This window comes from Manduca sexta, chromosome 15 (assembly GCF_014839805.1).
Source record: "Manduca sexta isolate Smith_Timp_Sample1 chromosome 15, JHU_Msex_v1.0, whole genome shotgun sequence".
NCBI classification, from domain to species: domain Eukaryota; kingdom Metazoa; phylum Arthropoda; class Insecta; order Lepidoptera; family Sphingidae; genus Manduca; species Manduca sexta.
This window is the reverse complement of record NC_051129.1, coordinates 6,304,439-6,448,617: the sequence shown is the minus strand read 5'-3', so window position 1 is coordinate 6,448,617 and position 144,179 is coordinate 6,304,439. Positions and strand designations below refer to the sequence as shown.

The 144,179-nt window shown below is 35.4% G+C and overlaps 12 protein-coding genes across 21 annotated transcripts; 5 read left to right on the top strand and 7 right to left on the bottom strand.

Moving 5' to 3' along the window:
• Positions 1-1,075: 1,075 nt before the first annotated feature.
• Positions 1,076-2,938, bottom strand: LOC115452785 (uncharacterized protein C16orf52 homolog A). Its single transcript, XM_030181385.2, has 3 exons — positions 2,541-2,938; positions 1,678-1,890; positions 1,076-1,593 (listed from the first exon to the last, which is right to left on the bottom strand). The coding sequence occupies exons 1-3, from the start codon at positions 2,641-2,643 to the stop codon at positions 1,406-1,408; spliced, it is 504 nt and encodes a 167-aa protein (XP_030037245.1). The 5' UTR covers positions 2,644-2,938; the 3' UTR covers positions 1,076-1,405.
• A 9,318-nt stretch (positions 2,939-12,256) lies between these two features.
• Positions 12,257-16,772, bottom strand: LOC115452779 (opsin-2-like). Its single transcript, XM_030181378.2, has 8 exons — positions 16,618-16,772; positions 15,664-15,849; positions 15,085-15,294; positions 14,879-15,015; positions 14,486-14,651; positions 13,846-14,032; positions 12,846-12,928; positions 12,257-12,525 (listed from the first exon to the last, which is right to left on the bottom strand). Exons 1-8 carry the CDS (start codon positions 16,755-16,757, stop codon positions 12,414-12,416), a joined length of 1,221 nt encoding a protein of 406 aa, XP_030037238.1. The 5' UTR covers positions 16,758-16,772; the 3' UTR covers positions 12,257-12,413.
• An 11,383-nt stretch (positions 16,773-28,155) lies between these two features.
• Positions 28,156-43,819, bottom strand: LOC115452780. Of its 2 annotated transcripts, none has more exons than XM_030181379.2 (8): positions 43,550-43,819; positions 41,811-41,913; positions 40,086-40,217; positions 33,186-33,420; positions 32,368-32,523; positions 31,178-31,335; positions 30,482-30,536; positions 28,156-30,038 (listed from the first exon to the last, which is right to left on the bottom strand). In XM_030181379.2, exons 1-8 carry the CDS (start codon positions 43,622-43,624, stop codon positions 29,816-29,818), a joined length of 1,137 nt encoding a protein of 378 aa, XP_030037239.1. In that variant the 5' UTR covers positions 43,625-43,819; the 3' UTR covers positions 28,156-29,815. The 2 variants fall into 2 exon arrangements, with proteins under 2 accessions (XP_030037239.1, XP_030037240.1); XM_030181380.2 differs by having other exon boundaries at positions 28,156-30,035.
• A 1,146-nt stretch (positions 43,820-44,965) lies between these two features.
• Positions 44,966-67,816, top strand: LOC115446881 (dipeptidase 1-like). Its single transcript, XM_037438872.1, has 2 exons — positions 44,966-45,706; positions 66,363-67,816. Exons 1-2 carry the CDS (start codon positions 45,548-45,550, stop codon positions 67,704-67,706), a joined length of 1,503 nt encoding a protein of 500 aa, XP_037294769.1. The 5' UTR covers positions 44,966-45,547; the 3' UTR covers positions 67,707-67,816.
• Positions 67,817-75,052: 7,236 nt separating this feature from the next.
• On the top strand, positions 75,053-82,870 carry LOC115446902. Of its 4 annotated transcripts, none has more exons than XR_005112383.1 (6): positions 75,053-75,394; positions 76,205-76,635; positions 76,932-77,087; positions 77,163-77,256; positions 77,751-78,538; positions 78,890-79,049. XR_005112383.1 is itself a non-coding variant. In XM_037438846.1 (6 exons), exons 1-6 carry the CDS (start codon positions 75,355-75,357, stop codon positions 78,924-78,926), a joined length of 843 nt encoding a protein of 280 aa, XP_037294743.1. In that variant the 5' UTR covers positions 75,053-75,354; the 3' UTR covers positions 78,927-82,870. The 4 variants fall into 4 exon arrangements, 3 of the variants coding, with proteins under 3 accessions (XP_037294743.1, XP_030029597.1, XP_037294742.1); XM_037438846.1 differs by having other exon boundaries at positions 78,454-78,538; positions 78,890-82,870; XM_030173737.2 differs by lacking the exon at positions 77,751-78,538 and having other exon boundaries at positions 75,053-75,240; positions 78,890-82,870.
• Positions 82,819-98,514, bottom strand: LOC115446900 (sodium/potassium-transporting ATPase subunit alpha). 3 transcript variants are annotated; one of them, XM_030173729.2, is made up of 18 exons: positions 98,163-98,513; positions 97,818-97,967; positions 97,566-97,738; positions 97,321-97,491; positions 96,970-97,099; positions 96,671-96,907; positions 89,605-89,820; positions 89,492-89,512; positions 89,221-89,411; positions 88,671-88,842; positions 88,458-88,606; positions 88,131-88,332; positions 86,159-86,313; positions 85,815-86,001; positions 85,499-85,738; positions 84,609-84,797; positions 83,595-83,712; positions 82,819-83,138 (listed from the first exon to the last, which is right to left on the bottom strand). In XM_030173729.2, the coding sequence occupies exons 1-18, from the start codon at positions 98,305-98,307 to the stop codon at positions 83,024-83,026; spliced, it is 2,961 nt and encodes a 986-aa protein (XP_030029589.1). In that variant the 5' UTR covers positions 98,308-98,513; the 3' UTR covers positions 82,819-83,023. The 3 variants fall into 3 exon arrangements, with proteins under 3 accessions (XP_030029589.1, XP_037294739.1, XP_037294741.1); XM_037438842.1 differs by lacking the exon at positions 97,321-97,491 and having other exon boundaries at positions 98,163-98,514; XM_037438844.1 differs by lacking the exons at positions 82,819-83,138; positions 83,595-83,712 and having other exon boundaries at positions 84,687-84,786.
• A 1,594-nt stretch (positions 98,515-100,108) lies between these two features.
• On the bottom strand, positions 100,109-104,450 carry LOC115446901 (glycerol-3-phosphate phosphatase). Of its 2 annotated transcripts, none has more exons than XM_037438841.1 (5): positions 104,208-104,450; positions 102,932-103,092; positions 102,156-102,293; positions 101,399-101,742; positions 100,109-100,925 (listed from the first exon to the last, which is right to left on the bottom strand). In XM_037438841.1, exons 2-5 carry the CDS (start codon positions 103,043-103,045, stop codon positions 100,754-100,756), a joined length of 768 nt encoding a protein of 255 aa, XP_037294738.1. In that variant the 5' UTR covers positions 103,046-103,092; positions 104,208-104,450; the 3' UTR covers positions 100,109-100,753. The 2 variants fall into 2 exon arrangements, with proteins under 2 accessions (XP_037294738.1, XP_030029593.1); XM_030173733.2 differs by lacking the exon at positions 104,208-104,450 and adding an exon at positions 103,820-104,129.
• A 256-nt stretch (positions 104,451-104,706) lies between these two features.
• Positions 104,707-108,245, top strand: LOC115446903 (enoyl-CoA delta isomerase 2). The gene is made up of 3 exons (XM_030173738.1): positions 104,707-105,276; positions 105,416-105,505; positions 106,501-108,245. Exons 1-3 carry the CDS (start codon positions 104,908-104,910, stop codon positions 106,798-106,800), a joined length of 759 nt encoding a protein of 252 aa, XP_030029598.1. The 5' UTR covers positions 104,707-104,907; the 3' UTR covers positions 106,801-108,245.
• Positions 108,246-111,748: 3,503 nt separating this feature from the next.
• LOC115446885 (tubulin polymerization-promoting protein homolog) lies at positions 111,749-121,658 on the top strand. The gene is made up of 4 exons (XM_030173706.2): positions 111,749-111,956; positions 119,005-119,150; positions 119,583-119,864; positions 120,767-121,658. Exons 2-4 carry the CDS (start codon positions 119,016-119,018, stop codon positions 120,956-120,958), a joined length of 609 nt encoding a protein of 202 aa, XP_030029566.1. The 5' UTR covers positions 111,749-111,956; positions 119,005-119,015; the 3' UTR covers positions 120,959-121,658.
• Positions 121,659-122,742: 1,084 nt separating this feature from the next.
• Positions 122,743-130,502, bottom strand: LOC115440024 (type 1 phosphatidylinositol 4,5-bisphosphate 4-phosphatase). 2 transcript variants are annotated; one of them, XM_030164149.2, is made up of 4 exons: positions 130,250-130,502; positions 129,884-130,050; positions 127,525-127,734; positions 122,743-126,157 (listed from the first exon to the last, which is right to left on the bottom strand). In XM_030164149.2, the coding sequence occupies exons 1-4, from the start codon at positions 130,290-130,292 to the stop codon at positions 125,873-125,875; spliced, it is 705 nt and encodes a 234-aa protein (XP_030020009.1). In that variant the 5' UTR covers positions 130,293-130,502; the 3' UTR covers positions 122,743-125,872. The 2 variants fall into 2 exon arrangements, with proteins under 2 accessions (XP_030020009.1, XP_030020008.1); XM_030164148.2 differs by having other exon boundaries at positions 130,184-130,439.
• A 294-nt stretch (positions 130,503-130,796) lies between these two features.
• Positions 130,797-136,330, top strand: LOC115440020 (U3 small nucleolar RNA-associated protein 4 homolog). Of its 2 annotated transcripts, XM_030164145.1 has the most exons (11): positions 130,797-131,065; positions 131,138-131,517; positions 131,625-131,806; positions 132,177-132,367; positions 132,566-132,721; positions 133,102-133,423; positions 133,789-133,975; positions 134,882-135,105; positions 135,620-135,793; positions 136,031-136,111; positions 136,193-136,330. In XM_030164145.1, exons 1-11 carry the CDS (start codon positions 130,965-130,967, stop codon positions 136,310-136,312), a joined length of 2,118 nt encoding a protein of 705 aa, XP_030020005.1. In that variant the 5' UTR covers positions 130,797-130,964; the 3' UTR covers positions 136,313-136,330. The 2 variants fall into 2 exon arrangements, with proteins under 2 accessions (XP_030020005.1, XP_037294698.1); XM_037438801.1 differs by lacking the exon at positions 136,031-136,111.
• Positions 136,328-139,471, bottom strand: LOC115440022. Its single transcript, XM_030164147.2, has 5 exons — positions 139,242-139,471; positions 139,051-139,157; positions 138,786-138,902; positions 138,319-138,457; positions 136,328-136,521 (listed from the first exon to the last, which is right to left on the bottom strand). The coding sequence occupies exons 1-5, from the start codon at positions 139,325-139,327 to the stop codon at positions 136,389-136,391; spliced, it is 582 nt and encodes a 193-aa protein (XP_030020007.1). The 5' UTR covers positions 139,328-139,471; the 3' UTR covers positions 136,328-136,388.
• Positions 139,472-144,179: the final 4,708 nt, after the last annotated feature.

The following is a 144,179-nucleotide window of genomic DNA, read 5'->3' as shown; positions in this document are numbered from 1 at the left end:
CCCCTTACATCAACACTATATAAGTATGAGCTTATTAATCCAAATAAAAACGTTAAAAATATTTTTGTCGTTGGCATAATTTTTTTTATTCTTTTTAGGGGGACAACTGAAAAATCCGTGCAAACGCTTGGCACGCTCAATTGTGTTACTCTGGGCATTTGTCTGGCTGGCCCTTACGACTGGCCAGCTGTGGTCTACTAAATCTTGTTTTTTTGTACGGGTAACAACAGATTCAAGTTTTAGTAGTGGTGCTGCGGACCACAACGTTAAATCATTGACCTACTTAGGTGTTAAAACCATTTTTATATAAAATTTTAAATTTTAGTGATCTTGGAAAACAGTTTAATTAGTTTTACTGAGATTTTTTAAGTCTGTTTAAATCGAACAAATAGACGGGTCGGACAATTGCAAAAGCACACCGGGTCGCATGTTGGCGTCCTTGCATTCAACACCGGGGGGTACCAGCGAACGGAATTCTGGAATTCCCCGGCTAAGAAACTGCAGAGGCCCGTTGCAGAGTGGTGTAGGAAATGGGGGAACTTACTAGGATGGGCGGAGGGAAAATATTCGCGGGTCCTTCCAGGCCTCAATGTGCAAATGAAACTACGGGGTATATAAATTAGACGAAACAAAAGTCCCCACGTGTATGAGTTGTGAAGACTGAGCACACTAGAATTGTCTCGAGGGGAATGTCGGGCCGCTGGTTGGTTATACTTGTCTCAGGGTGAAGGAACCATTGACAGAGACCTCTCGCTCCGGGCGTGGTCGCTTTTATGGCGGAACCCATAGGTCCTGACGTGCGGCGGTCCTGTGAGGAGAGTGCCGAAAGGGACTGGGATCTAGAAGTTTCCTCCCGCCGCCAAAGGAGATGTAGAAGGCGCAGAGTGGACGGCTTACTGAAGGTCTCCAGCCCTGTGGATTGGAGGTGCTTGGAAAATTCTATCACGGTATTCTCCTACCTGTCGTAAGAGTTGACTAATAGGAGGGGCCTTTGTTTGTTCGCGGGCGGGCGGCAGAGAATTATATAAAATAAGTGTTACCAAGCTTATGGAGCTTAGAATGTATAGTCCCAGGAGATAATATATTTTATCTTTCTTTATTGATTTTAAAACCACTTTACAGCTAATACTTTATCTAATGTGATCAGACTTTAGTAAAACAATGAGCTGTGCATAATACTATTTAAATCTGCAGTTTTTATACCTATTGCATTTGTGCAAACAATATGCCAATGTCACAGGCAATAGATATAAATACAATAATATGATCACTTGTTTGGAGTTACAAAATTCATCCTTATTTTATCTTTTTTCGAAATAAAAACAAATAATACCCATTATAAATAGATCCTTAATTAAAATTACTGTACATAACAATATATTCAGACCCAAATTATTTGAGACACTTAGAAATGTGGCAGACAGACTTTGCCAGCGAAAAGTTCTGATATAACAGTTATCCACAAAGAGAGGACAAATAATATGTAGGAAATGCCAACTTGATGGCTATTGGGCAATTGGTATGGTTGCCCTCCAATTTCATCAACATGAAAACCCATTGGAAAGATGACAGCAGCCAGGCAGAAGACAACCACTGAAATAAAAAAAGAAATCACTCATTTCAACCATCACCTATGTTCATTATACTTGCATTATTTTGAAATATACTCATACTTACTTGCTGCAAATCCTACCCAGCGAGCATAGGGTATAACATTTCGATCAAAGTGACTGGATGCAAGTAGTATCACAGTAGTTGTTATGCAAATACATCCAATGAAAATGCATATTAAGGCAAGCAGCCATTCGGGTTGCAAGTCAGGCGTGAAGCACACTTGTGTCCGGTTGTATAATGTAATGCATGACCACATTAAACCAAGACGAGTGTCACCTGCAGATGAAGATTACATTAATTATATTTTTAGTACTTTTCAGAATACTTGTCCATTAAAAGATAATATCTTATTTGAAAAGTATGCTTGGGTTTGTATAGTAAAGAGGTAAGTATAGTAAATATTGATCTGAGTTAAATTTATTTATCAATGTAAATTTCTTTTTAGGGAAAAGTAAGTACAAATGAGTGGAAGTTTTTAAAAAGTTGCCTGTTTCATCTGGACAACACAATGATTTTAATAGAAAATATAGGAACATGTATTGATATACAATTGGTGATCCAATTGAGATTGTCCTTTACAAGTATATCATTCTACCCCAGATATTTCGATGTTGGGTCAGCACTACTCTTTTTGTTGTAAAAGCAATTTAGTTATTACAAATCTACACAAATTTGTGTCCAATCTGGGAGTTATTACCATGTCCCTTCAGTCTGTGATTTGTTATTATAAAAGTATCTGCATATTTTTACTTTTGAAAATGTTTGTATTGTATGCATAAATTGTAATTGAGGAAATTTAGTTCCAAGGTCTGTAACAAGTAACTAATTTGTTCTTGTCAACTAGATATATTTTGACAATGTACTTCTATAGTCATACTGTGTTTTAAATTATTAAAAGTTAAAACAATAAATCTTTATATATTCACCTCCAATTTCTGTAATAATCCAGTCTGGCATTGCTAAACTTACAATGGCAAACACATCGGCCGCCATAAACAGAGTCGCAGATATCACAGTTAGTTTATCCATTGTACAATAATATTGTTAAAAGGACATATTACTCTTTCCAAATGTTAGATTTAATACCATTCGTGGGTATTCTTTCAGTAATACCAAGCTTAGAAAACTGAACTGCCATATGTATAGATAGTATTTTTAATAAAAACAATATTTTCAAGCAACTGGCGTTTTAGAGACAATAATGAACTTTATTTGGCTGCGTAATTTGACATTTGATAGTTCAAGTATGGTAGAGGGAAGAATCTTAATAGTTATGAGGCAAATGTCGATATCTTAAAACGTCATTTTTAGTTTATTATCAAGGTAATCAATATACATTTATTAGTAATACCCGCAACGTGGTGGCACCTAAAATTACTATCGATCAATAAAATCCCGTATTTGTATTTAAAATGAACTGAATAAACTGTTTCTACGGAATGATATGAAAGAACAATGGCCAAATATGACCTGATCAAAATGTGTCACGACCATTAATGAATGATATGTCAAAAAAAAGGCACGTATGTGTTGCTTAAATTACAGGATTCAATTAATTTTATTCGGGCCGGAAAAAATATTTATCATTAAAAATAAAACTCAGGGCCCTTATTCTGTATGATAGTGTAAACGCGTAACGCGGCCGTGTCATGTTATCTTCGAGAATTGTGTGTGGAATGGTATTCTGTAAGCCAAATTTCTATAGTCCTAAACATGATGTGTTGTGTTACGTGCTTGTTACGCACTGTTAAAATAACGTGCGGGATAGAGAATAAGGCCCCAGGTTCTTGACAATTTTTGAGTCATTTTGAACGCATCTAAAATCGATTCGTCGTAATCTGTGGCACACGTTTCATTTTAACCACTAGCATTTTAAGGTCTTATAAAATAGTTATGTACCTAGTACCTACATTGTACTTAGGATTATTTTTATGTATTGTCGTAATGTGGTATTCGGTACTATTTTGCTAGATACCTTGTAACTAAAAAAAACAAACATCGGTTAAGATATGATTCACAAATTCTACATATTTACTATCTATATTACGAGATAGAACGTTTTCAAAGTATAAGTATAACGGAATTATGATTATGATTTTGAGATGACAATAGAGTTGGGTAGGACATGACATAAAAAAGAGTTTGTAAGAGTAGCCTCTTTTTAGCATTGAGCCGGTACAACGTCCTACTTCAAATGAGGCGAGGCGTAGTGAGGCTCGGCGTTTCAATGCGTATCTTACAGTATTTTGTAATGTTAACCCTCAAAATATTGCCCTCTCGCTCGCGACTCGAAACGCAGTAATGTAATGTCCATTGTAAAATAACGTCCTATTGTAATTTGTAGCATGCGGTTCGCTACCTCACTGTCCTCGTCCTACAGTTTACCAGAGACGGAGAATAAGTAACGCGACTGCCGCGACATAAAATTTGAAGTAGTACAATATATAATTTTGAGCCACTCTTACATTTTGACGTCATGTGCCGGACAAATGTACCGCCTCTTGTATGTCCTACTCAACATTACATGACAACTATCAATCCATCGTTTGTTGCTCTTGCGACGTGTTGTACTGTACAATCTTTTATGTTTTTAGTTGAATATTATCAATAAAACATGATTGCTCCTGTTTTATATTTAAATTAAGTTGTTATTAGAAAAGGCATTGAATAAACGTATATAACTAAAAGGGTGTTTTATTTAAGTACCAGTGGAATTTCGTTATCTTTTATAAAAATGAAAATCAGATGGTTAAGCACATTACCAACACTAAGGGCCTGTTTTTATTAGGTTCAATTAAATGTTTTCTGTGATTTAACGTATGAGACAGATTACTTATATATTATAGTCCATTTGTTTGCAATTTATTTGGAAGCTTCACTTTGTATTTGATCGCCCTATATTATATTCGATTATTAACGTATACACGGACAGCGTCAAACGCGCGCTAAAACAAATACTTTAAAAAAAGACGTTAAATGTATCAGACGTTCTTAGCTCATAAAAGTAATATTATCAGGAGTCTATTGATTCCTTTTTCATGTTTTAATTAAAATTGTAGATATATCTAAATGTACATATTGAAATCATAACCTCAAAAAACATGAGATCACTTATGTGAAAATTCTAAAATCCTCCGCTTTTAATAAATGTATTTTCGCTTTGGGCTTGATATATAGGCGTATTAGCACCAATTAATCCATACAGTATTCATGTTCGCGACATTTTATAGTTAGGTCACAGCATGTATGGGCTGTGGCCAATGTTCTTTATAAGCTACATTATACATAAATAAAAAATATTTTTGTATAGGTTATTCTTAAATGATTCGAAACTGTTTTCTTTTCAATAATAAATTATGATTATAGAATTCAAACAAATTGTAAAACAGTTCCGTTTTATCAATGGGATCGTTTTTTTTACGATACGGACAACACTTAGGGTTACATATTAACATTTGTGTATTTACAGTTACCAAACTACTTCGTCGAATTACTAATTTAACTAATATTATGTGACTGGTCACATAATATTAGTTAAATTACAGTAGGTATTTTTAATTAAATTACAGTAGGTACAGATAGGTACAGACAGGTTATTAGTTAAATTACCGTAGTCTACCTATTGGTATAAAACAAAATAAAGTCTATTTTCTTTAATAAGTCTATGAGTGAGTTATTTACCACGAATCCAACATCATACAAACCAATTAAATAAAAATAGTACCAATTTGGAGATAAACGAAATGTACTTATAGAAAAATAATTTTCAAAATTATTGACCGAAGTAAAACTTAATACAGCCGAACATAGACCCTCATACTTTTTTAAAGTCCGTTAAGAATTACAATATATAACAACAAAAATATTGAGTGGTGCAGCTACAGTGACGAGTCAAAAGATTTGCGGAACATGAATCATACTACTCGTGTGCATAGTTTTTAGTTACTATTAGGTAATTGGCGTTTTGTTCCTCTTGTTTTTTGTAAAATATAATTAATTAATCAAAGTATGCACCATTGTAATCTGAGCACTTTTGCCATCTCATAAGGAGTTCATTTGATCCTTTTACTAAAAAACCATGGAGGCGAGAATCAATAAACCCTCTGAAGGTGTTTTGCACTGCCACATTGGAGTCGATTTCTTTCCTGGTAAAAAGCTATCCAAATTACGGAAAAAGTGGTAATCTGTCGGAGCAAGGCCGAGGAGTACGGAGGATCTCGCAAAAATTCCAATTGCAGCTCCTCTAGTTAAGCGGCCGTATGTTATCCCTCTCAGTAGTAGAGGAGGCCCGTGCCCAGCAGTGGGACAGTATATAATACAGGACTGATATTATATTATATTGTGCATTGTGTGGTCTAGCATTGTCCATAAGTGATTTTTTAAAAAAATAATATCCGCATAGGGCGTGATTTAGCTGGTTCTCCAGGATTCAGCGATAAGCGCTTCAGACTATCGTACAGGATCCAATTTTCATCATAAGAAAAAATTTGATTTAAATCTTTTCAATATTGTGTCGGTTGAGCATCAAACGGCATTCAACGCGTGTTTGCTAGTTTGATTCATGCATTTAATGAGGTAACCACCTTTCAAGCTTTCTTACTTTCCCGATTTGCTTCAAGTAGATTAAAACAGTTTTATCACTCACACCGAAGTCTGCAGCTAACTCTGAAGTAGTTTGCGATGGATCCGCTTCCACAGTAGCCTATAATTCCTCAGTTCACCTTTCTCATCTACCTCGGTCTCCGACCGTTCACGGAGATTGTTCTGAAGGTCGACATTTTCAGAACGAAAACGTTGGAACCAAAAACGTACCGCGTTTTCCTTTGCGATACCATCACCATTCGTTAATCCTTCGACCTATTTCTGCAGTACTGGAGCCACGGAGGAACTCATACACGTAAATATAGCGATATTTCATCTTTTTCATTGTGCGATATGAAAGACGCCGAAGAAAAAACTAGTCAGAAAAAAACAAATAAATGACTGTTTTTGAAATTCAAATGTACCAGTTAAATGCTTTGAATTTGGAATTATTACTAAAAGGAGATATTTCATATCAAAGTGGCCAGTACGACAAAACGTAAATCTATACTATTATATAAAGCTGAAGAGTTTGTTTGTTTGTTTGTTTGTTTGTTTGAACGCGCTAATCTCAGGAACTACCGGTCCAAACTGAAAAATTCTTTTTGCGTTGGATAGCCCTTTGTTCGTGGAGTGCTATAGGCTATATATCATCACGCTATACCCAATAGGAGCGGAGCAGTAATGTCTAATCTCAGGAACTACCGGTCCGAACTGAAAAATTCTTTTGCGTTGGATAGCCCTTTGTTTGTGGAGTGCTATAGGCTATATATCATCACGCTATACCCAATAGGAGCGGAGCAGTAATGTCTAATCTCCGGAACTACCGGTCCGAACTGAAAAATTCTTTTTGCGTTGGATAGCCCTTTGTTTGTGGAGTGCTATAGGCTATATATCATCACGCTATACCCAATAGGAGCGGAGCAGTAATGTCTAATCTCAGGAACTACCGGTCCGAACTGAAAAATTCTTTTTGCGTTGGATAGCCCTTTGTTTGTGGAGTGCTATAGGCTATATATCATCACGCTATACCCAATAGGAGCAGAGCAGTAATCGCTAATCTCAGGAACTACCGGTTCGAACTGAAAAATATTTTTGTGTTGGATAGCCCTTTGTTCCTGGAGTGCTATAGGTTATATATCGTCACGCTATGACCAATAGGAGCGGAGCAGTAATGAAACATGATGCAAAAACGGGGACAATTTATTAGTTTTGAGAGCTTCTGTTGCGTGCGCTGCGTAAACGGTTAAAGTTATGCAACAATAATGTATGACGGGATTGTTCCTCTTAAAAAGTTCTACAAAAATATATCATAAAACAAAGTCCCCCGCTGCATCGGTCTGCCCGAACGTGTTAAACTCAAAAACTACCCAACGTATTAGGATAAAATTTGGTATGGAGACAGTTTGAGACCCTGGGAAGAACATAGGCTCCCGGGAAAATATATAGCGTGACTTTTATAACGGAAAACTTTAGCCCGAAAAACTTTATAACGCGGGCGGAGCCGCGGGCAAAAGCTAGTTTCATAATATGTATGGACGTAAAATTTGTTAGGTAGGTACCTACTCTGTACTGCTGACGGCTCATAATTGCCGTTTCGATCAGTCTTCTTGCCCTGCGTTACACCCGTTCAAAAAGTGGTGAGGCGTATTTTCGTAGATGTTGTTACCTATAAAATTTCATGTTCGCTTTTAGAATATTTCACCCTTTGCTGGTAACAGGTATATTATCTTTAACCTGGTTGTAACATTTTTGTTTGTACGTGGAGCTATTTGGTGAATGATTTTTATAAACACGTAATTTTATGTCTGCTGCTTGTTGAATAAGACTAGTTAATAGACTTAGGGAGGACGCTGGTAATTTAAAATGGGACGATCTAATGATAGCCTCTACGGTTGACGAAAAGATCAATATTTTCAATAATAAAATCCAAGCGCTTTATGATATTCATGCCCCCTTAAAAAAAATCAAATTAAAGCGTCCTCCGGCACCTTGGATCACACGTGGCGTTAGAATGGCGATGAGGCGTAGAGATCGGGCTTTTCACATTTACAGAAGAGATCGCACAGAAGCCAACTGGTCTCTGTTTAGGTCTGCGAGAAACCGGTGTAACCAGATGATGCGCAACGCTAAACGTCGCCATATTTTCAATAACATTTTTTTATCATCCCCAGCCAATATCTGGAAATTCTTAGGAACTTTCGGTATTGGTAAGGGAAAAGTGGAATTTCCGGGGGCGACCGTCGGTTTGGATGATATCAATCGACATTTCTCTACTGCAACTACGCTTGATCTCCAAATCCGACGTAGCACTTTGGATTTTCTAGCCAGTCTTTCTAGCCCTAATATTGCTCCCTTTAAGTTTTCTCCAGTGCCACAGAATGAAATCAAAAAAATAATCATGGCTATTAAATCCAATGCCACAGGCTGCGACAACATTAGTCGTCGTATGCTAATTCCTATCCTAGATTTTGTTCTCCCACCCATTACCCACATCATTAATATCTCGCTTAATACAGTTTGTTTTCCGTCCTTATGGCGGAAAGCTTATGTAATTCATCTTCCCAAAATCCTTAATCCCTCACTTGTGAACCATTTTCGCCCTATTTCTATCCTTCCTTTTCTCTCCAAGGTCCTTGAGGCCAGTGCACACAAGCAGTTGTCTGGACATGTGCACTTAAATAATCTCTTGAGCCCTTTGCAATCTGGCTTCAGACCTGGGCATAGCACCGTTTCTGTGCTCCTTAAAGTGACTGGTGACATTAGGGCGGGTATGGAAGATACTAAAGTCACCGTATTAGCTTTGGTTGATTTTTCAGACGCCTTTAATACCGTCAGTCACGAGCTCCTTTTAGCGATTCTCTCCCATCTTTTGATTTCTCCTGTGGCACTTAAATGGTTCTCATCCTATCTTCAAGGGCGCCAGCAGTCGGTGCGCATTGATGGATTTTCATCTAATTGGTGCGACATCGGTTCTGGTGTCCCTCAAGGTGGCATATTATCTCCTTTATTATTCTCAATATTTATTAACCTCATTACCCAAAACCTTCAGTGTGCGTATCATCTTTATGCCGATGACCTGCAGATTTATTCTCAGGGTGGGGTTGGTTGTTTGTCCGAGACAATAAATAAGGTAAACCAGGACCTGGCTCACATTAAACGTTGGGCCGACAGCTTCGGACTCACAGTTAATCCCAATAAATGTCAAGCCATCGGTTGTGGGCAGTGCGAGGTTGATGAGTAGAGTGGACTTCATGACTATTCCAGCAGACATTTATAACGGAATCGTCATTCCTTGGTGCACCTCTGTTAAGAACCTTGGCATTCACATTGACTCCAACCTGGGCTGGCAGACTCAGGTAACTTCTGTTAGTCGGAAAGTCACCGGTGCTATTCGTGCTCTCTACCGCTTTAAAAATTTTTCTTCCCACAAAGACTAAAAAAATGCTAGTGCAAGCCTTAATCCTACCGCTCTTCGACTATGGTGATGTGTGCTTTTTGGACCTGAATGCAGATCAACTCAATAAATTTGACCGTCTTCTCAATAACTGCATTCGATTCATTTTCAACCTTCGCAAATACGATCACGTTTCTACCTATCGCTCTCAACTAATGTGGTTACCAATCCGAGAGCGGCGTAAATGGCGTGCACTGTCTACACTATTTTCGGTTCTCAAGTCTCCTTCTTCACCTTCCTATCTATCCCCCCACTTCCAGTACCTGGGTGGTAACCACAACAGGAATCTTCGTTCTTCTAATAATCTCCTACTTAAATGTCCTTCACATACATCTGATTTTATCCACTCATCTTTCTATGTTCAGTCTATTCTTCTGTGGAACGCGCTCCCTTTCGAAGTAAGATCCTCCACTACACGGCTTGGTTTTAAAACGAGAGTTCGGAAACTACTCTTGGATGGGTTGGCAGAATCTCGTCATTTGTTTCAGTTATGAAAATATGATATATATGTAGATATATATAATATTATTTATGTATGTTTGTTCGTTTGTATGTATGTATTTATGTATGTGGGCATATTTATATGACGTACCTCTTATATTTTTAATTGATTTCAGTCTTGTTTGTTAATGTTCTCTCCACTACCTTCTCTCGTTGTGTACACCTACCTCTTTAGTCTCTGCACCACCTAAAGGTTGACTGGTAGAGAATGCCTTCGGCATTAAGTCCGCTTTTATACTCTTTGTATATAAAGTGTAATAAATAAGGGTGAATTTCAACAGGTCCATAAAAATCTTCATTTCCGTGGATTTTTTTATCTTTTAAGTTGTTTAAAAAATATTTCGAGTTTATTAAAGTTTTTTGATAATGTATGTATTATTGCTTAATATCCAGCAGAAAACTTGAAAAACTAACGAGATATACCAGATAAAAAATTTGGTGCCACGGCGATGAAACATGCGTGCACGGAAATGAAACAAGCGTCCACAGCAATGAAAAGTCTGTGCCATGGGAATGAAAGAACCAATCCACGGAAATCTCGTCGCTTTTGTTCGGTCAATCTTTTCCTCTCCTTACTCTCCTCTTTAGATAATTTTGGCTTAGGCATCTTGGCATCCTAAAAATAAACAAATCATTATTAAAATCAGACTCTTGTATGTGTGTGCGTGTGGACGAGTGTTTGCGCATGTGTGTGAGTGTATATACGTGTGAAGGAGTACCAAATGTTACGTCAATTTGTAAGGTTAGTTGACTGTAGGTAAAAAACTCAAAGTCTATCTTTAAGCTTTTATCGTATTGCAGAGGGTAAACTTAACGAGTTCTGTACTGTCAGTTTTCTATACTAGCTATATAGGTAAGATGTTTTCTTTGCCTAATTATACCTTGGCGATGAAAACATAAAACACCTGGTCACGGCAATGAAACTAAATTGTGTTACTAGGCACGGCGATGAAAAAAATTTCATTGCCGTGTCTTTTTTTTCATTGCCATAGCAAATTTTGGCCACGGAAACCGTGGCAATGAAAGCACGGCGATGAAAATCAAGGCAAAAATATAACATAACAAAAAATCTATTAATTATTCGAAGTAATAAACACTTCACAAATAAACATAAGAGAAATGGCGTTCTATCGAATGCTTAATCCAGAGGACAAACTTTTTCAAATAGAAGTTATACCTATCCACGGCGATGAAATAAAAAATGACCAGTAATATAAAAACGGAATACTTACATTTATTGCTCGAAAACGCAAGCATGTGCGTACATCCTTTCACGTCGAGCACTTAGGCGACACTATAGCAATGTTTAGCGCACAGCGAGGGGGGACGCATATCGTTAGATAAAACGATATTCTTAAATATGTACAATACAGTACATCTTACAACGGCAATGAAAGGTAGTTCTAGGACAAATGCATTTTTATTAACCATTCGTTGTATTATTTAAATATTTAAATAAATGTATTCCGTAACAATACTTTAACTATTCACGTATCAAATAAAATTCGATTTTAATATAAATAACCAATAGATTTTTATCAATGAGATATAATATACATCGAGGTTACGTGTGGACAAACACGGCAATGAAAGATTTCGAGATTTAACTTTTTTTTTGAAGTACCTGCTAATCCTATTAATAAAATATTTTGTGCTACACATAGATTACTATTTCACTTAATCAGAAAAAATGTTAGAAAATTTTATCTATGTTTTTTATTACCGATTTCATCGATGCCACGCAATTTTTGGTCTCGGGAAATTCACCCATAAATAAATAAATAAATCCTAACCGTTTTCTCGACACAATATCCTCATAATCATCAATTTATTCTTAATCGGTGTTCCTTTAATCTGTTTTGAATGCACATGTAAATTAGACTAAAAGTAGATTGGTTAAAGAGACTTCTTAAGTAAGTTTCTCGTTCATCATCATCATTTTTAACCACAAAAAAATTAAAGATTTACATCAATCTAATCTGTATTCAGCGAATTTCTGCAACCTTTATCAGGTCGATAGTCTGCGAATGAAATTAATTGGTTTGAATAACTATTACCAATAATACTTCTGTTCAAACTTAGATAGACAAATAAAAATACATATTGAGGTGTTCTGTGACACTTTATGCTTCTTTAATAAATTCTACAGTAATTTAACATCAAAAGTCCTTCAGCATAGCCATAGTTGTCGTTAAAATCACAATGAATAAATACATGTATATGTAGTGAGTATATGTCATCCCTTTTGAGCATAGAGAACTTAGGCGGTGGCAGCTGGTGGCGCGCTGTTGGTAGTGTTGCTGGTCGCCGTCGAGACAGTGTCATCGGGCTCATCAATTTGTAACCACGGCATGCGACGTTGCAGCTCTTGCCTGTAAGTTTACAATAATTTTATGAAAAAGCTATTAATCGCCTCCGTGATTGAGCGTCAGACTGGAAAGGTTTTGCATTCGATTACTTGAATGTGCTACACTTGAAAAGTGTTGAGCCCAACATACATTAACCTGGCAAAGGGCAGGTAGAACGCAAGTTATTAGACACAGTTGCCGTGGGAAAAGATATGTTGATTATACTGAGAACGTTAATTAGGTGTTCAAGGAAGATAGATCTGAGTCTTAATAGTTAGATTGTAAAAATCAGTATTGTAAGGTACGATTTGGACCGGTCAGTATTCGAATATAAATTACAGTACCTGTACTTAGGATGACTGATTGCGTATACCCAAGGATCAATACACGCTACAGCTTTACACGCCACTGCAGGAATCATCGTAACCTATAAGCACGGAAGTGTTAACACACACAATATTTCCGAATTGGAACGAGGTAATTGGAAACGAATAATTAATTATTAGTTTCCAATTTGAAAATATTTTAGAAATCTAATAAAATAACATTATTGCGAGATTTATTGTAATAATTTATTTAAATGACTGATTTTTACTGTCTAAAAAATTGTAACATCAAGTTCCTAAGAAATTTTATTGACAGGAAAATTATTTTTATATAAAAAAATAACAATAAACTAATTACAGTGATGAAAAGAGAGCTGGCTCTACATTATTATATAAATATGCCTCCAGTGGTGCAGCAAGGGCTTTTGCTACCTGGAGCAGAACCTATAATTTTCCGCGATTAGGTCGTGAGAAAAAAATACCTTTTCAAAAAACGAAAAATTCCAATTAAAATCTATTATTTTTGACAATTGCCGCCCTCCTAAAAGTGCCTCCCGGGGCGCACCACTCCTGTCGTTCCAACTACGCTACGGCACTGCATGCCTCAGGTGTTAATTAAACCTAAGGTAAATGTTTGAGGATTACTTAAGGTAATAATTACTATAATTATTTTTACGTCGACTTGATTCACCTGTGGTTTCCCCTCTACAAAATTACTGCGCTTCTAAATTAGTATTTACATTTACGTAAGAGTTTGTCGCAATTAGTAAGCAGTAGATAATTATGATTCTATTATTATAATGATATATTGAAAATTTGAATTTATTTCTTATTTTGAAATTTATACAAAATTAAATTATTTATTATGCGATTGTAATTTAATAATCGCAGTATTTATTGAAATATTTTACTATTTTATGCATGTAAATATTATGTAATAATTAATCCTAAGAAATCCTTGTTTTATAAGCCACTCATAATGGAATTAAAGAGGCTATGATAATAATATTGACATTACCCCAGGAGTAAGAAGTTGTTGATTTCCAAACGCGCCTATGAGAGCCATAACGCCGTAGGGTGTCCACGAGGCCACGAACAGAAAGCAAACAGTGAGTGCTGCTTTTGCTATTCTGATCTCTGCCGACTCTGATGCACCGCCCTGATTAGCTCTTAGAGATTCTACATTCATCTTTTTAGCTTGTTCCCTGCAAATATACATTGAATATTATTATAGACATACACATACGATTAAGGGCCGCAATGCTCGAAGAAGTAGTTAAAGGCGTAATGAATGCACCCATGCGTATTTCGTCCCATAACGTGTGACCGCCATATCGGGCACAAATTTAGACCGTGGGTTGTTACTGATTGAGATTAAAACTGACCGGGATTCAAATCCGAGACCGCAACATGGTTGTCGTCCTGCGCATGCAATAACTACGCCCTCGAGCCAATGAATATTTTTCAATAAATGAAAATTTATGAAGTTATATGTGTAAGTAACTAGATATACATAAAAATATGTATGCATGCAGATAATTCTATTATCATAGATATCGTTACTTGTAGGTTGTATGGTCGTAATTCATAAGTATTGAGTATGTAGTTCCTTATCATTAATTAATGTTGTTAAGCAAACTCATTCCAATAAGACAAACCTCAAAGCTGCTTCGTGAGCAAACACCTGCTTGACGATGCCACTGTAGAAATATATTATTAAGGACATTGGGAAAACGTAACTGCAAGTGAATATACACGCTACGAACAGCTTCGTGTCGAACGTGTTGGTTAGGTAGTCGAAAGAACACGATGTTAGGTAGCCCTCTGTAATATAAAATTAAATATGAAAATATCTATTATAATAAGGAACTCTATCTTGATAGACTTGACACGAGTAATAACTAGTATCTATTTTTACATAAGTAGGTACATTACATAATGTCTTAATCGAGAAAGTGATTGGTTCCTGTAAGGTTTTGATTCCTGAAAATATACAGTGCAGTTTTTATTCCCGAAAAGTCAGAGTAATAAAAACTAATAAAAATAATCACCAGGTACGTATCTGCCCCAAATTTTCAAGAGTGGAAGGAGAGCCCAAGGTGTAGAGTATATCCACACAAAGGCCACCATGAGTAAGACCTTGCCTTTCGACAATCTTCCATCGAGAGGTCGCGTAATAGTTGAGTGTCTGAAAATAATATTCATATTTGTTATATAAGTAATGTTGCTGATCCTTAATTACCTTACTACTGCTTACCTATCATAAGCGATGCATGCGTTAGTCATGCCAGCTCCGATGCCGCTGTAAGCGCCCATCAAAGCGAATATTTGGCAACCGACTGTGCCTACCGCAAAGCCTCGCATCGCGCTATTATAGATGAATATAGGAGCTTTCGCCATCATTATAAAATCTAGTATAGCTAGATTTAAGATAAGGAAATTGCTTGATGTTCGTAAACTTTTTGTCCTGAAACGTTTTTAATATGAAAACAGATTATTCAACAGTTTGTTTAAAATCTTTACTGGTCATGCTCACAACGCGACGCTATTTCAAATGAATTAAACATACAAGCTTATTTTTAATCGTTAGTAAGTGGGAGATGCATTCTTTATTAGTAAGCACTCCTTAAATTTTATTATTAATGTAACGTAACATTAATAATACCTATGTAAGGAACCTAGATGCTGCCTAATGTCGAGGGAATAGGCAAGAATAATACTTGTAATGCAAAATTTAACATAATCTAAAACTTTCCTTTATCTAAGTAATAATAATTATTAATGTTAGGTAATTGATAGGCAGTCGAAGTGATAATTTTTAAAAAAAAATACTAACGTTGAGAATATGAATATGACCATTCCATTTCCAACTAATGCGGCGAAAGTAAAGAAAATGTAGAGTAGTGCCAGTGCGGTGTGAGCACTAGCGGGCGGCGCCGGGTACGATAGCCAGTGCTCCGGTATCGCTGCCAGATCGTCGCCTGTCAAACCATCTCCGAGCATTTCAATGGCCCCGGCGGACCTGTTCATGAGAGAATATAATATTACTTTTTCATACAGCTTTATCTATAGTAAATTAATTATGGGTTTTCAGCGCATGCATTCTTAATACTGGAAGTGAACATAAAGATGCTTATTTTTTCAAGTGCGTACATTATAAGTGAACTTTAAAAAAATTTACCCAAAGCTTATAACAAAATAAAATATTACCAGTCTCCCAGAAAATAATGAGAGTGTTCAAACGTTGTGTTGCAGTTCTCAACTGGAATTAAATTAACGGAGGTACCTACTCCAATGATAACACTAAATGAATTTTTAGATTCGGTTTAGCAATGGCAGCATCTATACACTGATTTTCAACGATTTCTCCATACCTTGGATGCTGATTGCAATGAAACCCATGTACCGATATGTGACGAGTATTTCAAAATGTTTTCTTATGATTACGCGAGTGTTAGACATTGAAAAAAAAACTATTTTTCCGGATTATACTTATTGCAGTTTTTTATATTTTAATTTTCTCCCGACGTTTCGAAGACTTCAACTTTTATGGTCACGAGGGGACTGAGGTGTTGGTCATTCGCAGTCAAAGTTACAATATCTACATTTTACATAAATATCTTTTTGTAGTTCATGAAATTTTGACAAATTTTGGTTACGTGTTCTACAAGTAACGTAGAACGTCGTTGTGTACTTAATTTTTGGGATTAAATCGTGTAAAAGGGTTAAATTCCATCGGGTTACAGAGGAAAATTACAAAATACTTTTATATAAAGACGAAATTACTTACTTAAGTGCTTCAAACTGTGCGCCATGATAATAATTTTCTGATTGGTTGTTCATGTTGGGAATAATTTCTGGTTGCGGGTGAGCAGTCCTCAGTAGAGTGCTCCTGGGCCCATTCCGTTGACTGACTGCTGGTTTCTCCATGCCGCCTTTCAGATTTATATCACATGGATAACGAGATTGTACAGATTATCCCTGCTGACACCTTTGATAGGATTAGCATAGGTTTGGCTTGAGCACTGACACAGATTTCTGTTTAATGGTGTATCAAGTATTTAAATAAATAAACTACGTATTACGTTAAAGGTGACGAATTAAATATACTATTTCGTGTTATTTCAGAAATCCTAAAAGTGCTCCCCGTATATGTTCATAATATTAGGTCTATGTCAATGGCTCTATGTTTTTGCTATTGAGTACGAGTATCGAGTAAATGCAATAAGTTTTTTGAATAACAAAATCGTTTTCATGGAATCAAATACCAATACTTTTATGGTAATATGAAGTTGATGCTTAATCTAACAGCCTTGTGTGGCCCGTAGAGTACATGACTAAATAAGATATAGTCAGTGTATGCATTTATTGTGTGGCAAAAAGGGTTTATTTAATTATATAAAAAACTAGCAATGGGGACTCATGGATCCGCGCGCGTGAATTTTTTTGCAAGATAAAAGTAATACTTTGTATTTTCCGGATATAAAGTAGCCTATAGCATACACACACACATAATCATGCATTTATGAAGGGGATACCAGCCAGCCATTTTTCGCCAAGTGATCTCTCCATGATGTGATAGAAGGCGAGCCTATCGCCATATCGGGCACAAATTCCAGACTCCGAGTTGATACTGAGCAGAAAAACCCAAATACCACTTTGCTCAGCCCGGGATTTGAACCCAGGACCACAAAGCGGTGCCCTACCGCGCATGCAGTTTAACTACGCCACCGAGGCAGTCAGCTTATAGCACTCACGAGTGACGTATCTTCCTATAAGTGAAAAAAAAACAAAATCGGTTTAATAATTCCTGAGATTAGCGCGTTTAAACAAATATACTCTTCAGTTTTATATATTACTATAGATATCGTCCCATGTCCAACTTTATTATTAATAATTATGAATTGTGGAAACTTAATTGAGCCATGTGCTACTTAATTTGCTTTATTTTTATGTTATTCATTATTGCTTGTTTGTTTCCCTTAAAAGTCCAATAAATAAATTAATTAATTATGTTCTCCTCGCCTGCGGGAAGATATCTTGCTGAGATTAAATAAAGCATAGAACCCTTTCTGAGAAGTTATCTGTCTGACTATATTCTCTTTAAAACACATTCAACTGCTTCGGAAATTATTCGGAAGAATTCATAATAAGTATGATATAAAACATAATAAGCGGCGATAACCTAGTTGGGTGTGGAACGGACTGCCAAGACGAATGTCTGCAGGTTCAAATCCCAAGGGCACACACCTCTGACTTTTCTAAAAAATCATGTGTGTATTCTTTGTTAATTTATCGTTCGCTTTAACGGCGAAGGAAAACATCGTGAGGAAACCTGCACATCTGAGAAGTTCTCTATAGGAATTTCGAAGGTGTGTGAAGTCTACCAATCCGCACTAGGCCAGCGTGGTGGACTAAGGCCTAATCCCTCTCAGTAGTAGAGAAGGCCCGTGCTCAGCAGTGGGCAAGTATATAATACAGGGCTAATATTATTATTATATTTTTTTATGAAATAACAAGTTTTAGGGTTTAAGTAATATATTGAAAAAAGATTTTGTTCCGAAATGATAGGCAGTTACTCTCATTTTAGGTACTCACTGTGTGGGCAACTTTACTTAAAGAAAAAGAGTTTGTAATTATTTTAGTACCAGCTTTTGCTCGTAACTTCGCCCGCGTGAAAGAGTTTTCTGGGATAAAAATGTATGAATGGGAAAAAATTACTAACGTTGATAAATGGATGGAAACAATTAGGAACAGCCTAGGCCCATCAGCTCTTTTTATTGTAATACTAGCTTTTGCCCGCGCCTCTGCCCGCGTTATACATTTTTTCGGGCTAAAGTTTTCCGTTATAAAAGTCACGCTATATATTTTCCCGGGAGCCTATGTTCTTTCCAGGGTCCCAAACTGTCTCCATACCAAATTTCATCTTAATACATTGGGTAGTTTTTCAGTTTAACACGTTCAGGTAGACAGATGCAGCAGGGGACTTTGTTTTATAATAATTTTTTGTAGAACTATTTAAGAGGAAAAATCTCGTCATACATCATTGTTGCATAACTTTAACCGTTTACGCAGCATACGCAACGAAAGCTCTCAGAACGAATTTTTTTCCCGTTTTTGCAACATGTTTCATTACTGCTCCGCTCCTATTGGTCATAGCGTGAGGATATATAGCCTATAGCATTCCACAAACAAAGGCCAATTCAACACAAAAAGATTTTTTGATTTCGAACTGGTAGTCCCTGAGATTCGCGCAAACAAACTCTTCAGCTTTATACATATAATAGTATAGATTTGATGGTACAACTAACACATAATAATACATACATTTGTTGTTATTGTGTAATGTGTTAGAATATGAAACTGATTTCATCTTTCTTGCAGTTAACGAGAGAAAAAGATGACAAGACATGAGACAAACATACGTTCACAAGCGTAACATTAGCCCAAACAAGACAGTTTTTATGGCTAAATAAGCAAAAAAGCTCTCCACACTTTAAGGCGATACCTCAAGGTCCATTTTCATACATTTTGTTTCACATTTAATCTGGGTAACTAAACAAGTATTGGCAAGTAAAGAATTTAAATTCACGTCTAGTTAGTGATTAGGTCTCGCAGTTGAAAGAAAAACGTAAAAATAATTAATAATCATGGATATTTCTGCCTTTAAAATTACGTCATATTAAATTTTAATAAGCCTCCTTGCACACAGTTTTTCCGGGAAAAAGGTTCCGAGATAGAAAGTTGCTTATGTTCTTCTCAGGGTCTCAAACTATCTCCATATCAAATTTCAGCGAAATCTGTTAAGTAGTTTTGAGTTTAACGCGTTCAGGCAGGCGGACAGATGCGGCCGGTGACTTCGTTTTAAAATATATTTTTCAGAACTTTTTAAGAGAAACATATATGATTGTTGCGTAACTCTAGTTGTTTACGTAGCGCACGCAATGGAATTATTGAAAAGTAATAATTTTTTCCCGTTTTTGCAATATTTTTTGATGCTCCGCTCCTATCAGCCAAAGCGTGATGTGATATAGCCTTCTTCTACTTTTTATAATAGTATAGATGAAGGTAAAGAAGTTTTAAATTTATCTGTATTTTAATGGGTTCTACAAAATAAGCTCGGTGAACTTAGATTACCCTTGCTTCAACTCTACATGCCATCATAGCGAAATAATTTAGTTATTATGCGTAACCGTCACCGGTTAGATAAGATGTAGGTATATTTACATCACATTAGAAGATTTTCCTAAAATCGTTCAAATTGTCCCAAATGAATGCTCTACGTTACTGTCTGTATGGGAGAGATAGGTAGAGTCTACGAATTCTATCGCGGGTCCGAACTTGACACAGTAATTTGACATGATCTACTTTTATTAGTCTCTTCACGCATTCATGGGCTAACACGGCTAAGTATTAGTGTTATCGGCTTATCTCTCGTTTCAGGTAGGCTTGTACACAAAGAAGGATAAAATCAAGGAGATTTATTGGACTGTCAAAAAACAATTTTTATCATCAACAATTTTAATAGACATCACAACAACCATTGGGATTGATTACATGTTTTAATCTTATTATAAAATAAATAACTAATTCTGACAAATTTCGTATAATTTACACAACGTATAAACCACTTAGATAAGTACTAAGTTTGTATAATATAAAAGTGCATTATTAATTGGATCAGTCAGTAAATGACGACTAGGCTACGCCATTTTACAATGTGCAAGTATCTATATACAGTGATAAACACCTATATACACATGTGCCTACATAGTATTACATAGTAATGTCACTGATTTATATATCTAGTGTCACGGGAGAGGAAAATGTTTCGTACATGAAGGTAAGTGTTATTGCTTAGTTATGCAAGTTCCAATAATAATATTTAATTGACGTTTACACAATCAAAATAGGCACACAACGAAATAATTTCAACGGTCCAAATTAAACGTAATATAAAAAAATAAGAAGTAGCTTACACGTATTTTAGAGAGTAGATTTAGGCCCTTCAATCAGGAATAGACTCATTAATTTACATGCATTGCATTTTAGTAGAAATAACTAGGATTGAAAAAATCATAAACCTCTTTTAATACGGACATGAATTAATTTAAAAATAATTGTAGGTTTCTGAGTTCCGAGTTAAATAAATTAATCTAACGTCCGCTTCTTTAAAAATTATTATAGTAAGTATAAACTTTTCTAATATTTCTTTCCTTTTTTGTAAAATATTAACCGTGCGTTTAAGTACCAGGTATGTACTACATCAAGAACTGAGTAATGACAATTTGAAATTTTACTTAAAGTACATGTACTGTAATATATACCAATATCATTGTTTGTTACCCCCAATATTTGTATTAAATTAAGATTGTTCAACAAAAACCTTGAAACTAGTTTTTCATAGGCTTCGCCCGCGTGGATGAGTATTAGACAAGACTGTGTAAACTAAGGTTTAAGTCTTTTAATTTATTTATTATTTTTAAGGTATAGACCGTCAACAGTCTGAGTATATATACACACATAAATGACATCTGTGTGTAGAGGATATACGTGTACTACTGAGTAATATCGTGATCAGTGTTCATTAACATTTCTATGTTTAAAATTGTAATTTACATACATACATACATAACATCACGCATTTATCCCCGAAGGGGTATGCAGAGGCGCAACTAGGGCACCCACTTTTCGCCAAGTATGTTCCGTCCCATGATGTGATAGGGGGCGAGCCTATCGCCATATCGGGCACAAATTCCAGACTCCGGGCTGATATTGAGCAGAAAAACCCAAATATCACTTTGCCCGACCTGGGATTCGAACCCAGGACCTCAGAGCGCTATTGTACCGGACATGCAATACAACTACGCCACCGAGGCAGTCAAAATTGTAATTTAATATTAATTAATGCAATATAACATTATAAACCATTATACATGTACATGTTGTTTGGTTTTGTTAAGCCGATCGCTTGATAAAACATAAGAAACACACCACATCAATATCAAACGCCTTAGTATCAAAATTTACCACTAACCGTGTAGAGTACCAAATCGCAACACTTATCTTTTGAGCATCATTAAGTTGTGGAACTATTGATATTCTTGATGAGCTATCATTCGTGTCATATTAGCTGCATTAATATCCAGTGGCGGCACTAAACGACTCGAGGCCCCGCGCCGTGCAGATCAAAAAAAGTACCCGGTTTAAAAAAACGGTCCTCTAAGGCACTGCGCGAAGACCCTGTAAGCGCCAGGCCCCGGGTAACTCCCCTCTCCCAAAGGCCGCCTCTGTCAATGTCTATCTTTGTCCCGTAAGGTCTAATAGGTTTGAACTTGTTATATTGTTATATATGGTACCAGAGGTTATTTGTTTGCATAGCACTGTGTTGAAATTCCCCATGATTTAACATACGCTTGTCTTAACCGTGTAACCACGATTTAACAATCATATTACAGTTGGGCAACACCTTTGATGTTAGAGTCTTCCCCCGTCCACTGTTCGACGTAGATGTGCGAGAGTTGTTACAAAGTTACAAATATTAATAAAATTTTGGTTATTGTAGTTTCTTATAAAAAAAATCCAATGTTTATTGAGATTATTTGTAGTAAAAAGTATCTAAGTATTTGTGATAACTATTCGGTACTGGGTCTAAAAGATAATATGATACGTCGTGAACTAAATGCACAGACGATCACGGGCCGTGCCCAATTGTTCCGCATCCTTGGTGGAATGTCACTGACGAGACGCTTGGATGCCGAAGCTCAAGAACCTGAAGCCAAGCGAGTTCCATTCGCTGAGAAGTTCTCTAGCAAGTGAAACGAAAACTCACGAGCCTTCAAGTTCATCACGTTTAGTGGAGAAGAAGCCAGCTGTTACTTGCTACGCCTGTCGACAGCCTGGGCATGTGGCGACGGGCTGTCTGAGTAAGAAGAATAGTATTGCCACAGTCAAGGAAGTCCAGCAATGCGAGCACACGCCCTCCAGAGGTACCCTAAGAACGTCATCCGGTGAGACCGTCTCCTTTATATTTGATAGTGGTTCATCTTGTTCTCTGTTAAAAAAAAAGTTTCGTTGAAAAGCTTCTGGGTAATAGGCGTAAAAGTTTTGTTTATATCATAGTGGCATAGGCGGTGATGATATCCAATGTACCACCCAGGTCCATTTGTTGTAACTGCGATATTAGACAACGACCGGTATGAATGAAAAAGCTTAGGCGCTTCTCATCGAGTATATAAGTATGCCCACGAGAATTTACGCTCAGTGCCTCAGGATCACGATGGTTTACTTCAAATTATAATAAATCTTTCGAACTATGACGAGGCCGAGACGGCGTTAGACGATGAAGCGTCAGTTGATCTAGTAAACGGAACTACACACGATCCGGGTGATACTTTAATTCCAAATAACTGCGACACCTTGACCGTGTACTCGGATCCAATGTCCGCCGATTTCCGTACTGTCATAGCAGGTTCAGACACTCTTAGTGTACATTCAGATGAGGTCATATGGGATGAAGAAGTGGTGTCTCAGGTTATTAATTATTAATTCACTTTGTAGTCGATCCTGGCCGAGATAGTGACATCCATTTTTCCGAAAGGATTCACTAGTCTCATCCAGATGTAGAGTTTATCCTCGTTAAGATAGTGACACCCATTTACCGTAAGGGTTCACTAGTCTCATCCGGATGTAGAGTTTATCCTGGTCAAGATAGTGACATCCATTTTTCCGTAAGGATTCACTAGTCTCATCCAGATGTAGAGTTTATCCTGGTCAAGATAGTGACACCCATTTTTCCGTAAGGGTTCACTAATCTCATCCAGATGTAGAGTTTATCCTAGTCAAGATAGTGACATCCATTTTCCAAAAGGATTCACTAGTCTCATCCAGATGTAGAGTTTATCCTGGTCAAGATAGTGACATCCATTTTTCCGAAAGGATTCACTAGTCTCATCCAGATGTAGAGTTTATCCTGATCAAGATAGTGACACCCATTTTTCCGTAAGGGTTCACTAGTCTCATCCAGATGTAGAGTTTATCCTGGTCAAGATAGTGACATCCATTTTTCCAAAAGGATTCACTAGTCTCATCTAGATGTAGAGTTTATCCTGGTCAAGAAGTGTCGTCCGGGCCACACCTGGAAAGGTTGGTTGAAGGGATGCACTCACTTGCTCCAGATGGTATGTGTGATTTTGGCTGGACGAAAGGACAGTGTCATCCGGGCCATACCTCTAGTGGGTTGGTTGAAGGGATGCACTCGTCCAGTCCAAGTCGTAACGTATCTTAATCTGAGTAGCATTGGATTTGATGTCGATGATCATATTTCATTTACAAAGTTCCTTTATTGGATGGACGAGCGGTGATTGAGAACTTCTTTGGTTTCAGAAACTTACAGACGCCCGAGGACGGTCGTATGTCAGTATGGCCGTGACGGCGCGTCTCATGAAAGTCAACGTCAAGAGTGACACCGTCAGTCACTCTAGCGGAGCGTCGTGTCGACGGCAGCGGGGCCGACCATCTTTACTTGGCTTTTGGTGGTACAGAATGGCCAGCGCACCACGTTTGCGACGAATCGCTACAAAACGTGTAAAACAGTGTATCAGCGTTGTAATGAGTTCAGATGAAGGCCCTCCTGCGCTTTCATACCTATAATATATAATTGGAGCATAATACAACACGATCTTTAGCCGTAGGTATTTCATTTATCAAAAGATCTTTGGTATCAATAGATATTTGATAAGTTGCCATTTTACGCTATTGTAATGCCAACACGTGTCCAAAATTATGTATAGAGGGAAATAACCCAATGAAAATTTATTTAATTACAATAAATCATTATTATACCCACCAAACACGTAACAAAAACTTATGTATAAGAGTCTGCTTATATTACATTATACGGTTAGGATAAAGGTTCATGCTGCAAAAGCCGAGAAGGAACGCGAGTGTATATAATATATTGTAGATTGGGATAGTCCCGCGGAAAGCGAGGGTCTACTTCGAAAAACGAACGTCGAAACGTCGGTTCAAAACGAAGAAACAACGAACTTCAGATTTAACTTTCCTACCAAATTACTTCGGATCCGTCACCGTTCTGTAGTTTATCTTGGTGGTAGGAATAATTCCCCGTATTTTTTTTGTTCTGGAGAAAGCAGTGGACCTTTACCCTCGCAGATGGTTTTAAAAAGGGATCGAAACCCTTTAAATTCTTACAAATTCCATGTCTGCATATTGCGATGAACGGATGGGATCCGTCGTTGAATCCGTCATCGGATCTGTAACACTTCGTAGTAACAAAACATGCGATCCGTCATCCGAACTACGGATTCCATTTTTCGAAGTAGACCCTCAGAACGGCAGGCTTCGGCTCAAGAATCGGAACATGTACTGTGAACACCGCGAATGTAGATATGAATGTTTTAGTTCATTAAGTTTGGAACTCGATTTCGCGCTCTTACACTTATAAACAGTATTGGAAAATGCATATTACTCTACTAGAAACGTTCAATGAGGAATGTGTTATGTAAAATGATGAGCTCATACATACTATTTCCAATTGGGGGATAAATCTTAATCACTCAATGCTTAAAGTAGAGACATAATTTAACTAACATTCGGTCGCTAATGAGCACACACTTTATATGCACAAAATATTAAAAAAATCATGTCTTTAAGGGAATCCCCGAAAACTACTCGGAATATCATCTATACGAAATTATATGAAGCAATTGATTTCTTATCGCTTTGCTTGATTTATGTGGATAACTACATATACATATATATATTTTGATTTAAATAGATTGGTATGTGTTTCCTGGAACAATTTTGCAGGCATCCACGCTGAAGGAATACAAAATAAGATTAAATAATATATTCAAGCTGTAAATAATTAACACTCATGCATCAGAAACCGCAGAGATTCACAGTTTGATAACTTATGATATGGACAAACTCAGCCACAGTTGCTTAGCGATATGACAATAAACTAATATGAATATTAGGACTATAATAATATTTTATGTTACTCAAAGATATTAATGCTCGATTTTAGTGGGATTTTTAAACACAACAATGATTAATGAATTTGTACAAGAGGTTAAAATTTAAAAGGATGTTTCATTTCATGGTGTAGAGCTTTAAATACTTATAAGATTTAAAATTTATTAGAAAATTAATAAATTTTAAGTTTCAACGAAATTTTCGGCTCTACATATTTAATTGTTTCACCCTGTATAAATACAGTTATTCAAGTTTTATCTTTATTGTATTAAATTTTAATAAAATTTAGGTGGTTAGCCTTTTTTATCAAATTCGCTTTTATCAGTCTTTTACATTTAACAATGGATAACTAAAGTGCATTATTTAAACAGCGATTGTTTTAAGAGTGTATTATTATAATAACTATGTAATGAATTGTAGACAAAACGTTGGTCCGATAGCTTAAATGTGAAGTGTTTTTACCATTGAAAAAAGTAAAATTTAATTGAATTTTGTCGACAGAAATTATATTTTCTAAACGAAAAAAGAAAATGAACCATTACAAGATATCATTCCAAACCGGTCATGCATTTTCCAGAAACCAATGTCACGTTTGATTTTTTTATAATATTTTTTTATAACGAATTAAGTATTTGCACGATGACTATAATTTTATTTGGGTTGTTACTTGATTGTAATTTTAGGCCTTGCGTTGTAAATAATCGTATGTTATAATACATACATGTAGAAATTAGGTGAAAGTCATCATGCAGTAATCAAGGACTATTACTATTACTATTTTGAATAATAAAACAAATACAGCAGAGATACTAGATAATTATTACTGAACGTTTGCAGTATTTGTTAATAATATGATAATTAAATAAATATTATTTTAAAGTAATTAATAAAGATTCTAACCATGTCTTGCGACTGATTCCTTTTGAAACAATCTTGACATTGTCAAATAAAGTTAAAATATAAAGTAGAGGTATAATATTATTCATTTTTCAGATTTAATTCAATATATTCGGTGTCATATGTATTTAAACATAATCAAATTTTGCTCAAGAGTTATTTATATAACGTAAATGTGCACTAAGAAAAGATTTTAGAAAATGAAACCCTGATTCACTGGGCGATTCATTCAATACCTGGTTAGGTTTATTACAATACAAAATAAATTTAATCAGAGTTACGAAAAGGAGGTTACTAATCCTATTAATTATATTTGATCGGTCAGAAGCTTGAAACTATCTCATGAAACTCATATGATATTTTCTATAATATTAATATTTTCTCTACATAATATAATTATATTAACCTTTTGACCACTGCAGTAAAATATCTCCAATTTATATTGTCTAGTCAGTTTTACCCATTTTTTATTATACAACAGAAAACATGTTTGCAAAGATTGCACATATCTAAGTTTAAAAGTAAATAAATGTTTGGGTTTTTCTGTTTAACCTAAATTATGCAATGATGTAATTGATCAATGTCAATAAATAAATCCTCATAAAGTTTTTCGGCGTTGGGTTCTTCAAGCAGAGTGCCGAAGCAATCGGACAGAACGGCATAATTGTGCCCAACGTTAAGGGATCGACATATCTCTTAGGCTTCACTTCACTTAAAACATATCAAATATTTGTTTTTTTTTAATATAGCACTGTTCCGGTAAATATTAAATTTTGTTTTATTTATCCACTCATAATGATTTCACGCGCCTCTGGCGTTAGGTGATGGACTCAGTGCCACATTTTGGTTCTGAACTTGGGGACGCATTACCATCTTCATCATAATAGTGTAGCAGATGTAGCCCATATATTAAAATTGTCTAATATTTGATTGATTTTCCGTCGATTTTTATTACACCTACGAGCTCACATTCTCAATAATATGGTTGGGTCACTTTCATAATCGCTCGGCAAGTTTCAAAATTCTGCGCTACTTTTCCGCACACTTACACTGTTATGTTTTAATATTTTATAAGAAAGAATTATATTATGCAAAATATATAAAAAAAAACTGACGAAAATAGTGAAGCATCACAACAACGTACAGAAACCATTTATATTACCTACCTAACTATGATGTAAGGTAATTATAAAGTTTACTTATGGCGATACCTCAAGGTCCATTTTCATACATTTTGTTTTTCGTCATATTAAATTTTAAAGGCCGAAATATCCATGATTATTAATTATTTTTACATTTTTCTTTCAACTGCGAGAACTAATCACTAACTAGACGTGAATTTAAATTCTTTACTTGCCAATACTTGTTTAGTTACCCAGATTAAAGCCGAAACAAAATGTATGAAAATGGACCTTGAGGTATCGCCTTAAGTTGTGTTCGAAAAGTATCGCGAATTTAGAATTTTCGCGGGTTACGTATATTCGAATTTCGATTTTTTTGTGGCGTTATGTTGGTACATATGTCTCTGACTGCTTGTTATTGTTCTGAGTCTCTTACTTATGCTGACAAGTTCGGCCATTTTAAATGTTCAGTTAATTGTTGACAGCTGCTTTGCTTGCATGTGCTTTGGTTCGTCTTCGATTTTTTCCTATTAAAAAAAATGGAACAAAGAACCTGTATCAAATTGTGTGTGAAAAACGAAATTAAGAGCGCGGATGCATTCCGAATGTTGACTGTGGCATACGGAGTAGCTACTTTGGACAAAAGCCACGTTTATCAGTGGTACAAAATGTTTTCAGAAGGCCAAGAAGATGTGAACGACGAAGAGCGTGCCGGACGCCCGAGCACTTCAACAACAGACGAAAAAATTGATGAAGTGAAGAAAATGGTATTGGCCAATCGTCGAATCACCGTTAGAGAAATTGCCGAGGACCTAGGCATATCGATTAGCTCGTGCCATTCGATTTTAATCGATAATTTGGGCATGAGACGGGTCGCCGCAAAATTCGCACCAAAATTGCTCAATTACGATAACGCCCCTGCTCACACATCGCTGCTTGTACTCGCGACTTCTTGGCCAAAAACAACACACTAATGATACCGCAGCCACGCTGTGACTTTTTCTTGTTCCCGAAACTGAAGAGGCCCTTGAAAGGACGACGCTACGCCACGATTGACGAGATAAAGACAGCATCGAAGGAGAAGCTGAACAAGATATAAAAAAAAGATTTTTTGAAGTGCTTCGAAGATTGGAAAAAACGTTGGCACAAGTGTATAATATCCCAGGGGGATTACTTTGAGGGGGACAAAATAGATATTCACGAATAAATAATTTTTGAAAATACACAAAATTCGCGATACTTTTTGAACACACTACATACACTATGGTTATCTTATAATAATTTGGAAATGTTATTGATGTCTTATAATGTATTGGCTTTGTAATTATATATAGTTTAATCAATAAATCAAGATTAAGTGTAATTTCGATATGATGGGTGACCATATATCAAGGTACTGATTACCTATACAATAGAAACTACGGCATGAGGTTATTACCATTCATTTTATTGTTTAGCTCACATCAAAGTCGTTTATTGGCGTTATATGTAGTCATCAGCGTGGCGAGTGTGCGTTAAAAATTTTCATGAACTAAACTTTCTTTCATGTTAATACGCTTTTGGAACAAGTTATTTATTTATTTTTAAATTTTAACTATTTTAGACCTGCCTAGTAACATACACTGATAACAATAATAATATTTTCGGATTTAAATTTAATTGCTGTAAGTATACTAATGATAGCTTCGAATGGAAATAAATATTCTACGACTTCGCGCTTAAATATTAAGAACAACTGTCTACCACAATGAACGTCTGCTAACAATTAAATACATCAATTATTATATACAATAGCGGATCTAAAAAATAGAAGTGACTTTGAACGTGAAGACACATCGAAAAGTCAATTTTGTTATTTAGTAAATAGTAACCAAATACTTTGTATAATAAGTATAAAATTTATCAACAAGAGAGTTCTTTTCCGAACGTGGAGGGTTTAAGGGTCTCGTTTGAACGAGACGTTTGATGTTCTCATTCGTCTAGTTGGGGAGGGTGTTCTGGGTCTTGTTGAGCTGTGTGTTCGATAGTGATGCAAGTTTCAGCAGGTGAGTGTGGGGAAAGCGGTGTGGTTACCACTAGAGGCGGAGAGGGTTGTGGCGACGCGTGCTCGGTGGGCGGCGCGCTGCAAGCTCGCATTTCCGACTCTACTGGCAGGTGCTCCATAGCTTTTGAAATTATCTCTTCGTCATTTCTTCTGAAATAAAATATTAATTATTTGTTACGTATTTTTAATAATAAGTTTATAATATAACTCAAAATTAAAGAATTATTTTTGCTAAATAACAAACAGGAATAATTACTTTTTAATGAAGCCATGCAATGTCAAAACTAACAACATTGCCTGAGTTTGAGAATAAAGAATTGTCACGGAGAACTTATTTAAAGATATTACTGCCCGTAGAATATTGCCTATTATTTCGTTGTGCAAGTCAACTCTGTTTAATATGACTGACATGCCACAAACATGACAATGTGTGGCCATAAAATAGAAGCGTATAGCGAAGTGTAAATTGAACAGTACGTATATTTTTGTTGAATTATTTCTTTTTGACTTTTAATAAGTGCGCTAAATATATAAATTGAACATTAACTTCTTAGTACAATAATTAAATATACATAATATATACCAAATCGTACCTTAACGTACATTCCTCAGCAATGTTTAGATTGACCGTACTCTCGACTGGAGTTGCTGAAAGTGGATATTTAAATTTAAATTAGACGTTTGGTAACAGAAATATTTGATAACTTAATGTTAATTTAGTGATATGCGAATTTGTTACCTAAGCTGGTCTAAAGCTTCCTTAAAATTAATAATCAAACTTACATATTATGCGAAAATTCTTAATTACTCAATAACCAGCTGACATTCCGTCTACTATAATAATACAATATCTTATTGATTCGCTAACTTCAAGCCACGATTTTTGTTATAATTACAGGCTAGAAACATAGTCAGCGTTTGCAATACGACGAAAATGGTGATTTAATACGTGCAAATGAAGGAGGGTGAAAATTTTTATATGTGGTAGAATCGCGCCGCAGAGAATGATGTCTTAAATGTGAATGGGCCGGCTCGATCTAGGCGTGGAAAGTGGAGTAAAGCTTTGTTGTTGCGTTTTCATGGAAAGTGAGTTTAACGTTGCTTAGGGCCCACCTAACCCCTTGAATCTAATTTTCATTCCTCTTCGAATGCTTGGCAACGCATTTAACATGTATTCTATGTGTTTATGTGGGTGCGGCGGTGGCATTCACTTACCATCGAGTTTTTTACTTGTGTGCTCAACTATCAAGTCTTTTGATTTAATAATAGAAGTGTAGGGTGGTACTAACGATGCATGGTGTCGTCCCGCAGACGTTGCTGGCGCGCTAGCGGGCGCCGGCGCGTGTTGTCGCGTACGCGCAGTGTCACGCCTGCGCACGCGCCGCTAGCGTGCAGATCCAGCGCCAGCGACGACTGAGACCCGCACTCCGACTCTGCTGCGCTTGCGCTACACCAAGCCTACGGTTAGCCTACACGAATATGACACCGCGGGTGATCAAACACAGCGCAACGCACGACAGACTAACCTTTGTAACTCATGAATACAGGTTACGTAATATACGAGACTACATGTGTTATTGCAGAGTGAAACAGATATTAGTTGCATACTTAATAAAATATTGCATAAATTTTGTGTCACGCTGCGCTGATTTGCCCATGCTTCAGTAGGTGAAACCGAGTACAGTTGTGTCACAGAGATTTTATTCTAAAACTTATTTTGATAGGAACTCATCGTTAGGTTGAAGTAGGTCAGTTGTCTTATATATTCATCAACACCACTAGCATTGATGCAAAGTTCGTAAGAAAAAGTAAGTCTTGTTTTAGCTTTCGTAGTTTATGCTATGCTTCAAGATTGAATAAAAATATGTATATGATTAAAATACCTGAATGTATTCTTTATTCCCCTTAATTTGCTATGTGATAACAATCCCCGGCCCAAACGTTAGAAGTCACACTTCTCTTTCGTCATGAGACATGATTTATTTTAAATATCCGATAATGTAAGGGGAAGAATCTTTATTACTTTTTAAACTAAAAAATATACACTATCCATCGACATAATAAATCATATCCCTAAACAAAGAAAAATGTGGCTTTCATCCCCTGTTTCTCCTACGTGTTTAACGATTCAAGCATTATTTGACACTGACCGCTGTACCGGTCACTTGCGGTGCAAATGCGCACACGCAACGAACAGGTAGCAAGTAGTTCAGTGAAAATCTTATGAAAATTCCACAAAGCTCGCTTATTTAACGCAGTTATGTCCGAATACATAATCCATAGTTTCAAGTTTTAACACTGTAGTATAATTGGCTTTGGTCAATCTTTATGCACAGACAACTTTATGGAGTAGGAAAATTTACATTTCTATATATACATATACCTGCGCATTGGTGAAGTAACTTTGCATCGATTTCTACTTTATCGGGGATGCAGGCGTGTATTATGTTATGTATGAATGTGAGTTAATTTAGATTACCTGACTGCTGAAGGCGGCGGCTCGTCTACGGAGATTGCGTAGCGGCGTAGCGGGCGGCGCAATGCGCTTACGGGGAGCGGTGCGCGCGCACTACCGCTACGTAGGTCGGGAGCTGACCCGAAACGTGCCTTGACTTTTCCTCTCTCACCACCAGTTCTGTGTCACATACACTCACTGCCCTACGCTTCAAAAAGCCTGCGGCTCACCAAATACAGGCCACTTCCAACACTACTAATGAATTGTGAAACATTCGTAATGATGAGTTGGCTGTTAAGGTTACAGGCGGTTAAATACTTATATATATGATGATTATGTTACATTTACGTATACTGTACACATTTTTGTAGATGAGGGTTAGTAAATGAGCAAGTGAGCCAGTGGGTCACCTAATTGTAAGTGATCACCACGTGATCAGCGTCGTCCATGAACACTCACAATACCAAAGGATTCGTGAGTGCGTAGCCGAACTTTAAAAAAATGATAGAAGCGTTGATGGGGGAATATGGCCCTCCGGCAACCTTACTTACCGCTCGAAACACAACAGCTAAGCTATTACTTCATGTCACGAAGCGGTTTACTGTAAGGCGTTAGGTACACCGTTTAAGCCGATCTATTCATAATATTTTCTACCACATATAAAACTAACGTAACATTAAACTATTAGGAACATTAATTACATAATAAAACATTTTGGTAAGCATACTAGCTACGGATTATCACATAATTACTTAAAAAGCAAGCAACATATTCTCTATATACATAGAGAATTATTGGAACATGGTTGTTTATTGAAATCGCGCGGTACGTTTATAGCGCACCTGATGGGGGGTGGTATTCTGTGTCGGTGCAAGGGCGCCAGTGGGAGTGCGTGCGGGAGCGGCAGAACGTGTGGCAGGCGGTAGACTCCGAGTTGGTCGAGGCGGGCGGGTGCGGCGCACGCGGGCCCTCGCCGCGGCACCGGCCGAGGCAAGCTCTGGGGCCGCGCCGGCGTCACCTTCGCTGCGCTGTCACGGGCTTCGAATGTCATCACGCATGCTGCGACAACTATGAATCCTATTAATAGGAAAACAGTATTCTCATAACATTATGTTAACAAGCTTTAATACAAAAATAACATGCAAGATAACATACATAACTAAGCATATAAAAAACATGTCAACAATAGTAGTTGCAACACTAAAATATGAAATAATTTTGACAAACAATAAGTTGAGGAAACTCAAAATAAAGTGTCATATAGGGTCAATGGTAAATAGTACATGTGTCCCATAAATAATTTCACATTTGTTTGGTCTATTACACAAAAATAACGAGTGGGAGAGCGGAGCTGGAGAAATTGATTCGCTATATCGTGTTTTACAAGATAAGAACATGAGTCCTGCATACACGTGTATTACAAAAATACTGATTCTGCAACTTTAATACAACGGAATTTTCGAAACCATTATTATTTTCATAACTTAGTGGAGTACCAAATGCTTAAATAATTAAGCATGAAAAACCGTTGCGTTTCCCTAAACTAATGGTGTGGACTGCACTATCGGATCGCGGTCATGGGTTCGTAATTTATAAATGAGAACAATGAAAATCGCACGGTAGCTGTGAATTCGGATCGCCATGTCAAAATGTTCCTGAATTTATTTATTTTTGCTCTACAAAATGTATCTAGATTTAATCAGAAATCCTAATTAAGGTACTATGGATCGACATCGCACACATATTTTCCTCTAGTTTTTCAGAGATGTGAATTATTTGAAACTAGCGAACCGCCCCGATTTCGCACGGGTGCAATGCTGATACGAAATACACTACAGAAAAACTGTGAACGTTGTATATAAAAACATAGCGGACCGCTCTGGCTTCGCACGGGTATAACATAACAAAATAACAGTATTCCTCCACTATTTAATGGATGTTATTATACATATAAACCTTCCTCTTGAATCACTCTATCTATTTAAAAACCGCATCAAAATCCGTTGCGTAGTTTTAAAGATTTAAGCATACAAAGGGACATAGGGACAGAGAAAGCGACTTTGTTTTATACTATGTAGTGATATATGTATTTTAAATACAAATACAAAATACCTATTTTTATTTTACATTTGAAATACTTTTTTCAAAATGTATTTATGTGGTATTTTTATAATAAGAAGTTATATAATTTTATGTTATAACCTTTTTGGTGTTTTGGTTCTTTATGAAAAAGAAATAGATTGTCAGTAGTTATGAAATTGGTTCTGAATAAAATGGCTTTTCCTTGCGTATTTTAATAATTTGTATTAAAATATTACAATTGGCGACGAGGATACTTACCCTTTGCGTGATTTAAAAAAAGTAACAATTATGTCGAAAATTATTGGAAATTTAAATAGTTTTGATCACAAGGAAAATGACTGGAAGATTTTTTTTGGCAAATTGAATAATTTTATTAAGTTGAACTGTATTAAAAATGAAAATTGGTGTGCTATTCTCTTAACTCATCTCTCGGATGAGTCATATCGGCTTGTACAAAACCTCGTTCATCCAAGACAAGTCGAAGAAGTATCGTGGGATGAGTTGATTAAGTTATTGGACGGCCATTTCACTCCAAAACGCTCAACGTTTGCTGATAGAGCAAAATTTTATGACGCAACCAGAAATGATGGTGAGAGTCTAGAAGATTGGGCAGCGCGCTTACGAGGACTAGCAATATACTGCGACTTTGGAACGGAGTTGGAGACGCTTTTGCGTGATAAATTTATTCTTGGGCTCCAAATGGGACCAGAAAGAAATCGTTTATTTGAACAAGATTTAAAATCGCTAACGCTCTCTAAAGCGTTAGAAATAGCTCAACAGGTTTCATGTGCTCGCGCTGCGCGTGCTTCTGTTGGTGTCATAGAGCAGCCGGTCAAGCAGGAGCATGTGTATCGAGCTGGTGAGCGTCAAGCATACAAGGTGCAAACTACGTCGCGGTCGTCAACAGACATTCGATGTTTTGTTTGCGGAATGAAGAATCATCTTGCAGACAAATGCCGTTTTAAAGACTACCGTTGTATTAGTTGTGGTGAAAAAGGTCACCTGAAGAAAATGTGTAGCGTTAGGAAGAATAAAGTTCTTCTAAACAATGTAGTTGCTATGGGAGACCACAATAACGTTTGTAAGGAATGCGATTTGTTAAATGTGAGGTACGTAAACTATGACCCTTTGAAAGTTGACATAATTATTAATTATAAAACGTTTTCAATGGAGCTAGATTGTGGTTCCGGTCGTAGTGTTATGTCTGAAGAATTTTATGTGCAAAATTTTAAAAAATGTCGTTTATTACCGTCTGACATTGTATTTTGTCTGTACACTAAACACAAGGTCACACCTCTTGGACATTTTTCTTGCGAGGTTGAATACAATAATTTAATACGATTAATTACATTTTATGTAATCAAAGAAGGCGGTCCTCCTTTATTAGGTCGTGATTTTATGTCAATGTTTAATATGAGTTTAGTGTGTGTGTCGGATAATAATAATATTTTAAATGTTAAGCCAAATATTAATGAGGTGCAGCAGATTCTTGACGATTTTCCAGAGATTTGGAAGGATGAACTTGGGTGTTTTAATAAATTTGAAGTCGATTTACATTTGAAGGAAAATGCCGTGCCCAAATTTTTTAAGGCACGCCCTATACCATTTGCCCTTAAGAATAAGGTGGAGGAGGAGTTGGATAGGCTAGTTAACGCAGGGATTTTAGTTCCAGTACAATTTTCTGAATTTGCAACTCCGATAGTACCGGTTTTGAAGGACAATGGGACGGTTAAAATAGCCGGTGATTTTTCTTGTACATTAAATAAGGTATTAAAAATTGATAAATATCCATTGCCCCATATACAAGAAGTTTTTGCTAAAATAGGAGGTGGGCAGCATTATTCTAAGCTTGACTTAAGCAACGCTTATAATCAGTTTTGTCTTTCTAAATCCTCTCAGGAGCTTACAACTATTAATACGCCCAAAGGTCTTTTTAAATACACGCGTCTAGTGTATGGTCTCACTAACGCTCCGGCTATATTTCAACGAGCAATAGAAACGTTAGTTGCCGGCATTGACGGTGTTTCTTGTTGGTATGATGACATATGTTTAACTGCTCCCAATCGTAGTTTACATTTGGCTAGGCTCCGAGAGTTATTATACCGGTTGAACGAAGCCGGTTTGAAGCTTCGTAAAGATAAGTGCGCTCTGTTCCAGGAGAGTGTCACGTATCTAGGTTATGTCATAGATAAGAACGGTCTTAAAACTTGCCCGAAAAAGGTGGAAGCGATTTTGAAAGCCCCTACACCCAGTAATACAACAGAATTAAGAAGATTTCTTGGCGTAGTTAATTACTATAGGAATTTCATTAAAAACGCGTCGTCATTGTTACACCCTCTTCATGAGCTATTGAAGGAAGGTGAAAAATGGTGCTGGGAGAATCGCCATAGTCGGGCGCTCGAAGCTATACGTATTGAGCTCACGTCGGACCGTGTGTTAGCTCATTTCGATCCTCAAGCACCACTGTTGCTCACAGTAGACGCTGGGCCGGCCGGGTTAGGCGCAGTTTTAGCACATTTAACTCCTGAAGGTTTTGAAAGGCCAATTGCATTTGGTTCTCGTTCATTAACATCTAGCGAAAAGAATTATAGCCAAATTCAGAAGGAGGCCACTGCGATTATTTATGGTGTAAAACATTTTCATCAATATTTGTACGGACGGCAAGTTCCTTTTATTCTTAAAACTGATCATAAACCTCTACTTTCAATTTTTGGACAGAAAAACGGCATTTCTGTAACGGCCGCCCTTAGACTTCAACGATATGCGATAATATTATCAGCGTATAATTATACAGTTCAATATATAAGTAACCAAAATAATTTAGTTGCAGATTATTTTTCTAGAGCACCGGTACCTCATAGTGGGACTGAATCTTCGAATAATATCGAGGAGTCCCATATTCCATTTTTATTTATGAATGCAACCACAGAGCCAGTTTCTTTTGAACGGATTAAACACGCCACTGTGCACGATAAGGTTTTGCAAATCGTGATTAATTATATGAATCGTGGTTGGCCACGTAAAATAACGTGTACAAGACTTAAGCCTTATTTTATGCATAAGTCAGATTTAGAGGTTATTAAGGGTTGTCTTTTTCGAGGGCATAGGATTGTAATTCCTTGTATTTATCGCGAAACAATTCTTCAAGATTTGCATTCTGCACATTTTGGAATAGTGAAAACTAAAAATATTGCGCGTAGTAGGATGTGGTGGCCAGGTATAGACCGCGATATAGAGCGTCTCGTGGGGAGTTGCAGAGCGTGCTGTGCGCTGCTGAGCGCACCGCCGCGAGCGCTGCCCGCGCCCTGGCCGCGTCCGTCGGCGCCCTGGCACCGTATACACATAGACTACATGACTGTAGGCCAAACGGTATATCTTGTTATTATAGACGCTTTTAGTAAATGGCTAGAATGCATTAATATGAACTGCGGCACCTCAACAAGCGCATTGATTGTGAAATTAAAGGATATATTTTCGATTTTTGGAATTCCAAATGTTATTGTATCCGACAACGATATTAAGATATCTTCCTCCGAATTTCAGATTTTCTGTAAAAATAATGGCATTATATATTTAAACTCTCCTATATATCATCCTTCTAGCAATGGTCAAGCAGAAAACTCAGTTAGGACGTGTAAAAGATGTTGAAATGCATTTTTAACATTAAGGGAAATATTTCTCAGCGCCAGATACATGATGAACTAATTGGTTTTTTATTTGAATATCGTAATACACCTCACTGTGCCACTGGAGTTACACCAGCTGAATTAATGTTTGGCCGAAAATTAAGATCTAGGTTAGATATGGTATTACCACAACAAAAGGAAAATTACCAGGAGTCTGTTAATAGTGTAAACAGTCTTAACAAAGCGAGATGTTTTAGCATTGGTGAGACCGTGTGGGTGCAGTGGTTTTCTGCTCGAACAGTTAAATGGGTTAAGGGAAGGATAACTGATAAAATAGGGAAGAGAATGTTTAAAATTTATTTTGATAAATTTAATACATGCTGTGTTAGGCATTTAGATCAAATTAGGAAGTGTATCCAAAATTGTAATAACACTAGTAATCTAGATGAAAACAGTTCAGTAGATTCATTGAGCATTCATTCTGATTTAACACAAAAGTCTGTGACGACCATGCAGGACAATCCTGTGAATTCTGAAAGGGAAGGGGAAGAAGATGGTGACAAATGGGAGGAGGCTAGGGAAAATGTTGCAGATATGGATAGCGTAACATCTGATAAACCAGAGTCTAAGAGTCCTTCCAAGGTAGCTTTAGTGCCAGATGAATCAGTCTCCAAGAGTCCTTCTGAGAATATACATTCTGAACCGGATGATCAAATGGACGATAATATTGGGGCTCTTGGGCGGACACTTAGACCAAAGCGTAATGTAGATTACAAGAAATTTTATTTTATTACTTAATTATATTTGTGCTATTGTGATGTTACAGTTCTAAAATTAATGAGGAAGGAATGTGGTATTTTTATAATAAGAAGTTATATAATTTTATGTTATAACCTTTTTGGTGTTTTGGTTCTTTATGAAAAAGAAATAGATTGTCAGTAGTTATGAAATTGGTTCTGAATAAAATGGCTTTTCCTTGCGTATTTTAATAATTTGTATTAAAATATTACAATTTAGTATTTTATTTGAAATACTTTATATAAATATTTTGAATTTGTATTTGTTACATTATTAATTCATTTTTCTTATTTTTTATTAAAAAAAAAATTAAATTAATTTATTTATGAACGCACTGATTGTGATCCTCAATGTTGTCACCATTGTCACCAAGAACAATATTAGGCTAACATTGCGCATCAAACAAATTTGAGGTTAATGGCGATGACTACGTTAGACCTGGAAATACTGCAATATTTAAAAGATGACGATAATGCTTTAGAATCATTGGACAGATGTAAAATGTAAACAACTCTTCCTTAAATAATACCTGCTTACCAAGTTCTAAATCTCTTGAACGACTATTTTCATTCGGTGGAATGATTATGAGGCCCCATAGATTTAACATGGAAGATGAACTCTTTGAACAAACACTAGTATTAAAATCAGTTAAATAAGTACAAGATATTTTATTTGGAAAACGTATTTTGAAATTACGTATTTAAATACTTTTATTCAAAACTATTTTGTATTTCTATTTTAAATACTAAAGTATCAATGCATTTGTATTTTGTATTTGAATACTTTTACTAAACTATTTTTCACATCTCTGTAGTTTTTAAATATGTAAATTGATATCCAGAAGAAGTTAAATTGGCCACCGTAAAACAAAAAGTTAAAACTGATGGATTATTTCCTATGGGAGTACTCTAAATACGAGTTTTAAGTGGCAATGATTGGATGTTGTGTTTTAACGCCCGTTTGCACGGAGCGAGTCGGATCACGTTAAAAGAAGGAAGGAAGATATTATTTTTATAACATATTTTTCCATAAACTACAGTTTTAAAACACAATAAACTGATCTAAAACAAACATTATTGTTCTTTTATCTCTAAAACTAAAATCATTCATGTGGCACCTGTATAAATATTTTTATCAATGAAGTATCTACACACTTTTGCCTCCATGTTTAAATTTATAAGGCATTAAATGGGTAAATAATTTTAAAAGGTACGGAAAGTGATACTTTATCATTACCTCCAAAGCCCATGACGATAGGGCCGGCGTACGATAAGTTATTGAGGTGGAAGCCTCGCGCTTCGTCTTTGACCGAGACCGTAGCATTCCCTCGCACCTCCTCTGCTACTGATAATATATCTGCGTAGTAACCTGAAACGTGATCAGTAACTACAAGAATAATATTCCAGAAGTACGGAATAAGGGAAATATAAAAAAATTATAAAACAAAAATCACTAGCAAATACTCAAAGGTAGATGTAATCCAATTTATAAACATGCTGACCAATGTTTTTCAGTTCAAAATTGTTTTTAACATAATCTCAAAAGCTGTTGACTTAATTCGTATATTACCTACATATATATATATTCCTCGTATTATGATACTCCATATTCAGAGACGGAAAGAGGAAAATGTAAAATTATTATAAAGTTTATTCTTCTATTAATTTCATTCAGTTAACACATATAAAGATAAAATAACTTGTAAGGTAAATACTAATATTTTCCTAGACTTTAGTGTTAGATAGCTTATAGATTGTAGGTTTAGGTGAAGAAATAATTACAAAAATAAACCCCTACGAAGGTTAACCCGCGGAAACGAGTAAGATTAACAAGCACAGCAATCCGTATGACAAGATTTTCAACGACAAGACAAGTCATGTGGTGGACGGCGTGAGCCGCGGGCCCGGGCGGCCGATATTTCCGCCCGTAACGATGGCGAGCGAGCGCACGTACGCGGTGACATATCCGGCTTCAAGCCTCCGGCCGGCTTTGTTGATACAACTCTATATTAACTACATACACTCGAATCATTTCAACGATGTCGTACTCGTAGTACTATTTATATCACACATGTAGAGTTTACACTTGTTTTGTTATTCATATTATACACAATTTTTTTTACCTTTATTGAGTTAGTGTCTTGTACATAGTATAATGTTAGGTTGCTAAAAAGATGTTTTTTTATACTTATATAATTCTTTATAGTAGCGAAGAGTGACATTTTTTAAAGGGAACCCAACACAACATATAGGTATCTACTACTAATATGCATAAATGCGATATACACATCTTTCTAATGATACCAATTAGATTTTACATAAGTTACGGAAGGGAAGTCGGCAGCAATCGGGTTATATGAAGCCTTCGCTATTGATTATTTTGTTGTCTATTTATGAACATAATAACCTTACAAGAACTTAATATTAGAAATCAATGTAGAGACGTTATACTGTTAAAAATGATTAAGTAATAACATTAAAAGCCCGTTAATGAGTACCTTAAAGGTCGTTTATGTCATCTCTGTTTTAAACATAAACAATGTATGACTCCCAAGGGCAACATGTTGTCTCGACGAAACGTAATTGAAATATGTAAACGGGTCTAGTGCCCGGTTAAGGGAAAGTTATTGCGCAAGTTCATTACATTGTTCCTTAGAAAGGTCCTCTAAACGTTTTGTTGTACTTGACACTATAATATTATTATGTTCATTTCGGTCAATTACAGATTCTCCTGATTAAATCCATATGAACATAGCAAAGCCTGTGTGCTATAGTTTAGTGACAAAAAGAAAACAAATCTCCTTAACCGAAAGATCTCGGCATACGAGTGACTTACTTCCACTGTTAGTTAAATAATGGATGATTTGATAGGATTCATTATGATTGCTTTTGAAAACGGCTAAGCAAGTAAACTAACTCTACATTTATATTTCAATGTAATAAAAATACTTTTATAATTTACCTATGACAGCCATAGCCGCTCCGAGTAGCATCAGTAACAAGCCCGCTGAGAGCGCTCGACAAGCGTGCCACAAACATTGAGAGCTCATCTTGCCACGCACCACCTGAAACACGTTTTTTAATTATCAACTCAGGTTTATTTTATTGTATAAATAAAAGTAAATTTTCTCGGTATGCACCTATATAAAAATCGACACCAATTTCGAGATTTGTTTATCTTATTGCAGGTAGTAACAGTCGATCGGGTTACTTATTTTCAGAATAAAATGACTGGTAGCGTTGACGTTATTATATTTGTGATTTTAATTGTAAATATATGAATCGTATATTACATATAAGATGGGAAAAGCCGATTGTATTATAGTAAATATGACCTAAGTCAGTCTGATAGAATTAATCTACGACGGCTTGCAATACGCGACGATTTGTTGATCAATGAACGACTAGTTGCCATATACATTAGAAAGGGCTAAGCATAACAAATTTATGACTGCAAAAACAAAGTAAATTTTACTAAAATAATGTACATTTTACTACTACGATAATACATTGACGAAATTGTTACATGTTATTCTTTGTTTAAATTAATTGTTCTTTGAAAGTACTCCTTCGATTCTGAATATATTTTCATTAAGTAATACAAAGCCTGATTATTCCTGAGTCATATATGCTTTATCTTATTCGTATAACATGAGTGCTGCCTCGTGAAATAGCCAGTAAATACGTCGAATGATAAAACATAACGTCTTGTTTTTCTCTATTTTTTTATTATTCTTACGCGTTGAAATCTAAAATAAGAATAATTCAGCCTCATTGTGTACGGTCTTACAATATTTTTTGTTTTGTGAATCCTGCCTTGTACAATGATTTTAACGATTCTATCCCTTACTAATAAACTTTATTGATAAGTATTGTAACTCATCACTTTCTGCTGACCTTACGTGAAATAACTTAGGGTCAAAAAGATAAAACACTGGTTAGGTTAAACAATAGACATAGATTAGGGTTTGTTTTGAAAAACGTAAAATTTAAATCAGTGTTTTATTACAGAGGCGATTCGCTTGCTATAGATACATTCTATATTATATTATAATAGAGTATCTATAACAAGCGAATTAAATATTGTTAAGAAATAAGGGCGGAATCCAACAACGTATAAAATCAATTCAATGCAAAACGACAGATATTTTTCTGTTAGGTATAAAATATATTTCCATTACCCTTCCTAATGTTCTATTGAAAATCATTTTTTTTTTTGTGTCAAAAATATTTTACAATATGATACTATAATAACTATTTCAAGTGGTTTTATTGCAATACATTTAATCGCCTAAGGAACAGTAACGACGGCAATATCTCTCTTCATGGTTTAAAGAATTGTATAAAATTATATCTTTTTGCAATTACTTTCACCTAATTATGCCACATCATATTGATCTAGTCCCCAAGTCTCCAATGCTCATTCATATGAAAAGCTCTGACTAATGACATCACACATTTCGGTAGGCATTAACTCATCACTTCAATACATAAGAAATTAGTGCAACAAGTTTTCAGACAACTGTTGAGTTCTAGGATCCACCAAATGGTGATGTCCATGAGCTGAATGAAAAGCTCATTGAACTTCATTGTTTAGATGGCATGTGGAGATAACGGGGCAATGTGAATGTTTGGATTGTGGCAAGAGAACCGTTCAAGTGAAGGCCGACGGGCTAGTAGTAGTAGAGTGAGTGAGTGTACCTGGACGTTCCAGGTGGCCCCCGAGGCGGGGTGCGCCCGGCGCAGAGGCCCCGTGACGCTCCGCGCGCGCCGCATGCCGACTGCCGCGCTCAGCTCTCTCCCTTGAGAAGTGCCTCCATTCGCTGTAGTGCGCGCGCACACAGCTTCTTTGCTCCTGCCTACCTGCGTCCTAATTCGGGTACATGAAAAATGTGACGAATGAAATATTATGTTTTGCTTCAGTATACGTTTTTCATATTTTATCTATGTCATACCAGTAGGAGGGAAATTCTACATTAATATTCTTTATTAATTATTATTATGACAAAAAGACAATAGAAGAGTTACACTTAAATATATTATGCCCCTTTACGAATAAAGAAATAAAATAATTGCCCTCTTTTTGAGATAGTCGTGTAAAAAGACATGCCTTTGTAAAAATCATAATATTTTATTGATAAGGCTATATTCATTAACTAAACACATCCGTATCGTTAACTATACTAATGTTTAATTCATTATTATTACTATTGTGATATTTGTGTAACACTTATTGTATTAATATATTATACCTATTGCGGTATAATACAGAAATTATGAATGTATTTCTAGGAATAAATATTATTAAATTAAAATAGAAAGGTACCAATACTCATATATTGGTTTATTTGATTTCTTTTATCTTACAACTTCATGTGGATTTTATCATGCATTAATTTTAATATTTATGGTAAAATATTTAACTAAAATACAATTTAATGTATAATCTCGAATGTATACTCTATGTGTGTCGGTATATTATATATAGTATATTATAAAATATTAGAGTTTATGTTTGATGTTGTTGCAACAATCCTATTAATATAATATAACATCGTGTAGGTATAGACCTATAATGTTGTCGGAGCAACTGAAGCTTTAAGTACTTAAGTACAACTAAATAAATACCTACACAAGCGGCAAGACTTTCACCGATACTAAATAACTAAAGAAACCGCAGCATGACACTCACATTTAACTTTAAATCGGTTCATAAAAGTACTTATGACGCAACTGTCTCATTTCGCCGCTTGCAATAAAAGAACATATGTAAAATATTGAACAAAGTAGGTATGTTTTAATTAAAATTTGGCTACGCGGCTGGCACAGTTCAAGAGTTTGTGTTACAATGGTTACAATTTTTATTTACTTATGTTATTAACATAAAAACCTTCTTTGAAAAGGCATTGTTATTTATTGTCTTTATTTAATAATAGTAATATTATTATAGCCTAAAAATTTAAAATGTTTCATTATTTATTACCTATTATAAAAATGTTGTATAAATGGATCTACATATGAAAAATACACTCTTTTTTATTTTCCTTGTTCCTTACGCTGAGTAGGCTACGTTATATTATGTACCTGCAAAGACAATCAACAAGAAAGTGTTTATTAAATTTTTAAAGCAATCAAAAGTCTTATTTGTAGTCGCGAAAAAAATTGGAACTTTTCAATTTCGAGCTAATGTAGTAGGTCGCAGAGTTAATTGATGGTGGACGATCGTGCATCTATTAGACGAGTCCGGAGCCCGGTTACAGCGAGAGCCGCAGCAGGCGGCAGCTGGCGGGCGGCAGGCAGCAGGCAAGCGGCGCGCGGGCGGTGAGCAGGGGTGAGGAGGCCGTCACGTGGAGCTCTAGGCGCCGGCGCGGCCGGGCCGCCCGGGCGCTCACCGCTCAGCCGGGGTCCAACAGCGCGGCATTCCCCAGCCGGCCTTCGTCCGCCGCGTTATGTGCGTCGACACGTTAGAAGTCGCGCGCGCCGCGCTTCGCCGCCCGGGGACACGAGCGGCCTGGCCTTGCTGCGACGGCTACGTCGCCGTCGTTGGCCCGCGTTAGAAGCTAACTTTTATGGTGGAGCGAGCCGTGCGAGAGGCGGGGAGGCAGGTGGTGACGCGCAGGTGCGGCCCGCGCCCGATCCGGGGCCGCATTCGCAGCGCGCCTCGGCGCGGGCTCGCCACGGCGCCCGGCCGCCCGCCTCATGGAGCCGCCGTGGGAGCTCGAGCTCGAACTGCGGCGGCACATCGAGAACTGCGCCTGCACCTGCGACCACATGGGTTACGGGAACTATATGGACTATCAAGTTGCGCCTGCGGCGCATGCCTGCTTGTGCCGCGCGATCACCTCGCCGCACGCCCACGTACGTGTTGTATGCCCGCCTGCCTAACGCCTGCTGCATCGGTCCTCATCCCTGCATGACTTATCACCTGGTCCGCTAGGGACCCTCTCCGGACTGGTTTGTTTGTAGTGCTCGTATTTGTTATTAGTATTCTGATTCCAAAGTCCAAGTCCAACTTTTTTATACAAACGAGCAATTCTTCCATATAAACAATTTAAATAAATAAATACAATTCGGAAAAATCTGTATCCTATGTACAGATGTAGAGCTTTAAATTAAAATTGAGTTTTATGTTTATCCTTCTTGTATTTATCCTACTTTGGGACTATAATTTTAATACCAAATTTACATTCATCAATAAATGGAAATATGCATACAATAAATGTAAATTTATCGAATAACGTGAAGAGAAATACATTAAATAGAAGTAAAAAGATTCCGTTATAGGTAAAAACGAAAACTGATACATTATCTTTTAATATTTATCTCATAATTCGTACTTATAATAGTACTTAAGATATTTGATATTTGAAGGTAAAATTAAAGCTTTAAACTTAGTTACATACCTATATCTTTATTTGATATTTAAAGTTACTTCAAACTAAAGAATAAAATTTAATAATTTAAGCATCCTTAGCACATTAATCTAATTGGGTTATGCATATTATACATGTTTTAGGAAAGACATAAATATTCACCATTATATTTTTAGTGCTTACCTATGTAATCGTACATAATTTTAATAACATTTAAGGTAATATTATTGTGAGATATTAAGAAGTTTTCGTAAGACCTAATTACATTCATAACATTATGTAAACATGGTTGCTGTTACTACGTAGGTAATAGTTACCTACTCTTCAATCTAATAGTAATATCATAATTGAGTGAATGGTATTTAGGTCAAAGATAAGATTTTGGAAATTACTGTAAAACAAATACAACTAGCGAGTCTGTCTGTGAAAGTAGATTGAAAAGACGGAGTGAATAGAGATTATAAATAAAACAGTAAACAACTAACTAGCAACTCGTCGTGGCTTCATACATTTTATAAACATTATTGCGAAATAGTAGTTCCACTGCGTATTTTTGGTAATCTGTTGACCATATTTTATCCAAATCCATTTAGGCGTTAATACATGATGGTCAAACAAACAAAATAAAAAGAATATATTAATATTAGTAGATATGGCCTGCAGTGGCGAAGGGTGAAATATTGTGAAAGGTAACCCGGCGCATTTAGGTACTAATATGCATAAAACGATCTGTAAATCGTTCTAATATTAATTAGATTTTACATAAATTGTGAAAGGGAAGCCGATAGGAATCGCGTTATATGGACTCTTTGTCAATGATGGCCTGTGGAAAACACCGATCTCCCCTAGCTCCGGTCCGCTTTGGTGGACATTACTCAGTCGCGTGGAGATGTGCATTTGTACGATTCTATGGGTTTTTCCCTATTTCTACTTCATTAGCTCGCACTCGCTCCGCTTTAGTTGACACACATTCTTAATATGTCCAGGTGTCATAAGCTTGGCACATACAATACGTTTTGCAGGTATACATAGGCATTGTATAGATTGCGTCATTGTAAAACTAATAATACATGCTGGTTGTTATTCAGTGGTCGAAATCCGACCGACGAATTTAATATATTTGTACATATATCGTATATAAATTTTATTTTTCTTGATGAATGATGAATTACAATTATACTAAATCTTACAATTATCACTGTTTACACAGGGATAATAATATAAAATGTATACCTACTTATTTTAATCCACAACAACTAATCATACTATTCAATTGCAAAGGCGATCGTTACTCAAGGTCCAACAATGAGAAACTTATTACATAATTATTTGTTTATTAATGAATTATTTTTAAGCAAAACTTTAACACAGAGAAAAAATATTATATCGCAAAAGTACCAAGAGGTCTTTGCATTATCGTTTAATGGTAATTTTCTCAGTAAAAGAAATCTGTTCCACATTTTGGCACAACATGGCGAGGATTTTTATTTTCCTGGATATATTACGTAGGTATATAAAAACGACGGTATATACACACAAGCTATGAAGCCGTCTCTTATCATTGATGGAGTTGACACAAAGAACCAATGCCTCTACTACCACTTAATAATTATAATACAAAAGGAGAGCAAAACATGTGCGCCGTGTTAGTCGAAATTATTAATAGGATTAATTATATTTCTACTTATCATTGAAGAATCTGCTAAGATGAACCAGAATATCATACTATATAGATAATATTACACTCTTCCTCAGGGAAAGCATTGTACTGATTTGAGGTCCAGTGTTTCAAGATACATGACATTGTTTAGGTGAACTGCTTACAACTGGACTTACACAGCCACAATTCTCATTAATATGCAAGGAATGGACAACAGAAACTGCTCTTGTTTTGATTTTACAATCCAATTAATGTATTAATAAAATATCTATGTACTAAGCCTATGTGCTTTCTTAATATTCTTGATAGGTATTGTTATGTAATAGATGGTAATACATAAATTTTTCTTCGGCCAACGTGCGGACTTCTCGATCCTGTGTGGTCTTATACATACATACTAATATATAGCTAAACAAACTCACCCCAATTTCCTTGTTCTTTATGCATGTGCTCCCGGGAGCCCCTTTTGTTCCGATTTATAAATTATAATTCTCTTTTCCGACTCCGATAGTAGTTTTTTCTTCAAAAATCATGTCATTCTTCTTTTTTTTAATAATATTTGACAGTTTCTTTTACCCCCACCGAAAAGATTTTATATTCGAATACATACTATATATATATATTTATGTGTGTTGTGTTGTGTGTAAATTAATTTGGCCGAATCTGTCCGCGCTTCCAAATAATGAACTAATAAAAATTAAACATCCCGCCGCCCGAGAAAGGCTGTGAAAAGCCTTTATCAAATAACACAACAAGCCCCTTTCATTGAAAGTTATACTAACATTCTAAAACATAAGCACGCAATATAAATATAATAAGTAATTAACCATTAAAGCATCGGAATGGTAAGAAAAAAAAAACTTTATCACTGGAAACTAATCCAGCGGCAACTTCGCAATTTTTACTACAGGCCTCAGTAAATTCCCTGAGGCAGTCTTTAACCTGACAATTCGGATAACCCCATCAATCCCAGGTAAAAGTTCTAAAACTCTCCCTCTCTTCCATTTAAGGACAGGGACATTCTCCTCTTTTATTAAAACGAGGTCCCCTACTTTAGGTGGATCAACCGGCGTTGTCCATTTGTTACGATTCTGGAGACAGTATAGGTAACGGTCACTCCATTGTTTCCAGAAACGTTGACCTATAGCCTGAACTAATCTAAAACGTCCCAACCGCGTATTAACTACGTGTTCCAAATTATACTCAGGCACAGAAAGCAATGACTTGCCGACCAAGAAATGTGCTGGGGTCAACACTTCGAGATCCGTAGGATCATTTGATAGAGGACATAGTGGGCGAGAGTTGAGTACTGCTTCAACTCTTGTGAACACTGTCGACAATTCCTCATAAGTCAAAACCTGCTCCCCGATCATCCGCTTTAATAAGGTTTTGCAGATTTGACAGCCGCTTCAAACAATCCCCCGAAGTGAGGTCCCGAAGGCACATTGAATAACCAAGTAATATTACTCTTGGCTGCAAAATTCTTAAGACTATTCTCAACTTCCCTATTCCGAAGATACTTGTCAACCTCGTTGAGGTGTTTGTTTGTTCCTACATAATTAGTACCATTATCAGAACGTATCACACTCGGGAGTCCGCGCCGAGATGTGAAACGCGTCAACGCAGCTCCGAACGCTTCTGTTGTCAAGTCTCCAACAACCTTCAAATGCACCGCTTTGGTTGCAGAGCAGACAAAAACACACAAATATGCCTTCAACATTTTGCATTTCTAAGACGTGAGGCTCTAATTGAAAAAGGTCCTGCAAAATCTGTTTGCACTGTATGAAATATACCAGTTGTGTTTACCCTGTCACTTGGTAATGCAGACATAACTGGCTCATCTGGCCTAGCCTTATACCTGAAACGCGATATATGCTTAAAAATTCGACTCCGAATGGCATGCCGAGCCACACGAATTTTATCCGAATTTGTCATAAAAATACCGTGGTAAGGTATAACGTACTCTTTACCTTCTGCATAGTCCTCTGGTTGCCGATCACAGACAGACATATGCCCTAATCTTTCATAATCTCGCATAAATGCAATACACTTTTCCCGCAATGCCTCATTCGAGATTAACCGCCTTTCCATAGCCATGAACCGTTTCTTGGCTATCGAAATTGAATCCCCCAATTCAGGTTCATCTTCTAAAAAAGGTAACCGCACTATATATCTCCCCGTTTGATCCCGTTGATGCGTTTCACAAAACCTATTTTCGCAATCCGCATCTTCAGGATTAACTAAAGCCGAATCCGGTATATCTTCCACTTCCCAGAATTTTTCCAAAATCTGGTTTGTGGTAACATATGCCGCGAAAAATGTTTGAGACCGCTACCAAATGTTATGTAATAGATGGTAATACATAAATTTTTCTTCGGCCAACGTGCGGACTTCTCGATCCTGTGTGGTCTTATACATACATACTAATATATAGCTAAACAAACTCACCCCAATTTCCTTGTTCTTAATGCATGTGCTCCCGGGAGCCCCTTTTGTATTAATAAAAATCAGGCGCATGTCGGTCACTAACTGATACCTACGGCTTTAGTAAGCCGACCGTTACATGCACACTACCCCGCCCCGCGGCCCCGCACACGTCCCGCTCGTTCCATGCGACGGCGCGGACGGTGTGCTTAATCTATCAATTCTACGTGAGTTTTCATTGTTATTCTTATTATTTTATTTTTAACCGACTTCAAAAAAGGAGGAGGTTATCAATTCGACGTGAATTTTTTTTTAAGTGATCTATAAACTTTTATAATCTTATGGTGTTTCGGGTTTATGGTATACAAAAATTAATCTTGTATAAATTAACTAATCGTAAAATATTAACTCCTTTTCTCAAGCTGAACAATAAACCCATCTACATCCTTCATCATTATACTATATGTGAGGCGTATTGGTGCGTCCTGGTGATTCCTGTCGCCAATTGGCAGGAACCTGAATTTTCGCATCAGATATATAACAGCGGTCTTCATTGACATCATCGCGTATTGGGAACCTATACAAGATCTCGGTCCGTAGCTGAAAGCCTGGAATGCGGCTGGATGCTTTGGTGGGGAGTCGAAGAAGCGCTCTGGTCTAAAGACTTCTGCGTCATCTCCCCAATACTTAGTGTTGCGGTGGACCGCCCATACGTTCACCATCACCCCACAGCCTTTTAATAAAGTTTGACCTGATGGTAATTTGAGATCTTTTTCTATGTACCGGTCCATTATTGGCCCAGGTGGGTAAAGCCTTATAGTTTCCTTTATTACAGCATCTAAATATTTTAATTTATGAAAATCTTCCGTCTCTACAGGTCGTTCTGAATTCTCGAAAACAAGTTGCAATTCCTGATAAAGTTTCTCCTGCACATCAAGATGTCTGGACAGCATTAGTAGTGTAAAAGAGATGCCCACAGCGGAGGTGTCTGTACCAGCAGTCAGTATAACCAAGATCTCTTCTCGCAGCTCCACGTCAGTGTAACCTCCAGAACTTTCTATGAACAACTCCAATAGGGTTTTCCATGTTCCATCATCTTGCTCTTCTTGAGATTCGTCATTGATGTTTCCTTTTATTGTTTTGCGTTTAAATTAGTGCAGCAAACGGAATTTGCTGCGGACATAGATTGTTTGAATCGACACAAGCCGTGTTCGACTCGGTTGAGACGTTTGTGTCCGTTTCTGGATAATGCGGATTTGTTGCGTGTTGGAGGTCGTTTAGATCATTCGAGCCTTCCATTCCAATCAAAACACCCATTAGTTTTACCCAAAAATCATTCTTTGACAAATTTAATTATTGACCATGCACATCGAGTTTATTGTCATGTGGGTGCAACAGCACTGCAGGCTATTTTGCAAAAGGATTTCTGGATTCTGTCGGCTCGGCAAGCCATTCGAAGTCGAATTTTTAAGTGTATATCGTGTTTCAGGTCTAAGGCTAGGCCGGTTGAGCCAGTTATGTCTGCATTACCAAGTGACAGGGTAAACGCAACTGGTATATTTCATACAGTGCAAACGGATTTTGCAGGACCTTTTTCAATTAGAGCCTCACGTCTTAGAAATGCAAAAATTTTGAAGGCATATTTGTGTGTTTTTGTCTGCTCTGCAACCAAAGCGGTGCATTTGGAGGTTGTTGGAGACTTGACAACAGAAGCGTTCGGAGCTGCGTTGACGCGTTTCACATCTCGGCGCGGACTCCCGAGTGTGATACGTTCTGATAATGGTACTAATTATGTAGGAACAAACAAACACCTCAACGAGGTTGACAAGTATCTTCGGAATAGGGAAGTTGAGAATAGTCTTAAGAATTTTGCAGCCAAGAGTAATATTACTTGGTTATTCAATGTGCCTTCGGGACCTCACTTCGGGGGGATTGTTTGAAGCGGCTGTCAAATCTGCAAAACCTTATTAAAGCGGATGATCGGGGAGCAGGTTTTGACTTATGAGGAATTGTCGACAGTGTTCACAAGAGTTGAAGCAGTACTCAACTCTCGCCCACTATGTCCTCTATCAAATGATCCTACGGATCTCGAAGTGTTGACCCCAGCACATTTCTTGGTCGGCAAGTCATTGCTTTCTGTGCCTGAGTATAATTTGGAACACGTAGTTAATACGCGGTTGGGACGTTTTAGATTAGTTCAGGCTATAGGTCAACGTTTCTGGAAACAATGGAGTGACCGTTACCTACACTGTCTCCAGAATCGTAACAAATGGACAACGCCGGTTGATCCACCTAAAGTAGGGGACCTCGTTTTAATAAAAGAGAGAATGTCCCTGTCCTTAAATGGAAGAGAGGAGAGTTTTAGAACTTTTACCTGGGATTGATGGGGTTATCCGAATTGTCAGGGTTAAAGACTGCCTCAGGGAATTTACTGAGGCCTGTAGTAAAATTGCGAAGTTGCCGCTGGATTAGTTTCCAGTGATAAAGTTTTTTTCTTACCATTCCGATGCTTTAATGGTTAATTACTTATTATATTTATATTGCGTGCTTATGTTTTAGAATGTTAGTATAACTTTCAATGAAAGGGGCTTGTTGTGTTATTTGATAAAGGCTTTTCACAGCCTTTCTCGGGCGGCGGGATGTTTAATTTTTATTAGTTCATTATTTGGAAGCGCGGACAGATTCGGCCAAATTAATTTACACACAACACAACACACATAAATATATATATATATATATAGTATGTATTCGAATATAAAATCTTTTCGGTGGGGGTAAAAAGAAACTGTCAAATATTATTAAAAAAAAGAACAATGACATGACTATTGAAGAAAAAACTACTATCGGAGTCGGCAAAGAGAATTATAATTTATAAATCGGAACAAAAGGGGCTCCCGGGAGCACATGCATAAAGAACAAGGAAATTGGGGTGAGTTTGTTTAGCTATATATTAGTATGTATGTATAAGACCACACAGGATCGAGAAGTCCGCACGTTGGCCGAAGAAAAATTTATGTATTACCATCTATTACATAACATTCTCATTACATTGAGATATCTTATGGGTTACTGGACCCATCAATACGTAACCAAACACCGTATTCATTGCGCGTGGCAAATAATCATTAACTTTCACACAATCACCAATCATGATTTCACCCATGAGATCGGCACCTATTAAAATATCAACCGGTCGACTAACAAAGAATTGGTCATCCGCTAAATAGATACCTCTATACCATTCCGCAAAATTTTGAGACAGAGTTTGAGTCGGCAGGTTATGAGTGATAGTGCCTAATACTATTGCCGTTGTTACCAATCTAGGATGTTCCGAATATTTAGAACACATAACCAAATTTACGCCTCCTCTACAATCACTCACAAGTCTCTCCCCTAAACCCGTTACCGAAATAGAATTGGACTTAAATCGTTTTAATCCAAGCCTTTTAACAACGGTATCGGTGATAAATGTAGTCTGACTACCCCCATCTAGTAGCGCACGAACTTCATGATACTCCCCATATCTGTCCATGACACGTACTATAGCTGTTGCTAGTAGCACTGTCCGCCTATAGTTTTTATTTATGTTAGAGACAGTTAAAGCTATATCATCATCCACTGCTGATGCAGTTACCCCATGATGATCCTTAACAGGTCCCCCTACCCTAGCTGTGGTACAAGTAGCCTTTTCCCCACTAGTGTCCAATTTGTGTGCAACTACCCGATTTTCATTAGCAGTTGGTGAACGTGGTCCACCACCCAATCGTGGAACCCCTGACACGTCCCCTGCTGTAACCACCGGCCGCAAATCAAAGTGGATAAGGTAGTGGTGTTTATTAGAATTGCATTTGTAACATGACCAACTTGATACGCACTGATCAATACTGTGCTTCCCTAAACACCTAAAACAAAGCCGAAATTCTTTTACATGCTCCTTCCGCTGGTGTGGATTCAATGCTAAAAATTTCACACATTTTGATAAATGATGACTTCCTTGCTTACATAGCTTGCAAACCATCATTGGTTCACCTACAAACGTGGCATGGTGTGTCCGAGAATTCACAGAGCCACTTTTACCGCTTTGACCATCGCCACTAGACTCTAAGATCCTAACTTCCTTCTCCAAAAACTGAATCAAATCAGAAAAATCAGGCAATTCTTTGTTAGATAACCTAGCTTCAAAAAGTTTTTTCAAACTAGAGTCAAGTTTTTGAAAATTTATATAGAATAAAAGATAAGACCACTCCGATACAGGGAAATTCATTTTTTCTAACCCTTTTGTATTCACAACCAAAGTGTTAAGAAATTGTTTCAAAGACGAATAATTATTGATAACCCTAGTCGTTGCCAACAAATTTTGTAACAATTTATCGGCTAATGCTCGTTTGTTACCATATTGCTTTGGCTCGTCATCAAGAGACCCCAGTAAGTAATATAATTTCTCAGTATCAGACAATTTTGGATCTTTACCAACCAATGATTCAAATAATTCCATAAAAGATGTAAATTCCTCTAATTTCCCGTTAAAAGTTTGTAACCGAACTTTTGGTAAAATGGCATGCTCGTTCCTTTTCCTATCTGTGGAAGAAGCAGTGCCATATTCAGACCGACAGCTGCCCTCAGGAAATAAATCTAAAAACTTCCGTTTCACATCATAATATTTTTGGTTATATACCATGTATTTTTGGGTAAACTCTTCTATTTCAAATTCATCCTCCAAGTTAGCTAGGTACTCCATATGACTAGAAGTGAATTCCGTGTAAATGTGTTCCAAATCGGCATATCTTATTTTGAATTCACTTCTTTCTCCCTCCGTACATAGCCCTGACTGTGAAATCTCGTGAAGTTTGTTTAAATTTAATAACGCTGTATCATACTTCACTTTTAAAAGTCTTAGTTGATTTTTAGGAGGCATTTTAAGGAAATTTAAAATTATTAAATATTAAAATAAAAGAATACTCCCTCAGACAATTTGAGGCCCGCAATAAAATATCTATATTGTTATTCAAAAGCAAGGAATACAAATACTTCAGGTGGATTTGAACCCGCGTCCAAGATCACACCACACTATGAAATTATACCGCACCAACCGCTAGACCGCTAAGCGACAAGAGAAAATCGCTTTTCAAATACTTTTCTGACATACAATTGTCAGACACGCAAATAAAAAATGTCACCATAAAAATAAATTATTATTTGCGTTTTATATTAATATAATCCCTAAAACCGCATAACCGCACAAAATATATGTATATTAGACCACTTACACAAATATTAATTCTTCCACAAAGAAAAGTACACAGACTAGACCAAATCAATTTCGTTGTGAATGTGCAATGTATGTTTTGGATATGTAATGTATGTTATATTATAATAAAGGAAACGAAATAAATATATGTGTAGCCCTACCGCAATATTATGAGTTTCTCTGTGAAGTGTGAAAAAGAGAAATGGCAGTTATCACTGCAAAAAATTACTTTAAACAATATTATCCGCAAAATCCGCAATATTTATATTATTCGTGTTTATGATCCGCATAACCACGAATAAATATTACCTTATCAAAGTATTTATACACCGCCAGAATACTTCGAGAAGGAACCGATAGTGTTTTCTTTGTACAGAAAGAGAACCCCGCACATCAGCGGAAGCCGCTAAAACCAGTATATCCGGCTCGAAGGACCAAATGTTATGTAATAGATGGTAATACATAAATTTTTCTTCGGCCAACGTGCGGACTTCTCGATCCTGTGTGGTCTTATACATACATACTAATATATAGCTAAACAAACTCACCCCAATTTCCTTGTTCTTTATGCATGTGCTCCCGGGAGCCCCTTTTGTTCCGATTTATAAATTATAATTCTCTTTTCCGACTCCGATAGTAGTTTTTTCTTCAAAAATCATGTCATTCTTCTTTTTTAATAATATTTGACAGTTTCTTTTACCCCCACCGAAAAGATTTTATATTCGAATACATACTATATATATATATTTATGTGTGTTGTGTTGTGTGTAAATTAATTTGGCCGAATCTGTCCGCGCTTCCAAATAATGAACTAATAAAAATTAAACAGGTATTATTACATTCATATTTTGAAGCGGTATTTATTAATAGAGATTTGATATGGATGTCTCATACTCTCTATTGTTGTTATTATATAATAATTGTTATTAAGTATTTACAGAGGTGTACATTACTAGTGTCAATATTTATGGTACCGAATTGTCCCCTTATCCTGGGCTCATGCGTTTTTATCGATATTGTTTTTTTTTTAACTATTATATGTACAATTACTACTTATTATATATTAGTATCTATATAGGTTGATTTTGGATGAGGGTACTAATAATTAAGTTCGCTGAACATAAGCCATATAATATCTGATAAATTTATTTTTTTATTCATGTAAAATATCGGATGAAATCTATACCAATGTATAATGACATTATCAGGGTTTTAGAAGTGCATTTCCAAAATTGATAAAATTGTTAATTCAATTTACCTAACTTTTCCAATAAGCTATAAATCACCCTCCCTCACTTATGTCGGGGTGTTATTGGTACCTACATCCTTTTTGCAAATATACGATACATGACATTCTTTATTCTTAATATAAAAACTAACAGTATTCACACTAATAAATTTTGAAATTATTCATCCTCACTACGTGACGCCATCTCCTAAAACTAAGGAGCCTCAATATATTTATGACATGGCTATTAAAAATAATAAAAATTGAGTAGCTTGTCTCTATAGAGTTGTTCCAAAGCATAGCTATTTCACAGTACCTATGTATTACAAATGCAAGAGTTTGTGAAGATGTTCGGATGTTGGTTAGAAGTAAGCGTTGAAACCACTGAACGGATTTGACATTGGGCACACATATAGAGTATGTCCTACATTAACGCATAGGCCATATTCTATGCTGGAAATGTATATAATTGGCCTTTCACATCGTTAGAGGACTTTTATGCGGGCAGAGTCACAAGCAACATCCAGTTTATAATAAAGATAAAATATTGTATTGAAATCTACTAGTATCAACATTATATACTCGAAATTATGTGAAATTATTTGGATATTTTTAGAAGTAAACACATATACCTACAGTTGACCGGATTTGATGAAACTTAGGACAAGGATAGATTATAACCTGAATTAGCTCAAAGGCTAATTATATCCCGTGATTTCCTCCCATAGGAAATTATCGAATTTTATAATCTGGTTTCTTAATAATATGTGGCTTTGACAGCGTACAGGTCGAGCTATGAATTACTGCAGGGATTTAAGGACTTTTGTAGCAGAAAAGGCTATTGACGCAAGTGGAGCCGCGAATAACCCCTACTAAATCTAATTAACATAAGCAACTACTTCCCATGAAATGGGTAAATCTGGCACCTATGCCGCGCCGAAACATTTATTGTATCGGATCCTAGAATATTATGCAGGTTAAAAAAATTGCCGTGATCTTGTTAGCCGCAGATGGGATTTCCTAAATAAACATAGATCGCTGCTGCCGGTAACGATATTCTGTTCGTTTACTTTTGAAGTACTTGTAAGGGTTCCATATAAGGCAAATAATATATATTTAAAATCGACGACACAGATATAGCAGAGCGCGATTTAATTCTGATCTTGAAATATTCTGTGAAATAAAACTTAACTACTTATTGTTATTTATTTTATATTATTAAAATATACACTCTTAACGTCAAATAACTACTTTTATAATTTAAAAGCACGATAAAGATTGAACTAAACCATTTCGAATTTCTGCCAGTAATATATATTTTTGAATCATGATTTCTCATACTCATTCCAGCTATTAGTGACTACGCGTGTTTTAACAATCTAGACGCACTGTAGAACAGAACAGGCAAGTATGAAAGTTCGGCATGCGACCGCCTTGCCACCCCGCAGCCGGGATATGTCAAAAGGCTCATATGCCACTTATCATCCTATTACGGGACACGCTTCACTTTAGGTTCGTGTTAAAATTATGCAACACGCGTTTACTTTAACCCGTCGGGTCGTTTGCGGCTATGCATTAAGGTCATGTGTCATACCATGAACCTCTTTGAACGCGTCCTCGAATAAAGGCTTCTCTATATCATGTCTGAGGCATCCACGTCAAGGAGGGATTTAAAGTAAGTCTTTAATTTTGTGCTTGAACGAGTGAAGAAATGTATAAAAAAGATTTGATTTTCACGAACGCAGTTACTACGCAATCCTTAGCCCCAAATATGTTTTTTTTTTTTTATATACATATATTTTTTGCATAGGCTGTCAAATAAGCGGATGTGATTGTAATTAATAGTCAACAAACACTCTTAATTTCAAAGAAATCATATATGACCTGCCAAAGGTCTTAAATTAAAAATATAGGAATTAATAAAAAAATTAGGTTTTCAGGCTTGCTTTAAGACCAATCCAGGTTCGTTTTCTCTGCAACAATAGCACTATCCTGGTTAATCTGGGCCGTTGTGTGATGAAGTTGGATTTTACAGCTATTTCAAAACAAAATTGGCATTTGGCGTCAAAAAATGCTCGCAAAATTAAAGACAGTCTGTAATATTCTCAAATACTTTCTTTTCTTTCCAATTTACTTTAGGTATGGATATTGTTTATAATGCATTGTTACCTAATATTTTCATGCCATGCTTGTAAAATTAGTAAAATCTTGGGTTTGATTTCAGGGAAACAAAATAGTGAGTTTTAATTTGTTTTAGGAATTAGAAGAAATTGAGAAAGATTTATTATTTTTTTTTGCTTTTATTCATTAGGTCTGAAATAAGCCCAAAATTACACTATGGTATTAAAATAAACTTGGGTTACCATAAGTGTGTTAATTTTATCGCTATTTATTCCTTGGATGTTAAAATGTGAGGTTACAATTTGGTGACACATGTGTTATGAGTTTAAATAACTACTGTAAATGAGCATGTGTGTTATGCAGCATGTAACAGGACCGATAGACCAGTGGAAGCAACCCAATAGAGGTCTTAAATGTATAGATTTATCCGCCGTGTATTTTCTTCGATATTACGTGAGTCAAATGTTATTTGAATCACTTGATCGTTCACCATTATTATTAATATAAATAAAAATGCTACTTCCAATTTCGCAATTTATGTATCCAATTGGTATTTTCTCTCTTTGTAGTGATTTAGGTCATTTTCAATGACCATTGCAATATTTGAGTGCATTATTAAAAAAACCTATGCCTAGAAATCAAAATATCATTTATTTTGAATCATTTGCTACTAATTACCTAATTACGCTTTTGGACACATAAATCAAAGGATGACCAGATTTGAGAATAGGGGACCGGACAGGTATTACCAAAAAATCTGAAATTCAGTTTAAAGTAAAGTTTGTAATATTAAAAATATTATCTCATATTTGTTTTTGTCAAAGAGTTGTGATTTGTATTTTTAAATCAATAAATAAAATACAATAATTATAGTATTTTTAGTCTATTCTTTACGGCAAATGAAACACCAATCACGGCGCATGACGTCACACGTGGGTAAAATGTAAACAAACAGACGTCATCTGGATGTCATACCGCGTTGTGTTATTTTAATGCTTTAAAATAAATCGATGAATATTTCAATTAATTAAATCATTTGTACACCCAGGGAGGTTATGGTTATGAGATGTATTTATTTATGTTTTAGCTGCCACATGATATGGAATAGAATATTTATTTATATAGAATTCTGGTTGTTACACAGATTGCCTGAGATTAACACGGTCTATGCAGTGTTGCCAGATCATAATTTCTCTTTACCCCAGGATTATTTGGAATTTAAAATTTTACCCTTAAACCAATCATAAATAATTCACCCTAATCTGGCATTATTGAATCACTGTTCAAATGACAAGACTTGTCAAGTTGCTTTATCCACGTATGACGTCACACGAGACGAAATGACATAATGTAGCGTTTACGCGGGAATTATAGCTATTTAACATTTAGGCATGGTTTTATGTACTTTTTAAGCTTTATTTGTGCAAAATACTATTTTTCTTGGCTATTTATATCCACAATGATCAATTTAAAACACCTTCTGAAAATTTGTCCGGTCCCCTATTTACCGTTGCTTTATTACCATATCCGTTGCGATTCTTAACCTTCTTCCCATATTATCACATAATCATCTAAACTGATTGTTTCATTACTTGTAAACTTTGCACAGTTCTCCTACTAACTGGTCTTCCGATGATATATTTACTTGGATAAGATGGACTTATCCAAGTAAATATATTGTGATCTCGTTAGTAAACAAGATTACTCCATTGGTTTCAAAACTAATTAATGTGATTTCTTACGTATGCAAAACGTCTAGTTTATTCTTTTATGTTATTCTTTGATGAGTTTAAGTCCTGTTGGATATTATAATCATAGAGGCTCACAATCCATTGATTTAAATAATTTTATAGGTACAGTATTACAATATTTTTGAACGTAATTTTTATTTGTTTTATTCATTTCGAATATTTTAAACAGAATCAGTTGCAAATTGCAGTGTATATTTTATCCATTTAGTTATTTTCATCTGCAGTATGACACACTATCATTGCATCCTTTAGCCCAGGTTAGTCCTCGTCGAAGGTATGCTCATATGAACGTTATTCCCCCAGAAGTTGCCAAAATGACACACGGCGAATTAATTATTTCCGATCCGACATCGAAGGGGTCTGCAAAATAATCAAGCAGTTTATGACATGCAAAAGACATTGGATAAGATACAGAGTATCAAATAGATATCCCGATAATTACTATTCCATTTTTTTTTTAATTTATATAAGGAGGTAGTTATAGTTTTCAATTAATAATCTTTGCTCCTACTCAGTCATTTTTTCAGTTTACCATGAAATGCCTTGTCTTAAGAAATTATTTTACATCACTGGGGATCACGGCCATATAACGGAGAATGTACTACGGCCTTTGCATTTTCATAGCGCAGGTCTGAAATTTATTTATATAACACCATTATAGTTACTGTACTCAAACGATGTTATATATTACATATATAACATCGCTTAATGTGTTATAGAGAGGAACGGTGGACCACGAAATTGTTTTCTCTATATTTAAATATATTATGATATATCTACATTCATTTAAATAAGTTCAAAGTACGAATTGTTTCAGAACCGTATAAGTACTTAATTAATTTAGTCGGAATTTTACGACACGATCTTGATGCCCAGTTCTAAGCAAAACTCACCTCTACATACTTATACCTATACCTTCAGTAGTTTCAACTTTAACCCATTCAATACCTGCGTAATATATTGTAAGTTTCTATGAGAATCTAGTCGTAGGTTATTGCATAAGGAAGGAAAACGGCAGATATCGTTGTTAGAAGTACGGAAGAGATATCTGGTGTAAAGGATGTAACTTATACACAGTGTCTTCATTCCTCAATCGTTGTCTGTAATCTCATTTTACGCGAGTGCTTTATAAGCTCCGTTGGTGAAGTTAGTAAATATATAGCTGGTGAGTTAAAGCTGTTAGGTGTTGTCCATACTGCGCTTAGAGATCAGATATATTTAAGTATATGCACATTGAACGGCACGATTGAATACTTAGGCATTTGATCCATTTATAATGTCATCGGTTGCCTCCAATCCAAATAGACGGACAACGGTTTGTGATATCGATCTGTGCTATCTTTGTAAAACATTAGAGCAGCCGTGTGCTCATAAGGGCGGGTTGACGTGGACTACCTTATTTAAAAGGATGACCTAATTTAAAAAATCGGTCATTTAACCGTAATGTGGCTCCCGTATAACAAAACTACTTGTATAATTTTATAGTTACAGGACAGGTTTATATCAAAGGATATCCATACAATATATGAGTATGTAATGCAGTTGCTAAATAAAAGGTTGGTACAATAAGTTTAAAATATATATTCATCTATATCAATTTCCAACAAAAAATAGACTATATATGAATAGCTCGTGATATCAGATCTGTTCATTGTTTAATATATGAATAAAATACTTGAACTCAACTTGCTTAATTGCTTGAAGTGACCTAAAAAGGTAATTATTAAATCATCGCAATGAAAATTACCTTTCATGATAACGATTTTTAATGCCAAGAAACTTACAGGTTATATTCAATACTACCTACATAAAATAATATACGTATATAAAATAATAATATGAATCTAAGGTACTTTTCTTTGTTGAATAAACTCATTACGCATAATAGAATCCCACTATCTATGAATGAATATTCAGTAGAAAAAATATTAAATGTTAAGGTAACAAACATGCGCAGCGCAAATTTAACGCAACATTATGCCGCCAGTGAAGCAGGGTATGCAAAGCGTGGGCCGTTGCCTTCGAGCCGTGGGTCGTGCCAGTGGACCGAGGATCGAGGGCCGTTGAGCCGGGTGTCTGGTGTGCAATGAATCAATGCATCACTCTGCTCCGTGATCCGCCCCCGCACCTTTACTATTCTTCATTTTTACTACGTTAAATTTTATATTTTACTTTGATAAAATATATAATTGTGGAAGGAATAGATAGGAACCGAATAAATACAAAGTAGGGAAAATACGAACTAAGTGTTAATTTTTTTTGTAAAATTATATGGCAAGCTTTAAAATACCTATATTCTTTTTTTTTCTTCTTTCCATGATATTAAAATTAATTTTAAGTGTCTACAACATCGTAACACGATATTTAATATGCCTGGTCAGTGATTGCCCAGATAGCCACATCTTTCTCAAATACCCTCTTCAGCAGCCTGGTTAGTGGATACAGAATCACAGACGTAGTATAGGATGTAGGTCATTTTTGTTTTAGTACGGCCATAAATTATGTATGGAATATTTTCACACAACGTGAAACATATAGAGTCTTAAAAACATAATTAAGACGCATTAAATTACATATTTATTGCCAAAATAGAGAATGAGTTCAGCCCGGTCGAGCTTTTGCCGCGCAGCGAACAACGTATCATTCATTGATTCCCGCCATTGTTCGACACGCTGTGTGGGGGTCGGTCCAGGCCGAGCAGAGAGCCGAGGCTGTGTGGGTGATGCTAACACTGACGTGTTCCGTCAATTAGAACACGACTCACGCACACAGACCCGCGTCCAGCCTCGCCGCTCTGTGCACTGTACGGTGGTTGAGCCGTAAGTTCACGGTTTTTGTTCCATTTAATTGGGGCGTCAATTTTACCTAGTTATGTTCTAAAAGAAATTGTTAAATATTATCAGACATTTAATAGCGCTCGTCATTGTGATGTTTATTATTTATTAATAAAATATTGTATCCATTATTTTAAAATATTTTAAGATAAACAAATTATCCTTATTATTAGAACAACTCTCTACTGTGGTACTCAAATCCGAAATAAGTTTAGACAGCCAGTCCACAATAGTAGATATTTATTTTATTTTCAATTTATTGCACTGCACAATTCTTAAAATATAGGTTTTACAATTTGATATGTGGTATCTCTGCAAGCCCAACCTTCAAGAGCTTGCATGAAGCTTTTTGGACAAAATATCTATATAAAAACCTGGGCTCGTACAGGCAGCTCGAACACTAGTCTCAACGGTAAATCTCGGCGCTATCCACAGCTGGTTCTGACGCGACTAATGGTGGAACATGGCACAAGTTATTTAGGTTTATAAAATACTAATCCTAACTTAATGCATGTCGTCAGTGGCCGACTGAGACCTACAAAAAGCCGTGTCATATAAGACCAGTCGGAGTGACCGATTAGCATTTCCAAGTTGGATGTTAATTGTATAACTGTATTTCTTTTCTCTAAAAACATAGAGACGACTCTATGTGTGTTGATGATGTGTCGCTTATTTTTTATTTTGATAAATATCATCAGAATTCCTTTACAGTTTACACGTCAAAGGGCTGATTTCTCAGTCTCTATCTATATATAGAATATCAGCTCTGTATTATTCAATACCGTCCAATTGCTGGGTACGCGCCTACTCTACTACTGAAAAGGGTTAGGCCTTAGTCCACCACGCTGGCCTAGTGCGGATTGGTAGACTTCATACACCCTCATAGAATTATGAGCATAGCAACCTGCATACATGAAAAGTTCTCTATAGGAATCTATAGAGAACTTTTCATGTATGCAGGTTGCTTCACGATGTGTAAACCGTTAATTAACAAAGTGTTCTTACTTTAGTAGGTAAAGATCACCTACCTTTTAAAGGATACTTATTAGAAAATCAATTGGATATGTCAATTGTAGTAGTTCCTATATCATCACCTCATATATAATAAGTATAAATAATGGTCATCCAGTGGTCGAAGTTACCTTCTAATTTAGTATATATGTAACATATTATTCATAAATTTAAGTTTTCTCTTCTCTTCTATATAAACATTAACTATGCTAAATTTCACACTACTCCGTACGCGCAATGGGCTTAAAAAGAAGTACCAAGTTATTCGTCAGGTTAATTTTAGTCACAGGCAAAATATTGATTATGTTAATCACTGAATTAAAATTACGAATTGGTCCCAGGGTGTTATATTTTAGTTGCAGTAAAATTAAATTAAAATAATATCCCTTATTATATCCCTTTTTTAACTGCATGCCGTAGGCCTCGGTAACAGTCTTTTTTCTCGTGATTTGTTAAAATTATTTAAAAGTTTATAAAATATTTTAAAGTAAGTTAAACAATTAAAAAGTATGCACTTGTTTCTATTTGTATCTCTATAGATTTTGTAAGGCTCAATTTCCAATTTACTGTGTTTTTTTTAAGTAAGAATAAATGTAAATAATTTACTTATGGAAGTACAACAGGAAGACTCTTGGGTATTCGTGTCAATTATAATTACCTAAAAGTTAATGTTTTCAGTGTTACCATTTTTTTCCCTTATAAGCTGGACGGACAGAAAAGATGTAAGACGCGGCTGAGGCACGGACATATGTCTTTGCCGCGTCCCTTTCATACAAAATGTATAGAAACGTCGCGAAGCAAACATACAGAAAACTCAGGGCGCGGACATGACAGGGACATGACGCGCGTCCTATTGTAAAATACACAGAAAGGATGGGACATCGTCGCGAGCACCGATGGACGGGGATGCAGGCGGGGTGGGGCGCGATTGCCGGCACTCGCGGATCGCTGTCACACACAACTACCTGCGTCCTACCTAGTTGCGACGTATTTAGAGAAGGAAGATCATTGTATATTAAGGCGATACCTCAAGGTCCATTTTCATACATTTTGTTTCACCTTTAATCTGGGTAACTAAACAAGTATTGGCAAGTAAAGAATTTAAATTCACGTCTAGTTAGTGATTAATTCTCGCAGTTGAAAGAAAAACGTAAAAATAATTAATAATCATGGATATTTCGGCCTTTAAAATTTAATATGACGAAATTTTAAAGGCTGAAATATCCATGATTATTAATTATTGTTACGTTTTTCTTTCAACTGCGAGAACTAATCACTAACTAGACGTGAATTTAAATTCTTTACTTGCCAATACTTGTTTAGTTACCCAGATTAAAGGTGAAACAAAATGTATGAAAATGGACCTTGAGGTATCGCCTTAAGTGAAAACGCGGGACGATTATGTATTTAAGGTTCTATTTTGTAGTTTAATTTTAAATCATCCAGTTTTCTATAATTATAATAGACCATAGTATTGCAATAACCCTCTGTATAGATACATCAGTACATCATATGCAAGATACATCAGTGCTAACACATCTTCATCTTCGGAAGAAGAAATGTTGTCATGTCAAAATGGGACAGCTGAAAACCGTCATCTCTCGCGGCGCCCAGCGTCACGTCCGTGCCTCGTCTTTTCTATATGCATTAAAATATTACGACGGCGCCCCGTCCGCGCCATGTCTACGCCCCACGTCTTTTCCGCCGTGGCCCGCGACTTACATACGCACCTTATACTTATACATCATAAAATAAAGTTATTACCACAAAAATATTATTGATTAGCATTGGTTGAAGCTTATTCCATCATGCCACTATTTAACAAAATATTTTTTCTCACAATAGAATTATTTCTGTATTCCAGGCGGCAGTACCTGAAGGCATGACGTTTCCTGGTCCATTGCCGGACGTCGCAGAGCGTTGCGGTCGTTGGGCACCTGATTCTCTGTCAGCGTCAGCATCAGGCAGCTCAGACGAAAAACCTACACCGAGACGTCCTCGGTGGCGAATAGCGTTGGCAGCACTGGTAGTTCTAGCTGCGCTGGGCGCAGCGCTGGCACTGCCTTTAGCGCTTGGCGGCAGCGGTCGAGCCACTCCAGAGCAGCGCCTTACCACCATACGTCGGATGCTGCGCGACTCCCCTCTTGTTGACGGTCACAACGATCTAGCATGGAACGTCCGAAAATTTTTACATAATAAAATTGGTGACTTCAATTTGAGTGCAGGCCTCGATGGTCTTGAGCCATGGGCGCGGTCGCGCTGGTCGCACACGGATATACCACGCCTGAGGCTCGGTCAAGTTGGTGCTCAGTTCTGGTCAGCGTACGTACCGTGCGGGGCACGGGACCGCGATGCTGTCCAGTTAGCACTCGAACAAATGGATGTTATTAAACGCATCGTGGAGATGAATGCAGCGCATCTCGCCCTCGTCACAGACGCTGCGGAGTTATTGGAAGCACATCGTGATGGACGAATTGCATCCTTAATTGGTGTGGAAGGCGGACATGCTCTAGGTGATTCACTTGCAGTGTTACGGGCTTTTTATCAACTCGGCGCACGCTATCTTACTGTTACACATACCTGCGACACGCGATGGGCCCGAGCCGCGGGCGCCTCTGGAGGACTAACAGAGTTCGGACGAGCAGTAGTGCGTGAGATGAATCGACTTGGTATGATCGTTGATCTCTCTCACGCGGGTGAAGAAACAGCGCGGGACGCTTTAGAAATGTCTCAGGCTCCAGTAGTATTTTCGCACTCAGGTGCGGCCGCTCTCTGTAATTCATCAAGGAACGTCCCTGACGAGTTACTCCGTATGATTGCCGCTAACGGTGGTGTAGTTATGATCAACTTCTACGCAAAACTAGTAACGTGTGGAGAGCGTGCGACCGTAGAAGATGTAGTGGCACATATTAATCATGTCAGACGAGTTGCGGGTGTGGAACATGTTGGTCTTGGCGCAGGGTACGACGGCATCGATGCGCCACCTGAAGGCTTAGAAGACGTGTCCCGATATCCACATTTACTAGCAGAGTTGTTGCGAGATCCTGACTGGAGCGAGGAGGATGTGCGTAAGCTAGCCGGTATGAACGTAGTTCGCGTATTACAACACGTGGAGAGAGTGCGCGATCAGTGGCGTCGCGCTGCCGTACTGCCCGGCGAGGAAACCGCGGGAGTGCGTCGCGGCGAGTGCGTCTACGGGACCGCGTGACGCAGGCTGCTTGCCGCGCGCTCTCGCGGCATAACCCGTACTGCTCAATATTGACATTTGTTGATCGTAGTTATACATGTATATTAGTGTCCAAATGTGATTTAGCAACTTGTTGAATGGGTACATTTATATTTGTTTAGGGTAACATTTGTTAATATGTAATTTAATTTGTTTTTGTGGCAACACGCCTCCACTTCCTTCTTCCTGTCACGGGCTGCCGGCGAGCAACCACAATAATGTAGTTCTTTAAGTTTATGTTTAAGATATCAAATTAAATAACAGTGATCCGTCATAGTGGTTTTATTAACATGGTAGCAGAGCGTGGTTGCCTGCAAATACAAAGAAGAAAAGAAGATATTTTCGCAAATAAAGTGGAAACGTGCTATATATGCAATAAGCAAAAATGGCGTTTACTAAATGCAATGACGCAGTTATTCCAATATTCGACGGATCGGATTATAGTAGCTGGAAAATACGTATACTTAAGTTTTTGGAGTTTAAGAAATGTAAAGAAGCTGCCATACGAATCAAAAATGATTCGGATGATGTTGCAAAGTGGGAAGAGATGGATATCCAGGCAACGAACTACATTTATAGTGCAATAAGCAACAAGCAACTCGAATATATATGCGACTTAGATTCCGCATGCAAAATATTGGCAAAATTTGATGAAATGTACCTGCAGAAATCATCGGCACTACAGATTATATGTCGCAACAATGTAGAAGCAATAAAATTATCGAACTATTCGCAAGTAAGTGTATTTTTGACGACTTTGAGAAATCAATAAATCAGTTAAAACAAGCCGGCGCGACGGTAAGTGAACAAGAAAAATTAAATTATATGTTAAAGGCCTTACCTCGTAATTACAGTCATATTGGAGATCTAATAGACGTTTTACCAGAAAAAGACAGAACTGTAGATTATTTGAAAAGTAAAATTATGTTAAAATCATTGGATAAAGAACCTGAAAAATGTAATGAACCATCACGCGACAACTCAAATGTTTTTAAAGCTCACACTAGTAGTTCTGCATCACCTAATAAAAACTTTAAATGTTTTACCTGTGGAAAACCTGGCCACATGCAAAGAGATTGTCGACACAGAAATGTTAACAGTGGTAGAGGAAATGGATTTATTAGATTTAATAATAATCGTGGACATCAACGTGGATCATATTATAATTCAAGAAATATTAGAGGAAGAACTTATAATAATAAATCCAGTAATGAGAGTGGTGGTAATAATTTCCTTGCAACTATTGAGAATAATAATGTTTCAACTTCAAGTAAAATATATAATATTGAGCAGTCTGGCCACTTAACTTGGTTATTAGATAGTGGTTGTACAGATCATATAATTAATACTGATGAGTACTATCATTCATGTGAAATATTACAACAACCTATTAAAGTAAAAGTTGGTGATGGAAGAATATTAGAAGCTACAAAGGTCGGAAAAATACAAACTTATTTTATGGTCTATGGAAAAAGTCTGAAGTTGTTTTGAACAATGTTTTCTATGTCAAAGAGATGAAAGCAAATTTATTGAGCTATTCAAAGATTACAGACAATCATAAAATTGTTTCCAGGGGACGACAATCAAAAATATATAACGTCTATGGAACTATTATAGCTATAGCAGTGAAAGAAGATAGACTGTATAAATTAAAAGGTTATATAAATGCAAGTACATTACATGCTAATTTAGTGAAGAAATCAAGTATGACAGTGAAGGAGAAATTACATAGGATGCTTGGTCATATAAACTTTAACAATTTGAATACTATGTGTACAAGTGAATTATTGAAAGGATTACCAAAGGAGATTGAATGTAAGTACATGAAATGTGCTATATGTATTGAAAATAAAATGCATAACTTGCCATTTAAAAATAATAGAAAACGAGCACAGGATATATTAGAAATTGTACACACAGATTTAAATGGGCCACACAGAACTACAGGTTTTAATGGTGAAAAATATTTCTTAAGTTTTATAGATGACTATAGTAAGTTGGCAAAAGTTTATTGTATTCCGTCAAAAGATAAAGTATATAATTGTTTAATGCAGTATGTTAATGAGATACAAAATTTAACTGGGAAAAATATTAAAGAATTGAGATGTGATAATGGAAAGGAATACATTAATAAAAGAGTGTTTGACTTTGCAAGATCAAAGGGAATTATGATTAAATCTTGTCCGCCATATGTGCATGAATTAAATGGCACAGCAGAGAGGTTCAATAGATCAATAATGGATATGTCAAGATGTCTATTGGCAGAGGCAAAAGTGCATAAAAGATTTTGGCCTGAAGTGGTTATGGCCGCAGCTTATTTAAAGAATAGAACATTAACAAATGGCACTATAGAAAGGAAGACGCCTTATGAGATATTTTTCAAACAAAGGCCAAGCATTGAAAATTTAAGGATATATGGAAGTAAAGTATTTGTTAGAACACCAGAGGAAAAGAGAAAATGTAAATGGGACAGGAAAGCCGAGCTTGGCATACTAATGGGCTATACAGATGTTGGATATAGAGTATTAATAAACAATAGAATAGTTGTAGCAAGACATTGTGATATAATTGAAGATGATGTAATGTGTATTGGTCTCCGATGATAATAGAGAAGAGAAAAATGATAAAAGTAATAGCCAGCCGAATAAATTGGAAGAGAAAATTATAGAAGAGAAGAAAGAGACTAATGCAGAAGAAAATAATGAGAAAATTAATGAAGATTTGAATGCTGAAACAAATGAAAGTTATGATGATAATAAAGTAATTGAAACAAGAAATCGGCGTAAAATCAAGCCACCAACTCGGTTTGATGAAGAATTTGGTTATTATTGTATAACTGTTAACTATTGTGATGCTATGATTCCAGATAATTTTCAGGAGGCAATAACTAGCGATGAAGCAAAAGAATGGACTGAGGCTATGAATCGTGAGATGAACAGTTTGGCAAAAATGAGACCTGGAGACTTGTAAGTAAACCAGCAGACAAACAGCCTTTAGATGTGAAATGGATATACAGAAAGAAAGCCGAAAATAAATTTAAAGCTAGGTTAGTAGTAAGAGGTTTTCAACAAAAAGATTTTATTGATGATATATATTCACCCGTTGCTAAAATGCAAACTTTAAAATTGTTATTGTCTTATTGTTGTCAAAATAATCTTAATATACATCAGATGGATGTTGAAACTGCTTTTTTAAATGGTAAAATTTTATCTGAAGTTTATGTAAACCAGCCAATTGGTTATGATGATGGCACTGATAGAGTTTATAAATTAAATAAAACATTATATGGTTTAAAAGAAAGCCCTCGGGCTTGGTATGAATGTGTCAATAAGTTTTTAACTAGTCTTGGATTTCAGAGAAGTAAATATGACTTTTGTTTATATTTTAAATTGGATACTAATGTGAGTGTATACATTTTGTTATATGTTGATGATTTGTTAATATGTTGTAAAGATGAAAAGGTAATGAGTAATATTAAAAACAAACTGTTAAGTAAATTTACTATGAAGGATATGGGTAAAGTTAAAGAATACATTGGAATACATATTGATTATGATTATAAAAGAATAAGACCATGACACTGAGTCAGGAATCATATATAGAATCATTGGCTAAGCGTTATAATATAATAAATACAAAGTTATATACTACACCAATGGAAGTAAATCTTAAACTAGAAAACTGTAATATAAATGAGAATGTAAAATATAGAAATTTAATTGGAGCACTTTTATATATTAGTTCAGGTACAAGACCAGATATATCGTTCAGTGTTAATTATTTGAGTAGATTCCAAAATTGCTATAATGAGACACATTTTAAATATGCTTTTATGCAGTACTTAAATATCTTTACTTAACAAAACATATAAAATTAATTTATAACATGAATATAAATTCTGATATGTTAGATTGTTATGTAGATGCAGATTTTGCAGGAGATATTGTCAGTAGGAAATCAACAACAGGATTTGTAATTAGACTGTTTGGGAATGTAATATTTTGGAAATCAAAGAAACAAAATTGTGTAACAAAGTCATCTACATTTGCTGAATACATTGCGCTGTCAGAAGCTGTTACTGAAATTAAATTTATAGTTTGTTTAATTAATGAGATTTGTCAGAAAGATTGTAAACCGGTAAAAATATATGAAGATAATATTGGAGCTCAAATTATTGCTAAATACGGAAATTTCACAAAAAATCAAAACATATTGAAGTTCATTATCATTTTGTTCATGAAAGTGTTAAAATTGGTTTAATTGATGTTATAAAAATTGCATCTGATCAAAATATAGCTGACATTTTAACAAAACCATTGGGAAGTAATAAATTTAATAAATTTAGAGATATGTTAAAGTTGTTGTAAAAGTAATTTATCTTTCAGATGGATATTATGTTGAGATAAATATTGGTTTAAATTGTTTAATTAAAAGATGATAATTGTAATAAAAAAAAAAAACAAAAAAAAAAAAATAAGTTACAATTAATATGTTATACTGAAGGTAATGTTTATAGAGCTATTGTCTTGATATGAGTAGTGTATGATATGATTTAGTTAAAATATAAATGTAAGGAGGCATGTTGAATGGGTACATTTATATTTGTTTAGGGTAACATTTGTTAATATGTAATTTAATTTGTTTTTGTGGCAACACGCCTCCACTTCCTTCTTCCTGTCACGGGCTGCCGGCGAGCAGCCACAATAATGTAGTTCTTTAAGTTTATGTTTAAGATATCAAATTAAATAACAGTGATCCGTCATAGTGGTTTTATTAACACAACTAAAATAATCTTTACCAAACCTCGATGCACAAATTGTTTAGCTAAGGACTGCGCGCGCTGGGTGCTTCGTCTCTGGGTGTCAGCCCGCGGTCTGCCTTGTGCTCACTTACCTACTGTTACATCCACGCACAGACCCTTGTTGACGAAAACCCAATGCGATTCGCAATTTATAATGATGTCAGCCAATGATGATATAAAAAGAAATGATGTGTTTATAGAAAATAAATATTCTTTATTTATAATATTAAAGTTTTTATTTAGAAAAATACACAAAGCATTGTTAAATACATAAAGACATCAAAACATACAAACATGTTCTGCCTCAGGACGGCGAGCGCAGTGGAATACCAAACAATTCTTTGTAATTCAAGGAGTTGGATGGTGTTTCTACTGTTTATGGGTGTGATATTGCTTACCATCAGATGAACGGCAAGCTCATCTCGTCATTCAAAGCAATAAAAAATAAAATGCGTTTGCTGGATAATCGTCGATGACCTAGGTACCTACCTATTTTCGTCTTTTAAAGCACTATTTAAAAATATTAATTTGAAAATAGATAAGAAATTACCTATATCAGAATTCAAACAAATGCCTAGTGATGGTTTAGGTAGATAATATTACCTATATAATAATAATAATAATATAATAATATCAGCCCTGTATTATAAACTGTCCTACTGCTGCCAATATTGCCTACATATTATGTAGACATAATTTAGCTTATTGACCCTATTAGAAACCTAAGTGATCATATTGGTTGGCTTGTATTTTCTGGAAAAAGTATTATCATATAATATTGATCTAAGTATTTAATGATTTTACATTTTAGTTTAGGTACTATGACTTAAAATTAAAATGGCTATAAGTTAAACTCCTATACCTACCTAGTACCTACTATAGTTTTTCAACGTACAGCGTACACAAAAGTATAAAAAAGAAACAGAAAAAATCCGTTCTTTTTTTATAACGATAAGATACAGCCTAATGAAACACTAAATGTTCCATTTCTCGTTGTAATATAAGTACCTACCTAGAACATATTTTGTGCGCGCAGTGGCGTAACAAAGGCAGGGGGATGGGGTTTGAAGTTGCGGTCCGCTCCGGTTAACACCTAACAGGGACAACACTCGCAATTAGGTAAATGTTTAATTTTAAAATAAAATGTTTAATAACATTAAGCTATATCGCAAATTATTCTCTTTTTAAATCGCTATCTGAAAAAGAGACGTTTCGTTCAAATCAGGTCAACCATGCCTTTTTTAGCAGACAGCGATGGTTATTTTATCATAGATAAGTACTTGTTGCACAGACTTGCGGATGTTTTAAAAAGGGATCAATGGTCTAAAAATATTTTATGAGTATGTTATCCGCGTTATAGGTACTTAGTAACTATTTTGTAGCTGCTAAAAAAATATATTATCAATTATGTAAGTAGATTTTATTTTCGGTTCTGACCGCTGAAAATCCCGATATAAAAGTTTCCTTGCACGTTTTTAGGTTAACAAAGAACCTGTTTTATATTGTTTTATATTGGGGGCTTACTTACTACCTTTCAATAAACAATCCCAATAGTTTTTTCCATCTATCTTAAAAATGGACCAATCAGAACAAAGTATTTTTTGACATACTTATTAAGGCGATACCTCAAGGTCCATTTTCATACATTTTGTTTCGCCTTTAATCTGGGTAACTAAACAAGTATTGGCAAGTAAAGAATTTAAATTCACGTCTAGTTAGTGATTAGTTCTCGCAGTTGAGAAAAATGTAAAAATAATTAATAATCATGGATATTTCTGCCTTTAAAATTTCGTCATATTAAATTTTAAAGGCCGAAATATCCATGATTATTAATTATTTTTACGTTTTTCTTTCAACTGCGAGAACTAATCACTAATTAGACGTGAATTTAAATTCTTTACTTGCCAATACTTGTTTAGTTACCCAGATTAAAGCCGAAACAAAATGTATGAAAATGGACCTTGAGGTATCGCCTTAATGAATCATTTTAATTGATTCATTCTCGAAATCGGATTGAAGATTGAGATTGAAATCATTTTACCTGCTTATAACAAACTAATAATCATGAAATCAAATAACAATATATGGAGAGGTTGAACCATATCATAAGCAACTATTTCTTTTTTTTAACTTTTCTGCCGTGCTAAGCACAAAAGCGGTATATAAGGGAAACCTTATTTCGAGATAATCAAAGTTTTGTAAATATAATTTTATAGTTGTGTATGTAAAACTGAGATAGAGATATTCTTTTTACGTTTTTTTAACAAGTTCTAAACAAGATATCAATATTTCATAAGTTCATTGGATGGTGATTTATTTAAGCTATCTGACAACATAAGTTTTTTTTTTTGAAATACCGCTTTTGACCTTAGCACGACAGTATTGGCGACTTGAGTCAGAATTGATCTGGCACCACTGGTGATCAGTTATGTCAACATTATGTAAGACGGGCTCAATAGACTTGTCTCCAGAGCCGAAATAAATAACTAAATTAAAAAGTTATGTCAACACAATTGTCAAATAAAAAATGTCACTAATGTCAGCTGTCTGTAAACGAAATGGGATTTTTTTAGCACTTGCTTTAGTTTAGAATTATTTCCTCTGTAAATTCATATGAAAATATTTCATTTACGTTTATTTCTTAAATCAAGTTGAAGGATAATAAAGTGTATTAAGTTCATTGTGTTTCTAGCCCCTATTAAAATTAAGGTGAAGGTAAGTGTCGTTATTTAATGTTTGGTGTTTTGAGCAAATTGTAATAAATAATTTACCTATATCAGTATTGAAACCATCTTGCACGTCCGTTTCATCGATTTCCTTTGGTATTGCATGCAGCGTTACCTTGAAAAGAAGATGGATCCCAAAGGAGGTTGGTTATGCCAACTTACACAATATCTAATTTATGTCTGTAAACAAGCACCTATTATCCTCATTGGTAGTTCTATTTAGTATAATATTTCGTATCAGCGTTAACCTTGTACACTATTTTATGTTATTTAAACAACTTCCCATATCTATCTATACAGGGATAATATCCTTTAAATTTATTCTAGAAGCAGATTTGTTTATTTTATAAACTTTTAGATATCTCTATAGTATTAATTTAGACAACATTATTTGTTTCATTTAAAAGGAATATATATACTTTCTATTATCTGTAAATATTTTTGCACCTAAATGTTTCCTCTTTTTTATATTTCAAGTAATTGATTGGAATCATTAAATAACAATAAGTCTATTTCACTGTTTTACAATACCAATGGTTATGAAAATGTCATCATTTTATGAACCAACAAAAAGATCATTAAATTATAATTGATATAATACCTTAAAAACTGTTTAATTGTTTGAACCAATGGTGGTATAAAATTGATATAAGGGTAACTCTGATTTCATTTCACATTTATTTTATTGATAAGCATGTTGTATTGTATGATTTGGCATTGCCCTTGGAAAATTCATAAGGCCATTGTGTTGTATCTTTAATTACACTACAATGTTGAATATATTCATTTTTATTTGAGTGCTCAATTTATAATTGCAATATGTAGATCTGTACTTTTTCTACTAGCAAGATGCATTATGATAATTGTTTTATTATAATTTCTTTTAGATTGCATTCAATAAAGAGAGAATATTGGATTTCTATAGACAAAATTGACTTGATTTAAAATTACAGATACATTTAACGAATCAGTCTCAACAATATTAGAGAGAAAAGTCAGGGGTTGGCTTAGTGGTGTTATTGACGACATGAGACGCAGTAGCCCAGTCCAGCAATGGTTGGATTCCCTGCCTACAGAATCAAGTTCAGAAGATCTAGAAACAAAACAGGCATGCGAACCAACTGAAGAGAGTTCCAACAAACCTGAAGAAACAGAAAGTGAGACAACAATAATTGAAACGGCAAAATACAAGACACAAGAAGATGTTAATTTAGAAGTGCCTAATACTAGAGAAACATGGAAGAGGAAATCCTTAGAGAGTGGATTACTAGCAAGTACACCCCTACGAGGGAATGTCAAGAGGCTCCAACGTGACCATTCCATACAATCAGAAGGATATTCACCAAAGTTTAAAAATCCATTATTCAGAGACCACTCACTTCAGGTATATCATAAATGTATAGTATAGTTCTAAACAAGAAGGTAATTTTGGTATATTTTATCTGTACACAACTTCAAAAGGAATACAAAAATAATCATATTATCCAATATTAATATTTACTTTCCAATTATGTCACTTCTTCACCATTTTTGGTTTCATTTATCATATATTATAATCCTATAATTGAATAGTTTTATTACTAACATTATGTTAAAATAATTGAGAAATGTAAAATACTGTTTAGCGTAAATCACTGATTAAAGATTTTTATTGACAGTGCCTCTTTTGTTATGTTGCAGTCTGATGCCAGTGGTTCCAGTGGTAGTTCGGTAATGAATGTATTGGGAGCTAGAAAAGTTGATGCTGAGTCTGTTCTATTAGCCCTAGGTTTTGGACCAAGTGAGAAGCAGCAGAAATTACAAAGAATTCCTGACAGATTTTTAGTACCATCAAAGGTAATGTAGATTTATAAATCTAGTAATAAAATATTATTAAAATATTACAGTATAATAATGTACAATAATTTTTAGCTCAAAGGCATCAGCACAGAGGAATTCATAAAGAATGAACAACATTCAATGAGGATGCATGATTGTGGCATTTTTGGGTACAGAGGATTAACAGGTAATAAAATAATATGCTAAAGACAAAATATTTATATGTTAACATTATTATTAATCAGGGTAAATAAAAGGTTTAAGTATTATTATTTATTTATAACAGATTTCATAAATTACGATTTGTGATAGTAGCAGTGTGATTAGCTTATTAAGCTTTATATTTCACATTATAATGAACTAATTCTTGTTCACAGCTCTAACCACTTGGTTATTTCAAGATTTCTTTAAGTTTTTATGCCTTATTTTAGGCATACCATTTAGGATTTCAATTGCATAATCAAAATACATAAAGATGTAAAATAGGTCTTTAAATCAATGTTTAACATGACGATTGAAATAAAACTATTTTGTCGTATCGCACTCATACTCTGAAAAAGGCTCCAATCATTATCTGCAACTCGACAAGACAAAACACGAATCCTTGCCAAAGAACACAGATTTCTGACTAGAATGATCCGCGAGGCTATAAAGTTAAAAATCCTCCGAATTTCATTACAGAAGATGATTAAAAGCTTGCACAAGCCTGGGATCCTGCTCTACATTTACTTAGGAATCTAAGGGACTGGCTGCCAGAATTAAAGACACTGTGAGCTCATTCTGCGTAGATCGGACCGTTAACAGCTAAAAAAAAATACTTATTATTGTAAAATGTAGGTAGATAATGTAACTTTGACTTTTCGGATGACCAACATCACGGTCCGCGACGTGACCACGACGGCTACAAAGTCTTCGAAACGTCGGAAGAAAATTATTATATAAAAATCGCGATAAAATCCGCAAAATAGTTTCATTTCAATGTCTAATATTCGCGTAAACATAAGAAATAATTTAATACGACCTCTTAAATTTTAATTGTTATTGAAAAATTTCCCATATCATAAAGTCGACTAAATAATTATTGGAAAAGCTTAATTCTTTTTTCCCGTGCGACACAATATCTTTAGGTATCATATCAGAGATAAAATATCATGCTAAACAAAATCAAGCATGTGGTGTGAAACGTTTTTACAACTAACAATTCATAGTCAAGGTTTGATTTATTTCAACTTTTGCATAAGCGCACTAATTAATCATAATATGAATGTAGTCAAGAGGTATTAAATATAAAGTAACTGGGTAGATTGGATATAACAACTTGGGTGCATATATAACATTACTATTTATATATTTATGTGCTACTAACAACTAAAACCACTAACAGAACACTGCACACCCGTATGCCGTTTCATGAAACCAGTTTCTCCAAGTTGCCATAGGTCATATCAAGTTCCTGAGATCGCTGTACAGTAAGTACGATTACATAATATTGTAATGACACATTTTGTAGCAAAATGAGTTTATTTAGTTTCATTAATATGTCTCTTAAGTGCATCTGCCTTTTTCAATTCATACTAAATTGTTTAAATTAATTTTCTGTGTTATCTCTCCTTGTTCACTGTGTCGGGTTCAGCGATGATTTCTAAAATAACATAATATGAATAATATATTAACAGCACTTTATGTACCTACATTTAATCTATTTTCAAGTCTATACTCGAGAGTCGAGACTAATATATCGTATTTCTAATTATTACTCCGTCAATGGTAACAAGACCTTATTCATTGCAATTAGAGTTAATTACAAAATAAACTTTCAGGGAATCCGCATGTTCCACCGTCGACAATTGTAGCTAAAATAATGGACTGTATATTACAAGATGACGTCTACCGCGAGGAGGCATTAATGAAGGTTCGCCATTCCATAGCAGACATGCGGAGTCCGCCCAACGTGTACGCATTCCTCGCTTCACACCTACGTAATAACTAAATAGTCCAACACAGTGACAAATTATATGAAATTATCCTATTTACCTTCGCCCGTCACTTGTTATGTAACATGTCCTGTAGATATGGGTAGAGTTTTTATCGTGATTTCTTTTATTTACAAAGTAAAGACATTATGCTCAAATGTTAATGTTCAATTGGTTAACAAAATAACAAAATTTAATATATTAAAGTCATATGTTTTAACTTTTCACTCTTATAAAGTGAATTGAAGGAGAAAGCATTACAACAATGATTAAAATGTTTATAAATAAGGAGTTTAGTTAATTTAGTTAAGTATATAATAATCATTCAATCAAAGAATCGTTACCAAATCATATTGATGTGATTGACGCGTTCTTAGGTACTTAATAATGTAGGCATAAGAGTCGTGCCTGATTTTGCAAACCGCGAACATGTCCTGGTAGTATTTTGGGTACCTTTACCTTATTATTAAATGATACATTTTTCTATACCTAACTTGCCTGTTCACTTTTAGATTTAATCTTATTGTACCTAGATGACTGGATTATCTTTAATGTTTGTGTTTGTTTTTTGTTGTATCGTGATACTTAATTATTTATGCTCTTGTTTTATAACGATTTAAAATCAAGTTTGTTTTTTTTGTTAATAACACGCGGCGTAGTGATTTATCATGTTCAAGATATGAACTGCCATTGTTGGGATATTAAAGTTTTATCTCTAAAACAAAATCGGATTCTAGTTGACAACTGTGCTGCCTTTCTATTTCACAGTCTGGGTTCTAGCTTGTCACGTGATACTCTTGGACAGTATCACGTTGCTTCAAACAGGTTGATGAATCGCAAGGCAGGTTAGTTGGTTTAGAAATAAAGGATTTATCAAAGTGGCTAGAATAAAATTTTAATAAGGTATGAATAAAAGTGTTTCATGGTTAGTCATTTGATAACACTTTTGCAACTAAATGCTCCCTTAAAGTAAAACAACCTATGCATTATAAATGTGTTATAATTTGTTGAATCTCTTAGGATCTGCCGACTGTTTTTCGCTTCCATTTTTTATTATTTAATCTATCCGAAATTTCACGTTTGTTGTTACATATTTGAATTTACGCTACTTAATTATGACATATCTAGTAATTTTTTTTCTAACAGATATAAAAAAGATAGAAATATATTGAGTAATCTTTTTACTCCAATATATACTTAGTTATATGTATTAAGTACATACATATTATTCGAGACATACATTCTTGGCTATTGTAGGAATATTATAAAAAAAAATTGTAAGTAAGTTTTTGTAAATATTGACTGTAATTAATTGTAGGATTCAGATTTCAGACTTTTAAATTGCAGTTTCGCTGATTGTTTTTACTGCCGCATTGATTGTGACGCGACCGTGTGGGTTATACTACTGTAACAGAAAACGCCGTAAATTGTGTTATGTTTAGTTAAATCTAGTAATATGAGCGGTGATCAAATATATTGCTGCCCATTCTCTAATTTCTATTCCTTTACTAAATGTCGGGCACACATTATTTTTAATGAAGCGCAGGTTTTCACAGGCGGTCATGATCACTTTGACACTTACTATCAGGTGACTTACTTTTTCGTTAGACTAATTGCTATAAAAAATACAGACGATCTCTCATAGGCTAGATGACTTGAACCTAGTGTTTATATATTTACTAATCCTAACTAAATTCAGTAAATCGAGCTAATTCCTGTGTGTTCCTAAACCATATTCAGGCTTGGTCCCTGCGTGGAAGCTAACTATGTAATTTGTCAAGGATTTAGTTGCAGATTATTTAGATTGTAGTACAGGTAGATATAAATAGAATTACTTAAGTGACTTTGAAGCGTTCAGACGCCTACCTATTCCATTTAATAAAATGTTTGTGACAATTTCATATAAAATACGAGTATATACCTCATGATCCTACATTAATTAGATATGGAAAAAATAAAATTCTCTTCAATATCGCTTATTAGGTATAAATTATAAATGTCGTATCTATTGTTTTTAAAATACTATATTTTTTTTCCATATATTTAAACATCTAGTTTACAAAATCTCTTGTTCACTTAAATTATACTTATTTTTTTTAATTTCTCTCTTTTTCTCCTCTTCTACACTGACACTTTACTTTTATTACTGATATACAAAACAAAGTCAACTAGTCATTCATAAGAGCTCACACTGATTTATAGTTTCATTTTGGGAATTCTCTTTATGGGATATATAGGTAGTACATAAGTAGGTAGGTGTTTTACAAGAAATTATGTGAATCCAGTGTTACACTAATAAAGTGAAGATAAAATATTTCCCAAGAACACCTAATTACTAATTAATAAGGATCAAAATATATGATCGCGAGTTTTGCCGAAAATATCGTTATCACTACGAACGCTATAAATATAAGGCTGTGGTTATGCGAAAAGTTTCCTGCTGTTGTAGCTGTGGGCTACCCACGCATTTGTATGCGACGGCGAATTTCGACTCTATTTACTAGGCCATAACACTGAAGTTCCTTGCAATTACGGCACTGCATAGATGCCGTTTTCTATGCGGTTGGGTTCTATCGATAACACCATTCCCGCGCTTGTGCAAAACTATACGAAACAGTAAAACAGTGATGGTGATTGGCGTTAGATATTTCTTTTTAAATTAGAATCATAGTTGTTAAATAGATTTTACATTATCATAACAGATATTAAGGATGACCTTCATTGCCGCTTTGCCGTAGTGCATTTCTTCCTAGTACGGTTCAACTTTAATCTTACTGGTAGCGCGTTTATTTAGTAGTTTCGATAAATATAAAATAACAGTTACTCTGTTTTACTGGAATTGTTAATGAAAATTGTATATATCGTGTAATATATTTTGTTAAGTATATTATTCAGAAATAATAGAAGTTTATAATAGAATATGTTTTAATGTTCGCTATTTGCGTAATCTCTACATCTTATAAAACAAACTCCCCTTATTTGTCTGACTGTATGTTATGGATTTTCTCAATATCTACTGAACGGATATTTATGAAATTTGGTATGGAGATAGTTTAAGACCCTGGGAGGTTATTATAGGCTTACCTATAGGCTACTTTCTATCCCGGAAAAATATATAGCGGGACTTTTATCACGGAAAACTCTTTCACGCCGACGAAGCTGCCAGCAAAAGCTAGTTTATTTATATTATAATCAATAGATATGAGATTTTTAAAAACCTTCCCGTTGTCTTAGATTTTTTTTAATATCATTCAGAAATGGAGGTATGCATCAATAAAATTTTATGACATAAGTTTAAACTGAAGGTCTGAGGCCCAGCACGTTGAAACCGCCCTTTTAGTATATTAACGGCGTCGTAGAAAGAAAACTATTAGTCTGTAAGCAATAAATGACTATTTCACAGAAATATGTAACATAAATAGAACTGCTACTTATACTTAATATTTTGAATTTCCGTTTTTAATAAACATGAAAAAAATATATTTAAACTTTTTTCAATGCGTTATTAAATGCGGCACTATAGTCTTATAATTTGTTTACAAGAATATCACCTAGTCGAAAATATTTATATTAACTTACTGTGTAATATCATTAATGGAACAAATAGGTAGATGTTATAAAGGATTTTAAATTTTATCTAAACGTGAACATTTTTTGTAAAAAATATTAGTTATGTAAGTATATTAGTCTATATCGTATGTGTTAATATATTATGCCTTAAAATAAGTTTACGAGATCTGAATATAGTACTTAATTTTGTGTTTGTTATAATTGAATTGAACTGGGTTTATTCTATTGACGGTGAAAATAATAAACTTAATTTTTTAATTAACTTGTTTTATTTATGCATCATTATAATCTATTATTTATAAATAAGTGTAGGTATCATTTTTCGATTGACCAACTTAGCGTAGTCAACACGTTTTTCCAGTTACCACCCACTAAGCCAGAGTGGTTGATGGTGTGATTAGAATTAATACATCAATAATATGTTAGAGAGTTGAACCAACCATCAAATAAGTTATTACGAATACAATGTTTACGAAACTCGTCAAGCACGAACATAAGCGCAGCAAACGGCAACGCTAAAAACCACCTGAACGTCCAAAAATGTATATTACAATCATCATTAGAATATATAAAATATTATATATAATGCATTTGGGATATTGACTAGAATTGCACCGAATAGTATATTCGACTTTACGCTGAATATTCGGCGTGCTTATATAGTATAGTCGAATACTAAGCAAAAATATTCGGCCAGCGCAAGGCGTAGGTAACTTATATCCACGTATTTGTTAGTTCTAATGTACTGAGATCCCAACTATGGCCAGGCGGCCGAATACCGTTTAGTAGCCGAATATTCGTTGCAAGTTTAATATTAAATGATATATTCATTCTGCCACTAAAGTAACTGCGATGAACCTTAGGTAATGTAAAATACATAATATCGCCAAATGAGAGACAGTGCGCTCCTTGGCAGATACGTTTTTTAGATATAAAAAAAATATTGATAACATCCCTATTACATATATTTCTTGGTACATACCATCTAAGTCGTAGAGGATAGGTGCGGAAGAAATCGTTTATACCCGGTACGTAGCATATGACACACGCCAAGATCAGTTCGAACACTAAGCCGATGTTCAAAACTCTGTTTTTGATTCCTATAAGTACACAATTATATTTAAATACATACTTAAATACTGTTAGAAAGATATACATAAAAATACTCGATTGTAACAAGACTCCATTATTTCGGGTATAAATAAGTACTTAGTACTTACCTTTACAAAAGATTGAACTAGAAAGTACTGCCTTTTTTTTTTTTTTTTTGGTTTCGCGGAGAAAGTCCCTTATTACTACCGCCGAGCCTTCGTGGGGGGCGACTGAGCTGTTATGCTGGGGTAACCGTGCCTTACGGCCCGGCGTTGAGCCGCCCGGATTTGATGACGACCTTCGGGCGACCGCCGGGCCGAGTCCCTAACCCTATATACAACTTAAACCTATGCACGGCCTACCAGCTAAAACTCCGCGGTGGCCCTCTTCGGCGCATTAGGGACGGCTGCGGGCTTCCTCTGACGTTGAAGTGTCTAGTCTGCGACCGCAGCCGCTCCTGCGCGGTGCCGCCTTGCGGCCCGTCTCCTATGAGGGGGCTCAGAAGCCCCCGCGCACCGAAGGACGCCCTCGGCGTCTACGGCAGCGTGAGGCCAAATACACACACTGCCGTCCAACCCGGGGGTTAACCGACAAATGTGCAAAGATGCACAGAAATGCACTAGGGCGGACAGCCCCCTACTGCCCGCCGACGACCCCCTTCGTGGCCCCTATTAGTCGCCTCTTACGACAGGCAGGGGATACGGTGGTGGAATTCTCCAAACGCCCCCATTCCACAGGGTGGAGAAAGTACTGCCTGACCCTCCCCCGAACGCACCCTGAGTCATAGGATGTTTGGTGTGTCTTATAATACCCCGTAATGATGCTGGGTATATTCTCCTTCAAACCAAAACACATCAGTACCTACAATATGTAGCATTATTTAGAGTTAAATAAGGATTCTTACCAACATGGAATAGTGAGTTATATCGCGTCTTGCAAATTATACAGTTCATAATCTGAGTTACGACAATAGCAACGAAGTATGCGGCTTGGCACGCTCTTTCCAACTCCTTTCGTTCAGCGTAAGTCCATTCTTGGCCGAAAGAGTCTCGTATATCGCTTATAAATTCATTGTCCCATCGCTGCCGAATACCTTATGCAAAAATATGCATTATATTTGTATTATATATATGGAGCATTCCACGTGAAGCGGGCACCCAAATAATGTTGATGTTTCAGATCTTAGTAATATTTGATTATGTTACACCTGTATGTGTCCTCAATCCAGATACAAAATAGTTTTAAAGTATAAAGTCTGGTTAACGAGTTAAAGGACTTTGAAGTTTTGACTGGCCGGCTGGTATGTGCCACTTTGAATCCCATTATCAAGTTAAAAGTTACAATAAAATAAATAAAACAGTGAAACATATACTTCATTTAATGAGCTTTTTTATTGTATATTTGGAAAATGAAAAAAAAAAAATTATTGAAAAAAATATGTTTTAAAGTTTCAAACTTGAATTTCACAAAGTTGGCATATTTATATATTTCTAATTTTCTTTCTAAAAATAGCTACTATTGTATAGATAATCCCTGCCAAGGTTCAGAATGGGCTGACAAGTCGTTTGGGAGCTAGACCGGTTACAGTGCCGAAGCGTGGCGGCCGCCAAAAAGAGCGAACTAGTAAAAACTTTTATTCAAACAAAATAATTTAGATTAGAGTTTTCTATCGTGTTTTGCATTGCTCTAAGAATTCAATTACATCTGAATATAATATAAAAAAATGCGTGTCCGCTTCACGTGGAATGCCCATATAAAAAAAAACTACATCACTGGATAGTAAATATGCGTTACCAAATAAGTCAGCTGGATAGAAGCCGTGTTCAGCCATAACCACGTAGTAAGCGTACATGCCGGCAGCGAACTCTATCAATCCCAAATGGCCATATACGAGTCTTAGCATTGATGCTGATACTATCGGATCTGAGGTACGAGGGGCACGAGCCATGACGTCTGTCTCTACACGCTCGTAAGACAGCGCCACTGCTGGCCACATGTCTGTACCCAAATCCACGCACAAAATAGTCATCACACCTGAAAATACTTATAAATTCAGATCACGTTATTATTTCAAAAATAATGAACGACTTTCTTTAATGTGTCCCCACACCTAAAGGTAGCGGAATCGACGCCAAGATAAACATTAAGACCGGAAGAATTTCAGGCACGTTCGATATCAAAATGTAGCACATAGATTTTTTTAGGTTATCGAATATTTTCCTTCCTTCTTCAATGCCGGTCACAATCGTTGCAAAGTTGTCATCCATTAATATTATGTCTGCTGTCTGTTTTGAGACCTACAATTAAATTATGGTAGAGTGAATAAAAATAATAAGAGCAATATATTTATAATACAAATTGACCCAATAAAAATGTGTTTCTCCCAAGCAAGAGAATTGTGTCTCTTACGATTTATTATTACAGACAGTATATGTAGAGCATTTTGATATGTACTTGCGATCCGCTGATGCCCATGGAAATACCAATGTCAGCACGACGCAGAGCTGGAGCATCATTCACTCCGTCTCCGGTCACTGCGACGATAGCGCCTAGACGTTGGCAAGCTTCTACTATTTGCAGTTTCTGAGTTGGAGATGTTCTTGCAAAAACTTAAAATAAAACCAAATATTTAACAAAAAATATCACCGACTTCAAAACCCCTATAAACTACAAACAAATAGTTTGCTTATTAGAAAATTAAAATAATACCAATATAATTTACATTGCCATTCCTCTGTTTATGTTTGTGTGCAATGAAGAAATCTTTCAAGTTAGTGCCTGATTTTACGTGCTTAGTTGGCACGCGGTTAGGAGGCACATTTATACAGAACAAAAACGGAAACAGGCTGTTAGAAAATTTTGGTACTTATCAACATACTTAACCTTTGTACAATCTAATACTAAACGATATTTTGCATATTCATATAATTCTTATAGTCGGCCTTTCAAAACAGATAATCGCTTATAATAGAGCTTTTACGAAATTCAATATTATCGAAATCCTTTATCTCCTTGATTAGGGGGAAATGCCCATAGTCACCACGCTGGGCAAGCGGGTTGGTGACCGCAGTGTGATGTCGGAACTCCGACAATTAGAGAGAACGCTGCTGCCCATTATCCAGCCACCGGAGCAAGCAGGGTTTCGTAAAGGCTACAGCACCGTAGACCACATCCATACTGTTCGGCAGATTATACAGAAGACCGAAGAGTACAATCAGCCGCTGTGTATGGCATTTGTGGACTACGAGAAAGCCTTCGACTCCATCGAAACCTGGGCTGTTCTGGAATCTCTGCAGCGATGTCATATCGACTGGCGATATATTGAGGTGCTAAGATGCCTTTACAACGTTGCGACTGTGACCGTGCAAGTTCAGGACCAGAGAACAAGACCAATTTCACTCCGTCGCGGGGTGAGACAGGGAGATATAATATCTCCAAAACTGTTCACCAACGCGATGGAGGACGTCTTCAAGACTCTGGACTGGACTGCACGAGGCGTCAACGTCAATGGAGAGCGCATCATTCGTTTCGCAGACGATATAGTGATCTTTGAAGAGACGCTGGAAGAGCTTAGCGGAATGCTGAACGACCTGGGTGGATTCTCTCGGCGGGTCGGTCTCGGCATGAACTTGGACAAAACCAAGGTCATGTTCAATGAACATGTCGTGCCGGGACCGATATCTGTCGACGGCATCCCCCTCGAGGTTGTGCAGGATTACGTCTACCTTGGCCAGACTATCCAACTAGGCCGGCACAACTTTGAGAGGGAGGCTGATAGGAGGATTCTGGGCAGCATTCGGCAGGTTTCGTCAAGTCTTTACGTCGACGATTCCACAATGCTTGAAGACGAAAGTCTTCGAGCATTGCGTCCTACCGGTGATGACGTATGGCGCCGAGACGTGGACACTGACGGTAAGGCTAGTCCATAAATTTAAGGTCGCGTAGCGGGCGATGGAGCGAGCTATGCTAGGTGTCTCTTTCGCGGATAAAATCAGAAATGAGGTTATAAGTGAGAGAACCAAAGTAACGGACATAGCTCGGAAAATAAGCAAGCTGAAGTGGCAGTGGGCTGGCCATATCTGTCGTAGGACCGATGGCCGCTGGAGCAGACGAGTCCTAGAGTGGAGACCGCGTCTCGGTAAGCGTAGCGTAGGACGACCTCCGACCCGCTGGTCCGACGATATTTGTAGGATCGCCGGTGAACGCTGGATGAGGAGAGCGGAGGACCGAACAGCGTGGCGCGCTTTAGGGAAGGCCTATGTTCAGCAGTGGACAGCTGTAGGCTGATGATGATGATGATGATTTATCTCCTTGCTTTCAGTGATGCGTAGGTAAGTCATGTCACACACTACATAATAACTCTACCAACACAACACAGGTGCGACCTACCACTTAATCTGTATTTTCAGGTAACACTTTCGAATACCTATTTCATAATGCTTATCCAGCGTCCAATACAATACATCTGGGCTCATGCTTCTTAATTCGTCCCCAGTGACCACGTGACATTTTGGTGAAGTTGCAATTCCGACTTCAACAGCGATGGCTCGAGCTGTAGCTGGGTGGTCACCAGTAACCATCATTACACGAACTCCCGCATCCCGAACACGTTTTATTGCTGTCATAACCTTTAACATAATATTATGTTCGAAAACGTTTGATGATGCAACTACTTATTGTATAAGCCTTACATTTCTTCAAGAAAAGTGGGGTACTTAATTTCAATTAAGGCAAACGTGTGTATAATACTTGCCTCTTCTCTAGGCGGATCCATGAGTCCTATTATACCAAGTAACCGTAAATGGTCAAGCGGAAAATTAATCTCTTCAATATTAAATTCAAAAGTCGATGGATATTCTTTTGGGCTTAATATAAGTTCGGCAAATGCCATTATCCTTTCTCCTAAAACGTATTTAATTATAAACTATTTTATATGATTTTCCTTTACATAAAACATGCCGCTTACCCGTATTAGCAAGACTTTCTGTTGCTTTCACAGCTTCTTCTCTTATTTCGGGACTGAGTCTTATGTTATATCCATTAGAAGCAATAAAATCACACCGATCTATGATACACTCAGGCGCCCCTTTCATAACTACTATGAATTGAGATGATTTCTTATCGAGATGCACACTCACCTACATGAACATTTATTATTTTAGCTATTACCAGAAAATTAATATTATCATTTCGATATAATGATCTTGTTTTGTGTAGTTACTGTTAACAAATTCTGTTAAATACGTTTTATTTATCTCGAACCACGACGGTGGTTTCTCTGCACCTGATTTTTAATGAATTAAAGTCTAAAAATTGAACCAAAACAGTCAGTTAAGCTAAATATAATATACGTATTTTATGGCCAGACACAACCCGTATATCAACAATTCCTCCTTCAAAAGATGAGTTGCAGAACGTGAATAAAGAAGAATCTCGACATCAAGAGGAACATTAATTCTACTATCTATATTAAACAACACCTACGTACTGAAGTCATATGTAATGTAATAATTTACTTGATACTTATTGACTGAGTTGAAAGGTATTTCCACAATTTTGGGGAAACTTTTTCGAATACTGACGGGATCCGCATATTTGAATAGAAAATTCAAAATAGCTGTTTCCGATGCATCCCCAGATATCACTACTCCAGCCTTTACGGTCGCATTACTACACAAAGCACCACATACTTTTAAACCCTCGAAAGCTGTGAAAAATAATACAAACTTTATTCTTAACCACAAAAGTGTACTAATAAAATTAGTAAATGAATACTGCAGAAAGTACCTTTATTGTTTTGTACCGTACCTAAAATGAAGATAATCGTTTATACTTTGAGTCGCTACATTTGAAAATTACTTGTTCGATGATAATTATAAGCTACGTATCTATTTACTTACTTAAGAACCCTGGAGCCTGAACAGAGTATATTTTATTCCACATCCATATGTGATGCACAGACATTTTGTTCTGAGTAAGAGTACCGGTCTTGTCCGAACATATCGTGGTACAAGCACCCAAGGCTTCGATAGCTTCCAAATTTTTTACAAGACAGTTTTTCTTAATCATGTTTTGAGCCGTTAATGTTAAAGATGCTGTTACTGTTGGTTGCAATCCTAAGAAATTACGTAAAAATAGATATCTACATCAATGATTATAATTTAAGATAAGTCTTATTACGTAGGTAGGTACCTAGCAGGCCTGTGTCATGATTTCTGAATATTATGGAATATTAAAACAAAATTAACATATTAAAATCAAATCCAAAAAAATACTGTCGCATTTAGCTTGCAATTATGATCTTAAATTAAAGAAGTACACAATTTGATGTTAACGTTAAAGTGGGTAGTATAAAAACAGAGGTGATGTTCGGCTTGCTGGCGCAAAGTCAGACAGTTCTGTTTGAGCATCGGAAGCGAAAGTAGTATCTAGTAAGTGGTAAATGTAAAAGTGTTTTAAGGAATAAATATTCCAGTACTAAGTGTGGAAAAGCTGTTTTCTTTTCATTTCAGAAGTGGGATCAACCCAAAAAGGTTTGTTGGTAATCTTTACGGAGAGTGAGTATGCAAAAGTTATTTTATTATGAAGTATGTGAGTTCGAAAATTTCTCTCTAAGGAATAAATTTCATTTCAAATTTTATCATGTGGCGATTAAGTGTAAGTACGCGGCACATTGCCGGGGCTACGCCTGGCAGTGTCGTGGGCATTGATGTTATAATATGCAGAATATATTGTATAATGTAAACCGACAATCCGGATTTCCATGTCTTGGTGTAAACGCCGCACATCATGTCGGGGCTACTCTCCGATGATGTATGGTGTAGAATGTGTATAATATTGGGCGTGAAAAGCGCTTAATGTTTTACACTATTGCTGGAATTATTGCGTGCTTGATCGGGGCTACTCTCTGATAGTGCGGAATATTTTCTACAACCTAGTCATGGATCCTGGCGCGCAAAGAAAACAATAATTATCATCAATATTTACGTCCTCACATGCTGTGTATATATGTTGTATATTAATTGTAGAGTAGCCATTTGAAGTTGTCTCATAATATGAAGGACTGAAGGTATTTCTATTATTATATGCATAATGTTGGGATTAGTTATGATAAGATTTGCGTTTATAAATGTTTTAATGATAAGCGAACTATGTTTGTTCACTGAATGTTATGGACGTACTATGTGGCTTCGTCGGTTTTTTTGAGTGGGTATGTTTCCCGCTGGATTTTGGGCGAGCCACTGGTCGTCGGATTATGATAGTGGGCGTACTATGTGGTCTCACTGGATTTTTGAGTAGGTATGGTTCCTACTGGTTGTTGAGTGAGACAGTAGTCGTCGGATAAAAATATATGAATCGATAAAGAATTTATTAAAAAAAAATAATTATAAACATTGTTGAGATTTTATACTATTTTTCTTAGATTATATGACTAAAGTAGTTCCATTAAATGCAATAAAATTTTATTATAACAATTAGAGTTGAAAAACATTATAGATAGATTTCTAATATCTATTCCGAATATAAGGGGAGGTAACCATTGAACGAAGTATGTCTGATGATTACTAACTGTTTCAGAGAAGTGTGATTATGACGTCTGACGTGGAGACAGGTACTCCACCTGGGACACCTCCAAGACGTCGGCGTAAATCGAAAAACGCGAAGGCTAGGCGCGTAAGTTCATCGTCGTCTAGCTCCAGTGATGTCACACCAAGGAAGTTACGTAAGCGTACGAAGAAACGTTTAAGCAAGGATATTTTAAAATTAGTTAAATATGTAGCGGATGATTCACCGAAATATTCCTGGAATACTAACAATCTTAACAATGTTATTCCGGAGTTTGACCCGTCGAATAGGACTCAAACTATTGAAACCTGGCTGCGCAAAGTGAACGAATGCGCCGTCATATACCAATGGGATGAAAAACAGATTATCCATTTTTCTTTGCAAAAATTAGCCGGCCTAGCAAAGAAATGGTTTGAATCCCTACCTACAGTTGTCTTTACTTGGGATGAGTGGCAGGTCAAACTTAAAAAGGCCTTCCCAAGTGAGGAAAATTATGGGCGTCTCCTGGAAGAGATGTTGAATCGCACTTCACGTAGTGATGAGAGTCTTCGCGAGTATTTTTATGACAAATTAGGATTATTAAATAGATGTGAAATTAGTGGTAGAAAGGCTGTTGATTGTATTATATACGGAATCACCGACCGTTCTATTAGGAATGGGGCCCAAGCACAAATTAGTTTAGAGCCAGAGGATTTGCTTCACTTTCTTGCTTCTCAAAAACCGCAATCGTTACTCAATAGTAAATTGCATGACCGAACAAATCATAAACCTAGATCTGCAAATAACCCCGCTACAAGCTCGCATGGCGCTAATGCCAATTCAATTACCTGTTATAATTGTCGTTCACAGGGACATCCTTATTTTAAATGCACGAAACCCCTTATTAAGTGTAAACAGTGCAATCGAATAGGACACGATAACGATGGGTGTAAATTAGAACCCCTTTTTTCAGTACATTCTAAGATTAACCAGATGACAGATAAAATAACAGAAAAAAGAACTTTAATAATTAGTGCTTCCAATAAAAGCAACGCTAAATATTTTAAAACTGTTGTTATAAACAATAAATCCTATATAGGGTATATTGATTTTGGTAGTGAGTGTACTCTTTTGCGTAAAACTGACGCAGACAAAATTAATTTAGTTAAATGTTTTAATAACGTCCCAATAGTTAAAGGCTTTGGACATTCATCTGTTGTACCTTTGTATATGTCAAATATTTCCATTACAATTGACGAAATTGAATCCGCTGTTGAAGTACTAGTTGTTGATGACATTCACATGCAGACGTCATTAATTATTGGACAAAACTTTACAGAATTGCCGTTTGTTACAGTTTTAAAAGATAAATCTAGCCTAATATTTTATAAAAGTCCATGCTTAGTCCCTTCTGAGAATTCGAAACATGTTTTAAAGTTATATGTTATTAACGAGACGGATATCGTGAGCACTAATTCTGTTCCCGTTCAAGCAAATGATCATTTTACCGGAGATGTATTTATTGAAGGTTATAATGCAATTAAAACTGATAAGGAGTATTGTCTATTACAAGGAGCTTTTAGTATTTCTAATGGTCAGGGCGTGGTTGTTATATCAAATTTGTCACCACATCCTATAACATTAAAATCTAAGGTTTTGATAGCGAGAGCTATACCGTTTAATGAACAGAGGACATGTCAAATAAATCAAATAGTTAATGGTGCCTCAACGGTAGAACCTCTTGATAAAGATGACATCAAAACTGGCCCGGGGCTAAGCGTTGACCAATTGAATAGACTATACTCATTGCTACAGAGTTACCGCGACTGTTTTGCGACGAACCTCAGTGAAATTGGTTGCGTAAAAGACATACAGATGAAAATCAATCTAGCAGACAATAAACCAGTAGTTTACCGTCCTTATCGGTTGTCGTATTATGAACGCGAAAAAGTTCGTGAAACTATTGACGAATTACTTCGTAATGATATTATTCAAGAATCTACGTCGGACTATGCCAGCCCTATTTTAATGGTTAAAAAGAAAACTGGTGAACAACGGTTATGCGTTGACTTTCGGGCCCTGAATAATAAAACTGTAAAAGAACGTTTTCCGCTGCCGTTGATAGAAGACCAATTATCTAATCTCAGTGGAAATAGTTGCTTTACCATTTTAGATCTTGCTTCGGGTTATTATCAGATCCCTATGTCTAGCGAGAGCCGCCATCTCACTGCTTTCATCACACCCGACGGGCATTTTGAGTTTAAAAGAATGCCCTTCGGTCTTGCTAATGCCCCAGCGGTGTTTCAGAGAATGATTAATAAAATACTCGGAAACAGACGTTTTGAGTATGCGTTAGCATACATGGACGATATCCTAATACCCTCAATAACTGTAGAAGAAATGTTTGATAGATTAGAAAACGTGTTCATTCTGCTGAGGCAATGTGGGTTGACTTTAAAACCAAATAAATGCCGATTTTTTGATAATAGCGTTAGTTACCTCGGGTATGAAATCTCGCCCCAAGGGATTCAACCGAGTGAATCTAAAATTTTAGCCGTTAGGGAATTTCCGAGGCCACAAACTGTCCATGAAGTCCGCCAATTTCTTGGGTTGACGGGATATTTTAGAAAGTTTATTAAGGGGTACGGGGAAGTAGCCCGACCTTTGACAACCCTTTTAAAAAAAGATTCTGTATGGCAATGGTCTAATACAGAAGATCAAGCATTTTCAACCTTAAAGGAAAGACTGGCTGCTAGGCCTGTCTTAGCTCTCTATGACCCCACTCTCGAAACAGAACTACATACTGATGCCAGTTCTTTCGGCGTAGGGGGTATACTCATGCAATGGCAAAATAACGTTAGGGTCTTGAAGCCAGTCGCTTATTTTAGTAGACAAACTACTCCCGAAGAGAGGCACTTGCATTCTTACGAATTGGAAACGCTAGCTTTAGTCTGTTCTCTTAAAAAGTTTCGTGTTTATTTGTTAGGTATACATTTTAAGGTTTATACTGATTGTGCGGCTCTTCGAACAACTCTAACCAAGAGAGATCTTGTACCGCGGATAGCAAGATGGTGGCTACAAATAAGCGAGTTCACGTTTGATATTGAATATCGACCCGGTGTACAAATGTCACACGTTGACGCTCTAAGCAGAAACACAAAATTAGCCGCGGAACCAGTCGAAAACCCCTCTGTTGACGTATATAGTATTGAAAAAGAGAACTGGCTTCTATCATTGCAATTGGCAGATCCTGAAATATCTCGTATCTTCAAAATCCTTAAACCGCAAGATGATCAGGAGTGTAGGGATATTCGCAAAAATTATGTTATAAAAGACCATACCGTGTACAAAAAGATAGATGATAGGTTGTGCTTAGTTGTCCCGCGTAGTGCCCGATGGCAAATATGTCGAGCTAACCATGATGAAATTGGACATCTAGGATACGCAAAAACCCTAGAGAGAATAAAGCATTTCTATTGGTTCCCGAAATTAAGAAAATTCGTAAAAAAATATGTGGCCGCGTGTTTGGAGTGCGCTTATAATAAAGATAACGCGTCAAGACAAAAATCAGGCCAATTATATCCTATAGAAAAAGTGCAAATACCGTTTCATACGATTCATATCGATCATCTAGGGCCTTTCGTAAGAAGTAGAGATGGTAATACTCATATTTTAACTGTGGTCGATGCCTTTACTAAATACGTTTTTGTAAGAGCGGTTAAAGATTTGAAAACGAAAAGCACTGTAAAGATTTTAGAGAAAATATTTTATGACTTCGGTGTTCCGGCTAGAATCGTGTCTGACCGTGGCACGTGTTTTACATCAACAGCTTTTCAAAGTTTTTGTAATACAATTGGTATTAAGCATATTTTAAACGCAGTAGCTTGTCCAAGAGCCAATGGTCAAGCAGAGAGATTCAATCAAACTATTTTAAACTCATTGTCAACACAAAACTCTTCAGGCCATGAACGCGACTGGGACAAGTGTCTGGGTAAAATTCAATGGGGCATTAATAATACTGTTAATGCTTCGACACAAAAATCTGCTACTGAAGCTATGTTTGGAATAAAACTACGGGATGTTTTATCCAATAAGCTTAACACCAGAAACTATTCTGAAACAAACTATAAATTACAAGAAGTCCGAAAACAAATAAGTCATAGTATAGAAGAAGATCAAGCAAAACAAAAAGAACGACATGATACAAACCGAATTCCAGCAGCTACATATGAAGTTGGTGATCTAGTTAAAATTATGAGAAATAATTATGATAATGATGGGAAAAGTGCAAAGCTTCTATCGAAATTTGTAGGACCATATAAAGTTACTGAAGTTTTAGGTAATGATCGTTATAGAATAACTGATGTTCCTGGTTTTGCTAAGAAAGGAAAACCTTATAAAACTGTCATTGCGTCTGATCGAATCAGACCTTGGATACACATAAAAGCTTTGCAATTACATAACTCGGACGAGAGTAGCACTGACGATGCAAGTAAAAGTAACTCTGATTAATATGTTGTGTTATAACTTGTAATTATTTTTGTGTTATAATATATTCTACATACGTAATATGTTACAATATTTAAATTAAATGTGATTTACCTAGTTTGTGTCGTCTTTATACAATGTCAATTTTCATTATAAATACAAATCTGTATTAGTATAACAAACTGAAAATGTTACGATTTATATGAGGAATGTGTTTTTATCAATTTTGTATTATTATGTATACAAATCTGTGTTAGCATAATGAACTGAAAATAGTATGATTTACATGAGAAATGTGTCAATGTGTCAATTTTTATTATTATAAATACAAATTTGTATTAGTATAATAAATCGAAAATGTCATGATTTCTATGAGAAATGTGTCAACGTGTCTATTTTTATTATTATAAATACAAATTTGTGTTAGTATACCAAACTGATAATGTCATGATTTATAATTTTATGAGAAATGTGTTATAATTGTGTTGCCAGGAGGCAACACCGTGTCGGATGGCCGAATGTCATGATTTCTGAATATTATGGAATATTAAAACAAAATTAACATATTAAAATCAAATCCAAAAAAATACTGTCGCATTTAGCTTGCAATTATGATCTTAAATTAAAGAAGTACACAATTTGATGTTAACGTTAAAGTGGGTAGTATAAAACAGAGGTGATGTTCGGCTTGCTGGCGCAAAGTCAGACAGTTCTGTTTGAGCATCGGAAGCGAAAGTAGTATCTAGTAAGTGGTAAATGTAAAAGTGTTTTAAGGAATAAATATTCCAGTACTAAGTGTGGAAAAGCTGTTTTCTTTTCACCTGTGATTCCATATTCACATCAATCAATAAAGACAATTAGCAAATTTAAGTTTTTGTAGCTTTTGTAAGTATTTAATAGAGGGAAATTTCGTAATAAGCATAGACTAATTACCTTCAGGAATATTTGCAACGATAATTCCAATGACGAAAATAGTAGTTTGCATGAATGGGTATCCAAGTGCAATAGAAGCGATAGCGATAAACAATCCGAGGCCTAAAGCCCAGGCCGACATGTAGCGCATGAAACGATTCAGTTCCCGAGACAAAGGCGACGGGACGGGCTTAAGCCTTGTCGCTAAACCGGCTACTCTACCCATTGCTGTGAGGTCACCGCAACATAATACCACACCTGTGACAAACAATCATTTAGAAATATTTCATACAATCAATCCAATCGAACTGATACAATACCTAATGCCCAGCCTTCTACACAAAGAGTAGAAAAGAACGCAACATTTTGCGATTCCAAAATATTCGGAGCTCCCTCGCCATTTCCACGAGACACTGCAACGGACTCGCCCGTCAACGATGAGTTATCGACCTGCAATAAATTACAGCCCAGTGCTTTAAATATTGGTATAAGATAAAATTATCAAGAGGGCACGTAGGACCAACTCCAAAGGAAAAACATTAAAAATCTTGAGACTGTCAAAGGTCCTATTTTAAGTTAATAAGTAATTATCGATAGTTACAAATAGGTATCTATGAATAAGAAATTAGTAATATGTATATGTGCGTAGACTTCATGAACATTAAACGTACTTTGAACCCTACACTGTCGATAATACGGATGTCAGCTGGGACCACGTCTCCTGCTTTAATTTTGACAATATCACCCTTGACCAAATCCCGCACTGGAGTTGCCTCGTCAAGGTCCCCATCTCGTATACATGCAGCATATGTCGGTATCATACTTTTAAACGTGTTCATTATCTGAAATAATCATGTAGGTCGTCCATACTGCAGTTTAAAACTTTCAATGACGTTAGGTATGCTTTCAAACTTACTTTAGAACTCTTATAGTTTTGATAAAAACTGAAGAGGCCACACGTTACATCCACACCGATGAGAACACAGCCGAGATACAAATTATCTTTATTTGGATTCGCTTTAGTAGAGGCTTCAATTATATATGCAATAAAAGACATCAAAGCACCCATCCAAATTAGTATAGAGAAACCTAAGGAAGAAAATGAAATCTCATACTAAAATACGAGCATAATAATTTGGAAAGCTCCATGTATATGTCATATCTGTACCTGTACATAAAGATTTCAATAGAACCACTGGCCATCCATACTGTGTGGTGGGAGTAAGAGCGTTGGGTCCGTAATATTCTAGAAGTTCTTTTGCTTTAGACCTAGTTAACCCTCTAACAGGATCAGTTCCTAACTGCTCATATAAAGTACCTGTAAAAATATCATGCAAATTATATAATTTGCGTTTTTCTTAACCGTAACGATGGGTTTAACAACTTTAAGTTGTTCACAAAGTCTAAATTTATAATAAGGCAATATAACCTACATGTACTTAGATACTTAAAAATGTAATTGCTTAAATAATCAAAAAACTAATATTATCTGATAGGTATAAAATATACAAACTTAAAGGTATAACATGGGTATTTGTTTCTATTTCCTTCTTCAAAATGTTCAAACGGGTGCAACTTAATTCTCTAGACTTTAAGCCCTTTGGCTTATTCGGCCGGAATAATTCTGATATGGAACCGGAACTACTTCTCGAATTCATGATTGGTAATACCGTTTGTAATAAACAAATAATTAATATAACTCATTTACGTAACTTTTATTTTATAATTACACTTTTTAGAATCTAATAGGCCATGAATTTCCAATTTTCTACAAAATATGAAATTATTCGAGAGTTAACATACACAGGCAGATAAGTAAAAAAATATAATATATACAAATATTGTGTCTAGGTAAGTATATAATATATTTATATACACCATGATTTTATAGTCGTTTCGGAACCGAAAAGTTTAAATTCTGTATCAATAATAGAGTTTAAAAAAATACCGATGTAAATAAATATATTATTTTATAAACATTAAAATTATTGTTTACGAATAATAAATTAGAACTCGTGGTAATGCAACTAAATCTCACGCACTACTACGATCACTACGATCGGTGCCATTCATAAGTCATAAATACAAATAATTAAACGATTTTTAATACCATTTTTAATCATTTTTTTGTAATTAGACGTTACTATTATCAAACACGAACGAGTGAAAAAATTATATTATCAAAATTTAATTATCAACAGTTCAATTAATTCAATATATTTTTTTGGTTCTACAAATTATTATAAGTAACCACATTTTGGTTCATAAACGACTATAAAATCACGGTGTATATCTAACTATATATATAAAAATTTAACTGCTGTTCGTCAGTCATGCTAAAACTCCAAAATAGCTAGACCGATTTGTTTCATTTTTGTTTGCTATAAAAAGGGGGTTTAAAGAAAAAAAAACAGAAAAACTAAGAGAATAGCAAAAAAAAATAAATGAAAATCCAATACGACTAATTTTGTATGGAAATCGCCACTTTACATTACTTATTAACGGACTTTCTCCGTCAATCATGGACCGATGTTGAAAATATTTTTTTCGTTAAATTTCGTTTAGCTTTCAATTAGCACCACTAGAATTTCGTTGATATTGGACCTTTGGGTTTTAGTAAAGCTTTAACGATGTTTTGATAGTAAGAATTTCGTTGATTAAACTTAAACTTCGACGATGCTGAGATTTCCGCAAAATGAAATAGAATTTTGATAATTCTGTTTGTTGGGTTCAGTATAATTTCAGCATGCTACCATTACCATTTTTAATCATTTTTTTGTAATCGGTGACTATTTAGTACGTGCATGTGGTACAAATTATGTGAATTTTAAGATAACACCTAATTTTCGCCCTGTGTGTTGCGTCCCATGACGTGATAGAGTCCTATCGCCATATGTGGCACAAATTCCAGACTTCGTGCTGATTCTGATGAGAACACTCCAAATCACTTTTCTGTCCCGGGATTCGAACCCCGAGACCTCAGAGCGGTATCGTTGGGCGCATGCAATTAAACTACGCCATCGAGTCAGTCAAAATTTAAGAATATACTTGGAGTTTCTACCTAAATTCCTTTTAACTAAATAATAATCTTAAAATGCAGGTTTGCATTTTGCAAGCAAGTTTCACGTACCCGATGCAGGCAACTCTTTGAAGGCAGTTATAGAAAAATAGCCACAAAGTATGTTTTGCATGCGATGATGGACAAAGGTGACGTAACTGAAAGTGGTCTGTAGGTATTCGACATGAAATATGCTGATTGCGCTAGTTTTCATTGCATCTAATATATTTCAAACAATTAATTGCAAAGTTGTAAACGGAAATAAACGGAGCGCAAGATAGCACTGTAATCTACTTAATAAGATAACATTTTTTTTTATCGGTCTTAATTTACTGATTAAAAGTTCTTAACTTGAAGTAAAATTTTACCAAGGATTGTGGGTTCATAAAAAAACGTACTAATCATATCTCATTGGCTTGTATTTTTCACATAAAAACAGTATATATTTATCTACATAACTTGCTCTGTATTTACACATAGATTAAAAATATAAATAGCAATAAAAGACTGAATAATGCTCTGCAAATTTAGCATTCTGTTAATGACATGCTATGTTCATTTTGTCAGTGTTATTACGTCATGAAACTTGACAATGCAAGCAATAATATAATGGCTTTAATAATATAATGGGAAGTACACTGGACTGCCGTGTTGGTGGTGGCGAGTTCCATCCCTTCCCATGGCACACAATTTTACTTCCTGATACATTGGTTTTAATGAGAAAATAAAAGTCCCTATTTGATCTACCTCGCTTTTTAGCCATGTCAGTTGACAATAGGAGACTACCGTCAAAATAGTACCGTGAGTGGTCAATTAAAGACTTTGAGTCATAAGCCGTTAAGCTTTAACTTTATGTACAAAATTATGCATCATCAAATGAACAAAATCTCCACAATTAACACCAACCTAGAGAGCAATTACTGGATTAGCTACTGATAAATATCACACTGAAATACTTTAAAATTAAGTTATTACAATTCTTTAACAATTGACCTATTTGGCTTACTACATCTATGATTAGCTAATGTAATTCACTACAATTGGTACTAGGAAGGTACTAGAGAAATTATATCCCCCAGTTTAGGTAAGACAACATCAGGTAATGGTGGTTTTTTCTCATTGCGTATTTTTTCTATATCCTTTGTAGAAGTGACTCCAGACAACACCAATAAAGTTTGGAAACCGCACCTTACACCCAGCTCAATATCGGTGTTACATCTGAAAGAAAAAAAAAAGCTACAGTATTGGAAAGTCACTGAAGTATTTATAATGAGCAATTAATAATAATATCAGCCCTGTATTATATACTTGCCCACTGCTGAGCACGGGCCTCCTCTACTACTGAAAGAGATTAGGCCTTAGTCTACCACGCTGGCCTAGTGCGGATTGGTAGACTTCACACACCTTCGAAATTCCTATAAAGAACTTCTCCGATGTGCAGGTTTCCTCACGATGTTTTCCTTCACCGTTAAAGCGAACGATAAATTCACAAAGAATACACACATGATTTTTTAGAAAAGTCAGAGGTGTGTGCCCTTGGGGTTTGAACCTGCGGACATTCGTCTCAGCAGTCCGTTCCACACCCAACTAGGCTATCGCCGCGATTAAAACCGATGAGCAATTACCTACATGAAAAAATTATTGGTAGGATTTTTTTGTACATAAGTAATCTATGAAAAAAATTGTCTTACCTGTCTCCAATCATCAAAGTTCTTGCAGGATTTAGGCCACAGGATTCCAGAAATTTTCTCACATAAGCATGGGGTTTGCCTAGGACAAGTGCTTTCCTCTCTGAGCATGTTTCAACCGCTCGCACCAGAGTACCTGTACCAGGCACTACAATGGAACCAGCTTTTGGAAATCTCTCATCAGTGTTAGTGGCTATAAACAGACACTCTTCAGATGAGAGATAGGATGCGGCTTTCATGAATTTTGGGTAACTCACATGTTCATCAAAGCCCACAACTACAGCTCCAACTTCTGGATCTAGTTCTGATGGTTTCATATTTTTGAAGTCTGGTTTAACTTCATCTGGCTGGAATAAAATATAAAAAAAATATTATACTCAACCAATTTGTAGAAAAAATATTTAAACATACCAAAAGAGATATAGATAAAAAAAACTGTCAGATGTATATACTGGGGGTGGAATGGGGTGCCGGGTGGTAATTACCTCCCATGACTCTCTATAACAACTGAGACCCTAATTACTTCTAATATCAAAAAACAATGTATAACAATTTACCCTGCATGACAGTGTAAACTGGCAAAATTTTGCATGGAATGATATTATTCTATATGCCAATTTTTATTGTCTCAAAAATGTTGTGATGCGTTATATCCTTTGTAATAAGACAAGACATCAAACATCTCAGGATAGTAGGTAAGCAACCATGTCATCAAGACCTTTGATTTTGCAGTATAATATTATCAATTATGTTTACTTACCCCAACACCAATGTGCCTTATACCAACAGCTTTCAATTCTTCACCAATGCCATTAGAGCCTAACAAATAAACCTTTTTTGTAAACCCTATGCCTTTCAAATAATGGGCCACCAAATACGCAGTTGATAAAATCTCTTCCTGGAAAGGAAATAATTAAATATTGAACTTTACTAAATTCTATAACTTTAAACATTAATGAGAATAGGGGACCGTCCTGTGTTTGATTTTGTACATTATTCTATATGTAATGGTTAATAATACGAAAAAGAAACCTTCTTGCGAAAACTGCATTAAAATTGGTTAAAAAATGAGCCAGTAATTCATATTTCAAATATTACTATGTGCCGAAGTGGGCGTGAAGTGGGGATATCGCTTCATCTCGTTTTTTCGCACGCGTCGTAATGTCCGATGACGTCACACGTGGCTATTTCGTCTCTTTTCTGTTTCTTATTAATTACCCCTTCCACCGAAATTCAAAGACTTATAACTGGTTAATTTTTTACCGGATTTTAATAATTCCTTCTGTGTTATAATTTATATTATGTAAATATTTGATAATAGTAAAGAACAAAAATGAGTCCGGTACCCTATTAGACTTCTCCATTAAGAAAAAAAAAATTGATCTATGCAAAAATTAGTTTAATAATATACAATTATTGAGATGAGTTTAAAATTTCTTTAAGTGCAGTAAATTGTAATGGACTTGTTATGAATAAATAGGTCTAGCATTATGTATTAAAGAATAAAATATCTAAATGGTTTCCAAGTTAACTAACCTCACTGGCTATAAAGCCTAATTGTTGAGCTTTTGCAGCAAAATCTCTACGAATTTTTGTTGAATTATTTGTCACATAAAATATCCTCTTTCCTAGTTTACGAAAATAGTTCATAGCATCAGCTGATCCAGGTATAGCATTATTGTCTATCCACAAAACACCTGAAACATTAAAAATAGCTTTGATTAACAATAGCTTTATTAAAAAAAATACAAAACAAGGTACCCTACATATCTTAATCTAACTTTTATATACTTATATGATATGACACAACCCTTAAACAAGGGAACTTATTTCAACTAAGTTTATAGTTTGGAATTTGTTTTAATTTAATAATGATTTATTCTTAGCAGTGGTTGAATTGTATTTGTCCTTTAGAGGAGATAAATTTTAAGCTTTACTGGATTCTTGTACATTTTGTGAGAAATCTAGCATCAAATTGAAATAACATAGTGTTTGTGAAAAGGGGAGGCATGGGAGGCACTGCCATTTTTTTTAAACAGAGATTATTTTTTGTGACTGTTCAATCTTCGCGCCATCTAAGGCCGACACTGAAATAGAGGGTGGTAAACTTTGTCGGTCTCTGGCGGGTACCCATGGTACACCACTGCGTAAATAGCTAATTGCTGACAATGGCTTTATCTGTATGTATGTTGTTTTGTGGAATATAAATCATATCATGTACTCTGAGTGATATAAAATAAACTTTACATTATTCCAGGGCATGGCTTATTTAAAAGTCTAATTTCATGTAATTCCATTAAGCAGTTTATGCGTTTAGTCAGAATAAATATCAAACCATAATTATTTTAAAAGATGGTATATGTATTAAAAGTATGATGTTATCAAATCTCAGTTGTAATATCTAGAAAATTATAAGTGCCTCACCATCGCAGTCGGTTAAAACAGTGTCGAAAGAGTTCAGAAATTCTTGAACTTGATCGTGTGAAGCCTCATGAAGATTAAGGACTGCTGATTTAAACATTTTGCTAGTAAAACCTAAGTTTCTTTGTATATATATTTGTGTATCACGTGAATTAATGTTAGAACTGAGTTTAAAAAATAATTTACTATTCCTAACTAAATTACGTATTAATCTAACCATTCCACTGTTACATGAAATTTGATCAAGAAAATATTTTATTCACTACATATAACCTAAAACTAAATTTGCAGTCATTAGAGGTCAATTTAGTGTCATTCATAGAGTAGGTAATATACCATCGCAGTACTGTAACTTACATAATATTAGGTTTATATCAAAATGATTACTTACAACTTTCAAAGAATAAGACGTAGTTGTTTTTGTAAAAATTTAAAACCAGTTATTTGCCTTATGTTTATATAAATTATAAACGGTATAAATTATAAAGAAAATAATTACAACAATGTATAATTTATTTTGGCTGCATGGTTTTAAAACTTAGCTAGATCGTTGTAGGTGATGTTGCCAAATGGAAAGATTTACTCAAATTAAGTGAATTCAAACGCTATGGTGAAATGGGGGCGTTTTTCACACGCACACACATCACACATTTATACTTTTCGATAAGTGTGTTCCGTCCCATAATGTGATAGGGGGCAATCCTAATGCCATATCGGGCACAAATTTTAGACCGGGCTGATACTAAGCCGAAAAACCCAAATTGCTCGACCCGGGATTAGAGGGGCGTTTTTCGAAAGGAAGAATAAATTTGGTTAAAGTTCGTAATAATGTGAAATGACTAAAAGGGTTTTACAAGGATACATCTGGCAACTGTGTTGACATTTGTCAATTTCATTTCCTAATTCCTATTTAGCAATGAACACTCATAACATAATATATTCCACCGATAGAACCTTGTAATTACTGTAAATTTTTATTAAAGTTTGGCGGAACGCAAAGTATTTAAATGTTCATATTCATTAAAAAAATCTATAACATAAGTTGAAGTATTTATGTGAAACATTACTCATTTTTAATATTTGGCTTAAAAATGGATTCTGGCACTATTATCGAAATAAACCAAGGGGCCGTAAAAATCATAAAATATAATAAACCGGCCCGAAAAAATGCCATTGATGCGGATATGTATATACGAGTAAAAAACATTCTAAATGAAGCTGCAGAGGATGACAATGTTTCCGTTATCGTGTTGACCGGCGCCGGAGATTTCTATAGCAGTGGTAATGATTTCTCAGCAGCTTTAGAGAAGCCCTCAGAGAATAATTTAAGAATTTTAAGTGACTACATAAATGCATTCATAACATTCCCGAAGATACTTGTTGCTGTTGTAAATGGGCCAGCCATTGGTATTGCTGCCACTACTTTAGCCTTATGTGATCTAGTGTTTGCAGCTGAAAATGTAAGTAATCCTAGAATATGATTTACAACAATTAAATACTATTAGTATAAGTCTTAATTACTAATACTTTAGATTTATAAGAATATTTTTATGAGCTTTTAAAATATTTATGTAATAATGTGTTATCTTTATTTTCCAGTCATATATTTACACGCCATTTACAAAACTTGGTATTGTAGCTGAAGGTTGCTCATCATATACATTCCCACGACTCATAGGAGACAGAAAGGTAATTATTTAAATTAGACAAACATTATTATTCACTTAGGTTTTTTTGTCTTAAACTAAGACATTATTACAATACAATTCTAATCTATACTTTAATATAATGATATTTTGCATTTAAGATATGGACATTGAATTAGTGTTCTGAAAATGTGTCCTAATTACATTAAATTATATAATGCATACAATACTATATATTTTTTAATCAGGCTTAGTATGGAATAGGGGACTGGAGTACACTAAGAACAAACTAATTCTGATGCAATCTGATATGGTTAAAGTCCAGACAATGAATAAGAGTTGCCTTTATAAAACATCATTGAGGATGAAATGGATAAAAAAAACTATACTGTAAAAATTTTAAAAGCAAGATAATAAACTTCTTATCTTTATATCAATCACCTTTATAGTCTCATAACACATTTGCTGTGGGTTATATAGATATAATAGAATAATAAAGATTATTATAAAACAAAGTCAGTCAAAGAATATTGCAATCTAGGAATGAAAGATAAATACATTAGAGGTAATTTATCACTTGCTTAGGCTTTGCTGGTGTAAAAACATTGTTTAAATTATAAGTTCTTATCATTCTTTGCAACAAAAAAAAAAATACTATGAGTTAGACTGTTGATAATCTGATTTAATTGGGTTATATGAGTGTTCATAAAACTGGTATACTTGCACAAGTGAACTGTATGTACAAACATATTTACCAATAATAACATAAATATGTAATAATAATTTGGTTTATTGGTAGGTAGAAAATTAAGAACATATAGCTTACAAAACTGGGCATGTTGTTTAATCAATATTTTATGTGCAAAAGGGCCTTAATTGTGATTTGACAAAGCCTAATCGTCCAGTTAAGTGGTTGTTTGGGTAATAATTCAGGTTATGCCTATTTAAATACCAAATGCCAGGATACCCAGGCCTGCATACCCAGGCATGACATTCGCCACAATAGCAACGCCTACTTATAATTTTTACTTTTTTCAGGCAGCTGAAATGTTGATGTTTAATCATAAAATGACAGCAAAAGAAGCATTAGACTGTGGGTTTGTAAATTACCTTTACAAACCTGAAGAAATTCAAAGCAAAGTATGGGACAAGATTACTGAAGTGTCAAAATTATCTTCAACTTCCTTATTTGCTACTAAAAACTTGATACGAGGAGTAATACAAAGTAAACTTTTAAATGCAAACAAGAGAGAAATGGAAGAACTTGACAAGATATGGCAAGCAGGGGGATATTTAAATACTGCACAAAATGTATTCACAAAGAAAAGTAAATTATAATTATGAATGTCCTAGTCTACCCTAAAATTTACTATGGAACAATGAAGATGGAATATCTGTGAAAAATTGTTTATTACAGGTACACTATGTAGGTACTAGGTAGTATGTATTATAAGTTGGGACCGATTTATAGGTATCACTTAATAATATAATATAATAATATCAGCCCTGTATAATATGAGATGGGTTAGACCATAGTCTACCATACTGGCCTAGTGTAGATAGGTAGACTTCACACACCCTCGAAATTTCTATAGAGGTATGTAGGTTTCCTCAACATGTTTTCCTTTACCATTAAAGCAAGTGATGAGAATAATTGTCAAAAAATACACACATAATTTTGTCAAGAGTCAGAGTTGTGTGCCCTTTGGTTTTGAACCTGCGTACATTCATCTCGGTAGTCTATTTTACTCCCAACAAGGCTATCGCCGCCGTACTATGCTATCGTCGCCACAACATGAATACAACTTGAAAAGCCTATATATAATATGAAGGAAAAACGCCTAAGTATGCAACACTAGGTGTTGCTTGTGACTTCGCCTGCGTGAAATGCCTTTTTCGTTAAAACACTGGCGATTCTGAACGCTACCTGTACTACGCTAGCGCTACCTATTTAAGATTTATGTGTTCATATCTATGTCAATACATGATTTGGTCTAAATGTGTGCCAAATTTAATTTAAATTCTTTTAGCTGTTTCTTCTTACAAACATCCGAACATTTTCACAAATTATCGCATTTATAATACAATATCATGTGAGATTAATTAGGTGTTAGGTTTTTTTTAATTCAGTATACAATTTGCTGGTAACATTCCATAAAATTATGTTTATTTCTATTTAATCGATGAGCATTTTATTTTTACAAATTTTCGCAATCAGACTAGATTACCCCGGTTGCGTAGGTAGTTGTAATTATTGGATAATTGGTATGACTATGACGCTGACTCTCGGTGTCGGGCATAGTAATATTGTTTTATTTTTCATAAACTTGGGTGCTAAGCTGACACTAATTGTGTGTAGAAAAAGTTCAGACGCCGAATAATAGGATTACGTACTTGCGACAAATTTCTAATCCTGGATTATTTTCCTACTTAGCCTTTTTCATAAGCTTGGATGTCTAGAATGCAACATAATATTTAATTCATTGTCCTAAAGCAAAAAAAAGATATCGCATATTATAGTGGAAATATGCATCATACCATGTGTTTAAACATTTATGCAAAAACCAGCTATGATGGTCAAAATATGCAAATGTGGCGAGTTATAATAATCCATGCTTTAATTGTAAGTAAAATAAAGAAGTTATATGTATAATATACATGTACATAGTATGAAGAGAAAAATGGCAATGTTACTATAATTTAATTGGGTATGTAATAGTAGATACCTTATACTAAAATTTTTATCAGTTTTTGTTATAAAATAAATGTTGTTATTATTATGACGTGTGTCTTACTTTTTGTCTATGAATGTAGAGGAAACTGGAATAATTTTCTATAAATACCAATATCTGGCTAAAATGCTGGGAATGCGGTTCAAAGCATTTTCACCTCAAAGAAAGCCAGCAAAAACCGCGCCTTTCATAATAATCGCGTTGTGAAAGGCCCTCTTTTTGTTTTGGCAGTAAGTGTTTCGCAAAAAGTGTTTTTACCACTACCGCCCAGCCGCATGGGCGCCTGGACGACTGTTGGTGTTGACCCTCCCGGAGAGATGAAAAACGTCGGGCAACCGCCGTAATATTTTTTATTACTACTTACTCAGTTGCAACTCGAAGTCATAAGGTTGGTGTGATACCCTGTGGTTCTGAAAACCGTTGTAAAGCCGTTGGTCCTGCGCCCGGTCTCTCTCAGGGCATGTCGCATTATCTGTCGACTATGAGAGTGAAGGAACAGAAAGGGCATCTGTGTATTGCGCACAAACTTGTGCCCTATAATATTATGGAATGAAATATTTTTTTTGAACCTGTAATATGTTATACATTATTTAGATACCGTCAATATTAACTCTACCACCAGTTCGGAAAGCAGTTCTCATCAGAGAAGAACGGGCAAGAAACTCTGGTGTTGATCTTTTCAAAATCAGTATAAACTACAGTACATGATACACAGAAAAGAGAAAAATTACAATTGTTTTCTTTTTATTGCTGTTTAGAGCAGTTTATTTATATGCTTATAAAATAGTTAATAAAAGAAATTTCCATACGAGTGCACAATCCTCTCAAGAATCATGAAATATAATACTTAAAATAACGCTAGCAATAAGTTATAGCAATCGAAATGGGCAGAACAGTCCACACAAGCAGCACCCGTTCACGAGTATGACGAATATGCCTGCCGTCGGCCTCCTTAATCATATTGTAAGGAAGTGGCCGACCCGTCACACGACATCGTTATGTCCTGCGTCCATGGCTGATCCTCATTGAGATTGACTGCCGTGGCTGAAATTCGATTAGAAAGGGATTCACTCATTTATCTAAAACTCATTAAATTAAAACTCTACCTCATTCAACAACATACCAATAAAATCCTGCAGTGGCCTACGGTGCATTAGGGGTGAATGCGGGTTACTCTGGAATGAGGTGCCTAGTCGTGTTCCGCACCTACACCTGTGCAGTGATACCCAGTGCAGCCAGCCCATTTCCATCTTAGCACACCGACACACACATACTTACTACACTTATTTCCCATATTAGTCGCCTTTTACGGCAGGCAGGTGATGCCGTAGTGGAGTTTTCTAAACATCTTCAGATTCCAGGGTGGCAGAGGCTGGTTAGTCGCCCACCGTTGCTTCTGCGCTGCAAGCGCGTATTAATGATCACTTAAAATCTGGTACCTACACAATCTTATATATCCTTATCCTTTAAAAGGGCTATTATCACTCAGAACATACAAGATAGGAACCAACTTTGCATTCTGTCATGTTATATTACCATTAATGCCCAGTAACTATACAGTTAAGATTAAAGATAGTCCTTTGTTTTGGAATGCGACAGAGTTCGCACACGTCTGTATGGCTATAGATTCGTCTAAGCAATTGGTATAATCTACTTAGTTTTGAGAAATTTATGAAGTTTCTACGAAAAAAAGGCAATTGAATCCATAAGCGATACAATGAAATGCGACGTGTAGGCCCAGGCGTATTTCGTCTTGGTCCACCTCCGTACCACCCGTAGTCCGCGGCCACCCCAGAAGTCCTGATTGAGTTGTACTTAAATACCTACTGAATTTTGAGGTCATCTTCTACTGCTACTACTTTTTAAAACCACCATATTTTTTATTGTACGTCTCAGCCCCAACTACAAATTTATTCTAGTTACTATGAAAATAAAACGGCCATATTGATGTCTCCCATATAATGCTGCGTAGTGGCTAGTGCCATTTTTCTGACGACCCAATCCGGGCCTCAGTGGGCGCAGTAAATTTACTTTATACAGTCATCTTATGTTCTTAGTTGCATAAATACACATAAAAAATGCTCAAGCTCGTACGAGCTGTGAGTACCACAGTTACAGCGTAACTTTTGTCGTGTCTGGTTTTTACGTTTAGCCCATAAGATAATAGGCTAGCCGTTTGCAAAGAGTCTTAAAATAATACCCACCCTAAACAACATATGTACAATTTTGGCTTTCTACTATAACGTAGTTTATAATTTATTTAAAAAAAATGACAAAGTCTGGATTAAGATAGAGAATTACTTAGATAAGTAGGTAAAGTTCCATGAAAAGTGTGGCAATAATGAATATAGATTATTGTTAATATTATCATATATATCATACCTAGAAACCAGTTCTGCTGCATTAACGAAGTTCAACAAGGTTTTATGTACCCTTAGTAGGTATATCATAACTCTAAATTGCTTCAATTTTCAACTTAGCAAATATGCATGCCGTCTTAACTGCATATTAGACTATTAAACCTTGCTTAACTTACGCAGGTCAGGGAGCTCAGGGAAAGGTCCCAGAACCTAATAGATTAAGATATCTATGTTCTCTCCCTGCTCATTCTCTCAAAACATTTTATTCACACGAGCTTTATCCTCACACTTAATGCACGATCGTGCATGGACGGGTATTAGTCGCTAGTCGAGAGCCCGAGGCACGCAATACGATGAATACGGTACCCACCCATTAGTACTTTTATAACTGATTACTGTAGTCCATAGAATACATAGTGAAAATGGATCAATCAAGAATGATGATGATCGAGTTATTCTTAAATAACGCGTAGTTAGCGGTTAGGATAGTTCATTGAAATCGGTCTATAGCAGCATCCACACATTGAAGCCTAAACTTACGAACATTTTGCGTTCTTTTTCTTCACTCCTATCTCGGTAACCGTGCTCCTTCCCCTACTACATGTTCTCCCTTATATTCCGGGACCGCTGCGATTGTTAATCGGGCGATCGCCTGTATACCTACTGTTCGCAGAATTTCCCGGCGTCAACTGCAGGCCTTCAATGAAAAAAAAGTATTAGGTAGGAGTTAAATCTGACCACCAGGCATCGTCCTAATATGCACATTGCACAAAGCTGTTTTTTAGAACAAAGTTTGATTTGAAAATTATACGCGCACTCAGGACACATCTTACTCTTCAATGCGCTACCGTGGATATTATATTATTTAAAGCAGGAAGGTACTATAATATTAAGTGGTCGAATAGACTGTGATAATGTTTACCTTCATACATAGATTTTTATAGTAAGCAGTCGCCTTCGCCCGTCGAATTTAATATTTTATTTGTAACACATACTTATACGCGTAACTTGTATTTTTTTTCTGCTCACCTTTTATCTGAACTTTAATTATGCCATATTTAGGTACAAAGGTTTTTTATATCGTAATATCCGTATAGATACCTACTATATTATAATTATAAAGGTACTTACTTTTATACATACCTAAATGTGATAATATCATCGGATAATGTAGAGGTATAGTAGTAAGTAGTTACTAGTAGGTACGCATGCGTCGTGTGTTCGAAGCGCGATTTGCGCATCTCTCGGGTGTTGTCAAACATTGGTGAACATTCGTAGCTATTCGTAGGTTTCCGTTTCGCGCCAGTTACATTACAACCGCGTAGAGAGTGCGCCGCCCAAACAGTGCTCGTCACGCACACGTTGTTGTATGTGATCTCATATCTCATCCTGACGCACCAACGTGAGTGATTATATTTATATTCGGTTTATTTTTACAGAGATGAATATTAAAAAAAAACTAAATTATTAATGTTTATAATCCTACTTGGCTCTAGAATGGCAAAAAAAGTGTTATTGCGGTTTATACAGTAGGTATTACCCCTTATCATCATGGTTGTTGGCTATTGCTTTATATGTATTTAATTGGAAAGATAAAACTGCACAAAAATGGTTAGTCATAATTTAATATTTACATAAAAAAATATTGCAACTAAGCAAACACACGAAGTTGCGTGAATATTAATTTCAATTTAATGACCAAAACAAAGAAAATTGCGAGGGGTAAAATGTTTATCGTCTACCTCGAATACTTCGGCACTCCCTATTTCTATGGTGCGGCATAAATATAATCTGCCCTCCGCCTAACCAAATGGGCTTACGGCCGAGTTGATGCATTTCACGATGTAGTAGGTCGGTACATAAATTTCATTACTATGCCCAGACACGCGCGTTATTGTAATGCTTCTGTACGGCTAAATATAGCGATTAAATCATTTAAAAAGTTTGATATGATGATAATAGGCTTATCTATCAAATTATCCGCTGATTTTCTTTGTGATATAAAAGTAATAGCTAACTGCTGTAGCCTTCATATAAAGTATCCAAAAATAAAAGTAGGCGTCTATACCTATATGTCTAAAAATACAGTAGTCAGTGATCGTAGCAACTAGGTGATGCATTTTTGAAAAATATTCTAACAAATAATTTATCTGATACTATTAAGTAGGTAGCTATATGACACGCTGATATTATATTAGATAATTTAATACTCTAACTGCTAACACATGTTATGTATAAACAGCTATCTGATAATACGTCGAGCGATTTATTTGAGGTTTGATTAAATTGCTGCGTCCTGTAATATCAATTAGTATTAAATGAGTAGTTACCATTAATTAACCATCATAATTATATACAATGTTATGTAGATTTTGGTAAACGAGTCTCAATATGACCAAATATTAGGAATCACTGCTGTTTTGTCTTTATGACCTACTAAATGGTATATAGGTACATAAAACAAGATTACGGTTAATTTATTAGTATACTCTATTCTATTCAAAATATCTCATATAATTTTATTTCAATCTACCTTCTATTTAAAATATATTCAAATTTGCATGCCTACACAATGTAAATCCTAATAGGTACTACATACTTTCGTGGAGGCTCTATCAATTTAGCAGCTATTGGCACATAGTTTTCATACAAACTGTTAAAGCTATAAAATCACATTTTATTTATTTCATACTAGATGTTACTCGCGGCTACACCTGCTTGAAAAGCCTTTCCCACTACAAAAGTCGCTTAAACAATGTAGGACGGCAGCGCCGTCTATTTAAAAGAAATTATAAAGAAATATATTGTTTCTCATCGAAACAAATTACCTCGATAAAAGGAGCCTATATTTTTTTCTAAGGTCCTGATCTATACGTTTTATAATAATAATTTCATACAGTTCCGTTTAGTTATTTCAGCCTTTACTTCTAACAAACAGCCCAAACATTTTCGCAAATTTTCGCATTTATAATATAAGAAAGGTCGAAGAGTATTAATTTTTAGACTCTACCTAATTGATTACTCTTGATTCCAATTTTACTATGTATGTTGTACTTGGTAATGAACATAATATATATTCACGTCTATTGACAGAGTTGAATGCAAATATGTTTACATTGGTTATAGTATATAGTTATTGTACACGATTTCAAGGTAGAAATAAAGTAAATACAATTTTATCAACTACTTAATTCTCAGAAAAGTTGTGTTGCAGAATTTTGCTAATTCTATTTGCTTTATTCATATAGTTAAGCATATATAATAAAAAAAAATCATAAAGTTCTTTACATAAAGGTATTTATGCGTGTAAAACTTTGCTTTCTGTAAAGATTTCTATTGGAATTTGATACACTACTTATTACTTTTAATAGAATTTCGTTCATAGCGTTCATTCGCGAATTTTCATTCTGCGCGATACCCCGAAATAAGAATATTGGTAAACTTACTAAACGTATAAAACTCATCAGTCATCAACATGTACTTCATACGAGTCTCCTATGGTAGATATCAACCTGGTAGAGCCACCAAATTCGATAATACTTTGAACAAAATTAGCCGGCCTTGTGAGTGCCGCATAATAAAGTGTTTAGAATGTAAAAGGTTTCGTTTATCATATTATTAGCGTTAATTAAAATTAATTTTGTATACAAATAGAAATAATTTAACATCATTTAAAAATAATCTTTTCATATAGCTACGCCACTATATCTATAATGCAAGTATATTTGTGTAGATCCATAGTCGTAACGGCTCACGTTTGAGCGCTAAAAGTGGCAATTACATCACTAACCTTGACAACGATAGAACGTTTTCCACAAGTTTGTTTATTAACATCAGCTGCGATTACCACCTCGTGCCATGCACAGAGTATCTTTATCATATTGTTTTGTACAAGTAGGTAAATCGATAAAAAACTTTAAACCCAACACCTTGAAGTCCCTCTCCATAGTAGGTAACTAATCAAAAACTCATTATGTAATGACTTGAACAGTTTAGTTTAGCATCCCATCAGTCACCACTATCAAATGCGATTAGACGCCTAAACGGTAATGTTTCTGAATGTTATTTCAGATCCGTCACGTTTTAAAAATTTATAAACACAAAACGTTGCGCTGAAAAACGTGGGTTCTTACTTATCCAAATATTTAAATAAGAAAATGACTTAACACCAGGGTTGGCTATGTTTATTCGACCTTGAACGTTAGTCTAATTCCCGAGGCAATGTGAAACTATAAGGAAACTAGACAAATTTATTTATCAATTGACTCTACAAATGCGAGGGCATCCGTGTAACAATGCGCTATTACACCTCCGCTGATTTAACGCCGTGGGTGCCCTGGTCATTAAATTGTTTACTTTAGACGATTTGACCTACAGACCAAAGCTGTAGTGCACTTGAATCTTGATTATTAAGATAGAGGACAAACACTAATATTTAGCCTGTTACGGCCCGAGAAGTCTGTGAGGTCAGTGCAAGCCAAAACTACTACTACGATATATTGATAACTATACTTATGTTTAAAAGATTTTTATAGCGTATACAGACTAAGTACTCAATGTTAAGTGATTCCTAGAATCTCTCCTTCCAAATAAATGTTGGATGCGTTGCTGAAAAAAGAAATAAGAATCATGAAGAGAGGTGATTGTTCGGACAATCGGAAAACAAAAATCTCGTTATATAAACTGTGACAGCAAGCTGTCATTGTAAGGCGTTTGTCGTAACTCAGCGGTATCAACTATTAGCCTAACAGAGCTTGCTTATTCATAATATAGACAAATAATGAATCTCTAGCCGGACTACTAAAGTTAACCTATCAGATATAGCTTTTATATTAAGGACCTCTGAAATAAAGTTCTTACCTGTTAAATTTAATTTAAATTAAGTTCCTATATATTGCGGTTATGGATTATTTTACAAAAATACAAAATATAAAGAACCTTTGTTCTTTAAACGCCGTGAATAAAATGTCGCATTGCGTAAATTCTATTCATTATTACAAGGACAAGACAGAAACCTATTAATTTCTAGAATCATCATGCCAATATTATTTTTATCGACATTTGTTTATTCAGTAAAAAAGGCTGATGGTTTTATTTTTATTTTTATTGTGTCTAGAGTCTAGACATTACAAGAATATTAACTGAGTACAAAAAACATTTAACTAGCGTTAGTAATCAGATTGTACCTAAATATGAACGCTCAACGCCTTAAGATTTCTGAAACCACTTAATTTCTAGTAGTGAAACTTAATTTCTAGTTGTAGTGAAACTTAATAAATACTCACATTAATTTGTTTTTTAATTTTTAAAATATTTTTCATGTTGTACTGATACAAGTCTATAAATATACGGAATTATATTTGCAATATTGCCATTATAGGCGCCAGTAAAAAATATTCCGATAGTAAATACTGAACAAATGATAATCTTATCATATCTAACATTGTCAAGGTTTGAGAAGGAATAAAGAAAGAAAAGCAGCACTTGATTGCACAATACAAATACCTGATAAGAAATTAATATGCGATGCACATTCATACGACGCCACGTAATTGTTTCGTATAGGCAACTACATATAATACAATACATATACATTTTGTATGCTTGACCAAAACGAATACTTCGTAACCCGTCCGGGAAGAATGACGTCATCTCATTACGTTATATCAATAGACTATGAGTCACTCCTAAAATTATATTATTGCATAATAAACTACATCGTGAATATCTAGCTAGTTTGTTGTGAGGTAAACATGATTTAAAGATCATGGCCATTAAATTTGTATATCTATATACTTCGTACCTCTCGTTACTAATACTTAAAAGCGCAATAGTAATGTTATTTATATTTGTAGAAGTAAAAACTTATTAGTAACTACATGAATTGACTTTTCTGAATTTTATTGCAATTTGGTGTTATAGTTTTACGTGAATTCTAGTAGTATAGGCGATGCGCAACATTTTTTTTAATTCATGGTAATACAAGGTATGTTACGTAGTTGATACAGTGATATACAACCAGACAAGTACACACACACACCCACCCTGACGCTTTTTGTTCCCGAAGGGATAGGCGGAGGCGCAATTGGTGCACCCACTTTTCAATAGCCTATCCCTACATCGTGCGCAAATTCAGACAAGTACAATCGAATTAATTAACTGCTTTCGTAATAATGCTGTTCATAGTGGTGATGTAAATTTTTTATTGAAACCATTCTAAATATTTCTTCCCCAATTACAAAGTTTTATCATTACATTAGCCATTTTGTTATTAATATTTTTCAGATAATTATAAAGTAGTAGAGTCTGTGAGTAGATTTAGAGTCACGCGATTGTAAACATGCATTTTATATAGATTTAGTAAATAGACAGTATATTTTATACAACGTCACAGACGGTGCATAAAAGTGATTTTATGAACACCTAATCTGGATTTTCTGTAAGTTTTCGAACCAATAAATCTCAAGATAAATAAAATTTAATCTTCATGGATTAGATATTATTTAGAGGAAAACCGGATATTGCTATTTACCTTATTATAAAATTACTAAGTTACTCGCAGACTCGCAGCGCAGGAATTCCCCTTGACGACGCGAAGTCCGGAACATTGCCAACCATCGCGCTATATAAAATGCGCTCAATTTATATTGTCAAAAATATTAGTCTGTATCGCGTCTGCAGGTACCTACTTTATGATTGATCCCCATATCTATGCTATTGAGCTTACATTAGGCTAATACGGGGGTCATTCTTATTTCATATTCCGATATTAATTATTAATAAGACTACTAGTGGTGTTGAATGCAACCATTTTTTCTACGAAATTACAGCCGCTGTTTTCGTACTCATAGATTTGTTACTTAGGTACTCATAGTAATCGGTAGAGAATTTTTTTTAACAAATATATGGCTCTATAGTCTGCGTAGGTGAACTTTTATACAAACTCACAACAAATACAAAGTAATAATTTACAAGGATGCATATTTCTCAGAAAACCTTACAATTGTATTTTAACGACTTTACAAACGTAACAATTGAAGATATGAGTGTTGGTATTGTCCTATTGCTTATACGAAATTGTTTTTCTATAGTTACTACCTCGTATCTACTTAGAAATAAGTTTAGAATTTTAACATTACAAAATATATTTAGGTACTTAATTATTTTAAAAAATACTGAAAAATTGACAGAAATCCACAGTAATCAAAAGGAAATGCCTGATTAGACAAATACATAATATGTATTTATTGTTGTCGTTCTTGGAAATGGCCGATAACTTTTAGACATTGAATGATATTTATAATCAACCGACTATTAAAAATGCATTATGTTATTTTCAATAATTATCTTGTTTACGCCAGTGTTGGTAGGTACCTGAGTGCTAGATCATATTATATAGATATAATTTTTACACTTATCAGAACTTCTATCTGCGAACAATTGAACAAATAACACAAATAATTGAAATAAAATGCCTGCAAATTACAAAGGTACCTGTACTTACTTACTCCGTTGACTCAGCAACCCCAAGAGAGTCTTGGCCTCCGAAACGAGAGTCCTCCAGCTGTCTCTATCCTGTGCCAGCACCCGTCAGTTACTAGCTTGAAGTTGGTGCAGGTCACCTTCCGCCATATCGCTCCATCGATATCTTGGCCGTCCCATGGGCCGGCGACCTGTTGGTCGACTAAGATATACGATATACCTTTTACTTTCCTATCTCCTTTCATGCGCTCAAGATAGCCAAGCCAGCGTAGACGTCGGGCTTTAATTTGGGCACAAATACTGGACTATGGCACAAGATCTTTCACCTCAGCCTTTTTCCGGATCCGCCACGAGCCATCATCCTCCCTAACCGGTCCCAAACTTACGCAGGACTTTACGCTCCGCCACAAGGAGCTTATTTCCTTCTTTGAGTGTCAGTGTTCAAAAGCCTCACATTAATATGGGTCTTATGTTTTGTAAATGCAAATCTTTGTAGTTTTACTGATAAGCTTGGATACCAACACCTTATAAAGAACAGTATTGCATCTTAAAGTGTTTTGGATGCGGATGTCAATGGCTTCAAAACGACAACGCTAATAATGAATAAATAATCAAGAACGAATATATAAATATATATCGATTTAAATTAACAATTGATCGAGTGCAGTTGCAATTTTTTTTGTTATTGTAGATTCTACACCTGTTGAATGGGGTTTAACGGCAGTGCTTATTGATTTCATATCAAATATTTTTATTTTTGTGTTTAACCGACTCCAAAACAATTTGTAGCGTTTTATTTTATATATATGTATTCTTATTTTGTTCAGTAAAGGAAGTAATTTTTGGGGGACCAAATATATTTAATTTTTATTTCAATATTATTATATATTTTTATTTGATTTAACTTTTATTTCAATATTATAATATTCATTGCATTTTATATAAAAAGTGACATTTTGTTATTCCAGTTTAAAAAAATATGTCTTCGGAAACGGCGGAATCAGTAGAGCAAGTAGCGCAGGAGTTGAAGGACGTCCAGCTTGAAAATGGAACTGCGCCGGAGGCAACCAACGGAACGCCCAACAAAAGGGACGACAACTCGATACCCTTCAAGGTAATGAATAAATTTTAAATACAATAATTGATAGAATATGTGAAAATTAGAGAAATTGTACTACTTAGTTTCAAAATGGTTCTAAGGACCAATTTTTTCTATGTGCGTGCTTTGTACTTAGTAGGGAGTGAGAAATAATCCCACTGTTCTTTTAAGTTTATTTCTACTAACAGGAACACATAGGATTATTGTCTTGTCCTTTTATACCTACTATGTAATAAGTTTTTAATATACATACTAATAAGATGTTTGTTAAGATTAATTGAAAATACGGGTAAATATTGGAATAGTTATGTGCTGATTACATACATTTACATATACCTACATTTTGCTAATTAAAATATTTAGATTGCTTTAACCAAGTACGCACACTTCTTCCACTCTGTATAGTTTACAGTTATAATTATCTAACTTTTAAATACACGATTTCAGGATGCTTTCAAAGCTTTCTCTAAATTCGGCGATCCGAAATCAGATGGCAAAAACATCACACTGTCACAAAGCGATAAATGGATGAAACAAGCCAAAGTGATCGACGGTAAGAAAATAACTACAACGGATACCGCCATACACTTCAAAAAGCTGAAGTCAGTGAAGGTTGGCATTGACGATTACCAAAAGTTCCTTGACGATCTCGCCAAGAGCAAAAAGGTAGAGCTGGATGATATAAAAAGGAAACTCACCAGTTGTGGACAGCCCGGAATCACATCACATGTAAGTTTATCTACGCACTCTTTCTGAACGTCAAAGGAAATAAATAACAAGACGGTTAAGTACTTAAAAATATTATTAAAATATTAACAGAAAAAAACCTTTTTTAGGGGTTCCGTAGCTCTAGTCTGTCAATACCCTTTTTCTTAGGAACACGTAGAGATATCGAGTACTGAGTTCACGGTCTCTTTTAGCTGTGTAAAAACTGAGTAGTAAGTCATTGGGATCAAAAATATGACAGTTTACGTCGCATATTTCGCGATTCCATAAGGGAGTCAAACAAAGGGTACTTTAATTGATCTAGCAGCATGAGATTTGGCATGAAGCAATGTCTTACAGAACGGAACAGAAAGGAAAAAATCTAAAAACCGTAATATGTACTTTAATAAGAACAAAAAACTAGTTTGTACGGAATCCTTGGAGCGCTCGCACTCCAGCTCAAACTCGCACTTGTCCGGTTTTTTATAGCAGGAGGCAGGTAAACGAGTAGAAAGATTCCTTGTTAGTAAGCATAGCCAATAAACACACAGGAGGAATAATGTGGTGTTTCTGACGATTAATGAGAAACAGAGATGGGGAAGATGGAAAGGTTTCAGTGCATCCTCGCGATTATTTCTACTCTATCGCTTAGGATACACAATATTACATATTATAAAACAAAGTCCGCATTTCTGTCTGTCTGTATGTTATTGTATTTCTCAAAATCTACGGAATGGATTTGTATGAAATTTGGTATGGAGATAGGTTAAAGCCCTGGGAAAGTTATATACTTTCTATCCCACTAAGATATATAGCGGGACGTTAATCCTGAAAAAAATCTTCACGCAGGCTAAGCCGCGAGCAAAAGCTAGTTATGAATAAAATAGTAGATTATGATTATAATAGTGCGTGTATATAAATTTCAGGTGACAAAGTCGCCAGCTGCCGCGGCCGCTGTCGACCGCCTGACAGACACGAGCAAGTACACAGGATCTCACAAGCAGCGCTTTGATGAGACCGGTAAAGGGAAGGGCATCGCGGGCAGGAAGGACCTGGTCGACGCTTCCGGCTACGTCACAGGATATCAGCACAAGGATACCTACAACAAATCCCATTAATACACCCGCAGTGAGTGGATACAATAAGAGTATAACACATGGAGAGTATAAATAAAATATTTTGGGCCCTCCGCGCCATATAATTTTGTCACGTTTTATAAGTAAATATCGTATTTTCTACTTATGTATATGGTACCTACTAGGTTTATTTATTAATGCATTTAAGTTAAGCTTTGTATGTTGCGCGATTAAGACATTCCCTTCCTTAGAAGAAAGTAATAAGTAGAGATCAAATTATAATTACTATTTTTATTACTAATAATGTTCATAAACGTTTTAACGTCTAGTCGTTAGTAGATATAGATCCAAAAGATATTTTATTGAGCAATATTTAACATTCATTACGTAGGCATTACTTGCATGTTAAAGATAATCTGTTTATTAAGTATTATCCCAAGCTTTTTACGTGGTTCAGTCTTATACACCTACATTAGACTAATCGCCTCTATTCACACAAAATAACCGCCTGAGGCAACTATTTCAAAGCCTAAAATGTTTCAAATGTATACAAATTCTTCTGAATATTTGTAACATAGGATTGACAACCTACCTGACTTTATTTTTTTACGTCCAAATTATTGTACATTTTAATTATATAACTTATGTCGGGTGTCTTATTTATAAAACATGTTAAAAAATCTGAGAAAATGTACCTAATGATCTATTTTGTGGTGTAATTAATAAACATATTTTAACTTTATCGTGTAAATTTTATTTTATCTCCTTATATTAACAGTAGGTATCTACTCCGATATTTTTAGCAAATCGATTGAATCCGTATAAATATCGCCTTGTGGAATGTTCCGTATTGTTATCAATTTAAAAGGAAATAGCGACACATCTTCGCAATAAACAGATTCTTGGAGAAATAGCGTAACAGATGCAACAAAACGCATTAATTCGCCAGCTATCACAGTATATTATTGAATACTGATTTTTCGACATGAGTCCCTCGCTATTCTGTTGTATTAAAATTATAGATACCTATGCAATTAATAAAATACCGTCCCATCGTTTACAGTATTTTTTGTGGCGACATTTGGCTATGTTTATGATATCCAATTGAAAATTAAATAACACAATAATTAAACGAATATGGAAATCTAAGTAAATTTTGTAGATACTAGAAACGTATTACATATATTGTAAATAGTATTAAGGTGGTAGCTCAAGGTCCATTTTCATACATTTTGTTTCGGCTTTAATCTGAAATTTCGTCATATTAAATTTTAAAGGCCGAAATATCCATGATTATTAATTATTTTTACGTTTTTCTTTCAACTGCGAGAACTAATCACTAACTAGACCTGAATTTAAATTCTTTACTTGCCAATACTTGTTTAGTTACCCAGATTAAAGCCGAAACAAAATGTATGAAAATGGACCTTGAGCTACCACCTTAATATTTTGATTTCACGCTTTTTTTAAAAATACTAATGAAATACAATAAATACTCGTGTGCCCGTATCGGACCGGGTTTTACTTACATAATGTATGTACTAGAGATTTTATTTTCACCAAAGTTGGGTATTTTTCAGTAATCTCGGGGGCCCATTTTGCGTATATAAAGCTAGTCTGTGGTTTTAATGGTAGCAAAAAAACAATATTAGAATGTCTGTAGGTACAATTTATTTAACTTAAAACTAAAATATATATGTAAAGCACTAACATTTATGAAAATATCGAGAATAATAAATGTTTCAATTATTGTAACAGGTAGGTATCTACTATTAATTTTACATAATCAATAAAGCATATTATCAAGTCTTTACATTACAAAATGATTGAATATATCAAGCAACTCAACGCGAATCGATAACAAGTTCTAAATTAAGCTTTACAGTGTTTAGTTACATTCCGTAAGAAATTACTTAACGGTCGTAAGTGTATTAAGTCATTCTTAACGTTTACGATGGTGTGAAAGTTAAAATGTTAATTTTGAACACTATTCTATTGTTAATCGTATAGTACCTACTTGGTCAAATATAATCACATTGACTACCATAATTTCGGCAAAGCATTGATAATAATTGTGTAACCTATGATCAAACTTGTTTCGTCGCTTTGTAACTCAGATCACGTTCTACGTAGCAGTTAATTAAGGGTTTTAAATGGCTTCGATAAACATGATGGGTTTTAGCGTGCTTCAAGCCACTACGGCGTCGCGAGCTGTGTAATCTTTTGTCATGAGTATATTATACTATTGTCAGACCATTTGTTCTGATCTTTAGCAGGAATTAACGCGTTATAGTATATATTTAATGTAACATAAACATTCACATTATAAGCCCTCAAACACTACTATCTGGTAATTTAATAGTGGAGATATCTAATTAGCATAAAACTATATTTTGTGTTTAAACTCTACTGATATTATTTGTCTGTAAATCTTCCTAAAGTAAATAAATAAATAAATTCGTATCTAGAAAGTTGTTTGATAATAGGTCAAAAAAACAAATTGGTACTACCGATAGGTACCCATATAAGCTTACCGTTACCATGGTTACATAATTTACTATTCGAAGTTTACAAGTGCCCAATGTTCATGCTGCGTTATTTTAGTTCCAAATTCACTCGCGGGGTTCAAATTTTCATGCAAAAATTTGCTTTCATGAAATGATAACTTACGAGTACACTGTAATACGTAAATTCGTGCGAAGAGTATAGGCTTAGATCTGACAATATGTAGTACCGACAGTGAAACACAACTCGCACACCAGTCGATATTTGACGCGCGCAAAAACACAATGAATTTATCTTACCATTAATCCTCAAAAACAGCTCCTCCAGTCAGAATTATTCTTGGTTTAATTCTTATGAAATATTATTGATATTGTTTTAAATTTCTAATATCCAGAAATTCCTGATTATTGTAACAGGTTAGGGACAAAATTTATCTAACATGCCAGTATTGAGAACTTTAAAAACATGATATTTCGACTATCTGCTATACGTGACGTTTAGTTATATACATATTATAAATGTGAAAGTTAATTTAAAAGTTTGTTAGCAAATCACGAACACTCTACGGAATGGATTGAGAGTAGAAACATGTCTCCAGTGTGACTACCACCCAAGTTCCCGGCATCAGGAACTACACATACGGGACCACCAGTAAATGTCTTTCGCAACAAATCGATACGTGAAGTTATATGTTAAGGGAATAGAGACGAATTATACAGACTTACGTAAGAAAACGGTCGGTATTTGGAGTTAATGGCTCGCTGTTAATAATATGTATATAGCCCGTTCGAAAACTATGTCACAAATTATTATTACTATGTTAAAATTAATATTCTATAAGAAGCGGCATTAATATTGGTCTGCTATAACTGACATGAATTTTACATAAACATTATATTTGTTAATATAAAATTCATATGAACCAAAATATTTGGATTAAAAATAAACAAGATATATCAAAACGGAGTGTTTTTGAGGACTGATATTTTTTTTGCGTGTTACAGAAGCGACTAGTACATATTGTTTTTTATGAAAGCGCTTTTTTTACGCCAATGTCACAAGATTATACTTTTTATGATCCAACATGTAAGTTAAGCGTCATATTTCAGAAATGCTGTGAACTTAAAATTAAGTTTTTAAACTAAGTTGCACAACTACTTGGTATACAGTTTCTATATCTTCGTGTCCATAAGTATAATTGCTATGGCATCTAAGCCGACTGAGATTTAAAACACCATTACATAATAGCGAATATATTATTCTAATTACAAGTCAACCCAATGGTGTCTATATTATATTTAGAATAATTTATATATTTACATTTTATAACACAAATTTAATACATGCAAATACAAATTATTGCTTTCATTATTTTCTGTGGTTTTCAGAGTACAACTAATATAAAATAACTGAATAAAAATAGTTTAATAATGATAAAAACTAAATCACCCGGTCTCAAAACTTGGCGACAATTTTGGATATCTCTCAAGTACGCAAAGCTGAATATAATACAAACTATATAGGGATAATCTCGTAGCTTATATATTTTTTATTTAATACCATAAAATTAAAAAAGACAACAAAGCTTACAAACGCCACACGAATAACATAATTATATCAGATTGTTTATGAGTAATTACGAACATGGGACGATGACCTCTTTAATGCACGTCATGAGTGGCTGAACTAAAACATAGAGTCTACAATAATTATTTGTCATGGCTTTTATTTCGTTTTGTGACTGATCGAAATACTGTTTTTTTTTTATAATTTTCGACGTGTTCTGCGTGTATTATGAAAAATTTCAGCTTGGCGCTTTGTATTTTTTATAAAGATAACTGTTTTATTATTACTCGAATCTATGTATTTACCGTGTGGAAAAACATTCCTCTTTCAAGGCTTTGCCGATTTCGTTTAGTATGACCCGGATTCGACAAAGCCTCGGTCAAGGTAATTAGCGCTTGGGGCTTCTTCCCACCAGGCACAGATACTGATCACTATTGAATTAATGTAAAACTAATGGAATTACAACACCATGCTCAACTCGAAAGCACAAATTGAATTTTACTTACATATTTTTCGATATCTTTCAGTATATATATCACTGTCCGGAATGCATGTGTGTTTTCGATCCACCTGTACGCGTGTGTACAACTCGCGCACACTAAAATTGTTATGTTTTTTGATTTTATGGTCAACCTATCTAATACGTTTATTCGATTACAATAAAACCTTTTCAGATAAATGGCTCTATAAAACCAACATCATCAAATAGAACCTGCGCGGCTCTATGTCGAGGTGGTTCCAATATTTATTAGGCATATAACCAATTTGACGATACAATTGTTGCAAGTTTCGTTACATAATATAGAATTGAGAATTTTCTATTATAATAACTAGTCATACAAAACGTTGTTTATCACAAATATAACCGCATACATATGTCGCCGTTTACATCGGGCCCTCGATCGTGCTGACTTTCATGGCGAAGTAGTAGATGGCCCGGCTGGCCAGTATGAGCGCGAGCAGGAAGCCACCGACGTACGCCACGTACACGCCGCCGCCGTGGCTCTTGGCGGCCGACAGCGTGCCCAGCGTCACGCCCAGCGCCACCGCGAACAGCACCGCCGCCAGCACGCCGAAGATTATACCGCGCATGCGCTTCATGCGCGCGCCCACCGACGACACCTTCCGGCAGTGCGGGCAGCGCACCGGCGCGTTCTTCAGCAACTGGTACTGGAACCGTAACAACTGCTTAGGACGCTGTTTATCACTTATAGTTTATGTTAGGGTCAAATGTCAAAGTACAACGCTTTTTGAACAAAAGTGTCCATACTGCATTGTTTGGTTTCTTTAAACAATTTATTCTCGGTATTACACGTGGATCCAGCTTGTTGTGTCTAACTCAGGGGGGGGGGGGGGGGAGTGGGGGCGTGTGCCAAAATACGAAATGCGCGCCGCGGTTTTATTAATATAAGACTAGGTACTCACTAATCTATATCGTTTATATATTATGTTTGTTTGCGGTAATCTCAGGAACTGCTAAACCGATTTAGATTTTTTTTTTCACTAATAGGAAGCTACATTACACTAGGGTGCTTTACTTTACCTTTTATCCCGGAAAAGCTTTTTTATGCAGGTGGAGCCTCATAGGCAGTATATGTTACGATTGTCACGAATAGCCAGAAAACGTTCTGATCATTGGCTGTGCTTGTCACTTGTAAAATGGATGGGTCAGTAATTTTTACAGCACGAGTACGAATTCACACAATTTTGGGCGACCAATGCACGAGCGTGTGTGCCCGATAGACGTACAGACAACCTTTATAATATGAATTCCAAGAAGTGACGTAACTACACCAACGAAATATTAAGCAACTTCATGGAATGGGGCCTCTCGCCAATGCAACATCTGGCGATCTTTTTTCTTATATCACAATAAGACTATTATTTAAAAGCTATCTGTAAAATAGCTTAAATATCAAACCCATCGGAGCCCGTGGCATTTTATCGCCATGCCACTCCAAATTGATTCCAATATACTCTTATCTTAATTGTAATAATTACAAAGTCTATTTTTTTTATCTAATGTCTATTTATAAAAAAAAACAAGCCATATCATGGTAATCTAGGCAATGGTCTATCGTATGGCCGATATTGTCCAAATCCACAAAACAGTGTCAGCATATACTTCCAACAAACACCCAAATTCCAAAAATATAATACACTTATAAAAAAAAAAGCGACGATAGCCTAGTTGGGTATGGAACGGTCTGCCGAGACGAATGTCCGCAGGTTCAAATCCCAAGGGCACACACCTCTGACTTTTCTAAAAAATCATGTGTGTATTCTTTGTGAATTTATCGTTCGCTTTAACGGTGAAGGAAAACATCGTGAGGAAACCTGCATATCTGAGAAGTTCTCTATAGGAATTTCGAAGGTGTGTGAAGTCTACCAATCCGCACTAGGCCAGCGTGGTGGACCAAGGCCTAATCCCTCTCGGTAGTAGAGGAAGCCAGTGCTCAGCAGTGGGCAAGTATATAATACAGGGCTGATATTATTATAATACACTTATAATAGCAGTAAAAAGTTAAATCCCTTACCAAAAATGTGTCTTGGCAATGAGCGCAGATGACCCTGCACATGCCCGGCAACGTCGGCACGGGCGGGGTGACGGGAGACGGCGCCAGGTTAATAATCCTCTTGCAGTCGGGTCGTGGGCAAGCAATGCGCTGGGAAGAGGACTTGCAAATCAGCAAGCAATTGCAAGGACAGCGGACATACTTCTTGCCCGGCGGAGCATTCCTTATTGGCTGTAAATAAAATATAAATAATTTTTTCAATCTACTGTTGGTATGTTTATATTTCTATTTGAGTCTTTGTATTAAATGTGTAATGCTAAAGGAAGTCGGGAGATATAGCAGCAATATTTTTGCAATAACCGGCCTTTGCTAAGTAGCACTGGTTGTCATAAATGCTTTCAAAAGATGAATATTCAATTGAAAGTCCCACGTACATTCTACGCGCCGAGTAAATAAGCTTGTTCAAGGCTTGGTCAGTTAGTATCAAACAATGAGTATTTTAAAGGACACATTAAACCTAGGCCACTTAATCCATGTATCCAACACTAACAAGGGCTGACTATAATAAAAGAGGATATCTTATTCTTTATACCAAAACCACGCAATGGTAGATGCAAATTGCAAAGCGAGGGTGTTGTGAATTTAGATAGTCTTATTCTCTAAAAATTGGAGTATTGTAAGGGTTAGTGTAAGTACCTACTTATATTGGGCAAATATATTCCAGGAGTGGCGACATGAAGTTTTGGGCCGAATTCTACTGGGAATTATTTGGTATCAAATTAGAATATAACAAGTATGCAACAGCCTAGTTGGGTATGAAACAGGCTGCAGAGACATATATCTGCAGGTTTAAAACCAAAGACACACCTCTGACTTTTCAAAGTTATGTGTGTATTGTTTAACAATGATCATTTGCACTAATGGTGACTGTTATGGAAAACACCATGAGGATATCTATATACCCAAGAATTATCCAAAAAAAGAAATCTGAAGATTAATAGTAGTAATAGCGAGATACGGGCATTATCAGTTGTTTCAACTGCCTGCCTGATGTATATAATAATAATAATAATAATAAGATTAGTAAAGTCTGCCAACCAGCACTAAGCAGGCATGAGGCCTAAATCCTCTTAGTAATGGAGGGCCATGCTAAGCAGTGGGAAGTATATAATATAGGATCAGTATTATTATGAATATTAGCAAGTATTGATGTTAAGGGCAAGGTTGGGAGAGTTACCTCTATCATTAACAGCGAATGATAGCAACATGACAAATCAGGCATACTCTAAGTGCCGCACCCTGTTGTGGTTATTATTCAGAGATTGAATTGGAAAATGAGGTATAGTGCCTGGGCCTAGGCATTTTTCAGAACTTCATTTAATTATACTATGATAATATAATAGAAATTAGCTAAATATTGTTATTTTGATTTACTTCTCAATTATTATGAGAAGATTACGACAATCCAATGAGATTTTGACAGACTTTTTTCACATTGTTTAGGACTAGACAAATAAGAAATTATAATAAATGTGTAACATCTCATGGGTAACATACAATAAAACAATGTTGTGTTGTTCAATTTTTGCAGCAGTGTGTTGTGTTATAAAGTTTATCATAATTAAATTAATACAACATTGACTTACCTCTGGACAAGTTAGTGCTCAAGTAATGAATTCAAGAATAGCTGCTTAATAATTTTGATTTACAGTGTACTTTTGCTGTGACAAAAGTACATTACTAACAGTCATAAATAAATACACAATTAATGTGACTATACAAAAATCATTAAGAAATGTAATGTGGCACTTATCTGTGTGAATAAAAACAAAGTGAAATTGTGATTTGTAACTGAAATAGTCTTGCATAATAGAACTAAAGTATATCAAAAGTATTTTGCAGATCAGACATTCTGTCAATTCTGAATATTTGATAAAAATAAGGAATGAAATAAAATCTCAATGAAAGGAAATGGAAATGTTCTAATCAATTGATAATATTATAGTAGTTTTTGATTCATGTGCCTAGTAAATTAAAATATGTATTTATATTTTGCCTTTACAGTAATCTGTTTATTATTTTGACTTTGTTATCTAATGCTTACACAAATCAAACAAAGAGAAATAAGTATTTTACAGCTGATAAATGTAATGCATGATGTGACACATGATGCTCTTCATGCTTGGCTGATGAATATTACAAGCATTATTTACCCATGACTATTTATTATGTAGTAATAGTGAATGTGAAAGGAATAAAAACTGGTTTTATAGTAACTTTCTAATATTTTATCTTGGTTTCAATGGGAATATGACTTCTTGTACTAAACCGATATTATCATAAAGTGCTACAATTATTAATAATATAATAAAGGTCTTACAGTTGCTTCATTACATTCTGAGCATTTGACAACATGTTGCTCCCTCTTCCCAGATATGTCGATCATAGCCTGGCACACACGACATGTCACCATAGGCATTCCCGCTTGCTGGTATGGTGGAGGCAGCTCATCGGGGCCAATTGATGTTGTGCTCACATTTACCTCCTCTGTTACAAAAAAACATTCATAATTCCGGTAGCGTTTCTAGCACTACATAATCAGTCGTGTGATAAATAGTAGTAGTTTGTCGAGCCAGATTCAAGAAACCTTTGTATTGAATTGTATAGCAACAAAACTTACGACGATATTGTTGAATGTTGGTTGAATCATCAGCTGTCAAAACAAAAAAAACATCAGCTTCCTTACCATCTCTCAGCAAGGGTTGATTTTCACTTTGACTATCCCCCATCGTAAAGCACTTGACTTTTGGAACACGATATGCAAATTACGTTTAGAAGATAGGTACACAAAATCTTTCGAAGAATAAAGAAGACAACTCGTTTTTCGATGATGTACCGACAATTTTTTAAATAGGGTTGAGTGTGGGAGCTTACGTCTTTTCGCCAGCAATGTTTGTACTTGAAAATTTTATCAGTCAATAAACTAGTAATAAACATTTACTATTCAAAAAAACAATTTTTTTGTACGAGATCAAATAATAGGGATATAGAGGGCGTATAAAATAATATGTTAAAAGGTCATAATGTATTCGTACTCCGTGTCCCAAATTTCATTTAAATCCATTGTTTTATTTTTAACTTAAAAACACTAACATTTGCGCAAAGATTTGCATTTATAGAAAGTTTATATTAGTATAAGATTATAATTTGTATAATATAAGACATTAGTAAGATAAAATCAGATTATACTTAATTTAAAATTGTACAAAGGTAAACAAAATTTTGAACAGTGTTGTGGTTCCGGTTGTAACTTCAGTTACCGGTTATGAACAGTTCCAATGTTATCACTCAAATGAAGTCAAATGTTTTTGAATATTTAGATTTAAGGTTATTTTTTTTTGCGATGCATGTGTTGGTCGTTGTGTCAAAACTTTAATTAGTTATTTCAAGAAACTTATAATATGGCTAGTAAAATTCATCGAGTGCGATTTTATAATCCACAACCACAGGCCATTAACTGCATCTCCTTCAACAAAACTTCTAAACATTTGGCTCTTGCTAGGTAACATTTTAAAATTCTGTGTATTGTTATTGTTTTGCTGTTTATATACCAATATTTTATTTGTCGTTTTAGAGATGACGCCAGTATTGAAATATGGGACTTAAATTATGCACCGTATCTCATAAAATTTATACCAGGCGTAAAAGATGGATCTGTAGAAGCGTTAGGATGGGTACATAACCGTCTGTTGTCGACTGGTCTCGGGGGTGCGCTTATTGAGTGGGACCTCGATAAACTGTGTCCTAAAAAAACTGTACTCTTGACTGGTTCTGCAGCATGGTGTCTCGACGTCAATCCCCGCAACACCTTAGCAGTAGTTGGCACTGAAAATGGTTACATTAATCTATATGATGTTGAGTGTGATGACATTGTTTATAAGAAACTATTTGATAAGCAAGAAGGAAGGATATTGTGTTGTAAGTTCAATCAAGAAGGAAATATGCTTGTGACAGGTAATATTGAAAATAATTATTTTTTTAGAGCTCAGTCATAATATGTCAGACGAGTACTTTGCATAAAAAATCACATTATATCATAGTGTGATATTTAAAATTTTTAGGATCAGTTAACACAATCAGAGTATGGAATGTGGAGACGGGTCAAGCCACAGCTCGCATGTCAGTCAGCAGGAGAGGAAAAGATGTAATAGTTTGGGCACTTGCTGTTTTATCTGACAACACCGTTATATCTGGGGACAGTCAAGGACGCCTTACATTTTGGGATAGCACTCTTGGTGATCAGGTAATTTTACTATTGAAGAGCAAGAACTAACTAACCATTATTTTAGAAAGGGATATTGATGTTTGATTTTCTTTATACTTGATTTTTGTATGTCTAAAATAATTTGGTCAACCCTTTCAATCTGGGTACAGTCATGACTCTGACCTCACATGCAGACTGAAAGATTAATACTATGTTCATAAAAAAAAGAAAGCAATTGTACCTTTATAATATTAGTATAGTAACATTAATAATTACATGAGCTACAAAACACGGAACTTGCATACAGTTGTTATTCGGCAATAGATAATATATAACATATTCACATTGATAACATTCTCTGCTTATTTATAAAAAAAAAACAAAATATTTTAATGGACTTATGTTTCAGATTGAATCATACATAACACACAAAGCGGATATATCTGCTATAGCTGTGTCAGAAGATGAGAAGAGTTTGTATTGTAGTGGTGTTGATCCTGTCATAACAATGTTTGTAAAAATAGAGAAAATTAATAATGAACAATCTGAGGTGCAGTGGGTGAAAAATGTTCAGAGGCACATACATGAACATGATGTCAGGTATTCAATTTGTTTTTAAAGTTTTAATTATCAATTCATGTAATACTTATTTATAAATTAGATTAATGTACCTATAAGTTAGTGAATATATTTTCATGTTTTGCCTAAATATACAGTTTTTTTATACTTATATTTTACTATTCAAAAATAATATCATTGTATAAGATAAATGAAAATATCTAATCATTTGATTTCTAGAGGCCTTGTATTGAATCAAAAACAATTAATATCAGTGGGGATTGATGGCTACCTTACATTCTCGAGTTTCCCTCCTAAATGGGTTATGAGAATACCACACATGCTCCCTGCACCGCGATCATCAGTATGCACAAGCAAAAAGCTTTTGCTATTGAGGTAATAAATTTTATTGTCTTTTTAGGATCTAAAATTAATTTTCAAACTATAATATTTATGTAATTTTCATCTTCGCCATATTTTATCTTAGAGTGATATGACTAACAGCCGTTTTTAATTAACAATCCCAAACTCAATCTTTAATCCAATTTCGAGACTGAACCAATTAAAATAACTCTTGGAGTTGTATGTCACAAAAAACCATTCTTCTATTGATAAATTTTTGAGATAGACTGGAAAAAGCGATTGGGATTGTTTATTGAAGTTGGCAGTAAGATATTCTAAATTAAATTATTTATGTTGAATGAATGAATGAAGCCCTTTATTCAGACAAGTCAATATAAGTATTTATGTATTTGATAATAAAAATATATTAACAGGTATAGCAACCATCTAGAAGTATGGAAATTAGGATCATATGCAGTTAACAATAGTGGAAATGCCATGATAAGCGACACAGAACATAGAAACAATGACAACTACCAAGATAATAATATAGAGGAAGATTTTGCTACAGCTGGAATAGAAACACTAAATATGACTATTAAAAAACAGACTCTGAAAGTTATAGATGCACCAGTAAAAGTTGTCTCTGTACAGACAAAAAGGAGTCAGCAGATACAATGTTGTGAACTGTCACCGAATGGAGAGTTTATAGTATATTCCACTAGCACAGATATTAGAATGCTCAAATTGGAAATGGTAAGTGTGTCCCTGTACTTTAAAGTATTTTGGGTGTAAAGGCTTTCTTTTTTATTGCAATAGTTTTTTAATAGAGTCGGCGCGTAATTTATGTAGAGTTGCCAGTTTCCACACATTTACCAGCACAATACAAAAAAAAAATATGCAAGTACTTGTATGATTGAATGTAGTTTTATGGTACAAAAGCCTCATGTAATGCTTTTTCTTTGTTAGTTTTGTTCATGCTTTCTCGATTTCCGCAAAAATTAATTTCTTAATGAATTTATCACAATAAAACTTTAAACGACACAGTATTTCTTACTTTAATAAAACTATTTGTTAATCACAAAAATACTAAATTTGCAATAAATAATATATTTTTCCAGGATGAAGATCAAAGTAATATTTCATTGTCAAAAGTGATAGTGAGTGGCGTGCCTGTTCCTTGTGATCGCGTAGCGTTTTCACAAGACTCGCAACGCATGGCGGCTCACAGCGCCGGCACAATATACGTGTTACAAGTTGACGCGGAGGCCGGTGCGGCTGTTATACAGACGCTATCTATGGAAAAACGTGAGTATATTATGCAATTGTAAAATTTAGAAGTATAGAAATTACGAATTTTGTATTTGAAAAAAAACAGATACACTCACGATTTTGTTCTCCGAAGGGCTAAGCAGGGGCCCAACTGGTGCTCCCACTTTCCGCCGTGTGTATTCCGTCCCTTGCTGCGATAGGAGACGAGCTTTTAGCCATATCGGGCACAAATTTTTCTGAGCTGATACTGAGTAGAAACCCGCAATATCGCTCTCCGATCCGGAGATCGAACCCGAGGCGTTAGCACTATCGACTGTACGATTGTAGAGTCGTACTATAATACAACGTATCTTACTATACAGTAATACCCCGCTTTACGCGATCCCGTTATGCGCGGTTTCACTATAACGCGAAATTCAAATTTCGCGCTCAATTGCCTTGCATTACGCGAAAGAGTGCATGTAAACATAACGTAGCCATCAACTTCTCTATTGTCGCGGGAATCCCCGCTTCCTCTGAACATTCTGTTTGAAGAATTGGGAATTCCCCGTCCTTCGAATTTGTTCTATGGGGATTCCCTCATTCATTTCGTTTGTTCCGTCATGTTTAGTTCGGCTGGCAGTCGTGTTTTAACATTTATTGGAGATACATACATAATTTAATGCTTCTGTAAATTCACCCATACAAAATCAAACTTGCTCTTGGTCTGGTCATTTCTGCGCCTGCTGGATCCCTGGCGCTGCACCCGTACACCGCTGACACCTCCCTAGTTACGGTTCTGTGATTGCCAGTAAACACTAACAACGCTAATCGAACTTAGCTTTATATACCACTATGGAGTATTATTGCGCTCGTCACTTTGAGACACTAGATTTCCTTCAAACCAGAACACAATGATTGACGGCAAGAAACAAAAACTAATTCTATCATTTGATATTACAGAATTGAAGAGTAAATCAATATTACATCTGTTATTATCGGATAAAACCGAATCGGGTGTGACATATTTAGTGGTGGCCGATTCTCATGGTGTGATCGCCGTGTGGACACACAGTAAGAAGAAATACGAACACTACGTCACGTTGCCGAATTATCATTGTGTGCCGTCAGCCATTACTGTAGACATTGAACGGGAACATCTGATTGTTACTTATGTCGATCAAAAGGTAATTGTCCACTTTTTTTGCTATTTGATGAAATTAAGAGAAATCGCGATGTGATAACGATACTTCGTACTACAGTTACAAAGTAGGTAGAGTTTGTGAGCGTGTATGGAATGTGTACTTTCCTAACTAATCTCTATAAACATCCGACCTACATGGTGAAACCTAACAGAGCAGGGTTTAGCGAAACCTTATTAGAGTATTTCATAAAATAAATGTACGTAATGAACAACTTTTTATGAAATATTATTACGTAGTTTTTTGTCTCATTTGTTTTTATACTTTCGTTCTATCAAATATTATATAGAATTAATGTTTTACGACGAACAATAAAAAAAAGACAGATAAGACAGAAAATATAGTAATATTACGAAATTATTAAAACTACTTAGTTGCTCACATTTATTTCGAGAAATACTAATGATTCATCATTATCCATCGTTTTACCTCCATCTAACAGGTACGAAGTGACTATAACAAATAACGTGTTAAGTTTTAAGTATTAATTCCGTTACAGATAGTAGAATACGGATTGAAAAACAAAAAGTTTACGGACTGGCCCGGTTCAGCATTGCCGTCGGAATGGCTGTCGCGAAAATCGGCCGTCGACTCAATTATTCTACATCCTAAGGGAGATTCTGTTATATTTCAAGATGCCACGTCATTATGGATTATGGATAGAGAGATGAAGGTAAATAGACTACTTATTTAATGTTTCATTCATAAAGGATACCAAAGGACTCCTATTCATATTCTGTAGTATGTGCGTGACTCACTTTTATCGGATACCTTTTAAACCATATTAAATATCAGGCAGAAATAGTCACTGTCATTATTATGGCGGCTATCTATACACAAAAACTTGGCAGAAGTGGTCCTTCTTGCCAAGTTTGTGTATAGATATATGTATTTATTTTATATCTTTCAGTCTCGAGTCGAACCTGCACCGAAGAAACGATATTGTCAACCAGATGACACGAACCTCGGTCTTCGAATTTTACCCGTTAAGGTAGGAAAATTACGAATTATTTTATTGAGAATGTATCTAAAAATAAATCAATCAATGATTTTATGTATGTTTCAATTTTAGTACCTCGCTGGATTCCACTGGCTGGACCAACAGGAAGCAGTGTCTATAGAAGTGCTTCCTGAAAACATCGTAGCGCAATTACCGATGATCGTCATTACGAATAAAAAGAGAGACAAATAAATATTTTTTTTAAACAAATGATTTATTTATTGTGTAATAAACGTAGAAAATGGTTTATTGACATATTTTACTGTGGTTACTGTCTAAATGCTTCTTCTATTCGACCAAGTGGAGTCGTAGAGAGCTGTTGTGGTCGAGCCCACATGTCGTCCGTCACCTCGCATCGGGATGGAGGCAGTTTATAGGATATCGGGTCGCCAACCACGCTTCTGTAAACGTTGTTTCACACTTGAGTGATGTGTTGAAAGAATACTTGAGTTCGGAAGTACGCAAATCACTTCCACTATGCGTTTCGCATTTTCATAGAATATAGACAGATTACTACAAAAGTTCCTAAAATATTAGCAATTTATAGCGCCACCTGTACGACACCAGTGCCATCTATTCATTTAAAAAATGAAATTATTTCCCATGGGAGAAAATTACCGGGATAAAAATTTGCATATAAGTTAATCCAGGACATGGTCTATCGGTGTGCTAAATTTCATCTAAATCCGTTCAGTTGTTTCTGCGTTTACTTTTAACATACATCCAAATGTCCATACACCGAAACATTTTCACAAACAGTCGCAGTTGTAATATTTGCAAGACAAGATAAGTAAGATGAGCAGAGGTTTAATATACTTTATCTTGTTACAACGGTTATTAGTAGTAACTTACAAAATTAGTTGAACAAATTCAAAATTTAAAATCGCCTATAAGCGTTAAGTTTATATGACACATTATTTTTGTTTGTGTAAAGTAATTTAATTTTCTGAAGAAAAAGAATCTTCGCTGGTTGGTAAGAACACAAAACTGAATAATGTGTGTACTAATAACTGTTGTAATGAGTGTAAGCGTAATAAACCAAGCCAGTTCTAGGAATTTAAACATATATACTTTACTAGCTTTTGCCCGCGGCTCCGCCCGCGTTATAAAGTTTTTCAGGCTAAAGTTTTCCGTTATAAAAGTTGTAGTTTCCCGGGAGCCTATGTTCTTCCCAGGGTCTGAAACTATCTCCATACCAAATTTCATTTTGATACGTTGGGTAGTTTTTGAGTTTAACACGTTAAGACAGACAGATGCAGCGGGGGACTTTGTTTTATAATATATTTTTTAGAACTTTTTAAGTGGAACAATCCCGTCATACATCATTGTTGCATAACTTTAACCGTTTACGCAGCGCAGGCAACGGAAGCTCTCAAAACTAATAATTTTCCCCGTTTTTGCAACATGTTTCATTACTGCTCCGCTCCTATTGGTCATAGCGTGATGATATATAGCCTATAGCACTCCAGGAACACAGGGCTATCCAACACAAAAAAGATTTTTTCAGTTCAAACCGGTAGTTCCTGAGATTAGCCATTACTGCTCCGCTCCTATTGGTCATAGCGTGATGATATATGGCTTTGAGCACTCCACAAACAAAGGACTATTCAAGACAAAAAGATTTTTTCAGTTCGAATCGGTAGTTCCTGAGATTAGCCATTACTGCTCCGCTCCTATTAAGTATAGCGTGATGATATCTAGCTTATAGCACTTCACGAACAAAGAGCTATCCAACGCAAAAATAATTTTTCAGTTTGGACCGGTAGTTCCTGAGATTAGCCATTACTGCTCCGCTCCTATTGGGTATAGCGTGATGATATATAGCCTATAGCATTCCACGAACAAAGGGCTATCCAACGCAAAAAGAATTTTTCGGTTTGGACCGGTAGTTCCTGAGACTAGCGCGTTCAAACAAAAAAACAAACTCTTCAGCTTTATATAATAGTATAGAAGTATAGATTACTACTACCCACATTATAGATACTTTATATTACAAATATTTGTTAATTTTATTCTTTTATCTAACGCAAATGTAGATAATATCTATATAAGGTATCAAAATGTACACTTAACTATGTCCCAAATTAAATCATAAAATAGTTAAAAAAAAAAGCAATTGACAAGTGGGTGGATATTTGTTTACGTTTTTGGAGAAGGCCAATGGAAATATAATAAATATTGGATGTTTATTGCCTTACCCCAAGAAAATCAAAGTTTGTTTATATGGATCGTAGAGCTGGCCTGGCTTCAATGGCGGACGAGTCGGATAATCGATGTTTGTTTTCACCAATTTTCCGTAACGCTCTAACGGACACAGAGCGCGACGACCGACAGTACCTGAAGTGTTTCAATGTTTATTGTAAGTTCCAAGCACGTCATTTTTTTATTCATAAACTACTTTAAAAATACTTAGAATAAATATGCTTAAAACCGGAAGTGGTCTAGAATCTAGACTTTAGTGGTAACTCATCAGGGCCGAGATTTGTGAGATTTTTGGCTTAATCCCACGCCAGGAAAACTAGTTCTGTTTTACTTTTCAATAAAAACACACAAACATGTTTTTGAACTTTTTTCTAAAGATGTTTTAACGACGGAAAGTCTTAAAGAAGCAAAGATCAAATTTGTTTATAAATAACAATAATATGCATTATGTTTTAAATCATACCAGACGTGGTCGGAGGCAAGGGTGTTGGCGATGGGTCTACTACAACGCTAGGTTTGGGCGGCACAGGATGACAGCTCACTGATTGCAATGCTGCATTATATTCCTCCAACGACATTCCTAAAAGTCAATAGCAATAATATTTATATTCCACCTTCATCTAAGTATATAATGTAATGCCTATCTATCTTGTAGTTAAGGTACATTAAACATTTTTTATTTCGGAAAATTGTGAAGACTACTGTGATGTCTAGGTATTATACAATACCTATCTTTTGAGCTTCCTCTTCTTGTATATTTCTGATCTGTCTGTAGAAACCCCATCTTTCTTGCCAGAGTCGTGCTGCGTCTCTCGACTTCTTCGTCACAGCTTTTCTGAATCATTACACATTTGGATAAATTTAGATATAGGTATAGCTTTGCACTCAGATTTAAATGTGTTAATATTAATGTACATACAAGACGCCTTGAGCTTTGACGGGGTCTATGGATGGCTCCCGCCGTCCGGGTCTGCTTATATTAGCAGCCGGTGCGGAATTTTCCATTTTTGTATTTGACGTGGAAATGAAATCGTTATATGGAACAGACTTATATTCTTGCTTGGCTTCTTTGAGGATACGTTGCTTAGGAGCAATGTAATCGATCTAACAAAAATAATATGCTTTGGGTGGATATGGTTATTGTTTACGTTTCCGTTATGTTTATTAATTTATTTGTTACTAGTTCGCCTACAAAGATTTTAATTTTAGATATCTTGTTTTTTTTAATTAATGTGTTTTATACTAAGTATTATAGTAATTGGTTCAAGTATAATTAAAAATTAACGACCTTTTACTTATTTAATGACAAATATGTTTAATAATATAAGTTTTATATGTAGGTACATACGTATGTTGTGATCATGCCGCCGATGTAGACAGACGCAATAAGGACAACGGAAGGGCAGACAGTTTGCACTGAGCGTAACTTGACATTTACTTTATGTTCCACTGTTATTGAAATTTGCTAAAACAATTTATTTAATATTTTTGAGTACTTGAGGCCGGCGATTTATTGATTTATTTACCCACTGTATGATGTACCCACATCAATGAGAAGGTAGTTGTATTGGAATACCTACGTTTGCCGTGCTGAAGTCTCGTGTTTGATCCCCGGGCTGGATAAATTTTAGATAATAAGCTATCTATTCGAACTTTATAATTAAACTAGAAAAAATACTAAACATCATGTTTCTATAATATGTTATATATTGTAGAAATGTGATATATAATATTATTTCTGTTTTATAAGTTTCGAGTAGATAACTTCTAAAAATATGGTTAACGCGCCGTTATGCTGGGGGGAGCACTTTAACTGAAAATTGGTCCTACACATTCGTGGGACAAATTAACGCGGTGGTTAGTTACTTAATGGTTTTTTATGTTTTAATTTGAAGTATAATTGGTGTACCTATTACATACGTCCGCAGTTTTCCTATTACTTATAGTTAATTCTTAGGAATTTTAATAATAAACGTGGTTTTGTCTGCCGTTGTTATTATGATGTTTCGAGTACGTAGGTGTATCCCAATATGCTTATAAAATTCAATAAAAGAACGTACTTACGACGTCTGGGTCGAAAAATTAAAAATACTATAAGTACCCTTAGATTGCTATGTCGACCGAAATGGGAACGTCTGCCGAAAGCCGGTCATTAGACAACAACCGATTTGTTATAAAAGCTATATTACGGAACTAAGAACAATAAACATTGCATCACAACAAAAGAAACATTAGAACACATACCTAAATAATAACAACCGAATGTGTTATCTCGATACGCCCCGATATTTGACATCAATCGTCTACTGAAACAGATTATAACAGATAAACGATTAGGTTCAGAAGGGTGTGCATGTGAGAATGTAATTTAACCTTTGTTAACAGGGTATACCGATTATTAAATTGGTGTAGTAGGAATAAAAGCCAGAAATTACTGTTATAAAATAGTTATTCTAAAGTTAAATAAACATCACTGTGTCATTTAAATTTAATATTTAAAATATTAAAGGAAAATTTTTTACTGTTATCTTGAAGTACTTTAAACATGATAAAGTACCTGTGCCTTTTTTATTTTCACACTCTGTATGTACAAGAACTCTATTAAATAACTCTACATTTATCCTTGGTAAGACTTTTAAGCCTAATATCGTTATTAAAACAAATTGAACATATAAGATTTGACCTATATAGGATTCCGCACAAAAGCCGGGTTGTAAAATTTAAGACCTATATCTATACTACATCATGTTCATTTGTCTAACCCTTTCGCACGCCCCCGCGTCTAGACATTGCCTCAATATAGCTGTGGCCTATGTACTATATATCGCCGCGCCGCCGTGACACCACATCCGATTTCAGTAGTCTGCACTCCCTGCTTGCATCCGATTACAGTAATAATGAAAACATCAAATCTTTTTACTACATTACGAGTATAAGGTCGCGGCCTGAAGTCTGTTAGACGGTAGTTCGTTGACGGAAGGTTTTCTAATATTCGTCTCTTTTATATCTTATACGTCACTCAGTGCAGATGGTACTATGTAAGACTAGAGAGAACAAAGGTTTTATCCAACACTAGCTTTTGCCCGCGGCTCCGCCCGCGTTATAAAGTTTTCCAGGCTAAAGTTTTTCGTTATAAAAGTAGTAGTTTCCCGGGAGCCTATGTTCTTCCCAGGGTCTCAAACTGTCTCCATACTAAATTTCATCTTAATACTTTGGGTAGTTTTTGAGTTTAACACGTTCAGGCAGACAGATGCAGCGGGGGACTTTGTTTTATAATATATTTTTTAGAACTTTTTAAGTGCATAACTTTAACCGTTTACGCAGCGCAGGCAACGGAAGCACTCAAAACTAATAATATTCCCCGTTTTTGCAACATGTTTCATTACTGCTCCGCTCCTATTGGTCATAACGTGATGATATATAGCCTATAGCACTCCAGGAACAAAGGGCTATCCAACACAAAAAGATTTTTTCAGTTTAAACCGGTAGTTCCTGAAATTAGCCATTACTGCTCCGCTCCTATTGGTCATAGCGTGATGATATATAGCCTATAGCTGTCCAGAAATAAAGGGCTATCCAACACAAAACGAATTTTTCAGTTGAAACCGTTAGTTCCTGAGATTAGCTGTTACTGCTCCGCTCCTATTGGTCATAGCGTGATGATATATAACTTTGAGCACTCCACAAACAAAGGACTATTCAACACAAAAATAATTTTTCATTTTGAATCGGTAGTTCCTGAGATTAGCCATTACTGCTCCGCTCCTATTGGTTATAGCGTGATGATATATAGCCTAAAGCGCTCCACGAACAAAGGGCTATCCAACGCAAAAAGGATTTTTCAGTTTGGACCGGTAGTTCCTGAGATTAGCCATTACTGCTCCGCTCCTATTAGGTATAGCGTGATGATATATAGCCTATAGCACTCCACGAACCAAGGACTATCCAACGCAAAAAGAATTTTTCAGTTTGGACCAGTAGTTCCTGAGATTAGCCATTACTGCTCCGCTCCTATTGGGTATAGCGTGATGATATATAGCCTATAGCACTCCACGAACAAAGGGCTATCCAATGCAAAAATAATTTTTCGGTTTATATAATAGTATAGATTATGGCGGCCATGGGCTACCCGGGGGTCTATGGGAGAACTCCCTGGATTCAATACAAGTCAGTTAATGACATTTGCGCTGGTGCAATATAATAATTGCAGTTACATTACAAATTAGTTTCTTTCTAATATTGCCTTTAAACATTATTCAGTATTAAATTTAAACAATATTGCAATGATATGAAATGAAATGATTTATTTGAATCTGTAAAATGTTATACATTATTTAGATTCCGTCAATATTAACTCTACCACCAGTTCGGAAAGCAGTTTTCACCAGAGAAGAACGGGCAAGAAACTCTGGTGTTGCTCTTTTCAATCAGTTTAGGGTAAAGACTACAGTACATGATAAAGTAAGAAGAAAAAAAACAAAAAAAAAATTAGAGCAGTTCATTTATAGGCTCGTGAAATAAGGAATAAATTAATTAAATTTTTTATATGACTGCACAACCCTCTCAGGAATCATGAAATTTCTCTATTATCCCTATAATTATTTCCTCCCAGTACCTCTAGCAATTAGAAATTAGAAATGTAAGCGAAATGGGCAGAACAGTCCACACAAGCAGCACCCGTTCACGAGTATGACGCATGTGCCAGCCATCGGCCTCCTCAACCATATTGTAGGGAAGTGGCCGACCCGTCACACGACGCCGCCGCAGGTACAGACAGTTAGAGAGTATTTCATACCCAAGCCGCTTGATATAACAAGTAACTTTGATGTCATTGTATAAGTCAGTGTATAACGAATGCCTTGTTAAACCTATATAAAAATTCCATTCGTGTGTTATTTAGATCTGGTTTACAAAGATGCTGATATCTATCTATTCTTACTATTATATAAAGCTGAAGAGTTTGTTTGTTTGTTTGTTTGAACGCGCTAATCTCAGGAACTACCGGTCCAAACTGAAAAATTCTTTTTGCGTTGGATAGCCCTTTGTTCGTGGAGTGCTATAGGCTATATATCATCACGCTATACCCAATAGGAGCGGAGCAGTAATGGCTAATCTCAGGAACTACCGGTCCGAACTGAAAAAATATTTTTGTGTTGGATAGCCCTTTGTTCGTGGAGTGCTATAGGCTACATATCATCACGCTATGAACAATAGGAGCGGAGCAGTAATGGCTAATTTCAGGAACTACCAGTCCAAACTGAAAAATTCTATTTGCGTTGGATAGCTCTTTGTTCGTGGAGTGCTATAAGCTATATATCATCACGCTATACCCAATAGGAGCGGAGCAGTAATGGCTAATCTCAGGAACTACCGGTCCAAACTGAAAAAATCTTTTTGCGTTGGATAGCTTTTTGTTCGTGGAGTGCTATAGGCTATATATCATCACGCTATGCCCAATAGGAGCGGAGCAGTAATCGCTAATCTCAGGAACTACCGGTTCGAACTGAAAAATTATTTTTGTGTTGGATAGCCCTTTGTTCGTGGAGTGCTATAGGTTATATATCATCACGCTATACCCAATAGGAGCGGAGCAGTAATGGCTAATCTCAGGAACTACCATTTCGAACTGAAAAATTCTTTTTGTGTTGAATAGCCCTTTGTTTGTGGAGTGCTCTAAGTTATATATCATCACGCTATGACCAATAGGAGCGGAGCAGTAATGAAACATGTTGCAAAAACGGGGACAATTTATTAGTTTTGAGAGCTTCCGTTGCGTGCGCTGCGTAAACGGTTAAAGTTATGCAACAATGATGTATGACGGGATTGTTTCACTTAAAATGTTCTAAAAAATATATTA

Excerpts from the sequence above, each read along its gene's own strand:
- LOC115452785 (XM_030181385.2), bottom strand. The coding sequence starts at position 2,643 with ATGGATAAACTAACTGTGATATCTGCGACTCTGTTTATGGCGGCCGAT. Across the intron at positions 1,891-2,540 it reads GATTATTACAGAAATTGGAG|GTGACACTCGTCTTGGTTTA; the intron begins GTGAATATATAA and ends CTTCATCTGCAG. Across the intron at positions 1,594-1,677 it reads CTGGGTAGGATTTGCAGCAA|TGGTTGTCTTCTGCCTGGCT; the intron begins GTAAGTATGAGT and ends TTTTTATTTCAG.
- LOC115452779 (XM_030181378.2), bottom strand. The coding sequence starts at position 16,757 with ATGGAGAAACCAGCAGTCAGTCAACGGAATGGGCCCAGGAGCACTCTA. Across the intron at positions 15,295-15,663 it reads GTCATATTCATATTCTCAAC|GACAAAAAGTTTACGAACAT; the intron begins GTTAGTATTTTT and ends AAAACGTTTCAG. Across the intron at positions 12,929-13,845 it reads AACAACTTCTTACTCCTGGG|GTTACGATGATTCCTGCAGT; the intron begins GTAATGTCAATA and ends CCGTGCTTATAG.
- LOC115452780 (XM_030181379.2), bottom strand. The coding sequence starts at position 43,624 with ATGCGGCGCGCGCGGAGCGTCACGGGGCCTCTGCGCCGGGCGCACCCC. Across the intron at positions 33,421-40,085 it reads TATCGTCATGGGCTTTGGAG|GATTCATAGTTGTCGCAGCA; the intron begins GTAATGATAAAG and ends TCCTATTAATAG. Across the intron at positions 30,039-30,481 it reads GCTGAGGAATGTACGTTAAG|AAGAAATGACGAAGAGATAA; the intron begins GTACGATTTGGT and ends ATTTTATTTCAG.
- LOC115446881 (XM_037438872.1), top strand. The coding sequence starts at position 45,548 with ATGGAGCCGCCGTGGGAGCTCGAGCTCGAACTGCGGCGGCACATCGAG. Across the intron at positions 45,707-66,362 it reads TCACCTCGCCGCACGCCCAC|GCGGCAGTACCTGAAGGCAT; the intron begins GTACGTGTTGTA and ends TCTGTATTCCAG.
- LOC115446902 (XM_037438845.1), top strand. The coding sequence starts at position 75,355 with ATGCAGCGTTACCTTGAAAAGAAGATGGATCCCAAAGGAG. Across the intron at positions 75,395-76,204 it reads GAAGATGGATCCCAAAGGAG|ATACATTTAACGAATCAGTC; the intron begins GTTGGTTATGCC and ends TTAAAATTACAG. Across the intron at positions 77,257-78,889 it reads TGGGTACAGAGGATTAACAG|GGAATCCGCATGTTCCACCG; the intron begins GTAATAAAATAA and ends ATAAACTTTCAG.
- LOC115446900 (XM_030173729.2), bottom strand. The coding sequence starts at position 98,307 with ATGAATTCGAGAAGTAGTTCCGGTTCCATATCAGAATTATTCCGGCCG. Across the intron at positions 96,908-96,969 it reads TGTAGAAGGCTGGGCATTAG|GTGTGGTATTATGTTGCGGT; the intron begins GTATTGTATCAG and ends TGTTTGTCACAG. Across the intron at positions 89,412-89,491 it reads TACGGTACAAAACAATAAAG|CTTTCGAGGGTTTAAAAGTA; the intron begins GTACTTTCTGCA and ends TATTTTTCACAG.
- LOC115446901 (XM_030173733.2), bottom strand. The coding sequence starts at position 104,036 with ATGGTTAGATTAATACGTAATTTAGTTAGGAATAGTAAATTATTTTTT. Across the intron at positions 103,093-103,819 it reads TGTTTTAACCGACTGCGATG|GTGTTTTGTGGATAGACAAT; the intron begins GTGAGGCACTTA and ends TTAATGTTTCAG. Across the intron at positions 102,294-102,931 it reads TAGGCTTTATAGCCAGTGAG|GAAGAGATTTTATCAACTGC; the intron begins GTTAGTTAACTT and ends TTTCCTTTCCAG.
- LOC115446903 (XM_030173738.1), top strand. The coding sequence starts at position 104,908 with ATGGATTCTGGCACTATTATCGAAATAAACCAAGGGGCCGTAAAAATC. Across the intron at positions 105,277-105,415 it reads TAGTGTTTGCAGCTGAAAAT|TCATATATTTACACGCCATT; the intron begins GTAAGTAATCCT and ends TTTATTTTCCAG. Across the intron at positions 105,506-106,500 it reads GACTCATAGGAGACAGAAAG|GCAGCTGAAATGTTGATGTT; the intron begins GTAATTATTTAA and ends TACTTTTTTCAG.
- LOC115446885 (XM_030173706.2), top strand. The coding sequence starts at position 119,016 with ATGTCTTCGGAAACGGCGGAATCAGTAGAGCAAGTAGCGCAGGAGTTG. Across the intron at positions 119,151-119,582 it reads ACAACTCGATACCCTTCAAG|GATGCTTTCAAAGCTTTCTC; the intron begins GTAATGAATAAA and ends ACACGATTTCAG. Across the intron at positions 119,865-120,766 it reads AGCCCGGAATCACATCACAT|GTGACAAAGTCGCCAGCTGC; the intron begins GTAAGTTTATCT and ends TATAAATTTCAG.
- LOC115440024 (XM_030164148.2), bottom strand. The coding sequence starts at position 130,292 with ATGGGGGATAGTCAAAGTGAAAATCAACCCTTGCTGAGAGATGGTAAG. Across the intron at positions 130,051-130,183 it reads CAACATTCAACAATATCGTC|AGGAGGTAAATGTGAGCACA; the intron begins GTAAGTTTTGTT and ends TTTTTGTAACAG. Across the intron at positions 127,735-129,883 it reads CAGAATGTAATGAAGCAACT|CCAATAAGGAATGCTCCGCC; the intron begins GTAAGACCTTTA and ends TTTTATTTACAG.
- LOC115440020 (XM_030164145.1), top strand. The coding sequence starts at position 130,965 with ATGGCTAGTAAAATTCATCGAGTGCGATTTTATAATCCACAACCACAG. Across the intron at positions 132,722-133,101 it reads AAAAAGCTTTTGCTATTGAG|GTATAGCAACCATCTAGAAG; the intron begins GTAATAAATTTT and ends ATATATTAACAG. Across the intron at positions 135,794-136,030 it reads TTATGGATAGAGAGATGAAG|TCTCGAGTCGAACCTGCACC; the intron begins GTAAATAGACTA and ends TATATCTTTCAG.
- LOC115440022 (XM_030164147.2), bottom strand. The coding sequence starts at position 139,327 with ATGGAAAATTCCGCACCGGCTGCTAATATAAGCAGACCCGGACGGCGG. Across the intron at positions 139,158-139,241 it reads GTCAAAGCTCAAGGCGTCTT|AAAAGCTGTGACGAAGAAGT; the intron begins GTATGTACATTA and ends GTAATGATTCAG. Across the intron at positions 138,903-139,050 it reads AGAGGAAGCTCAAAAGATAG|GAATGTCGTTGGAGGAATAT; the intron begins GTATTGTATAAT and ends ATTGACTTTTAG.